Here is a 144,179-nt window from a genome sequence, read left to right as displayed (position 1 = left end):
AGTTAAATGTTTCACCTGAGGTCAGCTTAATTTTTAGGATGACACCTAAGGAGGGATGGTGTACCAGCCTAGGCTGAGTAGTCTAAAGCCCAAGAGAATCTTAACTAAAGTTTGCTTCACAAGCATTTTGTTTCCATTGATTAGTGAGTACAAACAGTTCAGCTAATCATCTGTAAGTTGAAGAATGGGAATTTGGAGTATCTGTTTCTAACCTTGCCAGAGGGAAGCAGGGCAGTCTCCCTGAGACTTACCTAACTTATATGGCAGAGGGTGTTACCTCTAGCAAAGCCACTGCTACACTGTATGTCAACTACCTTCCATAGGTATATAATATCAATAGAGGGCAGCCTGGGTGGTTCAGCGGTTTGGCACTGTCTTCAGCCCAGGGCATGATCTTGGAGAGCCAGGATTGAATTTCACATCAGGCTTCATGCATGGAGCATGATTCTCCCTCTGCCTGTGTCTCTGCCTCTCTCTCTCTGTTTCTCATGAATAAATAAATAAAATCTTTAAAATAAATATCGATAGAGATATACCAAAAGAAAATTCTGAGTTTTAACTCAAATTGTTAGTCAAAAGAAATTGCCATTGTGCCTATACTCACTTAACAAAACATATAGAACAAATTTTTCACCTAATACATACGTATTATTGAGATATTGCTTCTTTTTTTTGAAGGGAGATTCCAATGAACCAGCCTCAAAGAAAAACTATCTCCACTCCAAAAAAAGAAAAAAAGAAGAAAAAAGAAAATAAATAAAAACTGATGACTTTCCATATGTCATTCAATGACTACTCGTTTCTTATCTGAAGACTTACATTCTGGTCCTTTAATATACAGGGAAGTCATAGTTACTGAACTATTGTGCTATGCTTATGGGATGACCATAGGATCAGAATAATAATTAATATTATCTATTATTTTTCATCTGGAATGAACTAAATATTCTATGACATTCTTAACTACTAAAATATTTACAGCATATTACATATTTTCAAAATAATTTTATGATAGAAAAAAATATAACTAGCTATGGAGTAGCTCCAATTGTATATAAAGTATGATATAGATATAATATTGCATTGTCATAAAACTAAAGTAGATATGCATGGGCTGATATGGAAAATTTACATGCCATGATTTTAGTGAAAAACAGGTAACTGTTATCCCTTTTTCCTATAAGTAAAGAAGAATATATATTTGGTTTTCTTTTCTTTTCTTTCTTTCTTTTTTTTTTTTTTTTGGAAAGAAATACAAGAAAGAAGACATATAGGTAGTATGTAAAGCAAGTAAATGAGATTATCTACTGAGAGACAATGTTGTGGAAATGGAGAAAAGCTCAGGACTGGGGCAGACAGAGAATAAGAAATCAGAAAGTGAGCTGGGCAAAGATGAACCCACAAGGGGAAAAGGAACACTGTGAAGGTGTAGAATGTATAGTATCATAATCCAGAATTAATGAGTATTCAAGGAGAATAGTCTGAGGCTTTCTAGAATATGAGGGAATATGGTATTCATTGGACTCAATGGCAGAGAGATCATTGGAGTTATTGGCTATCTAACCTCCTAGGGATAAAATTGTAGTGAATTGGAGGTAGATGCAGAGAGGAGGAATGGAAAAAGTCAGTGAAACTTTTTGAAAATCTGATTGTAAAAGAAGATAAACTGACTAGTAGGACAGGAGTTGGAGGGAGATATAAAGTCAAAGAGGGGCTTATTTGCTTTATTGAGATGTTCCAGAATATGGTTGCACATGCAAGGGAAAGAGATCAGGAGAGAAAAAGAGGTTCATAAGACCAGATGGAACGGAGTGCCAACTGAAGAAATACAGTTCTGCGATAGACAGAATAATGGCTCCCCAAGATATCCACATTCTAATCTAGAATTTATGAATCTGTTACATGACTGTGCTGATGCAATCAACTAAAGGATCTTTGGGATGAAGAGATTATCCTGGATTATCCACGTAAAGGCAAGATTTCAAAGGTCCTTACGACTGAAAAAAGGAGGAGTGACAGAGTCAGAGGAAGAGATGTGAAGACACAAGCAGAAACTGAAGTGATTGCTAGCTTTGAAGATGAAAGGGGCCAAGAGCCATGGATGGCAGGTGCCTATAGAAGGTGGAGTAAGAAAAGAAATGGATCATCCCCTAGAACCTCCAGAAAGAACACAGCCCTGCTGTTACTTTGGCTGTAGCCCCCTGAGACCCATTTCAGATTTCTGCCATCCCAAATCATAAGTTAATAAATTTGTGCTGTTTTAAGCTACTGAATCTGTGTGATTTCTTTCAGCAGCAATAGGAAGCTAACACAGCTTTTATCTGGTCAGTCTCCCTTAAAGATGTAACATCTGAAATGTGTTTGTGGTGGTGGGAGATTATTTTTATTGATTTATTGACTTATTTATTCATCAAACCATCTCATTAAAAGTGTGCACTTGATTGTTATTGACAAAATTATTTTTTCTAACATGCAAAGACAACATTTAAAAACTTTTTTTTTTTTTGCAAAAACAACATTTAATTGTCTATGTAATTAAAATATTTTGTAGCCAGGCCAACAACAGCCAGTATAAGCTTGTACCTTTTCATATCTCTAACATTGCATTTAAATATCATAAACAAATATTATATTTATTTTCTTTTCCTTACCCCCCCCAATTAGTCATCAAAACAATATATTAAGAAATTTCTGACAATATAAAATTCCGAGGGAATCCCCAGGAGTGGCACTTGTCAGGCTTCTGTGGCATATCAAGTATAATGGGTGAGCTTGGGGTTTTTGGGGAGTCACCACATATTATCCTTTTAGCTTACAGATAACATTGATGAAACTTCCTAGGAGCAAATAGCATATATACAACAAAGAGCAGTTCTGGTTTTCTATGGTCTACAGCCTTTTCTGACACTAGTACAGAGAAAGAATGTTCCTTTATTTGAGTTTCCACATACTGTGTACATACCACTATTACAGAAAACTTTATAATGTCTAAGTTATTAATTTACATAATTTTTACTGGAAAAATGAATTAAGGGTAAGAATATTGCATAGGTTTTATATATCTAGTTCTAGTCATGGTACCTGATAAATAATAGATGCTTCATAGAACATCAACCTGAATATAAGGCAGTGATTCCTATGACTTTACCACAGTTTGGACACTTGAGCTTGAGCCTGATATGAATAGAATCTCTGAAGTTATGGCCCTGGAAACAAGGGAAAAATCTGTGTAAGCTCGGGCCAAGTTAGTAAGTTCTTCTTTGGCTCAGTTTTCACATCTGTAAGATGAAGATAATACCAATACCTACTTTGTCTTGTTATTGTCAGTGTTACAGAATACATTGAACATAAAACTCTTAGCACAGTACCTAACAGTTTATCTTCAAAAAAGCTCAGCAAAATTATAACCATCCTGCAGAATCATAACCCTTTAGGTAGTAAATATTGATAGTATTATACGTTCATTTTCTCAAATGAGATGCTAAACAAAGTAAGCTTTGCTGTCTCTTTTTATATTACTTAGTTGAAACCAACAAATAAATTATGAATAATTTAACTAGAAGAGAAATGTATTAATAGGATATTAAGTGATTCACAAAGGCTCTAGGAAATCTAACAAATAAAATTTGAAATCTGCATAGGGAGAAACAATACTCGCAATCAAGTCTGTGGAAACACTGCTGCTAGGGTGTCCTAACTTGTTTCTCAAATGCATTCCGCCAACAGTGGACAATGTGGTCACTCTAATGTTTCTGTTAGGACCTGGAGGTATCTGCTATTGCACTGCCTCCTATAGAAAGAATAGGTTCTGCTCAGTCTGTGTGGTTTAGGATTCAAAATAGGAGATTAGTAGGTCCAGTTGGAGGATCTCCGGCGTGTACCCTGCCTTGCCTGGAAGACAGCCTTAGAAAATGAAACTTTGGCGTTTTTGGTCTCCATAGGGGACATGAAGCTTTTCCTACACTCTAATTCCCTGATTATGAAAGGTAATTTTAAAGCTGAACAGCAAAAGAAAATGTAAAAAGTCCTCTATGTCTTAACATGTGTTAATATGTAGAATTCATGGGATTTAAAAGAAAGAAAAATTAAGTTTGAAAATGCACTATCTTGAGTTTAACCATATATCAGATTTCCTTTAAAGATCTTTTTGTCAGCAAATTAGCCTTCACTTTCCCAAAACCAAAATGGTTTTACCCCCTTCCCAACTCTGTTACAAGTGTTTACAATCTTGCTATTTCCTGCCCTTGGATTGGAATCATGATGTGGCATTGTGAATGATGGCAGAAACAAAAAAAGTGATTGCTGGGCTGTCAGTGGCAGGTGAGCAGCATAGACGTGCACTTCAACTCAAACATGTTCACAGATTCTAACAGGGAGATCTGAAGGCAATTCTGTGCTTGGATTATGATTATTGTATTCTTTCCTTTGTTCTACATTCAAATCATCCCTAGATTTCACTCAGAACACAACCAAATCCTACCTATGCCTACTAAAAGAATGCATGGAGTTTCTACAGACGCACTAGGTAATTTGAACAAAGCCTCTACTCCTACAACTTTTTAAAGCAATACTTTAAACTTTATCACTTGCCTTTCGTATTTCCCAGGAGAATCTTCTTGAATGTTGTTCCAAAGAAATAATGTTTCTGGGTTGAACATGGTGAATGTGTAACTAGAATCGATGTGAAATTTTTGACAAAAAGGATTTCTCAAGGGTGTTTCACAAGTAATATAATGAATTCTCACTATAGTCTCCATAAAAAGGCAAGTTTTTTATTATGGCAAGGTATTTTAATTCACTAGAGTTAGAATAATCAGAGAAAGCACCATATTTAAATATGTATGATTATGTGTGTATATAAATATTCATATTTGTACAGTTTATTAGTTACACCCTATGTCACTAAGCCCAAGGGTACAGTAATATAATTTAAAATACACACTCCACATTTCAATGTTTAAAACATTTAAAGCCATTATGAAATATATGGTAATAGTAATGTTAATATAACTTTCTCTTGCTATAGTTGTGTGGGAATATATATATGAAAGATATAAAAATATTTTGTTAAATATATTCTTATATGAGAATAAAAATTCTTTATATCCCATAAATATCAAGAACATATTAGATGTCAATGAATGGAAGATTAAATTCATTTCTATTGAGTTAAAATTTAAAGCAAAGATTTAAAAATTTTTGCATGATATTGTGTCCAGAAACAAAAATAAATCATGAATCTACAAGGAAAGAAACTGGTGGAGCCAGTTTTTCTTGAAGAGTATACAACAATTTCTGATGGCTTAAAATGCAAATTTAAGTAGCCATTATAGGAGACAAATGGCAAATCTAAATCCTTGTGTAGGGCAAAAAATTATACTGAAGAAATCCTGTTTAATGTAAAGGCCTCTGATGGGTAGCAGATTCAGTGGATGAAACAGGAAACAGAATTCATCTCAGTGCTGAACATTTAGTTTATGTCTATTTTGGGTAAATAGTGCCTTTTAGCTTCTAGAGGTAGCCAAAAATGGGAGGGGGAGTGTCAAAGAGAGTGTGTGCACATACAATACAGAGAGACAGAAATAAAGACAGAGAGACAGAGAGAAGAAACCCATTCAGAAGAAAGGCACTTAACATCTAGCTTCAAAGATTTCTTACTGATCTCAGACCAAATCTCTAAGTTTGACATGAAAGAGGCCACAATTATTTTGATTCATCAGAAAAATAATAACAGACATAGAGATCCAATGACTATCAGTATTGGAACAAGCATATATAATATATAAAATAAATACATTTGGTATATTTAAATAAACTTGATGAAACTTAATTAAAAAAGAGAGTATAATTTGTAACAATAAATTTAAATATGAAATAAAGAGAAATTATAGAGTAAAGATTATAATAGAAATTAAATAACTATACCTAAATAAACATAACTGAAGATTTACTTGGGGATAGACCTGAAAAAAATATACAAAGAGTTTGAAGAAATTACACAGGAAATACCCTGTGAAAGAAAAGGGACACATTTTAAAGAAAATTAAAAAGATATATCATATAATGTGAGAAGGTCCAGCACACATAATATCAAAACACCAGAAATAAACAGAAAGGGAGGACAACAAATTGGAAGATATGATTCACAATTTTCCAGTTTAAATATACCAATTTATACATTTAGGATGCCCAATAAGTCCCAGCCAAAATGAATGAAAATAAAATTTACATATATATATATATATATATATATATATATATATATATATATACATTTTTTTTAAGGAACTGACACACATGATTTTGCAGGCTGGCAAGTCTGAAATCTGTAGGGTAGGCCCACAAGCTGGAAATTCAGGCAGAAGCTGGTACTGCAGTCTTGAGGCAGGTTTCTTTTCCAATAAATCTCAATTTTCACTCCAGGGCCCCAAATGGATGAGGTCCACTTTATTGAGGGTAATCTCCTGTACTTAAGGCCAATTTATATAAACCACATCTACAAAATAGGAAAAAGAAACAATAGAGAAAATCAAGAACAAAAAAATTTAAATAACAACTAAATTGACAAGTTTTAAGCAAGAGTGACTGAGAAAAAAAAAAGAGAGAGAGAGAGAAGACTCAAGTTATTAAAAGCAAGAGTGGAAAAGGAGAAATTACACCTAACTACAGAAATAAAAATCATAAGGGAATTCTCTGAACAATTGTATGTCAATGAATTATGTAACATAGGCATATTCCTAAAAAGATATAGGCTACAAAACTGACTCAGAAGAAATAGAAAATCTTAATAGATCATTAGTAGTATCATTTACCCTTCTGAGGAATAAAGACCCAACCGGCTAAGGAAGGGAAACGTGGACATGTGGGTGGGGAATTCTGGACTTTCAAGGGCCTTGGACATGGTCTATGGAAGGAGTAACATCCCTTTGTTGCCCAGGACTCTTGGCCTGTGCATAGTGATGTGGACAGAAAAGGGCAATAGTGCAGCCCTCTGAAGCAGGGGCTCTTCTTTGTCTTTCAAGACAGTGCTGCTTCCACTAACTATCTCTGTAACATTTGGCAAGTCTTATTATCTTTGGCTGTAGAAAAGAGATAATACTTCATTGAACATGAGAATTGAAAGGAATCAGAGATTAAAGATATTCTACATTGCCTCACACATGGAACAAAGAGATTTATATTTCTTCTTCCTTTCACTATTACCGTAATTTATCCCGGAATCTTAGGTTGTTCATTTATATAATAAGACTAATATCATTGCTTAATTCTTAGAATGATATAATGAAATACATTATGCAATATATGAAAATGAAACAATAAGAAATAAATAAGTGGCATAGATGACAGTCAATATATAAGATAAGGAACTGAAGATAAAAACTTCCACTTGGGGTAAACATAAATGGAATTAAGAACTATTTGGAATTTTCTGCTCAGACCATTCTAATACTTATTTTTTCATATAAAATTTTCAACATTAGTTGATCTAGAAATTCATTCTTGTTTTAGTTTTAGCAAAACCTGATAATATACAAACCCCATTTGGAAACCTTACCAAAGATTTATCATATAATTTCCAATAATATATGTCAGGGAGATTTCTGTTGGTGCCAGTCCTCAGATGTTCTGCTTTTCTCTTGGCCAGCATAAGCAGATGGCATCTTGCAAAGAAATTGGCCTAGAGATGTAATTGGAGAAGAAACTCTATGTGCCTGTAATTTGAAAACTGTCTGGATTATGATGAAACAGGAGTCATGGTGGGATTTTGAAGTTTAGTAGGAGTCATCAGAAGAATGAAATATTTTCCTGATCAGAGTTCTGCATAGTCTCTTACCCAGTCATGTTACCCTCCCTACATACATGTGAAACAGTATGAAACCCTCTGATTTTTTCAAGTAGGTTTATTCAAATACCACTTCTGCTGCTGTATTCACCACAGCCCCCAACAGCATCAGTGAAAGTATAAATTTATCATGAAGCAGTGATAATCTAGAAAGTTTTGTAAAATTTAACTCATGAAAACCTTTCAGATAAAGAAACTGATAACTGATACTTGGCATAAAGTAAATTATAGTTATTGAATTTTGCATTGTTAATTTGAGAAGGCATACTACTAACTTTTGGAATAGTCAGTACATGCTATATAAAACACTTTTAGTTGGACCAATAAATTTAATGAGGAAAGTTGATTCTCCCCTACCTTAAGGTTGCTATATAATAATAACATATTCTAAAATAGTAAGGGCATATGGCCATGACTTCCTTATTTTAAAGGAAATATGCTTAACATATAACCCATTATGTGAAGAGAAATTCCACTGAGCGATAATTCAACATATTTTTTTTATTTTTGAGAATAATCACTTAAAATTCCAACTTGATGTTAAATTTAATGGGCAAATCTATAGTACTCTGTGAAAAAGTTACTTTTTTCTCTATTATATTATTAACAAACACATAAAAGAGAAACTATACAGGAATGAAAAGTATGCCATTATTTCTACAAAGTTCAAATTAAAACTATTTATTTTTTTAAGAACTCAAGTGACCATCAAAATCTCAAGTGACCATCAAGGTCTAAGTACACAATTATATGATGGTTTAGCTGTATTTTTCTTCTATATTGAATGAATGAAGACTTTAAAATATTCTTCAAATAAGTTTGTGTTAATGTATTCTCCATCATTTTATAAACATCATACTCCCCATACATATACATTATGTATACATTATATATTTATTATTATATACACTTAAGGCTTTAAAGAGGTGTAAAGAATCTCATGTATATAAGGTGTTATATAGCCTACTGTCAAAAGAGGGACCAAGGTATAAAGCTCTGGTCTTCTTGATTTAACAAATTATTATACATATCAGTAGATATCTATTGAGGCCTAGAAATCTCAGAGAGGACTGGGGAGCAAAAAAGGAATATCCTAAAAGACCCAAAAATCTTATAGTCAGGTTAAAGTAGAATGAGATCTACTGCAGTTCAGAAAGTAAATAAATGTATGGTAAATAAAACTAATTCTTCTCATTTTTTTTTTCCTGCATGATGTGCTAACTAGAGATCTTGATTTCATTATCAAATTGTCTGAAGCCAAGGATGAAGTGAATATTGCTAAAACAAGAACAAAGCTCAGCTTCAGCTTATGTTGGTTTTGCCATCAGGCTAATATCATTAGTTAATATCAACAATTAATATCATTTATTTTAGCCTTTACAATTAATATCATTTATTTTAGCCTTTACTTTTCTTTTATACACACTGTCCAGCTTACAATAAGCTATTAGAAGACACATAAAGAAGCTATAAAATATAATCCATTGTCAAGAAAAAGAGATTGTCAACAATGGCAGATGTAGAAATAGACTAAATTTTAGAATTGTTAAATTATATAGAGTAACCCATCTTTAAAAGTGCCTTTAAAATATCCACCTATACCTATATCAAGATACCTAAAGAAAAGGTGGGCAAAATGTATGAAGAAATGGGTAATTTCACAAGAGAGATAGTAGGTAGGAGGAACGAAATGGTGATGATGTTTGTGAAAAGTATAATATTAGAGAGGGATACAGTACAAGAAAGAATCAATAAAGGTAAAGTCATTTTACAGAAATAATCCTATATGAAACACAGAAAACAATTTTTAAAAAGAGCAACCTTTCAGATCTTTGGAACAGAATCAAATTTTGTAGTATACTTGTAATTAGAGTTTTAGATGAAGAGAAGAAAGAGCATGGGGCAAAAAGAATACTGTACATGAAGAAATAATATCCCAGATTCTAAATTTCAAGAAAATCAACAATTTATAGACCTAAGTGAGTGAATCCTAGCAAGAAAAAAATACAAAGAAACCCACAAGTAAGTACATAATAATCAAACTGCTGCAACAAAAATAAAGAGAAAATCATAAAATCATCCAGATAGGAGAAAATACAAAAATATACGTAATTAACTATTTGAATGATTGCTGACTTCACGTCAGAAACTATGACATGCAGAAGAAAATGCATAAAACATATCTTAAAGTGCTCAGGGAAGGAAAAAAATAGAGAAATCAATACTTTTGAAAAATTAAGGTACAAAATATGTCATTTCAGATAGATGAGGATGTATCCCCAAATGAACTGCATTACAAGAAATGCTAAAAGAAGTTTTTCAGAGAGAGAGGAAATGATAACAGATAGAAACCTGTATCTTGAGGAAAAAATAAAGAACATCAATCAAGAAATATAAATATATATACCTTACAATTGTCTTTTAAACAAACAAAAATAGTAATATGTTATGTGGTTTATGATGTATGTAGAAGTAAAATTATACATATGCTACCTAGTGAAATAAAGTTTAACTATGGGAATGCATTCAAAGAGCATTTTGTAGTAAGTTAAATATGCATATTGTAACCTTTAGGACAATAATAACACAAAGGGGCAAAACAATAAGATAATAGAGGAGATAAATAATACTCAAATAAAACTCAATTCACCTAAAAGGAGTAGATAGTGTAATCAATAATTACATTTAAAACCTGAAGGAATATATAGACGAATATATGGTCATAGTTTCAGGCTTTACATTTCTCAATAATGGAGACAAATTTAGACAAAAAAATCAGTAAGGATATAGAAGATTTTATTGATAAGCTAAATCTAATCAATATTTAGAGAAAATTTCCCCCAACAATTTCAGAATGCACATTCTTCTCAGTATGCATGAAATACTCACCAAGGCAGACTGCATGATTTAAAAAGCCTCAATAGATTCCAAATAATTGAAATGACACTGAGAGACTTTGGTTTCTGGTCTCGCATGTAAATAGCCTGAAAGTTGTTATTATTATTATTATTATTATTATTATTATTATTATTTATTTATTTATTCATGATAGACAGAAAGAGAGAGAGAGAGAGAGAAAGGCAGAGACACAGGCAGAGGGAGAAGCAGGCTCCATGCAGGGAGCCGTGGGACTTGATCCCCGGACTCCAGGATCGCGCCCTGGACCAAAGGCAGGTGCTAAACCGCTGAGCCACCCAGGGATCCCCTGAAAGTTGTTAACACCATCCTTACAACAAGAGCTGAGCAAATAAAAAATCAACAACTCCTAGATCCAGCAGAGAATTGAGCTCATAGGGCAAACTACTGGCCCCTAAATTGAAGAGACAGGTGGTTATAGAGAATCACAGTGTACCTCATGGAGCAGAAGCCCAGGACTTCTATGGAAACAGGTACTGGTACAGGACAACCTCAACTGTACTGACATATTGCTGGAGACCCAGTGTGCACAAGTTAGAGAATTAAAAGTTCTCTGCTGATTGTGAGAAGTCCAGCAAATACGAGAGTTCATACTGCATGAACTCCATTTCCATGAAATCTGGGAAGAGGAAACACCAATCTGTGGTGGCAGAAACTGGAGGACTGGCCGTGGAGATGGGGAACTGACTGATCAGGAAGGCTCATGCAAGAACCTCCTAGGGTGATTTCAATTATCCATATCTTAACAAGGTTGCAGGTAGCATGGGTCTATCCATTTGTGAAAATTCCTTGGGCAATAGGCTTCAGACAATTAATGTTGAACTGTGTGTAAGTTGTATTTCAACAATAGAATTAAAAATTCAATAAATGTGGACTTATCTATCTTCCTATTCACTCTTCCTCTAAGAAAAATTCAGTTAATTCAGGAGAATCAGCCGAAGGACTCTGTTTCATCTTGCAGTATGCCATATGCATGTATATGGTGTGTACACATTTGCATGTGTATGTGAGAGAGTAGACATAGGGATAGAGGTAGGGATTGAGAGGCAGACAGGGACATGGTGCCAGAGAGACACAAATAGAAGAGACATTTTCAAAAGGAGAAATGAAAAAAATGCTTTTGCCATATTGTCAAACTTCAGGAAAGTTATGGAGGGCCAAAGGAAGTGTACCTACTAAGGAACCTAACAGCACTACTCTTTCTAACCAATGAGGCAAAGCAGGTAAATACAGTGAAAGGTGAAAGCAGAAATCAGAGCCAAGGCATGTTAAGTCAGAAATGCAGGATATTTGATAATATTTTTCACAAAATATCTGAAAGCTTTATACACCTTTTCCTTCTATTTTAAGTGATTCTCACCCTTTCTATGTCACGAATTCCCCGTTAGGGTTCAGGAAGAGAAGACACTGAGGAAGCCAATAGGTAGTTGCATTAGCTTTTCTATTTCAAGCTGTGACAGCTGCAAAATTGTTCAATGTAACTCCACAGGGAGCACTACCCAGCTATGCAAATGAATTCCAAATGTGACATTTGCCGGTGTGGGGGATGGTGGCTGCAAAGGCTGAGTGACTGCCACCAGACTGTCTGATGGATTGACTCATATCACTGAGAAGCCTGCTGCCAGTGATTGCTGCTTATCCATCTCATCGGCACCCTTCTCCCTGGAAGGGAGGAAAAGAAAAGAAAGAATAGAAGAACAGAAGTAAAGAGGAAACGAGAATTAACCTCTTTATTTATTTATCCCCCCTACTGACAAGTACTCCTATCATGTTGTCATTCTCCTTCACCAAACCATTCCCTTGGCTCTGGTCATACACTTTACTCATATTATAACCAGTACTCTTTCAGTATGAGACTCCTGTGATATGTGTGTTATTTTCAGTTTTGTCAGGAGGCTCCTGATTTAGTGAAATAATCCCCTGTTTCCACATGAAAACATTTTGGTGGGTGGGAGGTTATAGAAGAGTGGCAGTGAGTAATGTGAGTAATGTCAAAAAAGGGGACAGGACCTAAGATACCAGAGATGTGACAAAAAGGTTCATGGATCTGTAGTCTAGAATGTATTTCTCTCTAAGTGTTTTTCTTTTCTTTTCTTTTCTTTTCTTTTCTTTTCTTTTCTTTTCTTTTCTTTTCTTTTCTTTTCTTTCTTTTCTTTTTTCTTTTCTTTTCTTTTTTCTTTTCTTTCTTTTCTTTTCTTTTTTCTTTCTTTTCTTTTCTTCTTTTCTTTTTTTCTTTTCTTTCTTTCTTTCTTTCTTTCTTTCTTTCTTTCTCTTTCTTTCTTCTTTTTTCTTTCTTTCTTCTTTTTTCTTTCTTTCTTTCTTTCTTCTTTTTTCTTTCTTTCTTCTTCTTTTTAATTTTCTTTGTTTCTTCTTCTTCTTCTTCTTCTTCTTCTTCTTCTTCTTCTTCTTCTTCTTCAATATTTTATTTATTTACTTGAGAGAGAGAGCACAGAGGGAGAGGGTGAAGCAGATTCCTGTCTGAGCAGACAGCCTGACACAGGGCTCAATCCCAGGACCCAAACATCATGACCTAAGGCAGATGCTTAACTGACCAAGGCACCCAAGCATTCCCAAATATTTTTATTTTCTTAATCTTCTCCCATCTGAACTGGCCTAGGTCATACTTCTTTATGAAAGAAGTTTTTTGTTTTGCTTTTTCTTTTTTTTTCAGAGAAGAGTGCCCTCCATTTAGGAGCTTACTAGTCATCTATCTTGTTTAAAGAGTTACAGGAAAGGCAATATTGGGTTGATAGGAGCAGACCTGATACACAAATGTGTTTCTGTTAATTTTCTCCAGATTGATTCACACTCTGAATCTCTTGACCTCCTGAAATTCTCAACTGCATTTGTTTCAAAATTCCTTTATTCAGTTGTGTTCAGTTTGCAAGCAGAATTTAATGGCTATATATAAGACCTAGGATATTATGGTTGGGAGAATAAAAATAGAATTTTTGTCCTTAGAAGAAGTCTGTAAATGGTAAAAACAACCAAACAAAAACAAAACAGAAACAAAAGCAAAAGATAAACACCCGCAAACCATGAGAATATAGACGAAATCTGTATATGGCTATAAAGCCCACTTTTAAGTAGTCAGAAAGATTTAAGGCAGTGAATGGTAGAACCAAGTTGACAGAAGGGCTTCTAAGCATCATCAGTGTATGTGCTAAAGCTCTCACACTGGAACCAACGTATAAAAGGGCCTACAGCAAAAGAGATTTACGCATGGGGCTTTTGGGGCATGGCGTGAACCACGATTATATACACAGGAAACCCACAAAGATTTTCCAATGGTTGTATAGAAAAAAAAAACAAACAGGGATCCCTGGGTGGCACAGCGGTTTGGCACCTGCCTTTGGCCCAGGGCACGATCCTGGAGACCCGGAATCGAATCCCACATCAGGCTCCTGGTGCATGGAGCCTACTTCTCCCTCTGCCTGTGTCTCTGCCTTTCTCTCTCTCTCTCTCTCTCTGTGACTATCATAAATAAATAAAAATTAAAAAAAAGAAACAAACAAACAAACAAACAAACACTCCACAAGTAGCTTCAACTAAAAGGACCAGGAATAATTTCTAACAAAAGGAAGGCCCTGGGCTTCCCAATTTTTATGTTGCTAAATAGAATTTTATCCCATACGTATTCTGAAATTGGATTATTCTCTCATCTGTTGGTTTATATTTGGTTGATTTCCAGTTTGGGTTTATCATAAATTAAAGCAGCTATGAACATTAATGTATATATTTCTGTGTGGACACATGATTTTCTGTCTCTTGGGTAGATGCTTTAGTGTTGAATATCTTGGCCATATTGAAAGTGTACAATTAGCTTTAAAACACAAGGGCGAAGTGTCTGCAGAATTTCACATCCTACTAGCAATGTATGAAAGTTTCTGGGTTTTCCACCTCAATTTGCTGTGGTCAGTCTCTGTAATAGAAGTTCTAGAATAGTGTTATATATATATATTTTTTTTTAAGATTTTATTTATTTATTCATGAGAAACACAGAAAGAGGCAGAGACACAGGCAAAGGGAGAAGCACGTGCCTATGGGAAGCCTGATGTGGGACTTGATCCCAGGACCTCAGAATCACAACCTGCCTTAGCCAAAGGCAGGAGCTCAACTGCTGAGCCACCCAGGTGCCTCTAGAATAGTATTGTCTCACTGTGCTTTTAATCTGCATTTTCCTGGTGTCATAAAATTTAGCATCATTTCATGTGCTATTTATCATATTCATATCAAATGCTAATTCTGTACACATTTTGGATATACAAACTTTTTTCGTATATATGCAGAGCAAATATTTTCTTCTAGTTTCTATTTTTTTTCTTTTTTAAAGATTCTATTTATTTATTCATGAGAGACACAGGCAGAGACACAGGCAGAGGGAGAGGCAGGCTCCCTGCAGGGAGCTGGATGTGAGACTTGATCCCAGGACTCTGGGATCATGCCCTGGGCCAAAGGCAGATGCTCAACCGCTGAGCCACCCAGGCATCCCTTTCTTCTAGTTTCTCTCTTGCATTTTCATTTCTTTAATGGTGTATTTCAAAAAGAAAAAGGTTTTAATTATTAAGTCAAATTTAACAAATAATTCCTTTATGTGTTTTACTTGTAGTAAGACAGCTAAGGAATCTTGGACTACATCAATGATGAAAATACTTTTTTTTAAAGATTATTTGTTTATTTATTTATTCACAAGAGACACACAGAGAGAGGCAGAGACATAAAGGGAGAAGCAGGCTCCTCCCAGGGAGCCCAATTTGGGACTCGACCCCCAGACTGGTCGAAGGCAGATGCTCATCTGAATCACCCAGACTTTCCAATGATGAAAATACTTATTCTATGCTTCATTCTAAACATTTTATAGTTTTGCATAGCTATGGCCAATTTTGAATTATTTTTATTGCATGGTAGATGATAAGGTCAAGATTTTTAAATATATTAATACACAATTTTCAAGGAATATGTGTTGAAAATTCTATTCTCCCACATTAAATTACCTTGACTCATTTCCCCATTAAATCTCTGGATGAAATAAAAACTCAACTATCTATATTTTGATAAAATTCTGGACAATTTTTCCCCAAGTTAATTTATCCCTTACATTTAGGCCTATTTCTGGACTCAATAACTTGTTCTATTGGACGGCTTGTCTATTCATATGTCAATGTAACATTCTGTTGATTCCTATAGCTTTAAAAACGTTTGAAAATCAGGGGCACCTGGGTGGCTCCGTGGTAGAGCATCTGCCTTTGGCTCAGGTCATGATCCTGGGGTCCTGGGATCAAGTCCTGCATCAGGCTTCCCACAGGGAGTCTGCTTCTTCCTCTGCCTGTGTCTCTGCCACTCTGTCTGTGTCTCTTATGAATACATAAATAAAATATTTTTTAAAAAAAGAAAATCAGGTACTCAAGCATATAATGAAATGCTACTTAGTGTTTTTTTAAAAAAATGAACTACTGGTATGTGCAAAAATATGCATATATCTCAATGAAGAAAAGATGTGAAGAAATGTTGAAGATTCATAGCAAGTTTTAGAACAAACAATATTAATCTATAATAAAAATCAGAACTGTGTAGAGAGCTTTGGCAGAGGCGCACATGGAAAGTCTATGAGGAGACTAACAAGTAATGTATCTTGACTGGGTGATGCTAAGGTGTGTGTGTGTGTGTGTGTGTGTGTGTATTGGTTAAAATGTAATTGTCCTTAAGATATGTGCATTGAGCTATTTGTAAGGTGTTCTTTAATTCTTTTTTTTAATAAAATCTTGCAAAATCAAGGATTATTACTTATTTGTAATTATTTGGGTAAGGCTACATCTCTGGTTGTGATTGGTTTATCTAAAGTGTTTTCCATTCCCACAATTTTTACATTACAATGATAATAAACAGTTGAAGCAGAGAATTTCAGATGTTGGTAACAGAAAGTATAAAAGTCAAGGGAAAGGTGAAGACTGTAGGCAAAACATTAAAGAAGCTCTTTGCTAGCAGGTAACAATGAGTAAGGACAGCAGAGGATGATGAGGAATCAGGGAGGCCAGTTGGAGCCAGATATGTAAGGATTTTGGGGGGTTAGAGCACATTTAAAGATGTCCTGGTGATTGTCATGATTTTTCTTTGTGCCATCTTAACTTTAGACAACAGTCTGCATACACTAAGTTGGAAATTATAATGTCATTCTGACACAGATGGGGAAAAAAGTGGTTGAAAAACTTGCTTCTGAGATCCTCCGGGATAAGCCAGCACTAATGTTATCATCGCCTGGTACTCGATCACTGATGCCACACTAACAGAGTCCTTTGAGGGCTTCCACACGATTTGAAAAAGTTTAATTACAGTAGGTATTTCTGATCCTTAAAGTAAGATCTTCCTTTTTGAAAAGTTCACATTTGAACACATGCAAATGCAAATGGACAAGTACATTTAAACTTACAGAACACACTAATGTCTTGGTGGACATTAAACTACCTCTAGCAAAATAATGACAAACTTTTTTTTTGGAGAGTGCAGGGAAAGTTAAGGATGTGTTATATGTGATATATATATTTTTTTCTTTTTTTACTTTTAAAAAGATTTTGTTTATTTATGAGAGACAGAGAGAGAGATTGAGGCAGAGACATAGGCAGAGGGAGAAGCAGACTCCCTGAAGGGAGCCTGATGCAGGACTCATCCCAGGACCCCAGGATCATGACCTGAGCTGAAGGTAGACACTCAGCCTCTAAACCACCCAGGTGCCCCGTTATGTTTGTGTTTTAAATAATATATTTTTTCTTGAAATCATTTTTTTAAAACTCATTTTTATAATACACTTTATGTTGATAAAGGAGGTGACTATATCCTTTATTTCTCTTGCTTTTATTTTGACCAAGTTTAGGTCCACACTTGGTTGTTTTCCCCTCAGTGTGGAGTCCTGTTTGGAAAGGGAGTCCTAACGCAATGACTTTGGGAGTTCATGGCAGCTAGAATTCTCCGTTCCTTGTAGTTCTTACAGGGGAGCTCCTTGAATTCAACTTATACTGAATTAGACAAAACACTTCTTGTTCCAATTTCTGTTTTCAAACTGGCCCATTATTCTTATAGTTACTTAGAGGATCTCCTGTTTGACACCAAACCCACCCTGTCTTCCCTCTGCTGTCTCCCACGCAGATACCAGTAATTTATAACTTTTAGGGCAGCTGATGATTTTTTTCCCCCCGCTTTCATTTGATTTTGAAGACTAAGATTATACTTTGTTATTTTATTTTGCTGCAAATGTTGTACATGGACTTAAAAAATCTTGTTATATTATTTTAATTGCTCTGTTATTATGTGGGTATTTGGAAAGATATAAAAATTTCTGCTATTATTTCTACCATCATCTTCTCCAAATCCTTTTATGATTATTACTTTTATGTAATATTAATTTCCATAGTTTGTTCCTTTATACATTTTCCTTACATTTCTTTTATCTAGTGAGTTGCAAATCTAAAAAATCTAGATTTTTCCCTTTTAATATATTTCTTAGTAAATTCATTTCCATTTCCCTATACTACTAAATGCAAATGTGTTTCTCTAGTAATTCTGTTCTCCAAGCACCCTATTTCTACTATCAAGCTATCAGCAGTGTCTCTTGAAGCTATCAATTATTGAGGATCCAATTATTTGATTTCTTCCTCCAATATTTATTTATTTATCTAAAATTTATCCCTCAGGGATCCCTGGGTGGCGCAGCGGTTTGGCGCCTGCCTTTGGCCCAGGGCGCGATCCTGGAGACCCGGGATCGAATCCCACGTCGGGCTCCCGGTGCATGGAGCCTGCTTCTCCCTCTGCCTATGTCTCTGCGCCTCTCTCTCTCTCTGTGTGACTATCAAAAAAAAAAAAAAAAAAAAAAAAGGTTGTCTTTAAAAATAAAAAAAAATGAAAAAAATAAAATTTATCCCTCACATATTTCTCACTTTGCAAGATATATATACACTATACACACAAGTGTGTACATATATATGTGTATATAATATCTTAATTTCTTCATATCTTTCTTTCCTATCTTCCCCTTATCTCTGCTCCAATGAAATCTTTGAAATACCTATCCCTCACCCAGTATTTTCTGAGAAGCTTTGATTTTGATTTTGCTGACATATTTTAATTTAATTTCAATATTTATTATTAGAAATTCTTTTGTGGTATGAATCCATTGCTTTAAGAATTCTAATTTAGCATTTCTATATTCCTAGATAATCTGCTATTTTCAATCTAGATAAAGATATAGGTATTGTGTGTTTTAATTTTTTTTTTATATCTGTAAATCTTCTGGACAGTGGCAGTCGTGTTCTTTCAGGGAGTTGGAAATGATCCCACCATCTGCTGGCCCGCAAGCTTATATAAAAGAATTCCAAAGCCAGTCTGACCTTTCTTCCTTTGGAGAAAACATGATCTTCTGATCTGGAAATTGGCATGTTTTTAAGCCAGGATGAGCCTAAGTTTTGGCTTTTCCTCATCACTTCAGATTTAGATTCAGGTGCATCCTTTAAATTTATACATGTAGGTATTGCTTCAACTCGTAGACACTTTGCTCTGTTTTCCGTGGAATTTTTGTTTATCTTCCATGCATATCTTTTTATCTTCCTGGACTTTGACTACTTGCAATCTTCTGCATCTCCTAACAGTCTCATGGTTTCCATCCATTTATAATTTTGTGCCAGAATAATTAATTCTCTATTAATTTCATGTGCTTCTTGGGGCTACTAATACATGTGGAAGCAATCGCCATCCCTCCTTGTATTTCTTTTACTGAATTCTTAGTTGGTAAATCATGCTGGTTTGTTTTAGCTCCTTCATATCTCTTATGATTCTCTACATTTCCTTTTTCTTTGTTTTTTTTTCTATTAAAGATATTGTATTGTTCCTGTGATAGTTAAATTTATGTGTCAAATTGGCTGCATCACGTTGCCCAGATATGTGTCTGACTATATCCATTTATCTGTATGTTATCTATATCTGTCTATCTGTCATATACAGAATAGAGAGATAGAGAGAGAGAGAGAGAGAGAGAAAGAGATGAAATAGATAGAGATCTGACTGGCTCTGTTTCTCTGTAAAACTCTGACTAATATAGTTTCTCCAGCAGCCATAATTTACTGACTACAGTTTGTTCTAATATTTTTCTCTCTTATTGCTATTGAATCTTCTTAGATGTATTCTAGTTTTCCTAGGTCAGTCCTTGGGGTAACATCTGTCTGCTGGACTAAATGACCCTAAAAGGGATGCCTCATAAGTTGTGAAAGACAAAGAGTAAGTGCCCTTTTGGTTGAAAGGGTGAAGAGGGCAGATCAACAAACACTGGAGAAAGTTTCACTAATTTCCCTCTTCTTTTCTCTCTAGGCCCTTCAGCCACCAACCCAATTGAGCAGGAACTGCTTGGCTACCCAGGGGCAAAACTGGTCAGATTCAGATGGTGGCAATGTAGACTTTTCACAGAGGTTTGATTTTTCTGTGGCATGAGCTCTTCCCGGAGTTGCTGGTTTTATACACCCCATCCCAAATCTGTCTTAGGTGTGATCCAACTTCCATGGCTCCCACATCCTTTAGAATCAGGATGGACGGGATGCCTGGGTGGCTCAGCAATTGGGCACCTGCTTTCGGCTCAGGTCGTGATACCGGGATCCAGGATCAAGTCCCACATCAGACTCCCTGCAAGGAACCTGCTTCTTCTGCCTATATCTCTGCCTCTCTTTCTTTTTTATTTAGATGTAAATAAATACATCTTAAAAAAAAAAAGAATCAGAGGATCAAACTGGGTCAAAGAAGGGAGTAGTTGTGTTTAAAATTTAGCCTCAAAACATTTCTTACATTCTTTGCTATTTCTCTGAAAATTTCTTATAATAATATAAATGCCAATCCCCCACCCAAAGGGGATCTTAAAATAAAATACCTTAAAATAAAATATCTTAAAATAAAGTAACTTTTTAGCATCATTCATTCATTCATCTTTCATTCAACTGTTAAATGGGCATTTTGAGCAGTGATTATGAACCACATCCTATAAGACCACACCATGCAGTCAGGGACAGGCCAGGTAAGAATTTCAATGCTGTGTCTTATGTCCTCCCAGCACTGGAAGCTCACACCTTATTTTCCTTGGAAAATAAAAACTGAATCTTCTTTTAAGAGATGCTGGAAGTAGCTTTGAAATTTATAACAAATTCTAGTTTTGCTTTCAGGAATCTTCTAAAAAATAATATTGGAGAACAATTGGGGTGTTTTTAGAAGATTGACACAGGTCTAATATATTAATCATGGCATATCCCACTCAAGTGAGGATGGAATACTGACCTATCATCCAAAGAGTGTTGGCTATGAGGGTTGTGTTTGCTAAATTTCCTAAACAAGTGGAGTAGAAATAATTAGAACTATATGGGAATTGACCTGGAAATGCATTAAAACCAGGAGGTGGAGATGGGAACAAGAGAGAAAACTTAATACCTCACTGGAGAGAAGCTTTCTAATTATGCAAAATGTTTCTGTGGAAAAATCATCCCTTAAGGAAGTAACATTGGATTCTGAACCTCTGTTCCTGGCATAGCCAAGCAAGTTTCAATCAAAACTGCTATAACTAACAGGAAACAAAGATGCTGAAAAGGTATACAGGCAAACTAAGAATCTCTACTACAATAAGCCATAGAGTTAAGCTGATACTCTTTTGGTTGAGCTAGCTGAGGCAGAGGTGTGGGTGTGTTGCATACTGTTGTCCATAGAATGGAGGAGTGCTATACCCCTGGGCCACCAGGGCTGTCCTCCATTGTCCTCCTGTGTGTATAGCACAGCCTTCAGCCCAGGAGGTGATCCTGGAGACCCGGGATCGAGTCCCACATCGGGCTCCCTGCAAGGGCCTGCTTCTCCCTCTGCCTGTGTCTCTGCCTCTGTCTATCTCTGTGTCTCTGATGAATAAATAAATAAAAATCTTTAAAAAAAAAGGATGATATGGAGACTTGAGGAGAAACAAGCTTTCTGCCACAATTCTGAACCAAACCATTTTCAAGATGTGGATTTATTATGGACAATGTAATAAAAATAAAAGTTGTCAGAAGCTAAACACAATTGTGAAAAGGAGATTCACAAGACAGCTAACTTTATATGAGCGCTTCTTATCAATAATCACAATGTGTGATGAGTGGAGGTGAAGAATTGGAAGATGGCCTTTCAGAAGAAAACATTTTTCTCAAAATAATATCAAGAAAGGATATAGAAGAATTCAAACATTAAAAAAATTCTTAAGTTTTTTTTTTTTTTTCTTGTTATAAAAGATTAAGGTAAACAAGAAAGAATGTCTAACCATAAATGTCTGGAACATTCTTGCAGCACTTTGGAGGGATAATGTAGGATATGGTGGAGTGTTCCATCTCTATTATTTCAATCCTCATCTGATCCACCACATCATGCTTTTCTGACTCCAGTGTCTATAATAATCTCTGCAGGTAAAGTGCTATGAAAACCTAATAAATGACACAGAGCAGGACCTCAATAGATTAAAACACTCGTTATGTCTTAGGCTCTGAGTCTTTAGAGAAAGCAAATTAATGAAAATAGTTCTCTCCTTTTTTTCTCTCCACAACGGTAAATATAGCATGATTGCTTTTCTCCACATCCTTAGCATATTTAAATGTGAAATATAAAAGTAATTTTTTGATTAGTCTTGGTTTAGTCTTATGCTCAGTGGTTCGCCTCAATACCACAGATCTAGAAAACACAAAAACGCCCCTTGTATTTGTAGCTTAATCAGTAGATAAATAGCTAATAATGTGAAAAAGGAGCAAAATGCATGTTGGGTGTGGTGTATAGAGTGGCACCTGCCTGACATTCTCAAACTTGTACTCAGTTAAACCTCCTGACAGCCTAATCAAGAAGGAAAACGTGTTTAACCTGAAGGTACGTGTATCCCAGGAATAAGGGCATAGTCCAAGGAAACAGTCTATATCTGTCCAGTTGAAGGTTTGTTCAATTTTTGAGTAGAAAGTAATCATAATTATTTCTTCTATAAAAGACAGAGATTGACTAGCACGGAAAAGTCTAAGTATTTCCACTTTTAAAAGTTTGCTTCTCGGTTTCACAATAGACCCTGAGAAAACTCAAACATAATATATTTGAAGGTTTACATTTGTTGAATAATTTTGATAATTTAAGTTTCTAGTTTTAAGTTCTATGCTTTAATATATTACAAAAGACAATGGTTTTTAAAATATTAAAATCAGAAACTCCTCTTGAGTCTTTTACTGTGAAATTGCAGTATGGACTCTGCCCTTCTAATTTCCATATTTTCAAGTAACACAAGAACTTTACTCCTTATCTGAACCTGATTATGAATGCTTTATTGCAAATAGGTTCATATAGCCTACATCATTGAGGAAGCAGTTTATAGAAGGAAACACCTTAATTATGAACTAGATTCAGGACTTGTTTTGTTAGGAAAGCTTTTGTGTCAGATGATCAAAAAACTTAGATGCTTCTGCTAATCCTTCCCTGTAGATTAGAGAATGTCTTTTGAAATGTAGAAATACACTTAATGTATTGGATGACTTGTTTTAGGTGTGGTGGTGTAATTGTTGATGTTTTAGGATAGCATTTGGTTCTAAAGTGCTGGTGATAAGGAAATGAAAATCTAAGGGACACCGTTTTCATTTACAGATAGGGATTTTCTTAACTTAATGGGAAAAACGAGGAGGCCATGTTTGCCCTCAGTTTAGTAGTATAGTCAGATAGAACAGCAAAGCACAGTTTTGATCACCCTGTAAACAGAGCAAAGGGTCTTTCATTTCATTTTCATGCATCATTTACAAGTTGCTGCAGTGATTCTACAGAGTCAGCACATCTCAGCAAGTTAACACAAAGTGGATTCGAAGGGAAGAAATACATTCTGTGGTATCTAGGCATGTTTGTTTCTGTCCATTGATTGCATTTAAAACACAGGTCAATCAGTAAGAAATATTAATACTTTGTAAAAAAAAAAAAGAGAGAAAGATTAATACTTTGTGTAGGCGTGCAAGAAGGGTGCAAGTCTGCACAATGATAGGATCATTCACTGAGCTCATTTTATAGCAGCAACATGATAGAACCTAGTTTTGTGTTCTGAGCTTGGAACATCAAGATGCAGATCTTACCTTCTTAATTATATGTGAGGAAAAGCATGCCCATAGAACAGTTAAATATAAAAAACATTCACATCTCAGTATTAAGGAAAAATGGCAAAAATAAGGGTATTGAAAATTGTCAAAGAGTTTAAACACACACTTTGTGAATGAGAAGAAACAAATGGCAAATTATTACATGAAAAGTTGGTATGTACTATTAGTCACTAGGGAAATGTAAGTTAAAAATGACTCTTAGAATTTTCTTAAAAACATCTGAGAATACCAGTCACCAGAGAGGAAGTTTAACAATAAAACTTGTTTACATTTGTATGAGAAGCAAAATGACACAGTCACTTCAGAAAAAAATTGGAAATGATACAGTCACTTTGGAAACAGTTTCTTGTAAAGTTAAGCATGAACTTAACAGATGAGTCATTCCTGGCTGTTCATCCAAGACAAATATAAGCCTATATCCACACAAAGACCTGTGTGCAAATCTTTACAAAATCTTTATTCATGCTTGCCAAAAAGAGTAAACAAGCCACGTTTTCATGGTGAATGAATGAATAGGTAAACAAATTGGGATACATTTATACAATGGAGCACTACTCAGCAATGAAATGGAAAAAATGACTGATGCACACAACCATATAAATGAATCTGAAAAAGCATTATGCTAAGTGGAAAAGCTCTAAGGAAAGAGGCTCTGTACTCAAGGATTTCATTATGCATGACATTTTGCAGAGGCAAAGGAACCCAAACCAGGTGCATGGTTGCCACTACTGGGGACAGGAGGTGACTGAATACAAAGGAGCAGGAGAAGGGTCCATGTGGTGAAGGAAATGCCTTGTCTTTCACTTGGTGGTTAGTTGATCATAACATATTTCTCAAGTCTTACGACCTGTAAACCTAAAAAGGGTTAATTTCATTGTATGTATTTCCATATATTTGAGCCATATATATATATAGTTCAGCAGGGGTGTTGGGGAGGGGGCAGTCCTTCCAGGGGGGCCTTCCCTCAGCCTCTCCAACGTGGGGATGGGCCCTGCCTCCCCTTCCCCCCAGCTCCCCCCACAGGCCTGGAGCCTGCTGGGCTGGACTGAGGCTCAAGGTCTCCCCCAGCTGTCTTGCCCCCCCCCACATCCCCACTCTAGAGCCAGGGGGGAGGTGGGGGAGGAGTTGTGTCTCGTCTTCTGTCTCCATGTGGTTTTGGGTGTTTTTCTTGTGTCCTGGATCCGCTAAAATTAAATTGCTTCAGATCTAAAAAAAAAATCTATATCTATATCTATATCTATATCTGACCCAAATATATCTATATCTATATCTATAGATCTATAGATAGATATAGAATAGATATACATGAGATAGATAGATATAGATATAGATAGATGATACAGATAGATATAGATTAGATATAGATATAGATGATATAGATATAGATATAGATATGGAACTTCCAGTTATAAAGTAAGTCAGTCCTGGGGATGTAATATGCATTATGGTGACTGTAGTGAACAATAGTGTATTAAATGTTTGAAAGCTGCTAAGAGACTTGATCCTAAAGGTTCTCATCACAAGAAAACAACAATTGTAACCATGTGTGGTGATTGGTGTTAACTAGACTTATTGTGGTGATCATTTTGCAATATATACAAATATAGAATCATTATGTTGGACACCTAAAAGTAATACAATGCTATATGTCAATTATACCTCAATAAAAATATAAGTGCAGATAATTTTACATATATACTATATAAAGAGATGAGGTCAGTGTTTCTCAAATGCACATACAAATCTTCAAAGCATCTGATTAAAAATGCAGATTATGAAATAGTAGGTCTGAGGTTGGGGGAGGCCTGAAATTCAACAATCTGACAAATTCCCAGGTGATATCTGTGAGGCTAGTCCATTTGTGCCAAGAGATTATATTAGGTCTGGTACAAATCAGATTGGACCATTGTCTGTGGAGTTAAAACAATTAAAATATAATTGGCATAAATTATAGCCCATAACTTGGAAAAGATTTTAGAATTTTCAAAAGATGAAATTCTTCTCCAGGAGCCCTACTGAGCTTAAACCATCCAATGAAATACAGTCTGTGAGAGAGGACTTTTTGGGTTCAGCCAGAAAAGGGCCTATGGAATTCAAGGCAGATGATCTTGATTTATATAAACCTTCTTGACATCAACAGGATCTAAATTTCCAAGATTTCATTCATAAATTTTTTGTGAAATTTTGTGCTCAAATCCAGTTTCATTACAAGATATAATGAGCACAAGATTTATTTTTTTTATGCCTGAACTTTTGGAGGCTATAAATATTTTTAATAAGAATTGAACTTGGAATTGGCATAATAGGTCACTAAGCAGGTCAGTGGATTGCAGCTCAGTCTTTGCTCTGTATTAATACCCCAAGGACAATTTCCGTTAGTGCTTCCTTTTAAATTAGGCCACAGAAAATTAGTATGGAAGATGGTTTTTATTACCAATCAGTGCAGGAAGACTTTTACAGGGTCAAGTCATATTCCACTTTTTAATCTTCCTTGATTTAATTGATTCTAAAATGACACCTTTGCAAATTAATATACTAGACAACAGGATGCAAAAGACTTAGCATAATTTATGCCAGAATGTTAATTTTACCTGATTTTTGAAATGCTAATTATATAGTCAAGGTGCTTGCATGATATTGGAAAACTAGTTTCTTCCTGGAGGGGGATAACTATGAATGCATCCAGTCCTATATATTTATTTTCTAGATTGCTATACGTTATGAATAAGATATGTTTTTAAATACACTTTGTTCTTTTATTAATGGTAGATAGGGAAGTGAAGGATCTATAAAAACAAAAATACCACCAAAATAGTTCCTTTATATCTTGACAGCATTTATACTTACCACACAATAAAAACAATCTTAGTATTTCTAAGCATTTTGTTCTTCAGTGTTATTTCAGAATTTGTTAATTTTTTCCAGTATCCAATTTTATTCTCAGATCATCTTCATAATATATATATTATTATTCTCTCTCTCTCTTTATATATATATAAAACAAGGGTCTAACATTCAATATCATATATGGAGGGAGTGTCAACACTGATGATCTTCACTGGCTAGAGGAACTATGTCAGACTCAGCCATTCAGGATAGAGAGCTTCATTAATAAATTTTTTCAGCACAAAAAATCAATCAAAATCAGTGAGTGCTTTATATTGTTAAATGGGAAAAAACATTATTATCCTTAAATTGTATCTTTATAACTGTAATTTGCTCAATTGATTTGAATACCAAAATGCCCTCATGAGTATTTTATAGAATATTTTATTTGAGAAAATCAGATTGGCACTTAATTCTTGTTCATCAGTAAATGAGCAACTACTACTTATTGTAGGAGAGGAAGGGCAGGGTATTGACTTTGCTTTCTGCCTGCAGTATATTTACTAACTGAATTTTTATTGAGTTTGTGTTTTTGTTTTCTCCATGCGATTTGCTGACAATCCTACAAAAAAATGTAAAAATTCACCTTAAATCATCTTTAGCTCTCAGATAACATCTTAGCTGGTTACTAAAAAAGTCTGCTAAAAAATATGTGATATCTCTTCAAGATGTGCAATTGAAATAGAGTATTATAAAATGTATCTACTGCCACGGCTGAGGCAGTCCAATTTAATTAGATCAGAGGTCTTCCTACTCAACAGGAAGCCAAGCATACCAGGTGTAGCTGGTGTCAAGTCTCATCAGTGACATGAGGTGTTGGTCAATACTAGATGAGAGGCCTCTAAAGGAAATCAACAAGAAAGATTGTTGATGGCTTGGTGGATGACGCTATTTCCTCTGAGACCTTTTTAATGGACACCATTTGTAGGGGGTTACTACTTCTAAAATACAGAACATAAAAGCCCCCAAGGGGAATAATAAAAGCTGCCTCATTTCTTCAATTCTTGTGTCAAGTGAGTGAATGTTTTGGAGTCGCATATTTTTTACCACTTAGAAAAGCATGAGAAAACTGTCTGTAATATCCCTCCCATCAAAGACAAAATGAAAAGAAAACATTACACACACATGCACACAGGGAAGTGCCTATTCCTTAGGGCCTGGTACAAGCACATGGCCTAGAAAATTTAGCTGCAGTGAGGGGTCTTCTTGCTTCTTTACCAACTTTTTCTTTAATAAATCTATTTTATGAATGTTCAAAAATTTCATGGTGTTAGTGCTAGAGTATAAAAAAATCTTCTCTTTGTGAATCATAGATTCTCAGAATTATTGGGTTGGAAATAATCCTGGAATTTCTCATGTGAAGCTTGGAATTTTTTTCCATCATGATGTCTCATCTATGTTTGATACCAGGAGCACTGGGAGCGACATATTTCCTAACTTGGTAACCCTGTCGATAAGAAGGTTCTTAGATTCAGTCAAAGTGTACCTCCAAAAAATTTCTAATTTGCATTTCCCTACAAAACATAACCTGGGTGGCAGACCTTCTTCTTAAGTTTCTACAAAAGGCCAATTTCTTTATATGCAACAGGCTTTCAGATTTTGTATTTTCCTAAACTTACCTTTTTTACAAAAGAAACTTATTTCAGTATCTTTGATAGAATAAATTTGCATTGCTTCATCATATGGTGTTGGTTTTTAAAACGCATTTCAGCTTTTCCATCTTCTTCTTCAGGTGTGTTCTGTAATAACAATCATTGGGGGTTTCAGATTTCCAGGAAAACATTCACAGTTACTGTTTTAAATCTTCTCAATGACCTGATGAGTAGAGCTTCTTTCTTAAGATGATATCATTTCCTTTTAGAAAAAAACTAGGATAAGGATTATATTTTATAGACTAAGACATTGCATTCCTTCCATGTATGTAATATTGTGATTCACTCTCTCCTTTAAGTTTGTCCATTCATGAATTCTTTCATTCACTAGAAATGTACAAGGCTATATACTAGGTTTACAAAATAAATAAAGAGGAATCATTCATCAATCCTGGTGCCAAAAGATCACAGTCATTAAAAGACATAAAGTGTATTACAGAAGTAAGATGTGTGGTGTCACATGGAATGCATGCTCGTATCAATGGTTGAACATCATGATGGTTCAGATATTGAGAGATAATTTTTAGGTGGGGTTTAACTTTGTTTCCTTATATTAAGATTTCTAAATAATTTAATATTTAAGCTATTTTCTATTTCTCTTTAAACAGTAAGCTCTCTGCATTGGTAGCAAATTCCTAAAGCTGGAAAATGTGTTCTAAAAGGGAAACGTCTTCTAAAATGTATTGTAGTAAAATAAATAAATAAATAAATAAATAAATAAATAAATAAATAATAAAATGTATTGTAGTATGCTGTGTGTCGCATTATTTCATTATCGTAAAATCAAAATACATATAAATCTACATATAGAACACTTTAATAAATAAAATATTAAATTATATTTTGAACATTTACTTTGTAGTTATTAAGATGCTATCAATGCTGATATTTGGACTGGTCCTAAAAATACCTTTGAAAATTATGTATGTTCTACAATCCAAGCAAATAAAACCAAATTATACAGAGCAGATACTATGTGTTAACCAGACATTGAGATAGGTAGATCAATATTTATTCTTTTCAAAAAGCATGCAAAGTAGATATTATTACAAATAAAATAGTCAACTTTAGATGCGTTAAATCATTAAGTTTGTCCTATAACTAGTAAATTTAAGATCTCATTCTGATGTGACTTCAAACAGATATGCAATAAATATTTATATTCATATAGTATTTTAATTTCGTACTTACCAAAATGACTTATTGTGTCAGAATTACTTGAGAGTTGGAGGATATGTGACCAGAGAAGGGATGGTTTATGGATGATTCTCAGTTGCAATGGTTGTGATGATCAGCATCTGTATTAAAAATGAGGAACTGGGTCAGGACATTTCTCTTTCTTTGGAATTTCTGACTAGGGAGTAATCATTTGGCCTTTTCTTAAAGATATAAATCTGAAACTCACATACCAAAGTAAATTGGGAGGGCTTGATTCAGATTCTATCCTAAAACAGCTCTAATAAGAAAGTATTGTAAAAAATGTAATGCACAGATTTTTAAAATTGTAACATTAGTTGTGAGAGTAGAAGTATTAAAATGGTATAGCTTTAGGTTCTGCTTTCTTTAATATATTAAGATAATGAAGTTAGTGTCCATGTTTCAGGAAAATGGATGATGACATTCACTATTGATCTCTGGACAGGTTGAGAACAATATTATAATAATCCATACCAGTCAGCTTGACCTTTCACTGATTTGGCTTTTAGCTTGAGTGGGAGGAAAAGGAAAGAATAAAATAAAAGTTCCTGGGATCCCTGGGTGGCGCAGCGGTTTGGCGCCTGCCTTTGGCCCAGGGCGCGATCCTGGAGACCCGGGATCGAATCCCACATCGGGCTCCTGGTGCGTGGAGCCTGCTTCTCCCTCTGCCTGTGTCTCTGCCTCTCTCTCTTTCTCTCTGTGTGACTATCATAAATAAATAAAAATTAAAAAAAAAAAAAATAAAAATAAAAGTTCCTATATGAATGAAGTATAACACAGGAACTGTCACATCTCTGGACTTTATTATTATTTATCATTAAAGCAGTGATCCATCAAACCATTAATCTCATTAGAGACTTGTAAATTAGGAGGATAAAGCATCATAGGATCTGCTCAGCAATGAACTTTAAACACTTTTCAAGGTCCTTATATGAAAGTGGGCCTTAAAAGTAATAAAGGAGTTACAGTATTTGTTGCAGTTCAAATACTACCTCTGTGAAGATTTCAGGAATTCTTCTACTTTATAATCAATTGCTCCTTCCTAAATATTGTGGTCATACATTACAATCAGAGAATGTTAGAACTGTGAAGGCTCTAAGAGTTGACGGACAACTAATGACACAAAGCTTGTTAGGGAGACAGGGACCTTTTGAGAACATTTGCCTCCCCCACTAGATTATATCTACTGTAGATTAAATCTGGTCATCCCAGCTACCTCTGTAACTGCATGTCACATCACAGAACATTAATGCTTTTCCAGTCAAGAAAAGCAAATCAGGGGAGGAGCAGAGAACTGCATATTTGTGTGTGTGTGTGTGTTAAGATTTTATTTATTTATTTATTTATTTATTTATTTATTTATTTATTTATAAGAGATTGAGAGAGCCAGAGAGAACATGAGCAGGGGGTAGGGGTAGAGGAAAAGGGAGAAGCAGACTCCTTGCCTAGCAGGGGACCAGGTGTGGGGCTGTGGGACTTGACCCCAGCACCCTCAGGTCATGACCTGAGCCTAAGGCAGATGCTCAATGGACTGAGACACCCAGGCACCCCAAGAGGTGCACAGTTGAGAGCCACATTTCATGTTCCAAAATGGGTTCAGTGGCTGTTGCAGGGAGCAAGTGTGCTGCCAGTCAGGTAAGAAGGGCACACAAAATATTCAAAGGGCAAGCAAAATAGGGGAGTTCACTTGCATAAAAGCAGCAGAAAATCTTTAGTGCAGGCTCAGGTTTATTTAATTTAAACATTTTAAATATCGCTGTTTCCATACTCATGAAGAGTACATAGTTGCTTATTCTGTTGACCTCTAAACTGCACATCTACATGAAGATTGTCATTTTTGAGTCTCAAAGATGTCATGTGTCTAGACAGAGCAGCTGTATACATATGCATGAAGCAGTATTGTACTGTATCTAAACAGCTGAAGCATGCCAGTGCCCCAGGTTCAAATCCTGGCTCCCTCTGTTACTCACTGTGTGATTCAAGGCTGTCATATTATAACTTTAAGCCTCATTGGTAAATGAAAATAGTAATACTGTCTACTAGAGAAGAAAATACTAGAGTAAACATTTCTATGAGACCATCTTCATGATTGTGTGTTGATCAAAAATTAGGCATAATACTCAAAGCATGATCCATAAAAGAAAAACAAAGAAAAATTGGGTTTTGTCAAGATTTAAAACTTTTGCACCTCAAAGACACTATGTAGGAAATGAAAAGCCAAGTCAGGGACTAGGAGAAAACCAGGATGACTAAAATTAAAAGGACATAAAGTACCTACTTCTGGTGAATAGGAGGAGAACCTGGAATCTTTGCATATTCCAAGTGGGTACATACAATGTTATAGATGTCTTGGAAGCATTGTGGCCATTTTTAAAGAAGTTAAACATAAATCACCACAAGTGCAAGCTATTCAACTCCTTAGAATGGACACAGAAATGCAACAGCATTATTTGTAACAACCCCAAATTGAATCCACCAGTGTCCATCAGCTAGTGAATGGTTAAAAAACATATGGAATATTCACAAAAGGGCATGCAATTTAGCAACCAGAAGCACAGAACTATTGATACATGCTACAGTGTGGATTAACCTTGGAACCATTATGGTAAGTGAAAGTAATAGAAACCAGAAAGAAAAGATTATGTGAATGGATCATATGAATCAACTTACATGAAATGTATAGAAAATGCAAATTTACAGACAAAAAGTGGACAATAGCTGCCTTGGGCCTGGATTGGTAGTGGATAATAACTACAAACAGATTTGAGGTAATGTTTTGAAACGTTCTAAAACAATATTATAATATTTGCACACTCTGTAATTTTATTAAAATCATTTAATTCTATACTTGAAATGGGTGAATTTTATACTATGTTAAGTATCACTCAATAAAGCTCTCAAATAGATATTGGCTCTCAAAAAGGCTATGCAAAAATTACTTCCTTAAATGTCTATTAAAGCTCCCTAAAATAAGAAAATACACACCATATAGCCAATAACAACAACAGCAAAATACGAGAATCTATGCGGCTTTCATATTAACGAAGATGTTAAATGTAAATTGCCTCACGCCAGTGCATGTTATATAAAAAGTATTTAATAAGTGTGTAACTGTTATTATTTAAATATTATAATAATCGTTTGATATGCATATATATATATACAAGCATATTTATATCCAGGTAAATATATTCAATTTGATTTAATTTTTTCTCTTAGTTCAAAACTAGATTTTTGTTGTCACACAAATGTAATTCACAAAATCATGAACTTTCATTCATTTAAATTATTACCTGTGTTATTTTTACTTTTGAATAAATTATGTTTGATAAATGTCATTCTTCCTGAATATGCTTTCCATTTATTATTATGGAATAAATGATTGCAACAGAACAGGGTAATAATGATTAGGAATGCTTTGAATGCTTGAAGAATGATGAAATAATAAAATTAGAATATTATTAGTAATTTACCTGCTTCTTGTGTCTTGCCTTTCCCAACTGACGTTGTTCTCCCTAGAAGTAAATGTTATCCTAATCCTTGTGTTACTTATCCTCTTGCCTTTCTCTAGTTTTAATAGATATGTGTGTGTGTCTGTATGTGCATGTGATGAAAAGATATACTGCTTAGTCTTGATTTTGAACTACATATAAATGGAATCATACCATATATATTTTTCTGACTCTTTACTCAACAGTGCATGTTTGAAATTAGTGCATATTTTAGGTAGCCAATCTATTTTTATTTTCACTGTTGATAGAATTCTACTGAATGCATACTTGGCAATTTTTATTTATCAGACAGACAATGTAGGCTGCCCTGGGTTTTGCTCTAATGGATAATGCTGCTATGAACATTATAGTATGTCTTTTGGGTACATATGTAAAAGCATTCATTTAGCTGCCAGGTTGTAGGATAAATACATGATTATATTTACATATTAACACTAATCATTTCCCAGTTTGCATGTACCATTGACACTCCAATTAACAATGCATGTGAGTTATTGCTCCAAATCCTCACTAATGTCTGCCAATCCAGAGGATGTGGAATGGAAACCCATTATGTTGTTGATTTGCACTTTTCTGATTATTGATGAATTTGAACATATTTTTCTAAAGTTGATTGAGTATTGAGCTTTCTCCTCTGTGAAGATTTATTTCCAGGGAATTGATACTAATGATAGCTATTAAACTATTTTATTTGAATATTTCCTTGTGTATTATTGATACATAGAAATACATTCTTTTGAATCCTGTTATGTAGAAACTTTGCTAATTTCCCTTATTAATTCCATTAACTTATCTGTAGAAATTTATCTGTAGAAAATCTAGAAGATATAGAGACAAGTATATTGTTCTTAAAAGGAAAGGATAGTATCAATACTGATGTTTCAAAAAAAAAAATACTGATGTTTCCTTTCCTTTCCTTATACTTTTCCTGTCACCATGATTTATGGCACAAGCTATAACACACAGGTTAATGAGAAAAAGGAGTGGTGGTACAGGCACTCAGTGTTGTTTACAGTCTTAAAGAAAAAGAAGTTTGCTGGTTCACACATGATTTTTCCTAAACAACAGGAGGCAGAATCAGTGAAGTAGAATTATGATTTTTAGCAGAAAAAAAACAACTGCTCTCAGCTGGCTGCTGCATTAGCTGCAGAAGCCTGATAGCTCTAAATTAGGTTTAAACAAGTGCTCTCTGCAGAGAGGCACACCGTGTTCGAATAAAGTATATCTTCAAAATGATTTTTGCCCATTTTCACTTTTTAATGGGACTAACACTTTTAATGCACATATGTGGTGACATTTGTGTCTCACATGACATTTCCACGAGAGGAAGTTCCAGAGCTTTCCGGTGGTCAGACTGAAGCTGATCTGTAGCAGAGATCACACCCGGAGTGGGTTTCCTGTCCTGTTTCCCCCATTCTTGTTCACACAAAGGCATTCCTCAAGAAAGTTACTTCCACAAAAATCTGCCTTTGCTTCTCCTTCTAGGGAATCTGAGTAGTGACAGCTGGTGTCAGAGGCTGTCCTCAGAGGAGACCCTGCAATGGAATTGTGGAGCAGGGGTACCCACTGGCCAAGAGGACTGCATCCCTGCTGGCAGGTGGAGCCGGGCATTCCTGGAGTGCCTGCACAGTGCAACCACTGAGATTTTCACTTTGGAGAACGGGCATGGAGTACAAATGTGGGGGATGCCTACATGATGTCTCACACTTTCGAGAGTATAGTAACTATTAGAAAGGCAAAATTGGGTGGCTGTTGCTAAGCGTCATTGATTTGTAGAAGAGAAAAAAAGTCAAGCTGACTATTGTCAAGCAAAAAAGAATGAAACATTTTCAAAGACTTAGTGTCATGCAAACCATATTCTTTAATGTGTCAACTTTAAATGCAGTTACAAAAAAGGATGAGCAAAAACGTGGTTGAAAATTAACAGATGAGAGCACCTGGGTGGCTCGGTGGTTGAGTGTCTGCCTTTGGCTCAGGTCGTGATCCCAGGGTCCTGGTATCCAGTCCCACATCGGGCTCCCTGCAGGGACCTTGCTTCTCCCTCTGCCTATGTCTCTGTCCTTTTCTTGTGTCTCTCATGAATACATCAATAAAATCTTTAAAAAATATATTAATAAATGATTTCTCAAACAAAAGGAATAATAAAATACATAGGGATTATAACTGAATCAAATAAATGAATGGACATGCATGAAATTTAGATGAAATATTATATTTAAAGGAAAGAAAAAAGAATGAAAATCAGTGACCTAAATGGTCACCTTAAGAAACTAGAAGAAAGGGGCACCTGGGTGGTTCAGTGGTTAAGCATCTGCCTTCGGCTCAGGTTGTGATCCCAGGTACCCAGGATGGAGTCCCACCTCCGGTTCCCCACAGGGAGTCTGCTTCTCCCTCTGCCTGTGTCTCTGCCTCTTTCTCTCTTTGTGTCTCTCGTGAATAAATAAATAAAATCTTAAAAAAAAACTGTCTTTAAAAAAAAAGAAAAAGAAACTAGAAAAAAAATAACAAGAGAAAATACAATGATTCCCAATATGTAAATCTAATGTAGAAAAAAGAAAAAAATGACATACAGAGCAATATAATAATCAATTATATTGATAAATATTTGGTCATGTAGTCAAAAAAATATAAAGACAAATATTCAAAAATCAGGAATTAAAAAGGGGAAAAGAAATACAGGTCCTTTTCACATTAATATAAAATTGGAGGAATAACTTTGTTGCAAAAAGTAATTGAGAACTTAGATGTTACGAACTAATTCAAAGAAAAAATGCAAATTATTTAATCTGAAACAAAAAAGTAGTATATTTGGACAGTCCTATAACCATTGAATTCATCATAAACCTTACTACAAATAAAACTCCAGGCTTTGTTGGCTTTATTTGAAGATATTAACAAATATTTTAAAGGAGAAATAATTTTAAGATTCAACAAATCTTTCAACGCATAGAAAAAACAACGAGCACTCAACAATGCATTTTTTATGGTCGGCAGGCAATTGACAACAAAATCTATGAAGGATAATATAAGAAATAAAATTAATAGATTAATATCAGTATCAGTTATTAACATATGTGTAAATCGTAGAAAAAATTAGCAAAGTTAACCTAAAGTAAAACAGGATAAAATAATAAGGAAAAGAGCTGAACCAACAAAATAAAAAAATAGAGGAAATTCACAAAGTAAAAAACTGCTATTTTGAAAGAACAGATAAGCAATCCACATGAATTGACAAAATAGAAAGAGGCACACATCTCAGTAAAGAATTAAAAAGATGTGAACAGTGTAGGTTTCACATATCTTAAAATGATAAAAATAATGTTGTGAGCAACTTTATTCATTAGAGTCAAAAAGTTAGAAATGCACATTGTCCTTGAAATCATAAATTATCAAAATTGACACTGAATGAAATGGAATCTGAATAACATAGTGTCTATTAAAGTAATTACTTTAATTGACCAATTTGTTAAAGGATTGAAACCATAATTTTACATCATATTTATTGGTGAAGTGTTAAATACATACTTTGGAATTTAATGTACAATGCAGTATTATTAGACAACGTAGAAAAAGAACATAGCAAGATTTTTTATCCCACATGACTCCTATTTCTCAGTTGAATATTACTCCTTTTTTTGAATATTTAATTAGCTTTATTAAATGATTCATGCATGGGGCAGCACCCCATCTAGCAAGTAGAGAGGCAATCTAAGTTATACAAAGTGGAGATTGTGAGTTTGTGCACTTTTTTTTTAGCTCAGTAAGGAAAATCTATTTAAATTCTTAAACCACCAACTAAAACAAATACACATACACAAATACACGCTTACCAACACAAAAAGATAAGGTTAAAGACATCACACATCCCAGCAAACTGAGAACAACTGCTAATTTGGGATAGAAGTCAGATGTCAGCACTTTTTCTTTTGAACTGATCTTGTACAGAGAAATGTGATTTTTAAATAATGCAATAACCTGAACACAAAAGAGATGCATGGAAACTTTGAAGGAATGCTAGAGTTGAACCATTCTATGTGCACAGTACATATAAAGAATAGATAATTATTTGTTGATTTAATGCCTTCGAAGATTACAGGTTGTGAGCAAAAACATTTGTACACAACTAAGTCAAAGAACTTTATAAAAACTAGACATGCAGGGGTCTGAGTATTTCAAAAAACCAAGGAACCAGTGTTAATAAGTGGTTCTCAGAAAAATCATGCTCTTGGCCTGCTTTTGGCAGAGCATGTCCTGTGTGAATATTTATAGTGGAAAGTTTTTATTGATGAAGGGTGGGGCAAGAAAGTTACTAGCAAAAGAAGGACTGCTCCAGAAGAGGCTGTCTGCTAGGGGAAAAAGCTGAGAGTCTTATCATAGAGATGACCTCATCATTCTTTGAAGATGGAAAGGACCCAAGTGAAAGACTCATTGGTGCTGAAGAAAAGTTTCCTGCCTGGCTGTTAAGGCCACATTTCTGGGGGATGTAAAAGTACCAATAGATTGGTATTAAGCCCTGGTTTGAAACTCAGTCTAAATGAGAACCTTTGGGGACTGTGGTTTTCTTTCTTCTTTTTCTTCTTTCTTCTTTTTTCTTTCTTCTTATTTCTTTTTTTTTTTTTTTTTGTAAATTTATTTTTTATTGGTTTTCAATTTCCCAACATATAGAATAACACCCAGTGCTCATCCCATCAGTGCCCCCCTCAGTGCCCTTCACCCAGTCAGCCTTACCCCCTTCTTACCTCCCCTTCCCCCACCCCTAGTTCATTTCCCACAGTTAGGAGTCTCTCATGTTCTATCTCCCTTTCTGTTGTTTTAAAAAAGAAAAAGAAGTGTAAGTTCTATTTGTTTCTATTTCTCCCTTTGTGTTTGAGCAAAAGAGTAAATTACATATTTTATTTGTATTTTTCTTTTATAATAATTCATTCTTAAAATTATAAGATATTAATGTAAGGTAGAATCAGGATTAAATAGGAGTGCAAAAACGATACATTTTTTTAAATTAGATTGGGAGAAAAACAGAAAAAAATCAATGTGAAGTAAATTGATAATGCAAAAATTAAGATAACAGACAAGTTAAAAACTACATTATACAAAAACATATTAACCAGATGGTAAAAGAAAATAAAAGTTACATATGGTTGATGAAAATTTTTGTTTTTAATCTTTGTTACCATCTATTGAGCAAATTACTCTTAAGGTGGTTTCTAACTTTGAAACTTTGATATTGAAATTACAACGTTAGGACACAATATAAGTTTTTTATTCAATGCCACTTTTTCCATTAATTTAACAATATTTCCCAGAGCTTCCTAGTGACAGTTATGTGCCACAAGTAACACAAATGGCACAATTATGGGTAGACCTGAATTTTCAACATAACCAAAAACGTGGACCATGTGTTTTTCTCTACCGTGAAGTTAGCTGGGACTGAATTCGATGCCCCTTTCAGGACCATTCTGCAAGTATATATATTCTAGGTGATTAAGTTATCTACATCGCTTTAATTAATAAGATTATAATCTTCTATGCCAGGTGAGAAGGTCTCCCCTAAGAGATGCAAGGAGGCCATGTGAGGAGCAGAGTGAAGACCTGAGTCATGACAGTCACTGTCTGGTTGTGAATTAGCTTAAGTGTACTGATAATCTGTTCTTCAGGAAAGGTGTGCTGTCATCAGCTTCTCCTTGGAAACAGAGAAGAGTTAATCTTCAAATAGGTATAGACACAGAACAAATATATTTTGGCTCTAATTTCAGCTCCATTGAAGATAATAGGGTTGAAATGTCTTGGATCCTACAAATGATAAACTTTATAAATTATAACATCTTTATCAGGCATTGAAAGGCCATACCTTGGGCCCCTGAATGGCTCAGCCATTGAGCGTCTGCCTTTGGATTAGGGTGTGATCCCGGAGTTCTAGGATCGAGTCCCACACGGAGCTCCCTGCTTTTCCCTCTGCCTATATCTCTGCTTTCTCTCTGTGTCTCTCATGAATAAATAAATAAAATCTTTAAAAAAAGATCATACAGTGATGGAGCTGTATGAATTGACTATATCACTTAAGTTGCTGATCATATATTTTCTCAAAGAAGAACAATATTTTGGAATGCGCTCTAATATCTAATTGAAAGAATAAAGTGTGTGCATTGTGTGTCTAGCACAATCAGAAATATTTGAACTTGATTAATTATCTTCCTCTCTGGTGAAATATTTCAAATGGTGTGAATCCATCCAGTCACAAAACTGGAATCAATTCCCTGTGCAGTGTCTTGTTTTTATACCCACTCACTCTGTGTGGTTCTTTCAGGAGAACAAAACTCTGACCAGTTGTCAGCAGGAATATACACAAGAACCAAACTAATTAATTTTCATACAAAATGCTTTTGTTGGTTTCTCTTATATGTTTAGGTATCCACAAAGAAAAAGGGAAATTAAAAAAGTATATAAATAGAATTCTGTTCTCACCTCACTCACATTTTAAACATGTTGGCAATCCTTATCATAAAACCCAAGAACCATGTGTCTGGGCTTTTTCAGGCAAACAGGTGACTGTGTAAATTCTCCCAGAGAAGAGAGAAAGACAGCAAAAGGGAATATGCCACACTCTCATCAAATTTTCCTTAAGTGTGCAGGAGCAATTTGAAGGACTTTTGGGTTCACAGTTTTATTTTCTAATCTGATGGATATTAAAGACGCTGCATCATCTATTGCTGTTTAACAAACCATCTCAAGTCACAATGACTTAAACACCAACCATTAATTTCCTCACAAATCTGTGAGTCAGAAATGTGAGTTGGGATCAGTGGGTGATTCTTCTGGTCTCCACTGGGGTGAGTCCTGGGACTGCAGACTTTGGTGGTTGATGTGGGACCGGTTGATCTAATTTGTTCTCACTCAATGCCTATAAATTAATGTCCATTGTCAAGTGGACCTTGGTTCTCCTCCATGTAATGAGAATGCCTTCTTGTTCTGAAGGCAAAGTTTCAAAAGTGAAAGCAGAAGTATCAAAGCCTCAGAATTTGCATATTCTATTCCTCAAAGCAAATTTAGATTCAGGAAATTGACTCCATCTCTTGAAGGAGAAAGCTTACATTGTAAGGGGATATGAATGCAGGAAATGTGATTCTTTGGGGAGCATTATTGCAATAATTTATCCAGACCTGCTTTCTGGAAATATACGCATACATATTGTCCACAAAACTTCATGAACCACATCCATGGATCTTAGGTAAAGAAACTGCTATAGATGAAAATGAAGATAGAAGGAGCAATACTCTTCTCATAAAGGATTAGTTAGAGATGCTCAGTAGTTATCATGGAAGCTAACTTTTCTAATCCTCACAAGATATGATACTTTTATGGTATTGTTATCTTAAGGATGCCACAAATCTTTGCCTACAAATTTCATGACTTGAACAAATGCCAGGAGAGAGTTTGGCCAGTTCCAAGCTACTAGCAGCCAAGTGTGGTTCTTGGCACAGTTGTGCTTTATCTTGTTTGTGGTAGAACAAAGTTCATGTTTGGGAAAATAAAATATTTCACAGTTAGAAGTACCATGGCCATGCAGCTGCCATATTACACATAACATGCTATTCTGTGCCTTATTCTGGATCTACTGAATACCACGTCTCTTGTCACAGATGCTACATGTGAAGATAACTATTCATAGTTTTAGCTAGTTTCTAAAGCACAAACCAAACATTAAAATTTCACTTTGGATTTGTTACTAGATTCTTTAAATATGTTTTATGGTTTTCAATAAAGCGTACGATGACCGTAAAATTAATCTGGACTATTTCCTCAGTACTACGAATAACAAATATTTCTCCTAGATTCTTTAATATATTTTAACATTAATAAATATACCATACACTTTAGTTTAGTTTTCATATATATATATATATAGTTTTCATATCTATATATATAGATATATATATATAATCAAATAGTAATACACGTACAGGCAAAAAAAAGTCACGTAGTTCATGAATTAAAAACTAACACTCTTCCTTCCAGAATTACAGGTATTTTTGTTTCTTGTGTATCCTTTCAGAAAATGTTGGTATATATAATTTCTGTATTTAATTTTTATACTCACATTCTCATTTATGATGTTTTTGTAAGAGAATGTATGGTACACACACTTTTCAGCAACTTGCCTTTCTACTCAAGAATATTTCTGGGAGCTCTCTCATAGTAGCAAACATAGATTTATTTCATCCATTTGAACATTTGCAGAGTACTTTATTGCATACATACTGTAGTTTATTTAAAGTATGCTTTAAATAAACAGCTTTTTAAAATGTTTCTAGTACTTTGCAATGACCATAAACACCCCTTATGCATCTTTCTCTATACATGCAACTATCTGTTGCTAGAGACTTGGAAGTGAGATTGCAGTCAAATAGTATGTACATTTTAAGTTTTGATAACTATGGTTAATAGTATGTGCATTTTATATTTTTTAAAAGATTTTATTTATTTATTCATGAGAGACACAGAGAAAGAGGTAGAGATACAGGCAGATGAAGAATCAGACTCCCTGCAAGGATCCCAATGCAGGACTCGATCCTGGACCCCCAGGATCACACGCTGAGCCAAAGGTAGATGCCCAACCACTGAGCACCCAGGCTTCCCAACATTTTATATTTTTGATAACCATGGTCAGAGAGATTTCAACAATCCTTATTTCTCCCTGGACTGTACAAAATCCTTCTTTACATCCAATGAAGACAAAATGAACTGTACCTAACTTCTTGATGCCCAAGAATCTACTGGTTTCCAAAGATCCCCATTTTAATTTCACCATTATAGATTCAATTAAGAATAAGATCAAGCATACTTCAAAATGTTTTTAAGTCACTTGAGTTACTTAGGAAGCAGTTTGTTCATATCAGTTGCCTATTTCACTACTAGATTTGCTATTAGGTTTTATTCATACTGATTTCTTGACAATCCATCATTGCCTGTGCATCGAAATGTTCACTTCTTGGTCATATACTATTTCTACTTACATGCAGATTTGTTTGCAGAATATCTAGTTTGTTTCACTAATCTAATGATATATTTCCAGTATTTCCAATACTGTGGGTTAATATGTCACATATCTTGTAGATTATGTTTTTGCCTGCTACTCAGGATCCAGAATCTTTCTAACAATTAAATCATGCCTATTATGTCATGACACATTATAGTCAGCCTGCTGATTCTGGAAAAAGTGGTGGTAGAAAAATATAGCAATGGATTTAAAAACAAATTTAGGATGGATTATTGTCATTATTTTTTACAATATGCAACGTTCTTGTTCAAGCATAGAGACACTTTTACATTTACTCAAATTTTATTTTATGACCCTTAATAGATTACTTTTTGTTTATTTCTAATTTTCTTTACTGCAAATAGGTTTTCTTAAGTATAATTTAGATTTTTGTATGTAGTTGTTGATTTTTGCATTTTAATTTCTAATCCCTCTGTTTACTAATTTATTTTGTTATGAGTAATTTGTAACTGAAACTGTTCAGCTTTTCCATTATACATAGAAATTTCACATCAGGTAAACAAATTTTATTCTCTCTTTTCATGATTCACCACATTACTTTTGCTTGTATAATATCACTGACTATATCTTTTAAAACCGATGAACCAAACTGGTGTCAGTAGACATATTGAAATTGTTTCTCAGCTGAATATGATGGTTTCCAGTGTTTCACATTACGTATGAAGTTGATTTCTGTTTTGAAGAATATAGTGAGAAAATAAAATTTTTATTAAGAATTCTTTTATTTTGTGAAGGAATAATAAGATGTCTCCCTGTCTTTGGACCCATTAAGAGAGTCCAGTTCTTACTAGGTTTTCAAATAGACTGAATCATCCTTGAAATCCTGTAGGGAAGCAGTCTTAGTGATTTATGCCTGTAATGGTCTGCAGCTTCCCTTTCTGTTATCTCTTTCAGGACTTTATGGAAGTGTTATATTTGCTACATAAAAGAAGCTTAGTAGTTAAATGTTCCTTGAAGTTTTGATAGAGTCCACTTGTGAAATGGAATAGACCTGCAGTTTCTAACACCTTCTAAATTTCTTACGTGGTGATTGATCACTTTAGATTACATGAGGCAGTCACTTGTGTTGGCTATATTTGTCCAGAAAATTTCCCATTTCACACAGCCTTTCAAATTTGAAGAAAATTGATCAACATATTTAATATCTCTATTTGCATCTCCTTCAAATCTATGGCTCTGTGCACATTCTCAGTTATAATTCAATGAACTTATATTTCTTTATTTTTCATAAGACAGTGTTTTCTCTATTGAAATACTATTTTTTCTGCAGACAAGCAGAAATTGTATTTATTTTTTTAGTTATTATATCCAATTTCAAATGAATTCACCTCTGCTCTTATCATTAGATATGTTCTTTTTCTTTCCTTTATTTATTTTTTTGTTTTTTTCCAACATATGGAATTGACTGTCTCTTTTAAAAATATCTTTGAATTTTAGGGCAGCCTAGGTGGCTCAGTGGTTTAGCATTGCCTTCAGCCCAGGGCGTGATCTTGGGGACCTGGGATCCAGTTCCACGTAGGACTCTCTGCATGGGGCCTGCTTCTCCCTCTGTTTGTGTCTCTGCCTCTTTCTTTCTGTGTCTCTCATGAATAAATAAATAAAATCTTTAAAAAATATCTTTGAATTTTAAATATTTAAGATATATTTAAGTATTTATGATTATGAAATTTTATGTAAATTAATTTATGCAATCACTCTGAATAATAACTTGATGTAAATACTTGTTAGTAAATACATAATTGATAGATGAGCTAGGACATGTACATACCTAAATAGATTAGATAAACAGCTGCATATTACATACTTTTGATTCAATACATTTACCTTTTGTAATTTATAGTAGACAAATCATTAGGATATGGATATTCACATGTTGAGTTAAAAAGGTGTTCCTTTTCTCAGTACTTATTTTAAAGGTTAAAGCAATAAAAATATAATATAATAGTAAATAGGAATTTTGTTAGATCAAGGCCCTGAACGTTATGTAATTATTTATAATAAAGTGATAGAAGTATGAAAATATTAATATATTTTGGTGTCCATTTATTTTGAAAAAGTGTCCATGTGTGTGCCTGTCCACATGGATAGGTTTAAAAACATAAAACAGGAATATGGCATAGTAGGAGGATCCTAAGATCACTTGCTCCCACAGATATAACTAGATAACACCCACATCAGTGTAAGTAACCCAGAAAATGACCCAAAGACTGGCAGAAAATACTCTTTGCAGCTAACTATAGAGAAGCAGCCACATTAAGGAGGGTAGAAAGGGCTAAGACTCTTAGAAAGAGGAGTGCCTGGGCACAGAGAGAAAAGAGAACAAACCCTCATATCAGGAGCCCAGGCATAGAAAAGACAATTCCCTATAACAATTGCCTTTGAAAATTAGACGGACCTAATTTTGTGAGTTCTTGCAATCTGCAGGGCTTAACACCTGGAATTTTAGAAATTTAGGAGGTCAACTCAGAGAGAGCCTGGAAACCAAGTCCCTGGCTTTTTTTTCTTTAAAGATTTTATTTCTTATTCATGAGAGACACATACAGAGAGAGGTAGAGAGACAAGCAGAGGGTGAAGTAGGCTCCATGCAGGGAGCCTGTTGTGGGATGATCCCAGGAGTCCGGGGTCATGCCCTGAGCCAAAGGCAGACACTCAACTGCTGAGCTACCCTTGCACCCCCAAGTCTCTGATTTTAAAGAGGTAACAACAAATAGCCCCATGGAGTTACAGCATAGAAGTAACAGTCTGAAAAAATGCCTGTGGTATATGGGAAAATTTGTTTAGTAATCTCAGAGCATGTGCTGGAGAAGCAGGAATTTTAGGAGACTTTTTCAGGATCAGAAGAGCTCGCAGGTACCATTTTTCTTCCCCTAGCCTAGACACGAGAAAACCTGCAGGAATGACCTCAGTGCCAACACTTTCCACCTAACTTGCTAATAGCATACCCTGTGTTTTCCTGTGGATGTATTCCCTCCAGCCAGGCCTTGGTTCCAGGTTTCCTTCCACAGCAAAACCACTCGAATCTTGTTGGCATCATGCTATCCTGTAGATTCCTCCTCCACCCCCATGACAAGAGCTTTCTAAAGTGGTTCCAAGTCCCTCACACAGAAGACTTGTTCCTTGCTTCCACAATGCACCCTGCCCCATCCAATATGGCTTTGGCTGGAGCACATCCCAAGTGATGCAACAAGTCTTGTAGTGTGCAGGCAGCCCTGACAAGTCAGTAGCACTCCAAAGTGATTCCTGCCTCAAGGAAGGGAAAGATAACCACACATATTAGTCTGACTGCAGCCCAAGCAATGGGCTGGGAGCAGACATTTGGTCTGACTGCAGGTCCTACTCACCAATGAAAGCTTCTCAGGGGGCAGCATAGGGAACAATGCCCTATAGTTCCATGCTACTGCATCTCTGGCAAATAGCAGGTCTGACTCAACTCAAGCCCAAGGCTGTCCCAGACTGGCCCAGTAACAACAAAGGGATTAAATCCTGCTCACAACAGACCAAGAGAGCCCTTGTGGAGGACTGGGCTGAAGGCAAAAACAGCTCAGCCATAAGAGTAAGGTGCACACAACACACATAGGAGACCCTTAAAGTTTCAATTTCTGGCAAACAGGGTACATCACACTTCAGGGCACCGCAAGACCTTTCCTTCATAAGGCCACTACTTTCAAGAGCAGGAGATAAAGCTGACTTTCTTTTCTTTTTTTAAAGATTTTATTTATTTATTCATCACACACACACACACACACACACACAGAGGCAGAGGCATATACAGAGGGAGAATCAGGCTCCATGGAGGGAGCCCGATATGGGACTTAACCTTGGGACTCAGGGATCACCCCCTGAGCCAAAGTCAGATGCTCAACCACTGAGCCATCCAGGCATCCCTGTAGCTGACTTTCTTAACACATATAAACAGACAGAGAAAATTAGACAAGTGGGAGGACAGAGGAATATGTTTCAATAGGAAGAATAGGACCAAACCACAGCAAAAGACAAAAGATAAATAGAGGTAATTAATATGACTGATAGAGAAATGAAAGTAATGGTCATAAATGCTCACTGGAATTGAGAAGAGTGGAGGACCTTAGTGAGACTCTCAACAAAGGGGTAGAAAATATACAAAAGAATCAATCAGAGATGAAGACTCAATAATTAAAATTAAAAACATACTAGAGGAAGCAGAAGAATGGATCAGTGACTTGGAGGAATACTGGAAAGTAATCTAGCTAACAGAAGAGAGAAAAAGGTAATAATAAATGAAAATAGACTTAGGGAACTCAGTGACACTATCAGGTGTAATAACATTAACATTATAGGGATCCCAGAAGGAGAAGAGAGAGAAAATGGGGTAGAAAATTTATTAGATGAAATAATAGCTGAAAACTTCTCAAATTTGGAGAAGGAAACAAATCCAGATCCAGGAGGCACAGAGAACCCTCCACAAAATCAACCCAAGGAGGTCCACACAAAGACACATAGCAATTAAAATGTCAAAAAGTAGTAATAAACAGAATTTTAAAAGCAGCAAGAGGAAAAAAAAAAAAAGCATTTACGCAGTAGGGAAACCCCATAAGGCTATAAGCTCATTTTTCAACAGAAACTTTGCAGGTCAGAAGAGAGTGGCATAATATACACAAAAAGCTGAAAGGAAAAAAACCTTCAGCCAAGAATACACTTTCAAGCAACACTATCATTCATAAAAGAAGATATAAGTTTCCCAGACAGCCAAAGTTAAAAGAATTCGTGACCTGAAACCACACTTACAAGAAATGTTAAAGGGCCTCTTTGAGTAAAAAGGAAAGACCATAAGGAGTAAGAAAAGTAAGTAGCATAAAAATAAGAAGCATAAAAGCAGTAAAATTAAGAACATCTACAAAAATCAGTCAAGGGATTCACAAAATAAGAGAATGTAAAGTATATCTAAAATGGTGGTGGTGGGAAGAGTAAAGAATGGGTTCAAACTTAAGCAACCATCAACGTAATATAGAAAGCAATATGCATAAAATGTTATATATAAGCTTGATGGTAACCACAAATAAAGATAAAACTGGTAACAGATATGCATAAACAGAGAACAGAATCCAACTGTATCACTAAAGAAATCCAGCAAACCATGAGAGAAAAGAGCAAGAGAAGAAGAAAAAGAGAACTACAAAAAAACACACAAAACAAGTCACAAAATGGCAATGAGTACATACATATCAATAATTATTTTGAGTGTAAATGGACTAAACACTTCAGTCAAAGATATATGGTGACAGAAAGGATGGAAAAGTAAGACTCATCTATATACTGCCTACAAGAGACTCATTTCAGACCTGAAAACACATGCAGATTATTAAAGTAAAGGGATGAAATAGTGTCATCATGCAAATGGAAGTGAAGGAAAGGTGGGGTAGCAATTCTTATATTAAATAAAATAGACTTGAAAAAAAGATTGTAACAAGAGACAAAGAAGGACATTATATTAAAAAAAGAACGATCCAACAGAAGAGATAATAATTGTAAATACTTATGTAACCCACTATGGGACCATCAAAATACATGAAACAGGTAATAACAAACATAGATGAACTAATCAATAGGAATAAGTAATAGTAGGGAAATTTAACACTTCACTTACATAAATGGAGGAATGATCCAAACAATCAAGGAAACAGTGGCTTTGGAGGAAACACTGGACCAGATGAATATAACAGATATATACAAAACTTTCCATCCCAAACATGGAATGTTCTCCAGAACGGATTGCATATTAGGTCACAAAATAAATCTCAACAAATTAAAAAAAAATCAAAGTCATACCATGCATCTTTTCTGACCACAACCCCATGAAACTAGAAATCAATCATAAGAAAACAATGACAACAACAACAACAACAACTGGAAAGACCACAAATACATGGAAGTGAAATAATGTGTTACTAAACAATGAACAAATTAACCAAGAAATTAGAAATTAAAAAAAAAAGAAAAAAATTAAAAATACATGTAAATAAATGAACATGAAAACATAATGGTCCCAAATCTTTGGGATACAGCAAAAGCAGCTTTAAGAGAAAGTTTATAACAATACAGGCCTACTTCAAGAAGCAAGACATCTCAGCCATTAGAAAGGATGAATACTCACCATTTGTTTCGACGTGGATGGAACTGTAGGGTATTATGCTGAGTGAAGTAAGTCAATCAGAGAAGGACAATCATCATATGGTTTCACCCATACGAGGAATATAAGAAATAGTGAAAGGGATTATAAGGGAAAGGAGGGAAAATGAGTGGGAAAAATTAGAGAGGGTGACAAAACAAGAGAGACTCCTAACTCTGGGAAATGAACAAGGGGTAGTGGAAGGGGAGGCGGGCAGGCGGACTGGTGATGGGCACTGAAGAGGGCACTTGATGGGATGAGCACGGGGTGTTATACTATATGTTGGCAAATCGAACTATAATTTAAAAAAAAGCAAGAAAAATCTAAAAAAAAAAAAAACCTAACGTTACACTTAAAAGAACTAAAAAAAAAAAAAAAGAACAAACAAAACCCCAAACCAGTAGAAGGAAGGAAATAATAAAAATCACAGTAGATAAAACAAAACAAAACAAAACAAAACAAAAAACACAATAGAACAGATCGATGAAAGCAGGAGCTGATTCTTCAAAAGATCCATACACTGAAAACTTTATAGTTGATGAAAGAAAGGAAAGAAAACACAAAGAAATGGAAAGACATTCCATGCTCTTGGGTTAGAAGAACAAATATTGTTAAAATGTTTGTACTACCCAAAACAATTTGCAGATTTAATGCAATCCCTATAAAATACCAACAGCAATTTTCACATAATTAGAACAATCTTAAAATTTATGTTGAACCAAGAAAGAGCTCAAATAACCAAAGCAATCTTTAAAAAGAAAAACAGAACTGGAAGTATCACAGTTTTATACTTCAAGATATACTACAAAGCTACAGTAATCAGAACAGTATGCTATTGGCACAAAAATAGACATATAGATCAATGGGACAGAATAGAAAGCCCAGAAATAAGCGCACAATTTTATGGTCAATTGATGTTCAACAAGGGAGGAAAGAATATGAAATGGAAAAAAAGATTCTTATAAAAATGGTGTTGGGAAAACTGGACAGCTACATGCAGAAGAATGAAACTGGATCACTTTCTTATACCAAACACAAAAATAAACTCAAAATGGATCAAGAACCTACATGTGAAACCTGAAACCATAAAAATCCTAGAAGAGAGCATTGGCAGTAATTTCTCTGACATTGGTCATAGCAGCATCCTCCTAGATATGTCTACTGAGGCAAAGGAAAGAATAGCAACAGTGAAGTATTAGGACTACATCAAAATAAAAAGCATCTGCACAGCAAACTAAACAATCAACAAAACTAAAAGGCAATCTGTATAATTAGAGAAGTTATTAGTAAATGACATATCCAATGAAGGGTTAGTATTCAAAATATATAACTCAACACACACACACACACACAAAAACCCAAATAATCCAATTAAAACTGGGCAGAAGACATGAATAGACATTTCCCTAAAGAAGACTTCCAGATGGGCAACAGATACATGAAAGATGCTCAACATGACTCATCAACAGAGAAATGAAAATTAAAACCATAATAAGATGTCACCAGCACCTGTGAGAATGACTAAACTCAAAAACTCGAGAGAAAACTGGTGTTGGTTAGGATGTGGCAAAAAAGAACAGGATGTGCACTGTTGGTGGGAATGCAAACTGGTGCAGCCACTGTGGAAAAGAGTATGGAGATTCCTCAAAAAATTAAAAATAGAACTATCCTACAATCTAGTAATTGCACTACTAGGTATTTACTCAAAGGATATGAAAACACTAATCTGAAATGATATATTCACCCCTCTGGGTTTTGCAGTGTTATTTACAATAGCCAAACTATGGAAGCAGTCCAAGTGTCCATCAACCGATGATTGAATATGAAGTGATATTATTCAGCCTCAAAAAGAATGAAATATTCCCATTTGCAACAACATGGATGAAACCAGAGAGTATAATACTAAGTGAAATAAGTCAGTCAGAGAGAGACAAATACCAGTGGATTTCACTCATGGAATTTAAGAAACAAACCAAATAAACAAAGGAAGAAAAGAGACAAGCCAAAAAACCAGATTCTTAAATACAGGGAACAAACTGATGGTTACCAGAGGGGAGGTGAGGAATAGGTGAAGGGGATTAAGAATACACTTATCCTGATGACAACTGAGTAATATATAGAATTAAGTCACTATATTATGCATCTGAAGCTAATATAACATTGTATATTAATGGAATTAATACCCTGGAATTAAAATAAATCAATAGATGCTTTCAAGGCATAAAAACAAAACATAAAACAAAGCACTCAGAGTAGATGTCTCTATGTGAATAATATTGTGAATTTTGTTTTCTTTGTTGGCTTGATTTTATTTTGGGGATTGAATTTTCACAATAAGGAAAATGCAATGTAAGATTTTATAGCGGTGAAAGAAAGCAGAACATAGCCAAGAAAAACAGCAAAATCCATTGAAAGAACAACAAATAAACACATAAAATAATTTTCATCCTCACTAATAACCTTGAATTATCAAAACAATTAAATGACATTTTGACTAGTATAATTTTGTGAAGGCAACAATTTTGTGAAAATACTATCAGATGTTGGTTCTAATATTAGAAAATGGATAATAGGCTGCAATTAGAAACATAAATTTTGGGGCACCTGAGTGGCTCAGTTGCTTAAGTGTTGAAATCTTGATTTTGACTCAGGTCATGCATGATCTCAGGGTCATGAGATGGAGCTCTGAATTGGGCTCCTCATTCAGCATGGTATCTGCTTCAGATTCTCTTTCTCCCTCTCCCTCTGCCCCTCTCCACTGCACTCTCTCTCTAAAATAAATATATCAATCTTAAAAAAAGAAACATACATTTTATGAATTACAATTAGAGATGTGTATCTAAAGCTATCAATAAAAAACAAATCATTTATTTCAGCAATCTTAATATAATTTCTAGATATTTAACTTAAAGTTGTACCCCCAAAAAGACTATGACATTGAATGAACAATGCTATCCACTAATGCTTGATTTAAATAATAGTAAAGTTGGAATGCCTAGGTGGCTCAGTGGTTGAGCTCTGCATTTGGCTCAGGGCGTGATCCTGGAGTTCCGGATCAATTCCCACATTGGGCTCCCTGAGAGGAGCCTGCTTCTCCCTCTGCCTATGTCTCTGCCTCTCTCTGTGTGTCTCTCATGGATAAATAAATAAAATCTTTAAAAAAAATAAGTAAATAATAGCATAATTTCTAATATAATGAAAATACTTAACTAAAACATGACATTTATATCAGGATTGGCAAACTTTTTCTGTAAAGGAACTCTTCTCTTCTGGTCTCAGCCTATCTTTAACCAGTGTGGTGGCTGGATCAGTCCTTGCAGGTTTTGTTCTGTTTGTAGGATACCCTTCAGCATCAACTATTGTAAAACTTTGACCAAAAAAAAAATTATTACTTGTAAAGCCTGGAAATTTACATGGTACACCCAGGGCCGCATAGAGCAATCATAGGTAGAGAGAATGATAGAGTGTGGGGCCCTGGGGTTCTGCTTTCATTGGGGTCAAGGGGTGGGGTCCTTGGATTTCATGGGCTCACTCTTTATTAATAAATTTAAAGCATAAAAGCAGGAATTTAAAGCAGGGAAGAGAGAAATCGGGCGTCCAAAGGGGCAGTTATAGAAATCAACCAAAAGCTCTAAAACAATGAAGGCCCAGTTGGGGAAGGTGATTTGACTTTTTATCTAGCGCGTAGTTGGCAATGTGTTTATTTGAGATAGTGGTCTTTGAGGTGCATGGTTTGGCAATCAAAACTTAAGTCGGGGGATCCCTGGGTGGCGCAGCGGTTTGGCGCCTGCCTTTGGCCCAGGGCTGGATCCTGGAGACCCGGGATCGAATCCCATGTCGGGCTCCCGGTGCATGGAGCCTGCTTCTCCCTCTGCCTGTGTCTCTGCCTCTCTCTCTCTCTCTCTGTGTGACTATCATAAATAAAAAAAAAAAAAAAAAAAAAAAACTTAAGTCGGGCACTTGCATTAAAAAAGGGGAAAAAAACCCAACTCTCAGAGCTTACCCTACAAGGACAAAGTAGGTTAGTCTTTGTATGTCTCAGGGTCTTTGTCCAGCTATTTAACTCTGGTTCTGTAGCAATGAAAGCAACTTTAGACCACCTTTAAACAATAGGCATGCTTATGTGCCAATAAAACTTTATTTACAAAACAGACTGATTTAGCATGGGTTAGTATGTTATTAAAATGTTGCAGATTATTTAAGCAATGGGAAAATACTAGAATATTTGACATAGAATATTCCATTTGACATAGAATATTGTCAAATGGAAAAAAAGAACATGTAGAGCTTGATCCCATTTGCTATTTGCATATTTAAATCAATCAATTTTGTTTTTTAACTATATATGTACAAAAAAATCCCTAATGTTCATTAACATGTTTATATATTTATTACTTGGTAATAGAATTATAATTTGGTTTAATTTTATACTTTGTGTTTTGTAATACTATTTTATTTTTTTTTTAAGATTTTATTTATTTATTCATGAGAGACACAGAGAGAGGAAGAGACATAGGCAGAAGGAGAAGCAGACTCCCTCTAGGGAGCCTGATGTGGGACTTGATCCCAGGACCCTAGGATCATGACCTGAGCCAAAGGCAGATGCTCAACTACTGAGCCACCCAGGTGCCCTATAATACTTGAGATTTTAAAGTTAGTATTTTATGGCTGTCTAAGTGACTCAGTCTATTTAGCGACCAGCTCTTGGTTTTGGCTCATGATGATCTCATTGGTGGTGGGATCAAGCCCCCTTGAGTTAGGCTCTGTGCTCAATTTGGAGTCTGCTTGAACTCTGTCCCTCTCCCTCTACCCCTTCCCCCTTGTTCTGTTTCTCTCTCAAATAAATAAATCTTAAAAACAAATAAATAAAAGTAGCATTTAAAAAACCCTGGAAATGGTAAGTTAAAAAAAAAGATTGGAAACTCATGCAAATGAACAAATAATATTAAAAGATGATCTATGTCAATAATAAGAATAGCTGTTTATTGAAAAGAATAGTTCAACAACTAGAAAAAATAAAAACATATTACAAAAAATTAATGAAATGTCTTATTGGGGAGCTGTGTGTATTTTGTTATCTCTTGCTGTTTGAATTCTTTTACAAAAGATTAAAAGAGATCCATAAGGTTAGTGAACCTGCTGTCTTAGAAATTATGTGTGATTCAATTACTTCAGGGAACTGAAATAACATTCTTAAGGTAGCTGTATAAATTATCAATAATATAGCTATATTTTTGCCTCCTTGGTGTAGATATCGTATGGAAAAGCAGTGGCAATTTCCTATAACATAACCAATAATGTCAGTCAGAGTATGTCTGAGGATCTTGATATTAGCTTGACAAGAAGTTTGAAAAAAAAAAGACATTTCTCTACTGGCACTGTTTATTAATTTTGACCAATTTATTTCTGTCATTTTAAGTTTACAACGCTAGTGCTGTTATGGTTAATGCAGTAATTGACTCAGTAGATGGCATTCTTCCTCAAGTTAATATTGAACCAATACCCTAGGTATCAGTTAGGATGAGCTGTAATATTGAAACTGACATGGCTGTAAAGCTGAGTACTTTCTACAAACGTGTGTTCATTGCATATTTGCATCAGGGTTCAGTAATCATTAATGTCTGGTGTTTCTAGATCATCCTTTTTTTTTTTTTTTAGAAAGTTAAACTTTAAACCAAATTCTGATTAGATTTTTTATTATCCTGCCTGGTCCTAGGACACAATGTTGTTTTCAATAATTCAATTTAATTAGATTATGCCCGTAAATACAACTCACTGAAGAATTATTGGCAGAATCAGCTTTCCTTTAGCATTTTCCTTGAGTATTTTATGCTGATACCTAACATAATATTTGAATTAGTTTTAATAGTATATGTTGGGATGGATTTTAATGGTATTAGACTTATTATAATACCATTGTTAATTTTCTGGTAACATAGTATCCTATCTTACAAAGATAATTCATGCTTCAATATATTTCTTGTAAATTAATATATGGAGGCAGTGTGATTTAACGACCTAGTGGTGTAATTGAAAACAGCAGATATAAAATCAGTAAACATGAGTTCTAGTAGAAGTTGACACAACTAATAATCAGCAATTCCCAGATTCAATCTTGTTTTGTCTCCAAAGCTGATACTTTTATTCAGTATACAAAACTGCTTCTCATTTTGGAAAATATTCTTAAATTACAGTCAAAATTCTATTCTATGCTTAATTTATTGTTCAATTTTATCTATAGTTAGTTGATTTAATAATTCTCCTTTTGAAAATTTGTCCATGCATGGTTAATAATCTATATTTCTAATTATATTTTTATTTTGAGATAATTCTAAGTTCACATAGAGTTGTAAGAAATAATGTAGATATATTTGAGTACTCTTTACTCAGTGTCACCTGTCCATATTATAGCATCTTAAAAAACTATAGTAGCACAACCAGGATACTGACATTGGTGTACCCAAGAATAGGAACATTCCATTACCACCAGAATCCCTTATATTGTCATTTTGTAGCTAGATTCACTTTCCACTTTTTGTCTCTCCCTCTCATTCCTTCCTTAACTCTTGGCAACCACTAATATTTTCTGTCAAAATACTGTAACTTAAGGAACACCGTATAAATGGAATCACATAATATGTCAACCTTTGGGATTGGCTTTTTCACTCAGTCATAGTTCTTAGGAGATTTATCTTTGTTGTATCCTTTTTTTTTCTTTTTATTGCTGAGAAATATTCAACCATATGAATGTCCCATGGTTTTTCAACCCTCTACCCATTGAAGGACACCTGGGTTATTTCCAGTTTTTGACTATTACAAATAAAGCATTCAGGCATGGGTTTTTGAGTAACCATGCATTTTCATTTCTCTGGATAAATGCCCAGGAATTCAATTGCTGGGTTCATGGTAGTTGTTAGCTTTTAAAGAAATTGTCAAACTGTTTTCCAGAATGGCTGGAGAATTTTATATTTGTGGAGTAATCCAGGTCTTCCTACCTTCACTAGTACTTAATATTGTCACAATTTTTTTTTATTTTAGCCATTCTGAGAAGTAAGTAATAAATCTAATTGTTTTATTTTCCTAATGACTAATGGTATTTAATATGTTTTCATGTGCCTATTTGCCATCTGTGCATTCTCTTCAGTAAAATGTTTCTTTATGTCTTTTGTCCATTGGATAGTTTGTTTTTCTTACTTTTGAGTTCTTTACTAGTCCTTTGTCAGATATGTGGTGTGCATATATTTCCTCCTACTCTATACTTTGCCTTTTAATCCTCTTCATAGTCTTTCATGGAGCAAAAGGTTTTAATTTGAGTGAAGTCAAAATTATCAAATTTTCCTTTTATGGATTGTAATTTTGGTGAAAAGTCTAAGAAATCTTCTTAGCTTTAGATCTGAAAGATTTTCTCCTCTGATTTTTTCTGAAAGTTTTATATTATATTTTCTATTTGCCTATTCTCTATTTTAAGTCTATGGTCCATGTGTTAATTTCTGTACAACGTGTGAGTTTAAATTTTTTGGTTCAAGTTTGATTTATTTTGTTAATTGATGTTTAATTGCTCCAACACCATTTGCTACGAAGGCTATTTTCCCTCCAGTGAGTTGCTTTCACCTTGTCAAAGGTGAAAGTTGTCAAAGTTGTGTGGTTATATTGCATAAGGTCTATTTCTGGCTCTTTAATCTACTTTATTAGTCTATGCATCTATACCTCTTCCAATACCACACAGTCTTGATTGCTACAGCTATATAAGAAGTCTTGAAGTTTTATTTATTTATTTATTTATTTATTTATAAATTATTTATTTATTCATGAGAAACACAGAGAGAGAGAAGCAGAGGGAGAAGCCTCTGCCAGGGTCCGGTGTGGGACTCCATCCCGGATCTCCCGGATCATGCCCTGGGCTGAAGGCGGCGCTAAACTGCTGAGCCACCCGGGCTGCCCAGAAGTCTTGAGGTTTTAGACTGATTTCTCTCAGTTTTTTCTTCCTTTTCAAAATTATTTTAATGTTCTAGTTCCTTAGATTTTCCATATAAATTTTAGAATAACATATCTATATCTATAAACATTTTGCTGGCATTTGGACAAAATTTGTTTTATTTATTTATTTTTTCAAAATTTGTTTTAAATCTATATATTAGTTTTGGTAGAATTGACATCTTTACTTTCTTAAATCTTCCAATCTATGAACATGATATGTCTACATATTTAGGTCTTTGATTTCTTTCATCGGCATTGTGTAGTTTTCAGCATACATGTTCTGCATATGTTTTGTTAGATTTACACCTAAGTCTTACAGTTTTTGAGTGATGGTGAATGGTATCTTATTTTTAATTTCAGGGTCCACATTTTCATTACTAGTCCATAGAAACACAAATAGGTATTTTTGTTTATCCTGTATCCTGTAACCTTGATGAATTGACTTAATAATTCTAGTACTTAGTTTTTGTGATTCCTTGAAATTATCTACATAGTCAATTATGTTATGTACAAGTAGGTCAGTTTTCTTTTTTCTTTCCAATCTGTATACTTTTTTGTTTCCTTCTTTGGTCATATTGCATTGGCTGGAACTTCCAGAATGACACTGAATTAAGAATGGTGAGAATAAACATCATTAACTCGCTCTGAATTTAAGGGTGAAAACATCCAGACTTCAACCTAAAGTATAAAGTATACTAAATTTTGCTAAATACATTTTCTGCATCAATTGATATGATCACTTGATTTCTCTTGTATGGCCTATAGATAGAATAGAATATGTTAAATAATTTCTGAGTATTGAATCTCCCTTGCATTCCCAGAATAAACTCCACTGATCACAGTGCGTAATTTTTTTTAAGATATTACAGACTTCTATTTGCTAATTATTAAGGATTTTTTGTCTATGCTCTTGAGGTTTGTTGGCCTGTAGTTTTCTCTTTCTGTACTTTGTCTTGTTTTGGTATTTGTATAATACTAGTTTTGTAACATAAATTGTGAAGTGTTCTTTCTTTTAATTTCTGGATGAGGTTTTATTGAATTGTGTTAATTCTTTAAATATTTCTTAGAATTTTTCGGTGAAATGATCTGGGCCAGAACATCTCTTTTTGGGGGAGTTTTAAAATTACAGATTCAATCTTCTTGATAATTATAGGGCTAAGAAAACTATTTTATATTGGGTCTAGTGTGGTAGTTTTTGTTTTTCAAGTACTCGGTCCTTTTCATCTGACTCGAGAAATTTATGTATATAGAGTGGTCCATAGTACTTTCTTATTATCCTTTTGCTGTCTATAGGGTCTGTAGTAGGGTCTGTGTGATTTGCTGTCTACAGCCTCTGTCACTCCTGCGGACAGCCTTGCAAAAGTGACAGTTTAGGCTTCCCACTTGGCTTTTGCTGGTATGGTGGTGGGGAGTGCCATCACGTTTTTTTTTTTGTTTTTTTTTCTGTGGTGTTTGACTAAAGTAGAGAAGTTACTGTTTAACTTTTCTACCTTGCTCAGGTATCTCTTTACTGACTTTTCAGTTATAGAGAGCAGGTTTGGGGAGGAGGTTATTGTTGTCTATGTGCAACAGTGTTTCCTTTTCTGGCTTCTCCATCTCAAATTCTGGGATATGTGAGGTAAACTGAAAATCCAGGGAACTAAATACTATATCAGGAGTTCATTGGTCCCTAGTCAATCTTCTCTCTGCCTTCCAGAAAATTAACTTTGTCTTATGTATAATGACATAAAAAAAGGGATAGGGGAAAGTGCAGCTACCCCATATGCCTAAAAGTAGAAATGCCTATCTGTGATTTTGAATCAGTGATATTTTAAGTACCACTTACTTCATCATTTATACACAGTGTTTACATCTTCTCTAAAACATTCTTCTGACTAATGACCTCTGACTGATGGCTACTAATGACGGGGAATGTGTTCTATCCTGAGGTAGCCCCCTCACAAAGATATTCTTTCACGTATTGGCAGAAAATTTTATTTTATTTTTTTTTAAGATTTTATTCATTTATTCATGAGAGACACAGGCAGAGGGAGAAGCAGACTCCATGCAAAGAGCCTGATGTGGGACTCAATCCAGGGACTTGATCCCGGAACTCCAGGATCATGCCCTGGGCTGAAGGCAGGCACCAAACTGCTAAGCCACCCAGGGATCCCCGGCAGAAAATTTTAAAAGAGTGTTTATTTTTGTCATATTGAGAAAAACATGACACATTTTCATAGCTAGTCTCATCATTTGTCTTTGCAAATTTTGAATTAGAAAAAAAAATTAGGGTCCAATTTTACCATAGAAAACTATTTAACATAAATGATATTTTTAGGTGGTTGAGGCTAGTTTATTACTGTATTCCTCAGAGTGAAATATTCTATAATCTCTAATCATAGAAAAAACATTCTAAGAGTGTAAGTGTCCTCCTTTGTTGTTATGCTTTTCTGATAGAGTAGCCATATGATCTAGGCAGAATTAGTGTCAGATGACAAGTTATTTTATCCACGACTTTATATATCAAGTGAAAGAATGTATGCTGCCTGCTCTAATGTTATTGCATGCTTTTTATAATATGTTATTACTTCATGGTAAACTATGTTGAGTCTCACATTACATTTTTCCTGTTTGTAGTACCCTGAAATTCTATGCAAAGCTAAGTATATGTGTATATTTATTATCTACATTTCAACAATTTAGAAACAAAAATGACAATCTTCAGTAGCTTGGCATAAGTGTTCATTGTAAACACAGAATCACAGGCTAAAAGTTATTATTGTTTGTCTATTTTTATTATTTTTTGTCTTTCCTAATAGTGGCTACCTCCATGAGAGTTTGGTTGTATTTGTAAACCAAAGAACAAACAAAAATAGGTTCTACATACTTGAATAGTCCAGAGAAATATATTTCACAGTAGGAAATGTGTCGCTTTTCTGACTTCTGACAATAAAGCTCTAATGCTAGTTTACATAAGCTACATGAAAAATCAAGAACAGAAAATGTCATGTTAAAAATGGCACTTTATTTTATGTAGCTTTTAAACTGAAACTCCAACCCAAGGGCAATAATATGGATGAGAGTGGGGAAGGGAAAAATGATTATGGGGTTGCCAAGAACAGGTGGTTCTCTTATACTGGTAGTCTCTAAATGGACAGAAAGTAGTTGAACTGAGAGACAAAAGCTATTCCAGATGATAGTGAATGCTAACGGGAAGCTAAGACCCCAACTCTAATGGCTAGTGCTAGCTAAGCAAATAGAAGATCATGAAAAAATTGAGATTTAAAGCAATGAAGTGCTTACATGATGTGAATGCCACTAAAAATCATTAGGAAAGATTCATATTTGAATAAATAAAAAACAAAAAGGCACACGGTTCCTTCCCCTTCCTTGTCATAAATTTGAGATTTTATACAGTTTGATTTCTAGTAGTACACATGGAGTTACATTTGTCTGCCTCCAATTTAACAATCTTGTGACCTCTTGACATAGGTTACTTATAGCCACATATAAGTTCTAGAGTAGATTAGATACACACTCACTCTACTTTCTATGTAGAAGGCCATGTACTATTTTTATTTCTTCTAGGATTGAAGACTGACTAGGATCATGCCATCCAAGCTTAATAGTATAGATGTTCAGCATGAATTACAATAAGACAGGGTCTCTTATCCAAGAGGGTTGGGTATGAAGGATGAAGCCTTTCTACTCTCTTGGGGTTTTTCATAGATATTTTAGAAGTGGTGACATCATCTCAAGAATAAAATGTGTGTGTGCAGGGCTTTTTTTTTTTTTTTTCTGGAGTGGGTCAGGAAAGGAAGTGGGTAGAACAGAAGATCTAGTTCAAATAGAAAACAGGAAAAAAAGAGCACCAAAAAGAGATGGTTCAAGATTTCTACTTTGAGAAGAGGCACCTTGATATTTCAGATCTTTAGCCTGGCACAAACTCTCTGTCAAAGATGATCTGGCTATTTTTCTTTCAATACAAAAATAAGTTTGTAACCAGTACAAAGCTTAATAGAACCTGGAGAAAGACCAATATATCATGTTTCCACAAGCAAGGAAACTTACCAGTTGCCAAACTAGTAACTTTGAAGTTCTACAAGACTCACATGATTACTTGAACTAAGGCAGAAGCACTTGTGGGATGCAAGATGCCCAGTATTACAGTGCATTTGCCCTGTCATAGCACATAGATGGTGAGCCCCCAGGGCACTGTTAACACCCCCTTCCCTCATCTCCATTAGCTATCTTCCCCTGATCATATAGTAATTATGGAAGCAAGGAAGGATGGATACTGGCCCCTAGCACCACAAGGAAGCCCTCCTTGGGTTTCTCCACAAGTCAAGCAGGAAAAGTCAGAATTTTCAAAGTCTAGGGAATCTAAACCTGGTTTTATGGTTTATCCTCAAGCAGTATGGGAGAGGTACCAGTGATTTTCATTCTCAGAACCCATGCTCCTTATGCATACCCAACTTTGAGATTTTTGCACACACATACATGCATATGCACACACACATATACACCCCACTGTGCATTGCAGGTGGAGCCTCGCACAGTGAAGAATGGGTCTGGAATATGAAGAAAGTTGAACACTCTAGGTTCAGATGTTTGGATCAAAAATCCTTCAGTACACCTGATGATGTGTGAAGATTCCTTCTGACCCTCTCAGCTATCCTGCCATCCCCTAACTTCTCTGCTCTACCTTCCTGTTCAAGCTCATTTCCAATCTTGCAGTAGGAGAACAAGTCAAGGATGAAATATTTAACTCAGAGTCCTCATGGAATATTTTCAAGGTTGAGGAGGGATTCCAAAGGACTCTGGGGCAAAGAATCTACTCTAGGTGACAAAATAAGGCAGTTTAATAGGTCTTATGCTCTGAAGAGATCTTCACGGTGAGAAAGCATGAGGAAAGTTTCCCTGATGCACAGATCAGCAGCTGCTCCTGATGTGTTTTATTATTTGAGAACAGTTTACCAATGAGGACATTTTAGGTTCAAATATATAAAATATAAAACTGGCATATTTATATCAAGAAAAAAACATGAAGAATGCCAAAGATATGTCACTCTTACACAGCTTGTGCAATAGGCATTCCCAAGTCACAGATATCCAAGGAAACAGAGAAGTAACACAAGATCCATCTGTAGTGGGTTGTGAGTGAGCCCTAGAAGCAACACATTTGCAACTGCTTCCATAGCACTCCCTTTGTCTGCATCACATCCTATTGCTTGGGGCAGTTCTCAGTCTTCTGGAAGAAGACAAGATGGGGGAAAACCACGCCCCATGTCTGAGAGATTCCCTTCCATAGAATGCAGCAGCTTCTGGTTTGGGTCTATCAGTCTTGCCTCAAGCTTTATTTTTTCACTCCAGCATAAGAAATATTATATATCCCTTTTGAAAGTGAAAGCAACGCACTTATCCAGGCCACTTTCCCACATTTACAGTGGGTCTCATGTGGATTTTTACCTTGGGGATATTTATCTCTTCTACTAAGTCATGGACTTGGGGAGCTCTGCTGAATCATCTGCCTAGTGAGCAAAGCCCTCTGGTGTGGTGGGTAGGAACTCAAACATCTCTGAGTCCTGTGTGAGTTCTGGGAATCTCTCAGCTGAATCCTATTCAGCTTGTAAGTTCCTGAGAGTTGTTCTTTGCCTGGAATTTTTATGGAGTTTTACCTCGGGCACGCACCATTAAATAATCTGTCATGGCTTTGAGGAGATGCCTGTGCAGATTTCTGGAGTCCTTTCTTAGTGCAATGTTCTCCCTGCTAGTCCAACTACAAATTCTAGCTGTCCTGGTCTCCCCAGCTCCTGCCTCCTGCTTGTACTCACCCTGTACTGTGCAAGTGGGAATCCACATCATTTGTCTCCCTCACCTCGGTGATCACAGCCCTGTGCCACCTGCGGCCCACAGTTGGTTCTAACATTTCATCCTGCACATTACTATAAGCCACAGTAATGAGAGAGGACAAATTACCCTGGACCAGTTACTGTTTATGGCTGTGGGCAGAAGTCTTGGTGCTTGAACATTTTCAAACTTCATTTCAAGGTTTGCTAAGACTGTTCTGGACCGGCTGTTGTGTTAGAGCTGGTTGAATCTAACCCTAGGCATGACTCTTCTGGGGTCTCTACAGCATGCTGGAGTGTTCCAGGAGGTTTTCCCAGGCTAGTTGATGGGAATTCTAACATCTCGAATCCCCCTGTGATTTCCTGGTCTGGTTCAGCCGACAGCTCCATGATGGGTTTTCTTTGCTGGCCTCATGAGTTTCGCTCTCCACTTGCATAGCTTAGTACTTAGCCAAGGATTCAAGAGTCTACTACATAGATTTCTGGGGTGCTTCCTGTGTTTTGCTTTCTTTTCTCTAGAATTCTGCTCCACAAATCCCAGCCAATGAGGCCTCCTTGAACTCCAGTATGGGCCCTCTCACCTCAGCAAGGCCTCCAGGCTGTGCTTCCATAACTATTCCCCTTAGCACTGCTTTCAAGCACTCCCTGCAGGAAGCCAGGGCAATGGCAGGGCTCCCCTCTTCCATTTCCTCTCCTTAAGGTTGAGTCCTTTCCTCTCCATGGCCCAGCATCTGTTTCATACATTCTGTCTAGTTTTCTAGTTGTTTATGGCGTTTCAGACACCAGATGTCTGACAGTCATGACATATACTAATTTGTGATATCAACATTGATTCTCTTACTCCACTGTGGTGCTTTGCAATTATAGTTAACATTTGCTGAGCATTTACTCCTTGTGCACTTTGTGTATCGAACAGACATTCATGTTTTTAATTTATTGATAAAAAACTGAGGCCATAGGAGTTTGGGTAATATGTCTAGGTCACACTGTTAATAAGCATTTGAGCCAGGAATCAAATGTGTGACAGTCTAACTCCAAAATAAGCCTATTTTTTATCTCTGATATAATAACCTAAAGTGGAATACTAACTTATGCAAATAGGCTAAAAGGCAAAATTCTTATTTAAAAAAATAAATACAATTTCACAATGAGAACTTTGCAAACTGGAAAGCATTATAGAAATATATAAAGAATGATGATGATCATGAAGATAATGAGGGCTTGCAAAAGAGGCTTTGGGATGGATTATGCACTCTTACTTGTTATACAGCCTGAGACCTATTTTATCTGAAGAAGGATTTTCTAATCTGGAGTACTGTCCAATGCAGACATTTCTTTGCTATTATTCATTTAGTCCCTGCTGGGGTGGGCTCAGAAAATATAGAGAAAATAGAATGCAATTCCTACTCTGGAAGAGTGTGACAACTCACAGCAGTGCTAACTAGTCCCTCTTTAAATTTATTGCCACAATTCCCAAGTGGGTCCTACTTACTGCCTGGCAATCCTACGAATTGCTATAAATTACACTCTTACTTTCTGACACGTCTATTTTACATCTTCTCCCCCACCCCAAATGTCCAACATTCCAGCTTCCACCTCACTATTAGCTCATGACATCTCATCTCATTTTGCTTAGAAAATAGAAGCCACAGGAAAAGAAACAGCCTATCTCCCTTGGTACTGAGGTGCCCTGCTTTCCTTCCTGTTAAAATGGATGAATTACTCAGGTGCATTTCAAGCTGTTCTATTTTTGTTCTGAATTCCATCCTTTCTTGCTCTCCCTAGCATTTTATTTGTGCAATTATTCCTTTTCCTTTTTGAATCATTATTTGTCCCTCTTGAGTAGATCATGTTTAGCACAAAAACATGCAATTGTTTAACAAATATGTAACTACGTAGACTTTTTTAGATCTCATAATCTGATTTAACTCCTGCACCTGTTCCTCTTTCTCATAACACCTTAGTAAGGTCCCTTCTAAGTTCTCTCCAACTCCTCAAGTTTCTTTATGTACTCTTCAGGCTTTCAGGTGCTCCCTTCCATAAACCTGCTCATGGTAAAGACATGTAACCTGCACTCTGACTTCCAATCATCAACTTCATGCCATTTCTTAAAGATTTACTCTTTCTTGAGACATGTTATTCACATGTATGCTTCCAGAGCCATCCAATCCTGGTTTTCTTCTCTTTTTTCTATTTTTGATCATTTATAATGGATCATCCTTTCCGTGGCCTCTCAATGAAGTTCCCGGGCATATCTCTGTTCTCTGCATACATTCACTACCTGGAACCACTGTCAGGTTTATATTTTCAAACCTCAATCTCTACTCATTCTCAAGTTCTTCAGCCTAAGGTTCTCCTCTAGGATGTCTTCTATGTCTTGGGTGGCACAATCAAGTTAAATTGTCTATGAGAGAATTCTTTATCCTCCAAGTTACATTCCCCAACACTTTCCCCATTGCGTAAATGCCACCGACCTTTATCCAATTGCTAAGGTCCAAAATTTTGATGTCATGCCTCATTTGCTATCAATCATCATATTATCAGTTCTTCCTGCAAAATATATCCTGAATCAGATCACATCCTGCCATTCTAATTCCTATAACTTTATAGCAAGTCACCAAGATCTCTCAGCTTAGCTATTTTCAGTTGCTTCTGGTTTTGACTTTCTAAAAATCTCTTCTGCACTTGGGATCCAGAGTGCCCTTCTCAAAAATTAAACCAGGCCATGTTTCTTCACTACTAGAAATGCTCCAAATACTCCAATCACACATAAATTCAATCCAAACTCTTCCGGGCCCTCACCTTTGCCCACACCCTGGTCTCATCTCTCACCAAGTTTGTCAGAGTGACTTTTTCCAACCTTCTGCACCATCTTTGTTTGAAAATTGCCAAGCCCGTCCCACCATGAAGGCTTTGCATTGACCCTAATCTCTGCCTAGAAGCTACTTTCTAAGATAGTTTCATGCTTATGGCTTCACTCTTTAGTAATCTGACCCAGTGTGATTCCTCAGCTTGGTAATTTCTGATCATTTTAGTTACAGCATTCTCACACATTTGCTTGCCATCTCCTAGACCACCACCCCATCTCACATTTTCTTAGCATTTGTCACTATATGACATATGTTATATATTTGTTTAGTCTTTTATGGTTTAGTTCTATGAGGATAAAAACACGATTTTCTTGACCGTTGTTTAGAACTTGCTGCCGTCAGCCCTGAAGACTACTCTGAGGCTCATCCCGTCCATGCTTTCAGTACTGGGACTGCCCTAGCCCCTGATCCTGCCAATACTGCCTTCTATAGAGGTTTTTGCTGCCCCATGAGCACTGCCAGAATGGTTTTCACCACTTCTGTTTCTGTCATTAGCTGGCTCCTTAGTCAAAAGTAAGTGTGTTATATGTATACATAGTAGTTGTAAAGAAGGCTGGAAAACAAATTTCTGAAAGTTTTAGCTTCCATAGAGAAAGGCAGACTCCATCGACAGAGACTCATATAATAAAGAATACTGCAATATCAAGATGGGTTAGATGCTCACATGCTGGTATGTGGCAAACATCCCCTGAAAGGGCCAAGAACTTGTGTCACAATTAATTTAGAGATGGAGAAGGTGACAGAAAGGCCATAGAGAGTTCTGTCACTAAGGACTGAGAGAAGAGAGGTTTTTAAAAATCCTAAGATGCAATCAATTTCAAATGCTATAAACAGAATGAATAATATAAGAACTGAACAATGTTTGCTGGATTAAGTTATCTGACCAATTATGATTTGGATAATAACTGTTTCCATAGAGTGGCAAGAGCAGACACCAGATTGCAGTTTGTAGAAGGAAATACAAGAAGTATTGACTTTTATTTATTAAAGCCTCACTGAAGAGAAAGAGGAAAAACACAGTAACAAGAGAAGGGGGAGAGTCAGTGGAAGGTTTTTGTTTTATGACAGGAGAGATATGACTGTGTTTATTTACTGTGGGGAATGGGGTAAGAGCCAAGATAGATAGATTATAGGTCCTGGAGAGAAACTATTATAGTATCTAATGTTTTAATAAACTCCCAAAGAATTATGAAGGGCTTATTTTAAACGCATGGCAAGATTATCTCATGACTAGAAGAAACTTTATCTTTCACTGCAACTAGAAGAAAGAGTAAAGATGGATTTCTATAGAGTCTAGATAGAGACAGACTTTTTAAGGTGATAGGGAAGAAAAATTGAGGGCAATTTTTTCACTTCCTTGCACCTCTGGCTTCCATTCTGTCTGAAATGAGAGATGTTACTTTCTGAGTTTCACAAGAGAGAGAAGTACACGAGTAGGAACATATAAAAGAAGAGTGATTTGGTTTTAAGAAATCATCAAGGACTATGAGTTCAAGTGGTTCCATTCTGTGATTTTTCATTGTTGAGTAATCTTATTACAGGAGTGGAAAGATGGATTTTTAAAAGTAGATTCAGGCTTAGGATTTTGATAGGTATATAAGACCCCAAGTGAAGGGTCCCTGGAAATAAAAATATTCATAACGGTAGTTTAAGTGCTTGACTCTGATATCTAGATTGATTAGGGATAGTGGTGAAGAAAGAATGGAACTAAAAGATTGAGATGAAATGGACAAAGGGAGGGGCTGGAAATACCCACAGGGATGAAGAATAGTGTAGGGTGACAGCAGAAATGAAGTGAGATAACCATTAGCGCAGGAGAGCAGAGGCTTCCACATGTGTCATTAAGATGTCAGAAAGGCAGTAATGCTGCATAAAGAGATGGCCAAGTACATGATCATACAGCTAGGTGAATGGAGTGGAATGGTGTTTCACAATTTTGTAAGTTGGGTTTTTATTTGTTTCTTTGTTTAAACTTAGAACAGTGTCCAATGGGCAGAGTTCAAAGGGTTGGAAGAAGTAGGAAGTGGGAAGTTGTAACATGAAGGAGTAGATGTGGGAAATACAGAAATGCAACAACTGGAACATAGAATATGACAGCTGACAAAGGATTGTATTTAACGGGCCCCAAAGCGAAACAGTGAAGGAAACAGTAATGTTAACTAGATTCCAGGTTCCAAACAGAGACTGGACTGGAATAATGTCAATGTTCTTATTAACTGTCTCTGGGTCTCAGTCTTTGGGAGTTGGGGGTTATTTGCACTTGGAGGTTCTTTCTCATTTCTCAAAAATAATTTTCATGAACGTTGAAGAAACTTTCAACAGCTTCAAAAGCAATGAAATCAGGGGTTTCCAAGACACAGTGCACTGTTCTAGAATTGCTTAGAGTCTAGAGCATCTCCTAAGGAACCAGCCATGACCTGAATGGTCATATCAGCTCTGGTCTGGAAAATGTGGCAGCATTGTATGGTTTTCACTGTGAGATGTAGACTGAGGGCAACACTGCCTGCTTCTCCATGGAACCCCAGGTCCTGTTCAGATGTGGCACTGACCGCCTCACTCCCTAAGCTGCTCTGATTGTACTTTACTTCTCTTGTCATTACTTGACAACATAAGAGGTTTTGCAGATCAGTTACCAACTAAGATCAGGTGACCCTGACTCTCTGAAATAAAAGTTCTAAAACCTTTTAAATTTCCTTATTAACAAAGATTGATATTCACAATTTTACTACTTATTTATCTAATATTAAAAAATATGGTATGTCTATCCGGTTATATTTATTTAAAATCAGAAATATTAATAATACATTGAAATGTGTTCTTGAAATATAACCAGCCAGTATTTCCCTCAGTATTTATTATTCATAATCCGATATTTTCCTGTGAAACTTTAAGTATACATTTAACATCGTTTAAAATGTTTCAGGTCAGAGTGTAACTGAATGTATGATAATTTCTAGTCCAGTCCAGATACTGTGATGAAATAATATTTCAATAAAATCTGTCTCCAGGAAAGAGATCTGGCGTATGAATAAGCAGATGAGAGATATATTATTATGTTATTCAAGGGGGTTATTTTTCTTTCAACGTGCAAGTTATGCAAACATTAGGAGTTTGAGAAATAGAATTGCACTGGGTTCCTATTACAGAGATAAGTGCAAATGATTTGGAGAACATTATCCAGAAAGATCCTAAAAGGCACCACTTACGGACCCATGGGTGTGCTTGAGTACTTGCACTAATACAAAGTGTCTTAGTCTGCTTGGGCTGCTATAAGCAAAATGCCACAGCCCTGGTGACTTATAAACAACAGAAGTTTCTTTCTCATAGTTTTGGAGGCTGGTAGGGCAGGACCAGAATGTCAGCATGGTCAGTAAGGGAACTCTTCTGGATTGCAGTCTTCTCTTTGTGTCTTCCTGTGGCAAAAAGGGGTAGGGAGCTCCCTGAGTTCTCCTTTATAAAGCACTAATCCCATTCATGAAGACACCACACTCATGATTTAAGTGAGGCAAAGGCACCACCTCTTAACACCATTGCTTTGGAATTAAAGTTCCAATGTGTGAATTTGGGGGAGAACATAAACTTTCAGACCATAGCTCAGGAGGAAGGGTGCTCGCAGCATTTCCTTAGATTTAGTAAGTCTCCCAAACAGAACTTGACTAGGCTGAAAATCAACTGACAGACCATATAATTTTTTATTCAAAGGTTTTCTATAAAGAAAGGACCAACAGCTGTTTCTACTGCACCTGTCCCCCACAACCAGACGGTAGGCACTGTGATGATAAGGTCTAGGTCTTCTTTGTTTCTTCTCTCTGGGGGAATGAGCACAGTGAGGGCTGTGAGGTTTTTCTACTGCTTCTCATACAATCTGAATGGAATTTTGGGGAAGAGTGGAATGTGGGGATCCCTGGGTGGCGCAGCGGTTTGGCGTCTGCCTTTGGCCCAGGGCGCGATCCTGGAGATCCAGGATCGAATCCCACGTCAGGCTCCCGGTGCATGGAGCCTGCTTCTCTCTCTCTCTCTCTCTCTCTCTCTCTCTGTGTGTGACTATCATAAATAAATAAATAAATTAAAAAAAAAAAACTCAAAAATCATTTAAAAAAAAAAAAAAAAAGAGTGGAATGTGGTGTATGTCAAAAGTTATCCCCATTCCATGTGATGAACTAGAATGGATGCTAGCTATGCCTTCCCCATCCAAATTACTCCTGCTTCATTTTTATTTTTTAATTATTTTAAAATTTATTATTTTTTTTATTTTTATTTTTTTACCAAGCAGCATAACCTTGCCACGTTAGACACTCCTTCGTTTCCTCATCTGTAAAATGGAGTCAGGTAATACCGACCTCCTAGAAATACTGTAGCAAATAACTGACAGCTAAGAACTCACATGGTGATGAGCAATGGACCCTCCAGACATAATGTGTAGGTTGGGCCCCAGTCAAGTGATCACCATGGTGATCCTTCAGGTGTAATCCATGTAGCACCTGGCATCTAGAGAATCTCTATCCTCCCTGTCCTGGCCTCAAAAGGGTCTGCAGCCTTTCAAATGGGGATTCAGGATGCTCCTGAAAAGGATTTTCTTTCTACTCTGGATGGGGGGCTTCATCTTCTGTTTATCTCCAGTATGGAAATCCTGGCCAAGTAGGAGATAGGAGCCACACAGGCCACTAGGCTAATCAGAGGCATTTAATATAAGAATTTAATATAAGAAGTATTAATTTTGATAAAGAATGACTAAGATATATTAGGACACTCAATATACTAGTCTAGTAATAAGGGAGAAAACCCAAAGGAGAAGGTTGGAGGACGTGTTGGCATCCTTGGAGAACATGTGGATCAGGTCAAGGTTGGCAGAAAACTTTGGTGGCTTGGCCAGGTTGGAACTGGTTTAGTAGTTGCAGGCAAGCACTAGGTTCTCTTCAAGAGTTGGAATGGGGGATCAGGCTATTTCCATGGGCTCCAGTGGGCTTCCAGATGCTAGAGGGGTACCTGCCTTCAGAGCAGGCAGGTCAGAAGGGGATTTCAGTGGGAGGTGCAGTTTTGTGTGGACCCCTGAGCCCAAATAGCTGCAGACAGGCCATGTGAGGGCTTTAATTCCCATGCAGTGAGGAGACTGCAAAATTTGGAAGAGATTGTACTCTGGGGCCACCACAAGGGCAGGACTGAGATGGGGCCCCCTCATCCCATGCGGTCTCTCCAAGGCCTTCTACAGGCATGGTGCTCGCTTGGAAAGAGAAACTTGCAGGAATTTTCTTGATCACAGACCACCTACTGAAGGGAGCGTTTGGAGCTGAGAGATGAAAAATAACACTTGCATTTGAGGCAAAACCTATATGTCAACTTATATCTTTTCTAAATTTCCAGTTTTATTTATGAGATTGCTATTTATATTTATGAAGCATAATTTGCCCACAGAATGAATTGCAATAGAATGCCTCATAGAGTCAATCTAAAGTATTTTTTTAAAGATTTCATCTATTTATTTGAGAGAGAAAGAGTGAGAGCACACAAGTGAGGGAAGGGGCAAAGAGAGAGGGAGAGACAGGCTCCCCGCTGAGCAGGGAGCCCGACACGTGGCTGAAAGCAAGGCTGAATCTGAGGACCTAGGAACACGACCTGAGCCAAAGGCAGACACTCAACCGACTGAGCCACTGAGGCACCCAGGCTAAACTATTTGATCTTAAATGAAATTTGAAGCACAGTGACTTGGATTGTGCACATAATTCCTGGAACCCTTCTACCCCAGAGAGCACTGTTAAACTTTCTTTGTCTCTGTTTTATACACAGCAATAGAGGGATGATGATGTTCACATCTGCTTCCATGTGTCACTGTTTGGTGAGTCACATGAACAGAAGTGTGGACAGTTCTCAGGAGCTAGCTGATGCCAGACTCTGCACAGTTGGCTCCTCATCATTGATAAGCTGACCATCACACTAAACCTTTCAGAGATTGGTTAGAGGTATATGTATCTTGTATGAATCCTTCTCTGACTGCTGTAATGATCACAGGTTGTACATAACTTCCTTTTTTTCTAAAAAAAAGAGATTTTGAGTCATTTAATGCAGAATATTGAACTTTCCATTGAAAATGAGCAATCCATTCAATGGAGGTGGTGATGCATCAAAGGGCTGATGTTTTGAGAGAAACTGAATCTAACCCTCTGAGTATTATCTTTTCTTTGATAATGACTAAGAACCTAGACCACAGACAGAATAAAAACCACATCTAACAAGTGTTCAAGGAGCTGGTATTGTGGTTAAAGCATTGTGGTAGCTACTGGAGTATCTCTAACAAAGAAGCTTAAAATCTAGTTCAGGGTGTCATGCCTGTTTCCCAGATCACTGTGACATCAGGGGGATGGAACAGGTCCACCTCTGGGCACTCAGGGAAGGGCCTTTGTGAGCTACTAATAGCTGTGGCTGATGCCGGTCCTTCTGTCTTCTCTGTTCATGTGGTGGGAAAAACTGGAATTCATTCGGGCTATTTCAAGAGTATGCAACGTGAGAGGAAGAATCATCTAAAGAGCAGCCATTAAGTTGAAATACTTGCAGGTGGCTGCTGGTGTGGGAGTTTTCAGGTTCTGGAATTAACAGTTAACTGAGGTCAAGGCCATAGACTAACCCCAATGGGGGCTCTTCTAGGGCTTGGGAATAAAATGCCACCAAACTGTGTCTATTTTCCATTGTGTTTTTTTCATGTGTGCTTCAGTATCACTCTTCCTAGAGATAAGTTATTCTACTAAATGTTGTTACCACTCAGATATATTAAAGACTTGGAAAGCCATTGCACAGGTTCAGGTAGGAGGTGGAGGGAGCCAGGTGGAGATGGCAGTGGTTGACTTGTAGTGTGAAATTTTCATTAGTGGAAGTGCAGTAGCATTATTTATGTGAGGTCAGGCCAACTAGCCTCTTGCAGCTTAGATTGTATTGATTATATTTTATTTGTGCAACACCACTAACAAATAAGGTTTCTTTTTTTTAAGGGGATTAGATATGCTTTTCTCATTGTTGGAACTTCAAATATAAATTAAGGAAGCAGTAGCAAAATCATAAATATAAGTTCAAATGAAGAAGTGGCAACAAGCATGTCTGTCTGTGTGTGTGTGTGTGTGTGTCTGTGAGTGTGTTTACAGGAAAATGAAGAGACCATTACCATACATATTGGAACATGCCCCCAAAGGAGGCACGTTCATTCTTCACATTTAAACCTAGCTTGTTCCAATGTGCCTGTTAACAGAGCTCCCAGGGATGCTGTGTCCATGTTGTGAGAACCACTTCACTGGTCCTGTCCTTTCCAAAAGCAGTGCAAGGCCAGCATAAGTGATGGAAGAACCTGGATCAAAACTGGGAAGGCAACTCCTCTCCTAGTTATACTCGAACCTGTGATAACCTGTGCTATCACATTGCTTTGCTGGACTGCTGCTCACTCATCTAAAATATAAAGAGCTACAATGCGATAATCCCCCTGTCCTTTTAAGCACAGACATTGTGCAAACTGCTTTTAAGGTAATGACAAGAAAGACACAAGCAAAGATATTGTGCTTGTCATGACCTCCCAATCATTATATCCTCTTCCTTGAAAGAACACAGAAGATACAGCTCAGCATAGCTCCAAACTATTTAAAGCACTCCATAACTTATTACACTGATGGGAGGTGGGCAGTTGTAGCCAGGGCAAGTGCTGAAGTTTTCAGCCTGAATTCTCTCCTTGGACCTTCACACCTCCCAGCATGAGCTTTGCAGAGACAGACAACTTCTCCAGGGTCTTAGCACATGCCTTCATGTCTGAGGGCTCTCATTTTAGGGCATGAATGCAAAGAAAGTAATAAAGACAAAAACTATATTCCATTTAATACATAAACATTTTTTATATCAAAGCATGCTACCAAACCTGAAATACCATCAGCACAAGATTTTCTTAAAAAATCATTTGAGTGAGAGCATTATTAATCTCTATCATGTAATCTATATATTTCCTGGCATTTGGCTGAGTTCTGTAATTTTACTGCATTTTACCACCGTGGCTTGTTCTCCCATCTATTCCCATTTTCTCCTGTTGTAATGTTAAATTACAGCTGATCTTTCCCAATCTTACCTTTACTTCCCCGGAGAGAGAGAGTCATTCTATATAGCCCTAGATCCTGAGAATTCCAAAGCACAGTTATTATGTCTAGAATAAAAAGCTGCTTCTTTCTGTTAGAAAAAGCAGTGGGTAATGCTTCTGAGTAGTTATCTTCCTTTGGGGGGGACGGGTAGGGCAGCTAAGAATCGAGAGCTAGAGAACCCAGAAAGTCTTACATTTATCTTATGTTTGGCTAATATAGAAGTAGTTAAAAGCTTTTGCTGTTACAGACCAACAGAGAAATAATGATGGCAATCTTTACTAATAGGACCTGCTCAATGCTAGAAACTGCGCTAAGAGAGTTGTGATGTCTTATTTGATCTTCAACCCTTCCCTGATTCTTCAACACTATGAATTTAGTATTTATGCCCACATTTTTGAAATGTTTTATAGTTACTTGGTGTCAAGGTTAGGACTTGAATGCAGGTTGAATGACCCTGAAATATCTGTTCTTAAGCATTTGTAAACTTTTCACATCAGGACAAAGGAAGCCAGGGTGAACAAGAACATACAAGAACTGTTTAAATTCAATAATGATTCTTGGCATAGATGCGTTGTGATGTTTCTCCAATTGCCATAAATCAGAACTTGAAATTCTTGAAAATGGGTTTTCATTTAATAATCAAACATTTGCCTGCCCACAGTTTAATTTAGTTAAGCAAACCTGTCTTGGACACCTGCTGTGTTCAAGGCGGGCAGCTAGAGATTAAAATACAAAGTCAATAAGACAGTCTCCACCCTCCAGAAAATACGGTTCTGTTCACTAACTATATAATCTGACAGTCAGAGTGGTATGAAAGAGATACAAATACAACACTTGGTGAGCAAAAAGAAAAGAAGTGCTATATTCTAACTAAAGAGAAGGGAAGCTTCATAAAGAACGTAACATTTGAGCTGAGCTTTAAAGGTTATATTCGAAGACTTTTTTATCTTGATAAATTTGATGTTTTGGTTAATTTTCAGTGTGATCTTTTCAAGCCTAAAGAGACAGTAAAATATAGAAAAGACACAATATTTTAGTGGTTAGCTGGATCCACATCCGACTTTATTTTTTACTCATTGTGCAGTTTGACCAGTTCTATAACCTTTCTGCATCTTGTTTGTCTAACCTACACACAAGGGCCAATAAACCTGTCTGTCTCATGGTCTAGTACTATGTGAGGGTTCCATAAATGTTTGTAAAATGGTCTTTTTGCAATACACTGGTCATTCGGTATTTAATCTAAAAATAGAAATTAGGGTCAATGGTTTTAAAATATTGATTTCTAAGGCCTGACACAATAATAAGTAATTATGGAAAACATTGATACATGAGTTTACCTCCTTCCAGAAAATTTTATCAGGTAAATATTAAAGGACCTGGATTTGGAGCTACAAATCTGATTACTCAGGGCCACACAGTTTTATGATTCATACAAATGACTGGTCTATGCAAAGTCTGGATGGACTCATTTATTTATTTATTCAGGATAATAATCCATAAATTCTAACAATCTTGGAGCATATAGGATCACAAGCAACAGAGCTGGTAGAAATTGTAGACAGCTGAATTTAGAAAAGACTTGAAGTTGAGAGCACACATATTAATAAAGGAAAAACATGGAGAGTGATGTTTTAATAGGAATCAATTAATGATATTATGTGTTAACTGGAATGACAGATTTATAAAAGAAAGTTTTTAAAAAGTGAAATCACAAAACTAGTTGATTAAAAGAATGCCACAAAGAGATACAGATGGGCAATAAGCACATGAAAAGATGCTCAACACCACTGGGCCTCAGGGAAATGTAAATCCAAACCCCAATGAGATGTCACTTCATACCCAAGAGACTATCTATAATAAAAAAGACATCTAATAAGAAGTGTTCGCAAATATTTGGAAAAATTGGAGCCCTTGGGGTTTGGGAATGCAAAATGGTGCAGATTCTCTGTAAAATAGTTTTGTCAGTTCCTCAAAAAGTGAAACAGAGTTACCCTGTGACCCAGCAATCAACCCCTAGATGAATAAGCAAGAGGGCCCACATAAGAACCTGTACAGGAAACTATACCAGAAAGTAGAAACCACCAACCAGTTCTTTGTCCCAATTGATGTCCATCAATTGATAAATGGATAAATAAAATGTGGTTTGTCTGTAAAAGGGAGTGTTACTGGGGATCAGGAAGGAATGAATGACTGGTACTTGCTGCAGCATGAATGAACTTTGAAAACATGGTGAGCTAAACCAGTCGTAAAATGCCATATGTGGTGTGATTCCATTTGTATGAAATGTCCAGAATAAGCACAACTATATAGAAAGTAGATTATTGGTTGCCCCGGGCCAGGTAGGGTGGAGAGAAATGAGGCATGACTGCTAATAGGTATGGGTGTTACGGGGGAGGGGGTGTATGATGAACATATTCGAAAATTTGTAGAGATTATAGTTGTACAAATCTGTGAATATACTAAAAAGAACATCAAATTCCATCATATGGTGTATAAATTATATCATCATAAAACTGTTAGTAAAAAGATTGCCACAGGTGCTATAAATTTAGATTTTAACAGAGTGTTTGATGGCATTTGTGATAGTTCTTTTGAAACAATCTTGGCAGTCACTTACAGTACAAATAAAATTACCTGCATTTAAAAAAAAAAAATGCTGATGGGGAGCCTGGGTGGCTCAGTTGGTCAAGCATCCGACTTCTGATTTCGGCTCAGATCGTGATCTCCGGATCATGAAATCCAGCCCTGCACTGGGCTCCTCACTCAGAGCAGAGTTTGCTAGATTCTCTCTCCCTCTCCTTCTATCTCTCCTTGATCCAGCATGTTCTCTCTTCCTCTATCTAAAACAAGTAAATAAATCTTTAGAAAAGATTATTGGATGCAGAGCCTTGGGGGCAGAAAAGAGAAGAAAAGAAAATATCAGTGGAAACAAAGAAAAACATGGAAAAAGCCTGCAGGAAATCTCATGTAGGGTTTTATCCCAATGTTCAACAGAAAAGGGCCACCATGTTGTCACCTTTTTCTGAAGAATTTTCACATTTGTTTTCATCAAAAATCTTCAGCGATAGCAAAGAAACTTTTATTGCTATGCCTTTAAGATGATATTTCGGACTAAGAAAGAAGCAGATGCAGGTCAAAGATAAATGTCCTGAAATTGCAATGCAAAGAGCACAGTGGAAATCAGGCTCCCAACCCCCTTTCCGTCGGTGCTAGGACCTCCATGACTCAGTCAGTGCTGGGTTGCAATTGTCAAGCAAGAACCCTATCATTGCCCTTTTCCAAACCTAATTGTTCCCTCTCTAAATCCAAGAGAGACTGTCAGAAACACAGGAGCAAACGAGAGAGCCAAAATAGCTTCTAATTGCTGCTCCTAAAACAATGCACTCTCTCAAAGAAAAATCCCAGGAGTTAATTAAAAGCTGTGGAAATGTCTTTATGTTGCTGATGCTTCTGTGCTTCAGTGCTGATGACTGCATTTCCAAAAGGGCTCAGGCACAAGGAGATGATTGCTAGGTAGGTGGTAGGCTTTCCCTAAAAAGTATATAATTAAAAAATTATATATATATCTGCCTGTGGTCACCATCATACCTAAAGAGATTTTGATCAATTGTGATGGTGCTTCCCCCCCTCCATTTTTTATCATCTTCTTGTGATACTTAAAACCTTACCAAATAATATAGAATTAGAAATAGAATTGCCACGTACATGGTGGAAAGAAACTTTTGTAGAGTTTGGATATGTTGAGACGTATTTGGTGAAACTATCTCGAACTCTAATAAACCTGGAGAAATTAATGCACTGTGAACTGGGCAGAGATTGCTTACCACAACTTTGTTAATGCTCGAAATGGAGTCAAGAGCAGTATTTACAATTGGGTCAGTAATATTCTTGCCTGGGATGCACATGGATTGGTGCAGTTTGGTGAAAAGACTCTAAATAAATAAAGTACATGATCTGCTTCCATGGCCCCAAAGAGAGATCTAGAGCCTCAGGGCTCAAATTTCTCCTTTTTTAAATGAAGGCTTTGGACTTGATATTTTTTCCAGTAGCCTTTAGTTCTTCAGACACCTCTGATTCCAGATCAGTAATAAAATTAGTCAGAGGAGACAAGTCACTTTCTCTCATTTGGGAAATAATGAAGATTTATTTGTATTTAGAACCAAAGACACCATTTAGCAAAAGATCATTTTTTTAAGCTTTTTTTCAGTATTTCATTTCTGAAATTCAGTCTGTGCAGAGGCTTGGGTCACTTTATCTTCAATAAGTGCCTCTCTATTGCCTTGAGCTTCTAGGTACATGGGAAGATGGGGAGAAATCCCAGGTCCAGAATGGATTGCATGAGTGCTCATATTTGTCTTGATCTCTCTGGGATGCTTCCTGCATTTTTTGTCTTTTACTCACTTTTAAAAGAACCATCCAATAAGCATTGAACATATGGCCATTTCTAGAGGATTGAAAAATGAATAGGTCATATTTTCAGACCTTAGGGTTCAGATTGTACTTTGGCAGACAGACTAACGGACCAGTAATTACCTTCATCACTGAGTTTGCTATTTAAAAATGGGTCTGGGTAGCTTTAAACACACAAGAAAGACTCCATCAATTGCCATACGGTACAGGGTTAAACTCTGCTCTGCTGAAATGAAAGGCAGGATGATTTCTAAGTTGGGTTGGGCCAGTGGAAAAGTACTGGAGGACATTACAGGGAGGCTGGTCAATGAGATGAGGCTGTCTGTGTTTGAGAACTGGCTCTTCTGGAAGAGGCTCCTTCTCTTCCCCAGAAAAGGAGAGATCAGGGGTCTGTCCTTTTATGATTACATTTCAAAGGGATAATGACCAGGTCTTTGAAAAAGACAATGCTGGGCTATAAAAATGGCAAGATGCTTTCTATCGCACAGGGCAGAGAAAGGATTTACAACTGCAGGTTTTCTAAAGTAAATGCTTTAAGGAAAGGGAGGGGAGACTAGGGACCTTTAATCAGGACAAAGCTGTCCAAAGCTTAATCCAGCTGAGGGGCACGTTGAGGCATCTTAGCCAAGATAAGAGGACAAGAACAGGTTCCTGAGGCAGACAAAAAGCCGCTCCCCAGAGGAAGATCCAAATAATGAACTCTCTTTCCCCGTAGGTTACTTCTGTTCCATCATGGTATCATAATCAAAGTTTTAAGGAGCAGTTTCCCAAGAACCAGAGGAAAAGCAATTATTGTGACTTACGAAGCCCTGGATCCATGACTGTGTGAGGTGGTGGCCTGATTAAAATGAAATGCGTCTCTTCTGATCTCTGTGCATACTCCAGGTACTTCATGGTATTGCTGACTGTGAACTCAACATAAATGGTGTGTCTGCCTGCACACAGTGTGGTTGGGTGAGGGGCAAGGAGGTGCCTGATGGCAAGGAACAGAAGAGCAGAAACTCAGAGAAGACAGGCTCATGGCTGGTTGAAGAATGGCTCATCCTTATGGTCACGTCAAACCCTTGTGAACACGGCCTTACTTGGAGCTTCCATAGGTAAGGACTCTGTGAGCCCTGCTCCACCAGGATAATGAGAGGGGAATGAAATCTCCACCTGAAGGGATGCTGTTGAAGACGAGGCCGGGTGGGTGGGACCTAAGTGGAGCAGGTGCATCTGTGCGCTGTTTCCTTTATGTCTATTTGCTTGTATTTTTATTTATTTATCTTTTTAACAGCCTGATGAAGGATCAATAAAGGAAGCATTTGAAAAGCTTATCTGGAAATGACTTACTTTTGATTTTTAAAGGGCAGCTACCATGAAAAAGATATCACACACATACGCACATTCACACACGTATCTGAGACTAATATTGAAACAAAATGATACTTGTATGTCCTGTCCATCTCTTTTCTTTAAGCACCTAACCTATGCACCACTAACTCAGAAGCATTATTTCCAGCCATAGTCACTCAACAGTTTTATTTAAGAGCTATATTCAAGTCTGTCAGGAAGATTGTGTCAAGATGTTCAACAAGTCAAGTTCATTTCCCTTCAAAAATAGTATTTTTTGTCCCACTCTTCATGTGGATAGCAGTAAAGCTTTAATTTAGGGTTCAAAGCCTAGTTTCAGAAAGGTGTCCTTGTGAATTTAAATCTTTCTGTGGACTTTTAAAACCTAACTCTCTGTACTTGTGAGTACTTTTTTTTTATGCCTTAAGATGGGTACAAAGATTAAGTATCAGTTAATGAATTTAATGCATATCAGTAAGAGAAAATTAAAGTGATATAAAAGGAGGAGATAAATGCTGTGCAAGTGAGCAGAAAGAAATAGAGAGAGGGGATCCCTGGGTGGCGCAGCAGTTTGGTGCCTGCCTTTGGCCCAGGGCGCGATCCTGGAGACCCGGGATCAAGTCCCACATTGGGCTCCCGGTGCATGGAGCCTGCTTCTCCCTCTGCCTGTGTCTCTGCCTCTCTCTCTCTGTGTGACTATCATAAATTTAAAAAATTAAAAAAAATTTAAAAAAAAGAAATGGAGAGAGATGGAGAGGGGATTAGGGAGAATTAGGGAAGAGGTATAAGGATAGGGGAAGGAATATGGGGTGGCCCTGCCCTGCTTGGCACCAGCCTGAACAAGACTTTATAACAAACATGGGGCTGTGCCTCAGGACAACCAGTAGGATATGATCTCCGGTCCTTCCAGGCACCTGCACTCATCCCCCCCATGCACACCTGTTACGATACCTCATGCAGAAGTAAGGGAGTAGAAGAGTAAGATCAGAACAAGAATTAAAGAAAGTGGCTATAATGAAGGAAACAGATCTGAATTAGTGTCAATTAGGTTAAGGAATGTGATAAGCCAATGAGCTAAGGGGTTTCTACATATTTAGAATTTAGAGATTGAAATTGGCCAAGAAGAATGTCAAAGTTGATAAAAAAAAACCCACGTGACATTGTTTGAGAGCATAGGGATGGCTGATTTCGATTTCCAACTGACTACCAAATCAGCATTCAGTTGAAATTTCTCTTATTACTGTACTACGAAAGTTAAAAAATTCACCAAATACATTGGAAAAGGCCAATTTGCCATGTACTTGGTACAAGTTTTTGAACATTTCAGAATAATAAAACAATGTCAGAATCCATCAAATATTATCTTCCCTTAGCAAGACTTCCTCAGTTCAGAGACCTCTCATGAAAGTGATGTAGATAGAAGCTAGAGTTACCAATTTACTAAAGTACTTAATGAAATCATGTTCACTGAGAAAACATAAGGACATTGGATTTGTTTACCATGGACAAAAAAACAATGAGAGGGACTCTTTATCATCATGCTCTTGTCAACAAGAGTGAAGGATTAGTGCTACTATCTGATGCAAGTGACAGGATTCTAAGAAGTAAGTAATCTGAAAGTTGACTTGATATTCTACTGGACATTCAAGTATTCTGACGGTCAAATATGTGACACCCACTGGGCCAAGACTTCACAGGTATTTTTATTAATATTTACAAGAGATCTGTGGGTCAGGTACTCCTGTTCGACTTTTATACATGAGCCAGCTGTGCCTCATGTGTGTTAAAATGCCCACTCATACTCACTCCTGCCAGAGAAGAAGGTAAAATTTAAACCCAAGTATTCAGCTGTCAGTTTTTGTATCATATCACTGTTTTCTTACAATTCCAGTAAAGTGACTCCATGCAGAGGAAAGCAACCAGTAATTCTTAGATACCTTTAACCTCATGGCCACAATTGGCCTACTTTCATTTTAGTATTTACTTGAAGTTTTGTCTTTCAACCAAACAACTTTTAGAATGTGCATTTTACCACATTATACAGCTGTTTGATTTTTAATATACAAAGATAATGAGGATTTTACAACTTTTTTAGTAAAATTGATAATGCAAGAAGATACACAGCATGTATTCTGGGTTCAAAGACTATCTTCACCCAAACCCATGTGTTAGAAGATGGGGAGGGTCATGCACCCTTGAGACATTGCACTTGGTAATAATATATCTTTGGTTTATTTATTTATTTATTTATTTATTTATTTATTTTTATCTTTGGTTTAAATTTAAGAAGAGGAATTTTGATGAAAAGAATCTTATCTAATATTACATATATTTTAATATGTACTTTTTCTGTGAAGTAAAAAGTATTATTTATCAAGTAAATAAAAATCTTTAAGGAATACTTTCAAGCCCATTCATGGGGAGAAGATAATAAATCTGCCTTTAGTAGGTATGTGTTCCTTCCAGATTCATGTCCCCAGTGACACTGATCAGTATAGACCACTTCTTCACATTCATACCTCATAGGGCCCTCATGCACTCAAAGATTTTTGCCTCAACCATCCACCACTCATCCATCAGTTCATTTACTTGTAAACATTTCTTGAACACTAATTACATGCTAGTTATAAAGGTGAGAACTTAAAATAGATAAAGAAGTCTCCGACTTTCAAGAAGTTTACAGTAGTACAGTTAAAATATGTTTAATTTCCTAACTGGCAGAAAGAACTACGTTCACTATAACCATCGTCACATAATGAGCCACATGACAGAAAATCCAATATATAAATATTTGGAGTACATGAGTAGGGGAAGGGTCAGAGGGAGAGGAAGAGAGTGAATCTCAAGCATACTCTGCACTGAGTTGGAGCCCAACCCAGGGCTCGATCTCAGGACCCTGACATCATGACCTGAGCTGAAATCAAGAGTTCAATGACTAACCAGCTGGGCCATTCAAGTGCCCCATTACCTGCCTCTTTTGTTTTCTTTTTCTTTCTTTCTTTCTTTCTTTCTTTCTTTCTTTCTTTCTTTCTTTCTTTCTTTCTTTCTTTCTTCTTTTTCTTTCTTTCTTTCTTCTTTCTTTCTTTCTTTCTTTCTTTCTTTCTTCTTTCTTTCTTCTTCTTTCTTTCTTTCTTTCTTCTTCTTTCTTTCTTTCTTTCTTTCTTCTTTCTTTCTTCTTTTTCTTTTCTTCTTTTTTCTTTCTTTCTTTCTTTCTTTCTTTCTTTCTTTCTTTCTTCTTTCTTTCTTTCTTTCTTTCTTTCTTTCTTTCTTTCTTCTTTCTTTCTTTCTTCTTTCTTTTCTTTCTTTCTTTCTTTCTTTCTTTCTTTCTTTCTTTTTCTTCCTTCCTTCCTTCCTTCTTTCTTCCTTTCTTTCTTTCTTTCTTCTCTTTTTTTTTCTTTTTTTTTCCTATTTCTTGAATTTATAATTGGTTTTCTTTAGCATATCTAAGGCTCAGCAATGCAGAGATGGTAATATACAAGAACACAGTAGCATTATATAATAGGTATAGCTTAATGAACAACATTAAAAAATCCAGACCAACTATTCTAGGAAAGAACTAGGAATTCCTCTCTAACACAATTCTCCAAAATCTTCACCTATGATCTTCTCTTCTGTAGTGAATATATTTATTTGAATATACTTTTTAAAAGGACACATGTATTCCAAGGATTAGAGGAAAAATGTAAGAAAACCTCCTACTTTGTTCCATTTCTCTATTTCGATGTATTTAACACAATTAGCTCAGGATGATAAGGGAAAGGTTGGTACACATAGTAAGTTCCATGCTGTGTCTCCTTGGGGCAATAGGCCCTCAGCTGTTGGATAAACAAAAGCCCTGAACACCTCTAGCTCCTTCAATTGATGCAGGATTTCAACTGCTGTGGGGTGTTAGTTCATTTTTAGAGATGTGTCATTTAAGTAAATATAACTCAAAATGACTCTTCGTTACTACTTCGTTCAGTTGCACAAAGGAATTATCAAAGTATAGATTCTATGTTCCATTTCACATTAAGTAAGCCCCAGAATGTGTCAGGATGAAAGTTTTCTGAGTGCATTTCATACTTAATGGGAGCTGAGCTGTTCAGTGAGCTGACCTGGCAGTGCATCTATAGAACAAAATTTACCTGGTATCTAGAACTCTACTAAAGATAAGTATGTGCTATCTTCCAAGTTGTGGCATCAAGAAAATTCTATTATCTGATTATGCAACTAAGCAAAGCTAAGCTACGAGATAAGCATCATATGAAAGATGAAACGAAATTGCGCCAAAGCTTAGCCATGAAAAATACAAGCGAGAAAAAAAAATCCTGGCTTTTTTTTTCAAGAATACAAATTTCATCATAGAATGTCCCATATTTCTCTAATCTGAAGAGAGAGATTGTGCTATTTATATCATTTTGACAAAGCACTAAAATAACCTTTGAGATGGGATGGCATGTGCCTTTAAAAGCCGACTGAAAGAGTCCCTAAAAATAGTTTACCGAGCAACAGAGTCAAATGTTGGGGAATTGTTCTTTAATGCATTAGAGAGTCTATTCCTATGGCACTTAAACTAGCCAAAGTAATAAATATAAAATGGTAATCTTTCTCCATGAGCTGTTCTTGCTGCTCCCACATGATTTCATTCCCACCCAGGAGTAATATAACACTGCCTGCTAGCAGGCTCCTGAATTCAGGCAAGAATGCAATGTGCTTCTGCTACTTGGTTAAATGTTCTCAAAAGAAGTTAGCAATTACAATTAATCCCTCTGCTGCCTGGGCACTGCCAGTCTCTATTCCGGAGCGTGAGTATCAATGGGGTGTTTCAAGTGCCAGGAAATTTTAGACTCCCAACAATAGAGTGACTGGGTACTGTTTTATCACTGGCTCATCCTCCCTTGCCTTCCTCCACCTCTCCATCAGGAGGGAAAATGCTGACCCAGGAAGAATTTCTGTGTCAATCCTGCGAATTTAAATGACAACAAGGTCACTGTTAAAGAGAAACACGTATTCCAAAACTGAGTCACTTTTTTTTATTGATTTTTTATTGGTGTTCAATTTGCCAGCATATAGAATAACACCCAATGCAAAACTGAGTCTTAAGGTGAAAGAGCTTATCTGAGATAAGGGACGCATTTTGGAGAAGGAAACTAGTCACAGAGGGATACAAAAAATTCAGAAATGTGGGGCATCATGAAACTGCTTTCCTGACAGGCCATTTCTGAGACACCCTCCAGAGTTCACAGAGTTAATGCGTCTGTGTGCCACATTCTGCTTTGTTTTCATGGCACTGAAGAAAGGCATGCACATTAATTTTGTATTATTGGAGTTCTAATGCACCCAGAGCTTGAATATCTGAGTCTTGCTGCCACTATTTTTTTTTTTTTAACTTAACCTAGCAGTGTTAGTTTGTCCCTCATTAACCTCCTCTGTGCATGCTGCTGGGCTAGGTGGCGAGGGAATCTAATCTGATGCTGATGTTGTCTTTAAGGTGAGAAGATTCTCCAACTCTCTACCTATTAACTTAGATATGATTCATATGTAGATAAACACATGTCTCTTTTTTTTTTTTTTTGCTCCCCAGTTTTTGAACTCAGTAGTCTCAAAAAACAAAACAAAGCCAAAATTGGATTTGGATCATTCTGGATAGGATGAATTCACCTGGAGGGAGTGTTCGCCCGACAAGAAAAAAAGTCAGAAAAACTACAAAATCATAATGTTCCTTGAACCCAAAAGATAGCTATCGTGGCAGAGCTGCCAGGGAAATCAAAGGAGGACGAGCTCTCCAAGTAGATGGGATGGGAACATTTAGTTATCTGTGGCAGAGCATGGGAGGCAATGGCACCAGGTGACACGGAGCTGGGCAACAAGGATTCAGCTGAAATCTTTAAAGAGTTGCTAAATGCTAAGAATGGGTGTCTCAATTTGGGCTGCCAAAACAAATACCATAGATAGAATGGCTTATAAACAGCAGAAATTAATTTCTCACAGTTATCAATTCTTCCTAATATTTAATGAAAAAATAGTATCACTGGTACAAAAACTCTTCCAGTTGAAAGCCTGAGATTAAGATGCCAGCACAGTCAGGTTCTGACTGAGACTGGCTTCCAGGTTACAGATTGCCATGTTCTTGCTATATGCTACATGGTGGGAGGGCAATGGGGGCTGAGATCTCTTTTATAAAGGGTACACCTAGTAACACCCAGTGACAAGCCAAAATGGTTATGCTGGGAAAGAAACAGGAGAACCACATCTTCCAGGTGATGTAACATAATTGTGAAAAACGAAAACAGAGGGAACAACAGGACCATGAACTTATTAGCCAGATGATGTCACTATCAATTTTTCCTAATATTTAATGAAAAAATAGTATCACTGGTACAAAAACTCTTCCAGAATATAGAGGAGGAATAAACATGTCCTGTTATATTTCATGAGGCCAGAATTATCCTGATACCAAATTCAAACAAAGAGGTCACAAGCAAACTATGTACTTATATTCTTCATAAATATAGACAGAAATTTTCCACAGAAGAGTAGCAGCTAAAGTCCAGCAATATATTGAAAAGATCATTTATCATGATTAAGTGGATTTGTCTTGGAAACACAAGTTTTGTTTCACGTATGCCAAACATTCAATGTAACTTGTCATATTAACAGCCCCCCAAAAGGGCAAAAAAATATATATAATTATCTAAACAGTTGCAGAGAAAGCACTTGACAAAGTTCAACATCCATGGGCACTCATTGTAAAAACTAAGCAAACTGGAAACTAAATGACCTCAATATGATAGCGGAAATGCACTGATGAAAAGGTATAGTTAATATCATACTTTTAATGGTAAAATAATTGAATTTTTCCCCTTATCATCAAGTATAAGGCAAGATTTCTCTTCTCAACCTCCCTATTAAAATTGTACTAGAGCTTTCTTTAAAGAAATAAAATAAGGTGAAGAAAATCAGAATAAAGATATATAACAAGAAATAAAATTGTCCTTATTTTCAGTCTATGTAAGAAAAAAATCACAAAGAATCACTGAGAAAAGCTACTAAAATATATGATTTAGTTTAGCAAAGTCATGGGATACAAGGTCAATATACAAAATCACTTGCCTTTCTGTATATTAGCAATGAACAATTGGAAACTAAAATTTAAGGCATCATTTATAATAGCACCAAAAATTATTAAGCACTTGGGCAAAAGTCTAATTAAATGCATATAGACATACAGTCCATATGTTACAAGCATTATAAAATTATTGAGATAATTCAAAGGCTTAAATACATAGATGTGCAATATCTATGGATTAAAAGACAATATTGTTAAGATAGGATTCATTCCCAAATTGATCTATAGAATTTAAATTAAAATGAGAAATTTTGTATAAGTAAACAAAATATTGGGGCATCTGGGTACCTCACCTCACCTGGTTGAGTGGTTGAGTGTCTGCCTTCAGCTCAGATCGAGATTCCGGGGATATGGGATAGAGTCCTGCATTGTGCTCCCTGCAGGGAGCCTGCTTCTCCCTCTGTTTCTCTCTCTGTGTCATGAATAAATAAATAAAATCTTAAAAAACAAAATGTATTTTTAAATGTATGTAAAAATAGAGGAACAAATACAAAATAGAAGATAGAAATATATTATAATATTATATAAAATATAGAAGAACAAAATTATTTTGAAAAGGAACAAATTTGGCAAACTTATATTGATATCAAGATGAACTATAAATCTACAATAATAAAAACAGTGTGATATTGGAGAAAGGGTATATATATATATGTATATATATATATCAATAAAACATTCAAAAATACAGATATAGTCTTAAATATATGGTTAATAAATTTTAGCAGAAGTTAAAGGAAGGAGTGCCTTGGTGGCTCAGTTGGTTAAGTGCTGCTTTCACCTCAGGTCATGATCTCAGGATCCTGGGATTGAGTCTGTGTCAGGCTTCCTGCTCAGTGGAGAGTCTGCTTCTCCCTTCCCCAACTTGTGTGCTCTCTCTGTCTCAAATAAATGAATAAAATCTTTTTAAAAAAAAGAAGTATAAAAGAAGCCCAGTAGAGAAATTACAGTCTTTAAACAGTTGGTTTGGGGACAATTTGACATCCATATGCAAAAATGTCCTCTACTCATCTCTTATAGCACAAATATTAATTAAATTAAAAAGAATCATATGTAGAAAAAGCATTTGACAAATTCAACATCCATTTATGATAAACACTCTTAATAAAGTGGATATAGAGGGAACGTACTTCAAAATAATAAAGACCATGTATGACAAGCCCATAACTCACATCATACTCAATGGTGGAAAAGGAAAAACTTTTCTTCTAAGTTCAGGAACAAGACAAGGATGTCCACTCTCACCACTTTTATTCAATAAAATATTGGGAGTTATAGCCAGAGCATTTGGCAAGAAAAAGAAATAAAAAGAATTCAAATTGTCACTACTTACAGATAACATCATATTATATATAGAAAACCTTAAAGATTACACGCAAAAAACTTGATAGAACTAATAAATGAATTCAGTAAAGTTGCAGGTTACAAAAATCAATATACAGAAATCTATTGCATTTTTATAACCTACTAAGAAACTGTAAGAAAGAAGGGAATAAAATAATCCCACTTGTAATTGCATCAGAAAGAACAAAACACCTAGGAATAAATTTAAGCAAGGAGGTAAAAAAACCTGTACACTAAAAACCATAAGACATTCGTGAAAGAAATTGAAGACACAAATAAATTAAAGATATTCTATGATCACGAATCAGAAGAATATTCTTAAAATGTCCACATTATCCAAAACAAACTGTAGATTCAATGCAATCCCTATCAAAATGTAACGGGGTTTTACAGAAATAGAAAAAAAGAATCCTAAAATTTGTATGGGACCACAAAAGATCTTGAACAGCCAAAAGGCAATCTTGAAAAAAAAGCAAAGTTGGAGACATCACATTCTCTGATTTCAAACTATATTGCAAAGCTATCGAACCCAAAGCAGTATGGTATCGGAATAAAAACAGACACATAGATCAATGGAATAGAATAGACAGCCCAGAAATAAACCCATGCATATATGGTAAATTAATTTATGACAAAGGAGCCAAGAATATACAATGAGGAAACAATAGTCTTTTCAATAAATGACACTGGGAAAACTGGATAACTACATGCAAAAGAATAAAACCAGACCACACTCTTATGCGATATATAAAAATCAACTCAAAATGGATTAAATACTTGAATGTAAAACCTAAACTTACAAAAACAATCATAGAAAAAAACATAGGCAGTAAGGTCCTTGACATCAATCTTGGTGATGATTATTTGGATTTGACAACAAAAGCAAGGGCAACAAATACAAAAATCAACAAGTGGAACTATATTAAAATATAAAGCTTCTGTACAGGAAAGGAAATTATAAAGAAAATGAAAAGGCAACCTACTGAATTGTAGGAAATACTTGCAAATCATATATCTGATAAAGGGGTTAATTTCCAAAATGTATTTTAAAATGTCATACAACACAACAGGAAAAACAAAAAACAAAAATGATTAAGAACCCCCAAATCGGGATCCCTAGGGGGCTCAGTGGTTTAGTGCCTGCCTTTGGCCCAGGGGGTGATCCTAGAGTCCTGGGATCGAGTCCCATATTGGGCTCCTTGCATGAAGCCTGTTTGTCCCTCTGCCTGTGTCTCTGCTTCTCTCCCTCTCCTTGTGTCTCTCATGAATAAATAAATAAAAATATAAAAAAAAAACAAAATCAACAATCCAATTTTAAAATGGACAGAGAATCTGAATGGATATTTTTCCAAAGGAGACACACAGATGGCCATCAGGTACATTAAGGGAGGCTCAACATCACTAATTTTTAGGGAAATACAAATCAAAACCACAGTGAGATATCACTGCACACCTGTTAGAATGGCTATTAGCAAAAGGACAAGAGATAAGTGTTGGTGAAGATAGGGAATCCCTGTGTACTATTCCTGGGAATGAAAAGTGATACAGCCAGTATCGAAAACAGAATGGAGGTTTCTCAAAAAATTTAAGAAAATGGAAGGACCATATGATCCAGCAATTTTACTTCTGACTATTGATCCAAAGAAATTGAAAACAGTAACTTGAAAAGATACGTGCACCTGCCTATTCATTGAAAATCATTTATAATTAGCTTAGATATGACAAAACCTACATGCATATTGACAGATAAATATATATATATACAAAACAATTTTTGTGTGTGTGTTTTGTGTATATCTATCTATCTACACATGCACACCATATATTATTATTCAGCTGTAATAAAGAATAAAATCTTGTCATTCGTGGCAACATGGAAATATGGTTAGATCTTGGGGGCATTATGCTAACTGAAATAAGTTGGATAAAGAGACAAATACTGCATGATATTTATATCTTATATGTGGCCTTTAAAAACCCAAGGGGCACTGGGTGGCTCAGTCAGTTAAATATCTGCCTTTGGCTCACGTCTTGATCCCAGCATCCTGGGATCAGCCCCTCGTTGGGCTTCCTGCTTAGTGGGAGCCTAATTCTTCTTCTCAGGCTCCTGCTCCCATATCCCCTGCTTGTGCTCTCCCTCTTTCTCTGTCAAATAAATAAATAAAATATTAAAAAAATAAAAAGTAGAAAAAATAAAAACTCAAAACAAAGCACAACAAGGAAGAAGCTCATAGATACAGAGAACAATTAGGTGGTTGCCAGAAACAGGGATTAGTGAGTTTTGGGTAGGTGAAAGGAATGAAAGAAGTCAAAAGATACAAATTAAAAAAAAAAAAAAAAAAAAGGATACAAACTTCCAGTTATATAGTAAATAAGTGATGTGGATGTAATGTGTAGAACAGCAATTATAGTTGATGCTATACTGCATATTTTTAAGTTGCTAAGAGTAAATCTTAAAAGTTGTCATTGCAAAAAAAAATAATTCTGTAACTTTGCATGGTAACATATGTTAACTAGACTTGTTGTAGTGATCACTTTACAATATATACAAATACTGAATCATCGTGTTGTAACCTGGAATTAATGTAATGTTTTGTGTCAATTATATCTCAATAAAAGAAAAAAATGGGTAATATATCTAAATGTAAAAAATCTAAAACTATAAAACTTCTAGAAGAAAACATACAAGAAATATTTATGAATTTGGCTTGAAAACAGTTTCTTAGATACAAAACAACAAATACAAATCATAGGTCAGTAGGGAAAAACGAATAAAAATCTCAGTAAGTCTCCATGAGAGTTATTAAACTACAAAAAAGATAGTAACCAAAGGTCAGCATCTTTGGTCAGCATCTTTGTTTTGCGCCTGAGGAGTAAGATCAAGTTCTCTTGTAGCCTTTACAGTGGCCCATGCAGGGTATGAAGGGTTCAGATGGTTGGCAGTGAAATAGGGGCATTGGGCTACCAGGCCAGGAGATTAACATAATCAAAGACAATTCATCAAATATTGCACCTATGCTTACACAATAATTAATATTTGACATTTACGGCATATTAAGTGGGATTAGGAAGACCTGTGTTAAAATCCTGGCTCTCCACAGAACTAGTTGCATAAACTCCAGAAACTCAATTTCTCTCATGTAAAATGGTGCAAGAACAGAATCTGTTATGAACTGAACTTTGTCTCCAAGAAATTTGTATGTTGAATCCCTGACACCCCCACTGTGACTGTGTTCAGAGGTGAGGCCTTTCAAGAGAACGAAGGTTAAAATGAGGTCATAGGGAAGCCCAGGTGGCTCAGGGGTTTAGCGCCACCTTCAGCCCAGGGCGTGATCCTGGAGACCCGAGATCGGGTCCCATGTCGGGCTTCCTGCATGGAGCCTGCTTCTCCCTCTGCCTGTGTCTCTGTCTCTGTCTCTCTCCTCTCTGTGTATTCTCATGAATAAATAAATAAAATCTTGAAAAAAATAAAAATAAAATAAAATGAGGTCATAAGCATGGGCCTTCGTCCCGTAGACTTAGTATCCTTAGAAAAGAAAGAGACACCAGTGATGCACACTCTCAGAACAAAAACCGTGTGAGGACAGAGCAAGAAGGCTGCCTGTCATCTGCAAGCCAAAGAGAGAGTCCTCAGGAGAAACCAACCCTGCCAACATCTTGATCTGGGAATTCTGGGCTCCAGATTTCTGGTGTTTAAGCCATCCGTTCTGTGGAAATTTTATTATGACAACCCTAGCAGGCTAAAACATTACTTTGCAATGATATTTTGGGTATTCTTGAGGTATCTCTAAAGCCTGGGACCCAGTACCTGCTGTAATATATGACCTAGTATTAGTTGTTGGGTCAGTATCTGTGGGTGAGTTATTGGTACCAAAGTTTAGGAATACAGGTTTGGTGAGATGGTGAAAGGCCTTGAATATCACAGTAGCATTTATATGACATTCAGGGGCAAGTGAAGAATCACTGAAGACCCAAGGGGCATAATCGGAGTTGTATTTCAGAGCAATTAGTCGTAGTTAGGACTCATGGTGTGAAAAGTGTGGCACGTGGGCAGCCAGTTTGAGAGCATCAGTGAGACATGGCAGAGAAACAGACTCAGGGTGGGCAAAGGGGCTATGGTTCAGGGAGTGACAACAAAACCCAGAGTCTGGAAGTGGATTGTAAAGGAAACCAAGAAGTTTTGACCGACGCTGGGTTTTCAAGACTGGTTGATGGGAGGCTGAATGAGAAGGACCCTTCACATGAGGAGGAGGAGATGCTGGAGAAAAAGATGCTCTCAACTTCATCAATAGATGAAGTGAAATACAGCTTTTTGCTGGTATTGATTAATTGATTGATTGATTAGTGAAACAGAAATTATAATATTTTACTTTCCTATGCCAGAGAGTTATTTGAGAATCTAATGGGATTATCCAGAAAACTTTTTTTTTTTTTTTTTTGGTAAAGAATTCTACAAAGATCATTAAGATTTCAAAGACAGAAATTGTTTAAAGCGGGATCCTCATTGTCTTGAAAAGCACAGGGAGGACACTTTTCATAATGCTTTGCACTTCTTATGGTAATGATGAGATAAATATACAAGTATGATCAATTCTGTGCGCTGGGTGCCAGAACAGAAAGGAAATCTCAGGCTTCATGACCTGATAACACCAGCTTTGAGGAGGAGCAAAGGGCCTGTGACAGGTGGAATCCTGTAGAGCTGGTGGGAAGAACTGAGAGACCAGAGTGGCTGGAGCTAGCAGCTGCTACGGGCAGGATGGAGACCACACGGGAAGCAAAGCAGCGTCTGTGCAGAGGTCCTGGCAGCAAGGAAGCCAACCTCTGGGCTGTCCCAGCTGCCAAGCACTCTCCTGAAGGATGTGGGACAGGGGTCCCCGCAGGGAGGGGCAGCGGTTACCTGGGCTTCAGCACCGGGAGTGCAAGATTCTGAGTCCTCCCTGCTGCCCCTGCCCGGCAGCAGCTGCTCCCTCTGCCCCCAGAAAGCCCCTTCTGCACTGAACGTGGGAGAAACTCACCTTGAAAATGGCACATGCCATCCCCATTCTGGTGAAGAGATGTTTTAAAGGGCCCCTGGCGTGTCTTCCATCTCGCAGTGGCAGGGCTGTGACACCATGTCTGCTTCTGTGCCATTTGTCACGGTGTCCTCCCTGTGGGGCCGGGAGAGCTGCAGGCACCCCGACAGGGCTTGGAGCAGCCAGCGCGGTGCAGGAGAACCACCTGCCTGCTTCCTCCTTCCTCCACCTGGCCGGGAGCCCAGCACCACCAGCCCAGCTCTCTGGCCTGGGGTTACCACTGCCACCGAGGGGCTCGAGGTGCTGTTTTTAACCTAAACCATCATTTTCACCACCAGATTACTTGTAGGGACTTTTCACCAATGCAGAACATGCTACTTAACCCCCCCCCCAACCGCTTCTCTCTGTCTCAGAGATACTATCAGAGTTCCAGAAGAAAATCAAGGTACCTCAATGATTTACAGATAGATAATTAATTAGGCCCTTAATAATAGTTAACTGTTATTTGCTGTATAACCTGAAGCATCTGAATTGGAACGCACGTATTATCTGAAACATGGTGTCTTCCAGATTGGTTTGGAAGGAATTCGGCCTGTATTGGCCTGCTGTTAGCTCTCTTCCTCTCCTTGGCACAGAACAGGGGGACAGAACAGTGGACGAGACTGCTTCCTAATTGCTCCTCCGTATCACCCTACGCTATGAAATTCTCTGGTTTGTGGCATTGATTTGACTCATCCACTTTGCCATTCTTTGCATGGGAAAGGGTAGGAGAGAGCGCTGGCATATGGTACAGATTTAATGATATAGTATTTTTTAAATATCATTATGCGGATGAAAGACAATAGAACAAAATCTGATGATTGTGCATAAACTCTACCAATCTGTTTTTTTTTTTTTTTTTCCCACTGTCCACTTTCTTGACCTCCCTCAACTTCCTCCAACAGGAACAGACCGGTGGGCTCTCTCCGGCGCACTGTCACACTGGGATTTATGTCACATCCACCATCTAACGACCCCTGTGTTTGTAGAACCTCTTTCTGCTTCAGTCACCAAATTCCACTGGGACACACATCCTTGCTCATGCACACTGTCTGTCTACACCACAACCTCTCTCCTACTTGACATTACTGAAAGTCCCAGCTCTCGTCCATCACTGCATGTGCTTGACAAGCTGTTTACGTGCCAGAGACTCGCTTTACTCATCTCTAAAATGGGAACCTCTTACTACAATGTCTGATGTCACTGCGCCGGCATGAACACCAGCATTACCATCATTACCATTACCATGTCCATCCTGGCGATAACCATCATCAGCTCATCCTTGGCCTCTTGACATTTATAGTGCTAATCCTTCAACTTTGATTTTTTGTTGTTGTTGTTTTTTAAAGTGATTGTTGTTTATTTAAAGTCTTAAATTTTCTCTTTCTTCACTTTAATAAGAGATCTGCTTCATCTAATCATTTTAAAATGGGGCATAATATCTGCTTTGTGTATCTTAAGATATGTTTGGAAACAGAGGAGAGATAAATTACTTAAATTCACCTGCTACATTCTTAGATATTCAACATTACCTCTAGTTTTATTATGATATCAAAATATAAACACCTCTGCTTCCCCAGGCCACTGCCTTCTGAATAGAAACCATTACAATTTTATACTCCTAAACCCTCACTTTCTGTGATTCCAAACATTCTTACTCACCAGGATGTGTTACCATGAAAGAGAAAAAAATGGGTTTTATAGACAACTAGCAATCTCTGTCTTGTCATAAGTCTAGGACGTACGGAGCAGCAGAAGTCCTCAGGCCACGTTCTTCGCACCTCAGCACCGTCCAGGTAAAGAGACAAGTGCTTTAACCTCCCCTGGGCACCCGGGAGCCGTAACCTGCCACCATCAAGATGCAGCCTCTGCTAGCTTATCTTTCTCTGTTTCACCAGATAAAAGATTAAAATACATGAAGTAATTTAGAGAGGCAGATGTGGGTAATATTTTTGGATAAGATCATCTCATATTTTTTTGAAAAAAAATGTTTCTTAATTTTTAGCTGAAAATATTGATATAACAAAAAACATTTAAAATAACAGATTTGTGGAAGAAAATGCGTGCCGCCTAACAATATAAATAAATGTAACTTATGAATAATTAAAATGTGCTTTTCCTTCTTGATTTTCAGAAACGTGATTTCTCTGTTCTCTAAAATAGTCATGCCATTACCATCAACGTTCAAACGATTATAAAAAGGTGTCTTTGGATTTCATTTACAATTCAAGTAACTTTCTATCCTCATTGTTTGGGAAGGAGATACTGTCAGGAATTACCCAGCATTCCCCAAAGGGACTGCTTTTTATATTTTCACCTGTCGAAGAAAATTGCCCTCATTCAGGGGGTTAAGAGCCGCCTGTGTGTTACATGCTCACGTTGCCCTCAGTGGGAAACCGTGTGTGGACCTTACTTTCACTGCATAATTAAGATATAATGAGTTTTGTATTTTCATAAAGTCTAAGGAAAAGAATAGATCTGTATCTCCTCTCTCATTCTTTATTTAGTTAAGGCCTGTCTACTTTGTCTATTTACACTGTCATCAAAATGTCAACTCGGCCCCTACAGGTAAAGATGAAGTTCATCTAAGCCCTGTTTCACCCCATAGCAAATCAATGCTATCCCCGTAATTTATGTGCATTCCCAGGTGCTTGACCTCTCCTGGTCACCTCTGGCTCCAAGCTCTAGTTTCCAGAGTGCAGTCTGGGAGTTTCCTCCCGTGCTCTGGGCATTGGCCCAAGTCTCATGTCAAAACAGCTTGAAATCGCCACCTGCCTTCTTGGCCTGATAAGCAAACACAAACTCCTGTGTAAGAGAGAATAGCAGATTTATCCCAATACTAGCAGAGGAGAGGGATTGGGGGTCTTCTATCACAGCCACACTAACTTAAAATCACATGTAAAAATTTTTTTTGTTTGATGATGATGATGAGGAGGAGGAGGATGACTTGCCTCTTTTGTGCTAATGCTTGAGTGCTCCTTTGCCTTGACAACTGGGTAGAGTAGGAAATAACTGGAAAGCCTCTGTATAAGGCAGCAGCCTCTCTTCCCCCTGGTCAGGTACAGGCTGTGAAGATGATAGATGATGAGACGCAGCCTCACACCTACAAAGCCACTGGGATAACTGTGGAATAAGCAGCTCCTTTTGCTCACTCCTTTGTGCCAGAATCGGGGAAAAAAAAAAAAAAAAAAAAAAACCACAATGTGGAAAGTTCATTCCCTTAAAAAGCTTTAAAATATTGGTGGATCACAGATCATTTCCAAGGACTCTTTCAGGGCGTGGAGAAATGTGGAGGGAAAGTTTTCAGAACAAGAGAACAGCAAGTACGGGTCAGGAGGCTGGAGTGTGCTGGGTCAGTGGAGCCCCACAGATGGGCAAATGGAGCTGAGTGAGGGCAGGGAACCTCAACAGGAATCAGGTCAGAGAACTAACCATCTTAGGGTGGTAACAGAACACTACAGACTAGGGACTGAAACAACAGAACATTATTTTCTCACAGTTCCAGAAGCAGGAAGATAAACATCAAGATGTCTTCACTATTGGTTTCTGGTGAGAGCTCTCTCCCTGGCTTGCAGATGGCCATCTTCTCCCTCTGTCGCCAGAGAGAGAGAGAGAGAGAGATAGAGTAAGCTCTGGTCTCTCTTGTCTCTTCCTCTTCTTATAAGGACACCAGTCACATTGTTTAAGACCCACACTTAAGATCTTACTTAACCTTTCTTACCTCTTACAGGCCATATCTCCAAATACAGTCCCACTGAGAGTATGATGGATGGGAGAAGTGGGGCTCAATCCAGCCCAAGGCAGTCAGACATGCAATGGGTTCAGATCATGGAAGGCCCTATAGACCATTACAGAATCTCTGACTTTTAATTCCAGAGGTACAGAATGTCATTGCAGGGTCGGGAGCTGAAGAGAAATATCCGATATTTACTACTGTGGGCCACTCCAGTCTTGCCCCAAGGTGCCATAGGAGGCTATCATAACAGCACAGAGGAAAGTTTGGAGTGGGTTAGCCCAGGGTGGTAAACATGGTCTAATAAATGTAAAGGTAAAGCTGAGAAGATTTGCTGATGGGTTGGATGTGAGATGCAAAGAAAGAGAGGAGTCAAGGAAGACTTCGAGTTTGGGGCTTGAATACCCCAAAGAAGGGATTTCCACTTATTGATATGGAAAGTCCTTTAAAGGACACAGGCTTGCAGGGGAAAAAAAATTCTGGAGCTCGATTTTGGGCATGGAAACTGTTGTCTGCTCTATGTCTGAGTGGGAATGGCACATCAGTATAACCTCTCTGGGTAATATGCTAATAATAATCTCTCTGGATAGTACGCTATCTCCTGAATTTTTATGAGTTTGTGCTGGCAGGGGTTGGGGGTGGGACATTAGCTAGCTTTAGCTTAAGTTCACCATGTTGCTGGAACTCTCAATATGGTGCTTAATAACCTGGAGAGAGAAGCACATTTCCAAGCCTTAATAAAGAACACTTATCTGAAATCAACAGCCCTCGTCATATATAGTAGTGGCTTTACTATTGAAATAAGAAACAAGATAGATTTGGTTCTCACCACCATTATTACTCGTCTTGCTACATTTCTTTAATTCTTCAATTATAATCTACTTGGTATGTTTTAAAGAAGTCCCCACGCTTGAAGGACAGAGATTCTGTGTTGCTAGGTGCCCTATGATTTGTTCTACAATTTCACAAACTCCTAGCTGGAAGCACACTATGCTGTTTTTTGAGGAATTTATGAATTTAAGTATTTACAGTAAAAAGAATTGTGTGGAGTCAGGTGGGAGAAGCAGCTTTGAGCTTATCTTGAAAGAATAGATGGTGATTTAAATGTTTGAACCTGGAAACCAGAATTGAGGTCCCAAAGTCTCGGAGCTGGCAGCCGGTGGAGGCATGCCCTCCTGTCCATGGGGTTCTGGGTCTATGCTCTGAAGAGCATGAAGAAATCCTCTGGGCCAAGTAACTCAGAATGTGTAGATCCACTGGGGAGCCTCCTCGTGACACGCTCCAGATGGAGCCAGGGATGGGGAGCCCCAGGCATCCTTTCTGCCCCTGCCCTTCCTGGGTGGCAGGTCCCTAGATAAAGTCATCCAGCAACTCTAGATCCTGCTCTTCCTTCCCCTACAAACCCAATTTTCCAGCTAGTGTCATTTTTCTTCAGCTGGAAGGACCGCCTCAAGCACTTCCTGTAGCAAACATCTGCCAGCAGAGAAATGCTCAGCTTTCATTTATCTGAGAAGGTTTATCACCCTCATTTTGAAGGATGTTTTTACAGAGCATAGAACTCTAGGGGTGGGGGTAGTTTCTATTGCTATTGTTACTGTTTGTCCTGCCACTTTAAGGCTTCAACTGATGTGACTATTTCCCTATGTGCAGAACCTCTGCCTCCCTCTTGTTGGCTTCAAATTCTCTCCTTTGTTTAGTTTTCAGCAGTTTGAGTAAGAAGTATCCAGGTGGGTTTTTTTGTGTGTCTCTATCCTTTCTAGCTTGGAGCTGCTGAGTGTTTGGAACTTTAGGTAGACATTTTTCATCATATTCTGGAATCAGTATTCCACTAGATCTTTCAATGCTTTCCCTACCATCTCCTTCTGGACCTTCAATGGCATGTACTCTAGAATGCCTGATACTGCCATATGCTTCTCTGAGGCTCTGTTCATTTTCCCTCAATCCTTTTTCTCTTGCTTCTTTAGTCTTAGAAATTTCTACAGAGATTGTAGAAGTTACATGACTATTTATTTCTTCAGCCCTTCCCAGTCTGGTATTAAGTCCATTCAGAGATTTTTCTTTGTAGTTATAGAACTTGTAAGTTTTAAGTTTGGCAACTGATTCTTTCTAAAATGTTAATTTCTCTGATGAAATTCCCCATTTACTCCTTAAGACTCTATCTTCTATTCCCTGATATATTTGTAATAGTTGTTTTATCATTTTTGCCTAATAAAGCAGTATCTGGGTATCTCATGACTGCTTTTTATGTTATTCTTTGCCCGGAAGACATATGTATTATAAACAAACACATACATGTGCATGATATCTAATAGTACTCTGCTGTTTGCTGGGTATTGTGGTGACATTGTAGAGACCCTGGAATTCATTATCCTCCCTCGCAGAGTGTTGTGTCCTTGTTGTGGTAGGCAGTTACTGACTGCTTACCTTGAACTTGTGTGGATCTCCCTTTATCCTATGAAAAGGAAGGTCTATGGGCAATCTGAGGTATCCCCAAGCACCTTAGGCTGGTCAAGATTCCACTTCCTACCTCTCGCTTACCTCTGGATCTTTACCTTTGCAAGGGTGGGTCCAGAATAGGTCTCACTCTAGGGTGATGTCCTTGCTCCCAAGATGGAGCTGGATGCTCTGGTATTAATGAGGGTCAGTGATACTTTTCCACTCTGGCAAGGCAAGAGACATTCCTCAGCACTGTTTGAATGCTAGTATTTCTGTTCTGTTATCAGCTTGTAGCCACCATGTTCCTTTAAGACTCCGGTGTTTCACCCTACCCCTATGCAACCCAAACCTCAAGCAAGAATATGGGAGGACTCACATACGGTAAGAATTTATATGTCCATGTTTTGCCTCCTCATCCCTCCAGCATGCTGAGCTTTACCCAGACTCCAGCTCATTGCATTAGGTTTGGGAAAGTGTCCTGAGGCAGAGAGCTGGATAATTGTAAGACTTATCAGGAGAGTTTCCCTTTGTGTCCAGGGATTTGGCTCTTGTACAGCCTCTATCCCATGAAGGAAACACCTGTTCCATGTGTTTTGTACAGTTACTGTCTAATATTTGGTGGGAGGGCTAGTTCAACACCAGTCTCTCCCCCATCCTCACTATTATTTACTGCATTCCATAAGCTCACACTATTCCAATAAGATGGCACGCAGAAATAAAAGGAATGACTATTAAAATGAATTTAATAGAAGTAATCAAAGTAAAAAATAAAATAAAACAAATTAGAGTTAATACAATCATCATTAATTATGAGTAGTAAGATTATTATGCCCATAAATCAAAAAAGTCCATGAAAGTAGTAATAGAATATTTTTATTGACCGATAACAAAATACAAATCAATTACTGATTATAAAATACAAAATCAACTAGTTTTCCATATTCAAGCAAAGAGCATCTGGAAATACAATGATAATTAGGACATGCCATTCTCAGTCACAGTGAGAAGTTCAAGTCTATATGGAGTATTTGTTTACAAGTATAATTTTTAAATTCTATTTACTTACAAAATAATACATACATTTTTAGAAAAAATAGAAAAATAATTGAGAAAAGCTGAATAGAGAAACCAATACTCTGTCCAGTTACACCCTCCTTGACATCAACCATCATATCTGAGCTTCCTTCTATGATTATTTTCATGTCCTTTTGTATTTCTATTTATGTTTTTAATTAAAAGAGGCCAAATATTATATACAAACTAACAGTATTTCATTCTCTTAGCAGTATTTACCAGAAATCTTTTAGGTTAGTAAGTTTTGACTTAAATTACCTAAAATAGTGATAGAATATTCCAATGTATGGGTATACAATAACTTATTTAACTAACTCTCATTGATAACTGTTTTGAGAGTTGTCAATTTTTAACATAACAAGAAACTCACATATGAAATGGTGGTAGTCTACAATAATACTGTTCACCAACTTTTCTCTGACTCTCTTCGTTCTAAGCATAGATCTAAATGTGATTGCCTGACCCCACTGGTGGGGGGTGGTGGTGGTAGTGAAGGTGGAGGTAGATGGCATGAATTGTTGTGGAAATGCCATCTGTCACCTGTCTGGCTCCAGCACTTTTACTTGCCAAGTACATTCCTCAAGAAGTAACTTTTCTCTGCCACAGAGACAACAACATTTGAGATTAGGGTCTTGAAGTGAGGATGTATGAAGCAGAGTCCCCATCTACTGGTAATGTTCATAGAGTCTGAGCAAATAATAAATTGTCATTTTTAAGACACTAAGATGTTTGCTGTTACTGAAAGATTATTCAAAGAATCTATTCCAACTGATACAAACACCAATCTACATATTTTTTACACTAGGCCAAATATCCCTTTAGAATAAATACTTGGAAATGAATCCTGGACCAGAAGATATATTCATTTTATATTTTGATTCATGTTACCAAATTATCTAAAAAAAAAGTGTACACAATAGAAGTTTACTTGTGTTTAGATCAGTACTGGAAAGGCTCCCAAAAAAAAGGTATTTTCAAAAAAAATGAATGATTCTTAGAAGTACTATGTTAAAGATGAAGGAAATTTTTATTTAGCCATTGATGTGTGATGATTAGTAATTTCATGAAACAGGAAGAGAGCCGTTGGTCCTAAAGGATGGTAGAAAATGGCTCAGTCAAGAGTTATTTCATGTTGGGAAAATCTCCCAAATTACATTGAACAAAGATTATTTACTATTGATGCAGACATGCTCTAGTAGTATTGGCTGAAAATGTGAACAAATGGCATCTCAGCAGCAAACAGATGACACAGAGGTCTTGTCAGAAGTCCTATCCTATCCCCACCTTCCTCGTTGTCTGCAGAGGTTTTAAAGGGATATCTTGCTGGGAAATGATTTTTGCAATACCATTACCTGAAAATTATTAAAGATTTTCTTATAAATAAAAAAATCTGTATTTCTGGAGAAAAATACTAAGGAAATGCATTCATTATATTTATATCATTAAATATGTAATATTTACTACTTCTCTCATTGATGGGTATATATATATATATATATGGTTTTTTTTTATATACATGCTCTTGTCTACGGCCATACCACCCTGAACGATCCCGATCTCGTCTAAACAAATGCTCTTACATTTCTTTATTACTTCTCATACCTAAAGTTTCATATTATTTATTATACCATAGATACTAAGTTGTTGTTGTGCATCATTATTTTCAATTTGAGATATCTAAATTCCAGAAACATCTCCTGATTAACAAATTGTGCCTAGATATTGAAGGCACTCCTAATCCACTCTGTCTGTATGCTCCATGTCAACCTACAGAGGATTCTCAGGACAATTTCTCTCCTTGGTAGGCTTCAGCTCTCATGATGGAGGCTGAATATGCTGTAAACTCGGCTTCTGGACTTCCTAGAATCAGGACACCTGCGTGTGATCTAATCCTGACCATTCAGACTTTTAGGAGAGTATTCTGGGGGCCTCTATGAAAGATGTTCCCCAGTAACAAATAATATGTGGGTGGACATTTTGTTTATATTGATGCCTGGAATTCAATGAATAAGCACAAGCATGAATCTCATCAGTTAAAGATGACATCACAGAAATAAATAGAAATTGAGTAGTTGAAATCATAGTAGAGCCTTTGTGACAACTCTGAAGTTACTGATCTCAGGAGTTCATTTTGTTTGAAATCATAAATGTTCTTATTGTTTAGACCACTCTTAGTTGGGTAACTCCCATTTGATACTTGGGGTATCCTCATAGAAACTCATCCGTCCATATAGTGTCTGTATATTTCATCTTTGGCAATCTGATAATCAAAGAAGTTTACTTTTTTATTGTTTTAATTTGTGATGTTTGAATTACCAGTGCAGTACAGTTGATTCTTGAACCATGTGCAAGTTAGGGGCACTGGTGCCTGCACATTTGAAAATCTGTGTATAACTTCTGACTTGCCCCAAACTTATTTACTACCAATACCCTACTGTTGATCAGAAGTCTTATCAATAACATAAACAGTTGATTAACACATATTTTGTATGTAATATGTATAATGTACTGTATTCTTATCATAAAGTAAGCTAGAGGAAATGTTACTAATAAGATCACAAGGCAGAGAAAATACCTCTATGGTACTCTACTGTATTTTTTTTTTTAATCTTCATGTAAGTAGATATACTTGGTTCAAACCTGTGCTGTTCCGAGGGTCAATTGTATAAATGAATGTATAAACATATGTTATACATAGTAACATGTGTTATACAATATATGACATATAATCATATATAACATTAAATATATTTTCTATAGAATTTTCTATAGAATTATTTTAGCAATCCTTATTAATAATCTAAAAAACAGGAAGTTGGGGTGAAAGAAGTAAATTCATAAGAAAGTTGAGAAAACAAAAAAGGAAACTGTAAGTTGTAGTGGGCTGCAGGTGCCTCTCAAAGATATCAGGTCCTATTTCCTGCGACCTGTGACTATTGCCTTATATGATAAAAATTTTTCAAATGTGATTAAATTAAGATTTCTCTGATGAGATTATTTTGGATTATCAGGGGAATCTTAAATGCAATCCTAAGTGTCTTTTTTTCTTCCATCTTTATTGAAGTATGATTAACAAATAAAAATTGTCTATATTTAGGATGTACAATGCAATGTGTGTTTTTTAAGGCTCACAATGTGATGATTCAATGTATATATTGTGAAATGATTATCAGCTGATTAACACATCTATCACTTCACATAGTTCCCTTTAGTGAACTATCTATTTCTCTGTTTTGTTAATATCTACTCTCTTCACAATTTTCAAATACACAATATAGCGTTATTGATTGCAGTCACTATAGTGTACATCAGATCCCCAGAGCTTATAACTAAATGTCCTTGGCCAACAACTCCCCAATTTCTGTCACCATACAGCCTCTGGAAGACATCATTCTATATAGGTGCAATCATGCAAGATTTGCCATTCTAAATCTGGCTTATTTCATTCAGCATAATGTCCTCTAGGTTCACCCATGCTGTCACAAATGGCAAGATTTTCTTCTTTTCCATGGATGGATTGGATGGATAATATTCCAGCATCTCATAAGTGACAGGTGGAAGTAGATGAGACAGACACATGAAAGAGGTGAAGAACATTATATAGATGGAGGTCAACTGTGAGACACCTATGGAGAGGACTGTGACCAAAGTCAAGGATGCTTGTAGCCACTGGAATCTGGAAGAGGTAAGGAAGGATCCTCCAACTAGAGCTTCCAGGGGAGGGAGCACTGCCCTGCAGGCTCCTCAATTTTCACTTAGTTAAATTTGAAGCTTATCTCTAGAACTGTGGGAAAATAAATGCCTGTTGTTTTAAGCTACTGGGTTCACAATAAACATCTCCACTGAATTTTCATCATCTGCTGTTTTGTCTATTTTTTTCTTAAAATACATTCAGGTTGACATTTTTCCACTGCAATCTATATGTGATTTTTGTGTCTGCCCATATTACTCTGTTTTTTATATTATTTTATTCTTTCTTGGCTTTCCCCGCAACATGTCCAAAAAGGGAATATATTCTTTTATAGTGGTGTCACTCAAATGTTTATAGTAACACTCACGTACCTTACTACAGAACAAGTGACCAAATCTATAGAAAATTACTGCCAGTTATATAATATGATTACCCTGAAAACATGTACAACTAATAGGCTGATATTAACATCTTCCACATTTGATAATGTATTGGACTTATTTTACAAAAAGAAAATGTATCCAGATTAATCATATAACACATTGATTCATGTTAGTTCAGCAGTGATTGAATCAAGAAGATATACGTTTAAAGTTAAAATATTTTTTATCTTAAAATAGTCTTTGTAACATAACTTATTATTAACAATATTTTATGCATTTATGGTGATAAATATAAAAATATGGGACAGTAGACATTTTTACTAAGTTATTTGAGTTATATTTTAAACTTTACTTAAATTCTAATAAGAATATTTGTCAGTCTATCTGCTTATATGATAAAAATTTCAAAAATCAATCCTGTATCTTTTACTTCATCTGTATTAGCTGTTTCCTAAGCCAGTAAAAGAAGCTAGGTAGCACCAGAAGAAGGAAGGCAAAGAGGGTTGAAGGGGAAGGGGATGGAGGATGAGCGGAGAAAGAGAGAAGGAGGGAGAAGATGGTTGACGTGACAAAACAGATGTGTTCTCAACAATGTCTTTGCCATCTGGAAAGGATTAGAGAGGATACCTTCACCCTTCAAAAAAACTAGCTAAACTGGTACCGTGTTTTGACAAAGGAAATTGTGACACTGAAGATCATAAAAGCTGATCCAAATGGGACTTGGTAGAAATATTTTTTAAATTATTTAATAGTCATACATTTTTGGACAAATTTATACTTGCAAACTTTGATATGAGAAAATCTTGACTTGGTGAGAAATAATGGTTTCCAAAGAACACAGAGGCAGAAGCTATAATTGGTTAAAATTTAAAGTGATTGAAAATGGCAAAAGGAGAAAACAGTGAAGGCAATTGAAGTTGATCCAGAGAAAGAGCATAAGAAATGAAGGTGATAGGTAAGAGATGGAAAGTGGAATAGTCAATAGAATAGACAGTATTTTTTTAAAGGTAGCAACTCAAAAGAGAAACAACAGATGATGAGTAGCAGCTAGTGCCATTGAAGAAACATCAGCATTCATGGTGTAGAGTTCACTGCTTTTACTTCTTATTTTTGTTCCTTTTGTTTGCTATTGGAGAAAAGAATTCTAAAAAAATTATAACTTGCACTGTTATCTTTCAAATGACTAGGGAAGAGGTATTAGATCTAATGAGTATTTCCAGGGTGATTGCTTGGTTGTTCAATAATGGATAAAGTAAGAAAAGTAAGTTATCAAGCATCTACATAAAAATCAAGTATACTTAAAGAGTTAAATGTAAAGGGTGAATATATAAAAAAGGAAAAATGCATTTTGTAGCATAAACACATTGGAAAACTGATAAAGGGGAAATGAAAGACTATAGGAAAATTAAAGTTCTATACATTTAAAAAGAGTAGAGATAAAAAACAAATACAAACTGTCATCAATTATTATAATACACAATATATCTCCATGTATATATACATATAATTTTAATAGGAAGATATTGGAGCATAAATATAATACAAAATAAATATTACAAAGGTTGAAAATACTTAACCAGATTGATAATTTTGCTTTATTTTTTAAAAAGATTTTATTTATTTATTTGAGAGAGAGTGAGCCAGAGTTAGAGAGAGCACACGGTCAGGGAGAGGGGCAGAGGAAGAAGCAGACTCTCCACTGAGCAGGGAGCCTGATGTGGGGCTTAATCCCAGAACCCCAAGATCATGACCTGAGCCAAAGGCAGACACTTAACCAATTGAGCCCCCCAGGGACCCCCCAAATTGAAAATTTTAGAAAGGAGAGAATCAAATTCCACTTTACCATTTACTGAAATGTTTTCCCTAACAATATAAACAGATATAGAAGGCATATAGAAAATACATATTTTTATAATTTCAGAGATACATGATGGGTAGTATAAGTATATATTATTTATTTTATTATTGTATTAATTTTATTATTATAATTAATATATACCCAAAGCTTTAAAATTATTGACAAAAGAATGTCATAGCTATACACTTATCCTAAGGAAACATGAGGGATCCGTACAAATATTTTACTACACATAAATTAATCACAATTTTATTCAAAATTTTTATAAAATGGAAACAAAGCATTCCAATAATGTGAGGGTGTTCAAACAATTTTATCCATATGATAGAAGGGAAAAGTCACTTTAAAAATGTATTTGAAGGTGACACCTGGGTGGCTTAGTGGTTGAGTGTCTGCCTTTAGCTCAGGGCATGGTTCTGGAGTCCCAGGATCGAGTCCTACATCGGGCTCCCTGCAGAGAGCCTGCTTCTCCTTCTGTCTATGTCTCTGCCTCTTTCTTTGTGTCTCTCATAAATAAATAAAATCTTTTTTAAAATGTATTTGAGGGTTATTTAATGAAATTGGGAAAGTTTTCATAGATTATAATATTTTTGTAGAGAAAAACTAATCCTATTTTCTGGAAAATAAGGAATGTATTATATGTGTTAAAAAGAGAGTTAAGGAGCATGTCTGAAATCTTAAGATGAGATGAATATAAAAGGAATATTTCAGTATCAAAAAAAGAGAAAGGTATTGCTTTTCTGTGGGTAACTAAACCCTGACTTGGAGTGATCTTCTCAGTGTGCTATCCAAGTTTTCCAAAATAATGTCATAATGTTTTTGATTTGTTTTGATTTTCATTGGTGGTTACTACAGGAAGCTTTTTTTCTATTAGATGCTTATTCTGAGAAGTAAGATAACTTCTGCTAATGTAATATGTCCAAAAATACTAGAAGAAGGATTTTTTTTCTCCTAGCTTAAACTGTTAGCAAATCTCCAGCCTAATTCCAGGAATAAGTGATTAGTGTTGTGCTTACCTTCTGGCTGACCTCTTAGTTACTGCTGTTGGCGATATTATACCCGTGGCATTTATTAGGTTCTTAACATAGAATTTATTCTCTAGTTACTCTATGCATTAAATATCATTTAAATAAAGGATCCTTGCACTAATAGATCTTATTAACCAATATTCAGGAATTCATCTTTATTATTCACACTGAAACTAGAGGTTCTGAAAACATTTCTCCTCCAAAATGATAAATGAATTTTGACAACTTTTTCACTATGGAAATGTCACAAGAAGCATTCTAAGTGTCCTGAACAGCGTGGTCTCTGTTAACTTTCTGTTCACTCTGTGATCTTAGACAAGTTACTAAACCAATCCTTTCCATTCCTGTCACTACTCAGGAAGACTTAGCTGCAGTTGTTCCTTATTTTTTTTCAAAACCACACATGTAATACTCATTAGGTCCAGGTATTATTCAAAACCCTTTGCAAATAGTATCTCAACTAATGCTGGTAACAACTCTATGGTGCTATCTTTATTATTATTATACCCATTTTACAGTCATGGACAATGAGGAAATAGGAAAGATAAGGAGGTGCCCATAGTCACACACCTAGGAGGAATCTGTGTTACCTGGCACAAAATATACAATATTCTGTTCTCCAAGGAAAAGGATGTTTAGGAAAGGGCTCACCAAGGAAGACTTCTCTACTGGACAGTCTCAAGTGGAGGCTACAGTTCCTGGGGGGGTGGGGGTGTTGGAGGGAAGGGTATCGTGGGCAGATTAATCAAGTGGAACAGGATTATCATGAAGAAAAGACCCCTTCTTCTACATGCTGCATTCTTTGTTCTATTTTATCTTTTTCATAACCAAATAGGAAGTCATATATGCCTTCTCTCCACTCACATCCATTCCTCTCAGAAGCACTTTAAACCCAGGATATTGAAAATCACAATTATCATCACGATTGGTGACCCCATATACATATACATACACACACATGTGCCTCCTGCACTTCATCCGCCAGTGGGCAGCACCGTCAGCCACCCTATCACTCAAGCTGGAATCCAAGTGGGATTGCCCCTACTGTGCTCCATCCTTCACCCTCTGCATCCAGTGAGTCACCAAGTTCTACTGATTCCACCTCCTGAATATCTCTCATGTCCACCCACTGTGATCAAGGTTGATAGAGTACCCCTACCCCCCAACCCTCCCAGGTCTTACTGATGTGGATGTTGGTTGTGAGCATAGACAGACGCAAGGAGGCCCAACTCCCTTTGTCGCAGGAAATGCTCTGCCCTGTTCCTAATGCACACGCTTAAGCCCAGCTGGCATGTCTTCCCAGCCAGAAGTAGAAGAGTTTTAGTGACTTGACATGTTCTGATTTTACCTAAAAGATGTGAGATAGTCATTCAACTGCCTAAATATTTATAATAATTTTTATGCATTATGTTTTCATAGGTATTCCTTTAGTTTTTGGTCTCTGTAGATGGTATGGAGCATTTCTTTGAATGATTTATTTATAGCCAATTCCTTCCACAGCAGCACCAGCCTACTACTATCTTTCCTGGCCAACTTTGTTTCTACGGGAAGTTGGAAAGAAATATACTTTCTTCCTGAGAAGTGTGTTTGCTTAAAAAACACAGGCCTTAGCTTGAAGATTGCTAGGTGCTCACTGCCTTTTTGGTTCTCTCCACCGAGCCTCGAAGCACAGCAAATCAATTTTCCAAGGCTCCTACTGGTGTGACTTGTTGGGACTAAGAATGATGCTTCTTGTTTTTCTGAATGGTACCTGACAGCTCCCATGGCCCAGCGATCCAAAAGGTCAGAGAAGCAAGGGGAGGGATGAACCGGGCTGTCTTGGTGTGAACCCCAGGGCCTGCAGTGATAGGGTGCCAGCCTTTTGGCTTCCCTTCCCACTGCCTCTACTGCTACCACGGAGCACCCCATGGATACACACTCAGGCCTATCAGCCCTGAATCCAAGGATTCTGCTGTCCTGAATTGACACCTGCAGATTTTGTAATCTACGGTTAAGCACCTGAATTCCGAAAGAAAACACTAGCCTACCACCCTTGGCCGACAATTCAGACTGCGTCTACATCACTCCCAGGTATTGCTGCCAAGAGATCTTGCGTATTCGGGAACAACCCGAAATGACCTACTACAAATTCCTCCGCAGGCACATTTACCCAAATGCCTTCCCTCCGTGCACTGCTGTAGCTGGCCTTCATTTGCATCCAAAATTTACCTTCCTTTCTCTTTCTCGAGTCTGGCCCTGCTTCTTTTTGAGGACTTGGTTGTTAAAAATTGAAATTGCCAGACATGTCGTATTTTAAATTTATACCAGAGCTCCTTAAGAAAATGCTTTCTGCATGCCTAAGCGCGAGGAGTGCACAGTTTTCCCATGGCACCTTTGTTCAGACATTCTCCTTTGCTCCGGAGTTTTATGACAAGATCCCTGGTTTCTGTGGGAGCTGTGAAAATTCTAGTAAATGCCATTACCCAGGAGAATGTCTTCCCGAGTTATAAATCAGTCATATGAAGAAAGAAGTCCTCCTTGGCCAAGATGTGGATGTATGATTGATGGCTCACCACTGCTCCCCCTGTGACTTTCCATTACAGGCTCTCTGCAGTAATACCAGCGGGTGGAGGTGCCCATCAGATATGCCCATCAGACACTAAGGTATCAGAGCAGGGGGGCCCACTGGTGGGAAAGAGTTCACACAGGGTGTGTCTCTCAGCAACACCTTTCCATCGTGTTAATTAATAGTAGGCAGTTCATTGACAAAGAAGAACAAAACAAAAGTAAAATAACACTTAAATCACCACTAAAGAATATATTTCCTCTCCTTTAAGGGCATCCAGGAAATGAAATAGTTGGGCACTTCAGCTTTTCAATAAGAAGTATTTCCAATTTGAAACTGCCTTGTTTATTTACTATTTACAGCAGCCTCTCTCTCTCTCTCTCCTCTGCCAACATTAATCTGAGTTAGTTCATGTATGAATCATTGGCAGGTTTTTAGGATGCCACACAGATGCATATGGCCTGTGGAATATCTACAAAGAAGCTGGTACATGCCACAAGATCCTAAATGCAGGCTGTTTTCCCCAATGAGCACAAAGTATTTAAAGCAGGCTATAAAATTGTCACAGTTTATAAATCAGTGAAATTAGTGCTAGAGCTCATTGTATCTATATGAAAACAGCAGCATCTGTAATTGACATGCACATATTCTATAAGGGGCAATATGGAGTTATTTGTGTGACCAACTGGTATGTTGCAGCTTGATTCCAGCAACAATTCACTATGTAAAAACTACCCAATTTTACACGAGTGCTTTCACCAGAGAACCAATGTTTTCATTGGAATTTAAATTAGAATTTACCCAGATGTGGAACTGCAGGTACCTAAACTTATTAGCTCTAATACAAAGAGATATGATGAAATTGCACATGTTAAAAATTAGAAAGACTCCCTTTGTTCTTGTTACATGGAAAAGTTTGTTGGTATTTTTGTAACTTCACCTTTTGTCTGCTTCCCACTAATATCTGGTTTAATCAGTATTTATTGCAAATGGGGGAGCCCTAAACTCTTAAATTTTACCTATATTTTAAAATCCAACTAAGATACTTACACTCTTTAAAAAGATGCTATCTGGAGCAATGATGCAAGAAATCTTAGAATCAAGCTTTCAATAGGGAAAAACCACAGATGTTAATCAGTTGCTTGTAATTGAGCCACAGAAGTATCTAATACACATCTACTTCTCTATACGGGACTGATTAGAGCCTAAAAAAATCGTATATCTCTAAGTGTTACATTGAATATCTCTTTTTTTTTCAAACTCATATTGTAAAACTAGAGATAGTTTTACTATAAATTATTTTGTTTCCATAAAAGTGGAAGATGCTTAAAAATAATGATGCCTGATAATGCATCTATTTAAAGAAAGTGAATGTTGTCAAGGAAAAAAAACACCATCAATAATCAAAACATACAATGTAAATGTTGAGATGATCATTATGTAAGATGCTACAACAGCAAGGTATAAATCTGTGTCTTGCTGTTTTAGGCATAACTGGCACTGAAGATGTAGGTATATGGGTAATCCGAGGAATGTCTTGGCTCTCCTACTGACTTCAGGTATATTAACAATTCCTCTCTCTTGTCTCTCTTTTTAAGATACATCTTTCACTTACTGATGAGCTTATTTTGGTAAAACATTAAGTGATCTCTTAGCACATGATGATTTATATACCTTTTTATTGGTAAGCCACTTATATAGGACTTTCATAATTTTAAATCAATGGATTTTTAAAAATCCAGAAAATGAATCTACTTTCAACTGTGTTTCCTCTTCAGAGTTCTTCCTCCTATATCTGATTCATCAGTTTAGGCACAGGTCATCACATCTGTGCAGGTTCTTCTTATGACATAGAGTTCTAAAGATTAACAAGGGTTTTGTGAAAATATGCCATGGTACTCTAGAACCAAATTTTCCACATTTGAATGGTTATGATAGATTTTTCTGCTTTAACTATCCCTAGATTGTGACAAATAGGAGAAATCAAGGAGTTCTATACTTTATTAAAGATGAAGTAGAAGAAAATGTGAAATGGCCTAGAGTGGGAGCTTATTTTTGCTTGCTTGGCAATCCCCAACCCCTCACATGAAGCTGTCCTCCTGTGCCTGAACAGGTGAAGATGTACAGCCTGGGAGCAGCTAGCAGCCCTGTGAACTGCAGCCACTTTAAATTAAGGGACAATGACCTAACTGGATCCTTAATTGAGTGCTATTCACAGTATATTTCTTTAGTTCAACCACTCTCCCATTCTGTCAAGTCAATATTCCACACCTTCTCTTCAAAATTTCAACATCTTCACTCATTATCTCTCTGCAATCATGACCTTACTTCCTAACTCATTGGGGAAAAAAATGGAAGAAATAAGAAGAGGACTTCCATAACCTCCCACCACATTGACCCATCATTTGCCTTATCTCCTCTCTCTGACTGAGCTCTCTGTGCTCCCAGCTATGGTCAGATGCTCTAATTATGTGCCAGACTCCATCCACTCTCACTTACTCAAGATCATCACTTCAGCCATCCTCTCCTGCTTAGTCATTTTCCCCAAGTTTGCTGAATGTTTCCTATCAGCACTCAAACGTTATTTCTCTGAAGTTGAAAGTAACCAGCAAAACCCTTACTTGATCCCATTACCTCAGTATGCACTCCATTTCTTTCTTTCACTTTACAGTTAAACCCTTCAAAATAGTTGCACTGATGGGCTACTTCGGATTCTGCACCTCCTGTTATCCTTGAACCAACACCAGTCCAGCTTTTGCCAAACTCTCCCCTCATAACTGATGCATTGAACATTTGTAAATATTTTTGTATACAAATAGTAGAACTCTACCTATATAACTATTTCTATCTTTAGAAGCCATAATATTAAATTATACTTAATACATATTAAATAATTGGCATTTTAGAATTTTAATATTTGACAACTTAATATTACAAATAATATCTGACATTATTTCAATCTAAGATTCAATCTTCATCTCACTTAACTCCTTCTGTACCTGACTTTCAGGACATCGAATTATCCTAGCTTTATTCTTACCTCATTGGCCATTCATTTTCAGCTTCTTAGCCAATTTATCTTCATCTTCCTAACAATTTAATTGGAGTGATTCAGGGCTTGCTTGCTACAATCTCTTCTTTACCAAAACTTGATGATTTAATCTAGTCTCATATTTCTGACTATAACCTAAATTTCTGTTTCCAACCTGGATGTCTGTATTGAATTCCAGACTTAGACGGATCTAGCTGCTTTTTCAATATTCCATTTGGAATATGAATATGATTTTCTAATTTAACATACCCCAAACTGAACTCTTGATCTTCTCTGTGTCAAAATACATTCCTCTTACAGTGTTCTCTATACTCTCCCAGATTTTTTTTAGACTAAAAATTTTAGTAATTATTGACTGATCTCTTTTTCATACCACCACCAATATTAGTATACTGACCTGAACAACCATCATTTCCTAGTTGGATATGGAAATCATCTCCTAACTGTCCGCCTGACTTCCACATTTGTCCCTCTATAGTTTTTTCTCAAGACATCATCCAGAATATTGTTTTAAAATATAGGTTTGTAGGGCAGCCCTGGTGGCTCAGCGGTTTAGCGTAGTCTTCAGCCCAGGGTGGGATCCTGGAGACCTGGGATCAAGTCCCATGTTAGGCTCCCTGCATGGAGACTGCTTCTCCCTCTTCCTGTGTCTCTGCCTCTCTCTCTCTCTCTCTCTCTTTCCCTCTCTCTCTCTTTCTCTCTCTCCCTCCCTCTTTCTCTCTCTCATGAATAAATACATTTTAAAAAAATATATAGGTCTGTAAAGACACTATGGATATTGAAAAGATGATAAAGGAATAGTATGAACAACTCTATGCTACAAATCTGATAATCTAAGCAAAATGAACTCACTTTTTAAAAAGATACAGTTTGCCAAAATCCACATAAGAAGAAATAAACCATCCGGATAGGCCTATAAGGTCTATTAAAGAAGTTGAATCAACAATTAATAACCTTAAAAAAAGGAGCCATGCCCAGATGGATTCACTAGTAAATTCTACCAAATACTTAAGGAAGAAATTATACAAATTCCCCGCAATCTCTTTTAGGCACTAGAAGAAGGGGAAATACTCTCTAAGTCATCTGTAAGGACAATATTATATTAACACCAAAACCAGACAAAGACATCACGAGAAAGAAAACTACATAGATGCAAAAACTCTCAACGAGAAATTAGGAAATTGAATCCAACAATGTTTAAAAGAATTATATATCATGACCAAGGAGGGTTTATTTCAGATATGCAAAACTAGTTTAATACTTGAAAGTCAAATAATGTAATTAATCACACCAACAGAATAAAAAAGAAAACTAATATGATCATATAAATAGATGCAAAGAAAACCAAAATCCAATACTTACTCATGATGAAAATTTCTAGTAAACTGAGAAAAAGAGGAGACTTCCTTGACTTGATCAAGACTACCTGGAAAAAAATCCACAGACAACATCATTCTTAAAGGTGAGAAACTCAAAACTTTCCCACTAAGATCAAGTACAAGACAAAAATGTCTCCTGTCACAACTTCTTTTCAACATCATACTGGAAGTTCTAGCTAGTATAATAAGGCAAGTAAAAGAACCAAAAGATATACAGTTTAGGAAGGAAGAAATAAAATTGTTTTTGTTAACAGACAATGTGGTCATCTATGTGAAAAAGCTGAAAGAATTAACAAAAAAATTCCTGGATCTAATAAGTGACATATCAAGGTTGTAGGATATAAGGTAATAAAAAGCCAACTGTCTTCCTATATACCAGCATGAACAAGTGGAATTTGAAATAAAAAACATGATGCCATTTACATTAGCACCACTCAAAATGAAATATTTAGGAATAAATCTAGCAAAACATATGTGAGATCTATATAAGGAAAAATATAAACTAATGAACAAAATCAAGAAACTAAAGAAATGGAGAGGTATTCCATTTTCACAGCTAACAATAGTCAATATTGTCAAGATTTCAGTTCTCTGTGCTTCCCTTTAGTTCAACTTGATCTGTAGACTCTGTGCAATCCCAATCAAAATTGCAGCAAGTTGTTTTGTGGATACTAACAAATTGATTTTAGAGTTTATATGGAGAGTCAAAAGACCTAGAATAACCACATAATATATTGAAGGAAAAGAATGATTTTGGAGGTTGAGGATCTGGCACTAACTGACTTTAAGACTTAGAAAAAAGCAACAGTAAACAAGGCAGTGTGATATTGGTGAAAGAATAGACAAATAAGTAAATGGGAAAAAAATAGAAAGCCCAGAAATAGACCCACACAAATGTAGTCAGCTGATGTTTTTTTTTTTTTTTTTTTTTACAAAGGAGCAAAGACAATACAAAGGAGCAAGGATACTTTTTTCAACAAATGGTGCTAGAACAAGTGGACATCTATGCACACAAACATGCACACTTGTAAATGAACCTAGACACAGACCTTAGATCTTTTACAAAAATTAACTCAAAATGGATCACAAGCTTAAAAGTAAAGGCAAATCTATAAAACTCTTAGAACATAGGGTAAAACCTAGATGAGTTTGGGTATAGCAGTCACTTTTTAGATGTAATACCAAAGACATGATCCATGAAAAAAATAATGGATAAGCTAAACTTCATTAAAATAAAAAAAAATGTTCTGTAAAAGATAATCACAAAAGAATGTGAAGATATATCATAGACTTGGAGAATATATTTGCAAAATATACACCTGGTAAAGTACTATTATACCACATATACAAAGAATACTAAAATGAAACATTAAGAAAACAAATAACTCTGATATAATATGGGCCGAAGACTCTAACAGACACCTCAACAAAGATATATAGATGGAAAATAAGCAAATATAAAGGTGCTCCACATCATATGTCAACAGGGAGATGCAAATTAAAACAAAAATGAGATACCAATAACACCTATCAGAATGACCAAAATCTAGAACCCTGACTACATCAAAAGCTGGTGAGGATGTGGAACAATAATTCTCATGCATTGTGGGTGTGAATGCAAAATTGTACTGCCATATTGGAGGACAGTTTGGCAGTTTCATTCAAAATTAACATACAATCCAACAATCATGCTCCTTGGTATTTACCCAAAGGAGTTGAATACTTCTAGATGTTTATATCAGCTGTATCAATAAATGTCAAAACTTGAAGTAAACAAGATATCCTTTAGTAGGCTAATGGGTAAATTGTGGTACATGTAGACAATGGGATATTATTCAGCACTAAAAGGAAGCAAGCTATCAAACTATGAATAGACATATGTATTACCAGGTGAAAGAAGCCAATCTGTAAAGGGTACAGAATATAGGATTCCAGCTATATGTTATCCTGGAAAAAGCAAAACTATGGAGATAGTAAAAAGGTCATGGGTTACCAGATAACTAGGCAGAGCACAGATGACTTTTAGGTCAATGAAAATACTTCGTATGATATCATTATGATGGCTACACATCATTATACATTTGTCCAAATCCAGAGAATGTACAGCACCAACAGTGACCCTTACTGTAAACTATAGAGTTTGAGGGATTATGATGTGTCAATGTAGATACATAAATTATAATGAATGTACCATTCTGGTGAGGGCTTTTGATAATGGAGGAAGCTATGCTTACGTGAAGGAAGAGGTATTTGGAAAATTTCTTTGCCTTTCTTTTAATTTTGTTGTGAACCCCAAACTGCTCTAAAAATATAAATTCTTAATTTAAAAACATGTAAATTTGAGCCTGTCATTTGGTTACTTAAAGTTTTCTATAGTAGTCCCATCTTATTTTACTTTATTTGAATTAAAGCTAAAATATGTACAATAACCTACAACAGCCAATACCTATATCATCAGGTCAGATGATACAACTCTGGCCTCAAATCCTATCCCTCTCCCTTTTGCTCACTCTGTTCCAGCCTCAATTGCTTCCTTACTATACCTTAAAGGTCAGACATAGTTCTCAGATCATTGAACTAGTGATTTCATCTGCCTAGAATACACTTCCCAGATGGCCTACATGCAGCTCTGTTATAATTCCTTCATGTCTGTGATAGAATGTCCCTCAAATATGGCTATATCTTACTTGCTGGAATTTGTGAATATGTTATCTTATGTGGAAAAAGGGACTTTGCAGATGTAATTAAATTAAACATCTTGAGATAGAAAGATTATCTTGAATTTATCTAGATGGGCTTAATCTAATCACAAAGATTCTTAGAGAGAGTCAGCTGGAGTCAGAGAAGGGCACATGACAATGGAACAGATGTCACGAAAAGGTCTGAAGATGCTGTCATTGGCTTTGAAGATGAAGAGGCCTAATGCCGAAGAATGTAGGCAGCATCTGGAATCTGGAAAAGGCAAAGAAGTGGATTCTTCACTAGGGCTTCTGGAAGGAACAGCCCTGCTGAGAGCTGAAAACTTTAGCTGAGTGAAACTGGTTTTGGACTTCTGATTTTTAGAACTGTAAAAATATAAATTGGCACTCCTTAGGCTGGAAAGTTTGTAGTAACTTGTTATAGCAGCCATAGGGAACTGATGCAAATTATTTGTTGAGAAGCTATATTTTCCATGAAACCTTTTGTTACTACTCCACTTAAAATTACAAATGCTTCTTCCACTTTCCATATCTTATTTCCATACTTTCTTTTTCTTTTGTCACTTTTTACCATCTGACATTTTTTTTATTCTCTTTCTCCCCATTCCACTAGAATCTGCATATCCATGAGATCAAAAGTGCTATTGAGTTATTGCCCTTTTGCCAGCACCTAGAATAGGACCAGGTTCATATGCTTGCTCAGACTGTGTCTGTTGTGTGAATGATGAATACGGAAGCAGAAGGAAATTGTGTCTATTAGTCCATTGAGTAGAGAGCCATTGCTTTGCCTTCCTCTATGCTGCTGCCTCCTTTGTCATTGTGGATACTTCTCTGGGCTCAGCAATCTTCTGTCTGTAGTTTTGTAATGGCACTTGGTGCATCGTTTTGTATTTAGTAATTTGCATTCTGTCTTCATATCAACTCTGGAAGAGCAGGACTATGTTCATCTTTGTAGTACACATAGAAGCACAATGCCAGGCACATAGTAGAGTATCCAAGTGTGGTCAGCTGATGCAAAAGCAACACTGTTAGCATTCATGGAAAGAAGGCAATGCAGTCTATCAGAGAGATTCCCTCAACTTAGAAATCAAGTGTGGCTTTTACCAATTCCTATCTAATATTCTAAAAAATTTACAAGACCTTTCTGGGCTTGCTTTGCATTAACTATAGTATGAACCCTAACTCATTGGGTTATTAAAAGGTTGAAGTGAATGAATATATAGGATATTTCTCTGTGAATTATAAAACATTATAAAGTTACAAGCTGGGATCCCTGGGTGGCGCAGCGGTTTGGCGCCTGCCTTTGGCCCAGGGCATGATCCTGGAGACCCGGGATCGAATCCCACGTCGGGCTCCCGGTGCATGGAGCCTGCTTCTCCCTCTGCCTGTGTCTCTGCCTCTCTCTCTCTCTGTGACTATCATAAATAAATAAAAATAAATAAATAAATAAATAAATAAATAAATAAATAAATAAGTAAAGTTACAAGCTTATAATATCCCTATATCAAGTAGGAAAGAATGTCATGTCTGGAGAAGGATGTCTCCTTTTTATAGAAATGTTTCTAGCTTCTTAATCAATCACACTCACTACCATGGTCTTAACTTCCACCCATTAAGTGGCAACAATCAAATCTAGATCTCCATTCCTGAGGTTTTCTCTTGAGTTCAGGAATAGACATATACTCTATTCACTAAATGAAGTTGTGAAAGTCAGAAAGGCTGAAATGCAGCCCATTTGCATCGACCAGCTCAATACTCTATTGAACAAATCTTTACTATGAACTAAAATGTGCCAGGTAATCTGCTGTGGGCAATAAAATGTCCTATCATGGCCATTTGTGCTTCAGAAAGATCACTCAATAGCTTTGTGGAAGTTGGATTTAAGGGCCAAGCCAAAAGCATGAAGGTTACTAAGGGACTCTTAGAGTAATCCAAAGAAGAGATGATGGCTCTGCTATCTAGAAGCATCCTTAATATGGGCTTAGTGGAGTTAATTACACTTAAGAAGCTGAGAAAATAAAGTATACAGATATATTGTTTAGTTATGTAAGTGATTCAAAAGAGGAATTAAAAAATCACTCCCACAATTATGGCTTGGGTGACTAGATGCTTAGTGAATTTTAGCTACAAGAGAAAATGCAGAAGGTACTGGTTAGAGAGAAAGTTTAATATACGACAAATTGTTTTGCCAGGTTGACTTGAGGCATCTCAGAAGCATGTACAATGATCCACTGATATCTGGAATGTGGATAAATGATAGGGCTTTTACATGTTTTTCTAAAGCATTGCTGAGCTAACTCATACAAGCAAGTCCTGAGTTTTGATGAGTGAAGTAGACATTTTCCTCTAAGTCATCGCATGGAAACACCCAAGTGTTAGAGAATAAAATTGGAGAAGTGACCTTATCCTCTTGAGTGATTTGTTAAAATACATTTAGTGTCCAGTCGCAGATTTCCATCTTTCTAGTTAATGAAGAAACTTAAGCATTAACACTCCCAAAATGCCTTTCCAACAACTCTTAGAAGCACGAAAATAACTGTCCTCTGTGAAACATTGCAAATAGAACCATCACAACACATCATAATGAAAAAGTGTGTCATATATTGATTTTCTAGCTACCACTGGATCATCATTAACACACATTGTAGATACTTTTTCTGAAATCTCATGCCATTTTCCTAGGCTAAGTGTATTTTAGAGAAGAGCTATGACAGATCTGATGTGACAAGCACTGTTTTGCAATTACTGTGTGTCTCTGACACTGACATCCTCTAATTCATACTCATGACATTCTTGTGCATATAGGATTATTAGCAATTATTTTTTAGATGAGAAAACGGAATCAATGAGTGAAGTGACAATCAAAGTAAGAATGTTGGCAACAAAGCCAACAGACTTAAGTTCAAATCCAGGCATTAGCAGATTATTTCATATATTGGAATCTCCACTTACTCATTCATATATAAGACTGTCTTATTCTGTCTAAACAACAGAAATAATTTAAAAATTAAATAGGTAATGTCATTAATTAATATTTAGTAAATAATAAATTCTGTTCATTTTCCCTTGTTACCATGTATACTAATGCTGCCTTATTTCATTTCAATATAACTAAAAACCAGAAATAAATTAAACAGAATACTCTTGCTTCCAATAATAATGAAGCAGAGAAAACTAAATCATAGAATAACATAAAATATTGGAATACACACACATATACTGTATATATGCAGTTGGTTCTCATTTTTCACGGTAGTTGGGTTTTAAAAAGTTACAATGAACACTGTACTAGTAAATACTGAACCACTTCTCAGAGGGAAAATACAGTTTCCTTCAAACTTATGGTCTTAATATTTTTGTCAACTGGCCAATACAAATATCTTGTTTAATGTATATTTGTATATTTTAGACCTTATTTAATGCATATTGTAAACTTATTATATTGAACTCATGATCAATAGCACTGTAACTACAACTATGACTCATGTCTGAAAGAAGCTTGTCTAACATGGATTTTCTCTATAAGGCCTTCTCATACTTGGACACACTCGACAGCTCTTCAGTATCATAGTTGGGGGCCATTTAAACAATGAAATCACTGACAGAGAGCACAAAAATGCAAAACAAACAAACAAACAATTAGCAAACCCCATCATGGCACTAAACAGACCATCATGGCCACTTGTTTACAGTATGTGAACTAGAACAAGAAGGCAGACCATTGCCTTGTACAACCTCAGCAGGGAGCTTGTACATTGGTGACTCAATTTTTCTGCCATCCTACACATGTCCATTAAATGACCATGAAAGCACTATGAGTATTGACTTTAAGTTACAAATACATTTTAGCAAGCAGATGAATTTGCAAATGTAAAATATATAAATAATAAGGACAACTATATATATATATATACATATATATATATATATGTATATATATATATATATATATGTTTTTACATCCAGAAAAAAAATGTTTGTTTTTAAGAAGAAAAGGCACTATCAGTCACATAAGAGCTGAGAGAAGTTATTGACAGCAGAACTATACTGCAATAAACACCAAAGGGAGTCGGCTAGGCTGAATAAAAAGAATGACATATGGAAGTATCCCCATGAGTATAATACTAAAAGGATTAATATTTAGTGATTTTTAAAAATAATAGATGTAAAGACATGTTCATGCATAAAAACCATTTAACTTAATTATCTTCTGTCATACATAAATATTCAATTTTTATAAGTTATGTAGATTTGAAAAAGGTAATAAAATCCCAGAGAGAAAAGAAAAAGAAATTCTCAGAAGTAGACTCAAAAGTGACACAAAATTAGAAATGTAAGATAAGATTTTAAAAATAACTATGATTGCCACATTAAAGGCTAATGGGAAAGGTAGACAAGAAGCAAGATCAAGTGGGTAATTTCAGCAGAGATTGAAACTAAATACTAAATCAGGTTGAAATTATGGAAATCAAAAACGGGGTAGTTTTAGAAGAGATGAAGAATGTTTTCAATTGGCCTTTTGGTTGATTCCACACAGCCTAGGAAAATAATGAGTGAACTTGAACATGATTGAAATTCAAAGAGAAAGAAGGGAAAATAAAAATAACAGGGCTATGGGGGGAGGGGAATAATTTCATACACATGTAATGGAGTTGCAGCAGGAAAAGAAAAGAGAAAAAAATATTTGAAAATTTAAAGACCAGAATTTTCTAATGTTAATGACAAACAACAGACCATAGATCTGAAAAACTACGAGAATACAAAGCAGGGTCATGGCAAATTCTCATAACTAAGCATATCATATTTACAACACTGAAAACCAAAGTACAGAAGATAACCTCCAAGGCAGCCAGAGGGTAAAGCCACAGGAAAGGGGTACTTTATCCATAGAGGATTATAAGAAAACTATTTGTCAGAAACTATACTTACAAAAAGATGATGGAAAGACATTTTAAAGTGCTAACAACAAAAGAAACTGCCAACCGGAATTTTGTTCCCAGAAAAAATACCCTTTCAAAGACATAAATACCTGAACAAACAAAAGTGGAAGACAGCAGACTTTATCTATAAGACATGTTAGCAGAAGGTTTTCAGGGAGGAGAAATATTCTATATGTCTGAAATTTGAATCTTCACAAAGAGTATCAGAAAGCATCTCAATGAGGATGAAATAACTTCATTTTAACTGCTCTAAAAAAAAATTAGCTACCATAAGCAATATGGGGAATAATGTGCTTCATGTTTGCACTCTATGTAAAACTGAAATATATAATGAAAATAACATAAGGGATGGGAGGGGGATATAGGAAATATATTACTATAAAGTACTTGTATCATAAGTAAAACAATATAATATTATTTAATGATAAACTCCATTTACTTAAAAATGTATAATATAAAACTTAGGACAATTGCTAAAATGTTTTTTAAACAGGTTTTAATAAACTAAGATTGTATAATTCATCCAGATTATTCTTGTTGAAAAGATAATATTAAGTCTCCCATAACTTCCTACACCAGAACAAGAAAAGTGTATCTTTGTGCTTTATATTTAAAATAAGTCATTTGTGAGCAGTCCATTTAAAAAATGGGCTGTTTGTTTGAATATTGATGAGTTTTAATACTGCTTTATACATTCTATATACAAGTCCTTTATCAGAAATACGATTTGCAAATATTTTCTCCCAGTATTTTTATTCTGTAAACAGTGTCTTAAACACAGCAATCATTTTTAATTTTGGTGAAGTTCAATTTATATTTTTCCTACTTCTTATTTGTGCTTTTGATGTCATATCGAAAAACTCTTCTTTAACATGAGGTCATGCAGATTTTTTCCTAGGTTTTATGTTTTCTTCCAGAGGCCTTTTGGTTTTGCATTTCACATTTAATACTATGACTCATTTTGAATTAATTTTTTAACAAGATGTGAAACATATGTCAGATTTCCTTTTCTGGCAAAAGGATGCTCTGGGCGAGCAGTGGGAAGAGGTGGCACCACCATAAACGATGGTGAGGAGAAACCTTTCAAACTTCTAATGAATGTTCCATGGCTGGTATGGCATGCTGGCATCTGGAGGATCAATAGTCACAAATCAGGTTGGATGCTTCCTGTCCTTGATCTCTTTGGGCCCACACTGAGTTTATGGTGGGAGTGTGCTGAAGCCTGAGCACAGAGCAAGAAGGTGAAGGGTGTTCCATCTCTAAGGCAAACACAGTTTTCCTTCAGTCTAAAGCAGCAGTGAATGGATGGCTGGAAGGCCGTGGGCTGGGAAAGAAAGTAGAGAAAGAACTGCTTCCAAGGCAGGGCCTTCCTTGATGCAGAGGAACTAGGAACAAGGACAAGGAAGCTGCTGTGGAGGCTCTTCCAGACTGTGGTTTTCCCCAGAGGCAAAGCAGCAGAAAGTGGAAGATGAAGCAAGATTGCTGATTGCCCAGGGCCTTTACTGAAAGCAAGGTAGCAGTCTTCAAAAGCTGCAAACAGAAGCAGAGAGCATAGTGAAAACCTCAAGGCATCCTCTGGCTGGGCTTGACCCATGTGCAAGGAAACAGCTTCACAGATGCTGTCTGTAGGGCAGAGGGAGAGAGGAATCCTGGCAAGTTGCCTTCTGTCTTTCCTGAGTGCATTGCAGCAACCCTCCAAGGATGGGATGGGGCCAGAGAGCTCAAAGAAATCCTTCTGGGGCACAGCAGGCCTCCACTGTGCGTATAGTTGAGATGGAGCATGAAGGGGAAGGAGGTCTCCCAGGTGCAGCCTTGTTTGGGAAGAGGAATGATAAAGGCTTGCAGAGAGCACTCCTGGGGCAGGAGGTGAACTCCCAGATAACCTCTGGGTTGTGGTTACTCACATGCTAAGATTACCAAGTGGTAACATTTACATCAATGGAAGTTGGAAGGGTCAACCTCAGAAATGGGTAAAATAGCTAAGTTGTTCAAAAAGAGATCCAGAGAGTAGCAAAATCAGTCAGGAACTCAGAACCTTGGATGCTTTGACTGATTTGGTAGAAATGAAAGTGAACCACAAATGGTCCCAAGGGGCCACATCCCGCAGACCATGGCCATCTGTAAAGGGAATGGGTGTGACACAGATGGGAGCTGAATGTTGGTTGGAATAGGACCCTCATCATACCAATAATCACAGAAAGAATATATGTGTGCCTGAATCACTGGTTCTTCAGTCAGAGAGTAAAACTGCTTTTTGAGGCATATCCATAGCTTCTTGGTAGAGCACTGCTGAAATGGATGTTTTATATTGGTGGCCAAGGAACTATTTTCCTTACATTGGATATTGCTGAAGAGAAGATTGTCTCAGTTACTGCAAAGTGCACCCATCTAGTTACATTACTTTCTAGATGAACAAAATCTTAATCTGGTGAGTTACACAGAGGTGGGAGTGCATAAAATGATTTTGCAAAATGAACATTTCCTTATATACTAAAGGGAATGCTCCCTCTGGGGCTACTGAACTTGTAAGTGGGGTTGAATTGTAGGGGAAAAAAAAAGAAAGAAAGATCAAGATTATTCCCCCAAATGGCAGCAGCAAGAATAAAAGAACTCCCAACATTCAGAGCAATCAAACTGGGTGGAAGTGTTCAGATGTTTAAATAAACATGGCACAAAAAGGGAGAGGATCGATAGAGTCACTACTACAACTGTAATAATCACTATGAAAGACTAGCTGTCCAGCCACTTCATCAACAGCTCAAAATGATAAAAACAAACAAGCAAACAAAACCCTTGACAGCCTTGCTTAGTTTATCCTATCCTTGGGGAATTAAAAACTCTAATAATGACACAAAAAAGAAATCTGCATCCCTCCAATTCCAGGGATGGTTAGTACTGGTGAGGTGAAAGGAAGGCTAATGATTCTGAGTGAGAGAATGTCAGAGTTTCTTGAGCCATCTCCCAGAAGAGGATCTGATGCCATTTGCCTTGATTTGGAGAGAGTGGCCGGGGATGGTAAACAAACATGATTGAGATTTCTGAACAGTGGTAAAGAATGTAATGCCATACTAAAACCTTCTAATTAAAAGCCAAAGAGGAATTTAACCAAATTAGGATGGTATGGTGTATGGATTTGCATCCTCCCAACAGGATGTATTATAGGAGCAGATGTGAAGTCTGAAGGGAGGGCTTTCCCATTACACAAACCACTAGGGGAAAGAGGATGCTATGCAAATCTCCTCTTCATCCGGTTTTAATTGGCTATGTTAGAGGATAGTCTAGACCATCTTGAGAGGCTCTCTTAAAACAATTTAGGATACCTGGAATCATCATGAAATTTTGGCTTTAATTAAGGATATGTTAGATGCAGGTGTATTCATACATGCAGACTTCCTGTTTAACAGGCCTGTCTGGGTTGGGAGAGAAGCTGATAGACCTTGTGGAGGACACATAGAATCTCAAGAACTGAAAAAGAAATGGTGCTTTTAATAGTAAAAGCCATGCTCACTGTGAGGTTAAAACTCATGCTGTGCAACAAGCTAAAAAGATTAGACTTCTGTGATTTGATTTGCCCAATGCTGAGTAGTGCTCTGTGGAAAAGTGGCCTGGATACAAGGAACATAAAACGTCTTCTGCATGCCCAACTCATCACAGTATCTTTATCCTCCAGTTCATGGGCCAATTTCCCATGTTTTTTTCAAGTGTGAGGCAGTAATCACATAATATTCTTTATTCCGGTAAAGAATATTTGGAAAACTAAAATCAGTATCAATTTACAGGTGACTCAGTGAGCTTATCTATCTGCCAATGATAGCACGAATATTTGCTGCATGTGCCTGTGCACTTCTTTGGTACACTCAAATTGAAGTATATTTGGGCATGACTACTACCTATATGACATGATCTTGGAGAACTAGCTTTTTTTTCAGATTCAAAACACTTAAGTTGTCTTTATGTCTTTAAACAGTAAGTACTCGATTGTTGGGTAAGCCAGCATTGGCAGAAATGCTCTAAAGGTCTTGGGGAAATTTTCCATAGATCTACAAGTGCTAGAAATAGCTGAATTTCTTTTTGGTGAGGAAAGAAAGCTGATGAAAAAGACTGTTGGCTCATATTGTTAGCGTAGAAGTCATTACTCCAGAAGGAGGGGAAACGATGGTGATTTGCCTAGTAAAAAGACTTAGAAAAATAGGTAAAACAAAATAGAGATAAGGGACATGGTATGCAGAAAGAGGATAAAGCACATGCATGCTGACCCAGAAGGGGCCATTAAACATGTTCCTAAAACATGTAGGTGGATGCAAAAGGAGGTAGTTCAGTGAACCAGGTTGGCATCTAGGCCATGCAGTAGGCAGGGATCTGAAAACACCACTAATGCCCCACCTCCCCGTAGCTTGTCCTTAGGCTACTCAATCAAACACTAATCGGAGTACTTCTGTGAAGGGATTTTGCAGATGTAATTAGAGTTCCCAAGCCAGTTGACCTTAGGACACAGAGATGATCCAGGTGGGCCTGATTTACTCATGCAAACCTTGTAAAAGGTAGAAAAAAACAGATGACAGACCCTTGCTGCTCTCCTGGAAGAAAGCAAACAGCTGTTCTGTGAACTGCCTGTGGACTGGGGCTGGCTGAGAATATCCCCTGGCCGACAATCAGTGAGAAAACAGGGACCTCGGTTCCACAATTGAGGAAATGAACTCTCCCAACACCGATGAGCTTGCAAGAGGGCTCAAAGCCTCAGTGGAGGACATCTGATTTCAGCCTATAGACCGAGGAGAGGATCCAGCTAACTTGGAAAACGGCTTCTGTGTAACCTTGGTTCCCTGTGACCAGGCATCTAGCACGGAGGTTGGTGATACAAAACATGGAGATGAGATGCATGTTGCACAACAGAGGAAGGGGCCATAATCTGTCCCTGGAATACCAGACTCTCTGATCTCTCCATGTGTCATCCTGAACCTGCTGCTCTATCTTTATGACAGCTACACATGAATGTGCTCTGTGGGTTCTTCTGTCCTTTCAATGCCCGGACTCTATGTAATTACTAGAGTTCTAATAATCAAGACAGGGTTCATAACTGGAACTCAATTGAGTCCAGAAATAAACACATGCACACACAGTAGCTACTTGACTTGTGACAACAGTGTCACTATAATTCTACGGGGAAAGGATGTCATTTGCAATAAATGACACATGGCCAATTGGCTATTCATATAGAAAAAGTAATATTGATTCATTCCTCACGCTATGCCAAACATAAGGTCTAGATAGGTTGTTAATCCAAGGGTAAAAGTTAACAACAAAAAAGGCTTTTAGAAAGTAAAAGAGAATTGCATATTTATGATTTCAGGCAGGCATATATCTCAAGTAGAACACCCATCTTCAAGTAAAGAGTTGATCAATTGGGCAAAATTAAAATTAAGAATTTCTATTCCTCAAATGACACTGTTATCAAAATAAAAATGCCAGGCACAAATTAGGAGATATTTGTAATACAAAAATGAATGCCATCCTGAACAGAGATAACAAAAAGACCAATAATGCAGTAGAAAAATAAACCCAAATAATTAAATAAACACCTTTCAGAATAGAATATGCAAATGGTGATGCATATAAGCTAAAAGAGCTCTGTCTTGCCAGTTACCAGAGATAAGTAAGTATATTACTACTACACGTGGTTAAAAATTTTAAAAGATTGTCAATAACTAAATTTTGGAAAAAAAGGTGGAACATGTAGAATTGTGTTATATTGTTAGAAGCACAAATAGGTAAAATCATTCTAAAAATATTTTCAGCACCTAATTAAATAATATTTTAGTACCACATGCTTTAGCATTTATGCTTCACTTATATGCTCAAGACAAATGACTATATATAAGCAGCAATACAAAAATTACCATAGCACTAGTCATAAGATTCCAAAGCTAGAAATTACCCAAATGTCCATCAAGTCTAGAAGAATGAGTAAAAAAATGATGGGACGTCCATGAAATATAACACCATACCATTCAACAGTGTGCATGAACACAGCAGCACAATACGCACCAATACAGATGATACAACCATAATGTTGAACACAATGCCCAAACACCAACAAGAACACCATGCAATTGCATCTATATAAAGACCTATAAAGCAGGCAAAACTAATCAGTGGCAGTAGAACTTAAAAAAATGGTGGCTACAATGAACTTTGGAGTGCTGATAATATTTTCATTATTGAATTTGTCCTGTGTTAATGTTTGAAAAATGTGCTGAGCTCTGCACATGTATGTATGTACATTTGGGGTATAAGTATGCACATTAATTGGCATGTATTTAACATGTGCACAACCTATATTTTGTGACAATATAACCCTTCAGTGTTACTAAAGAGAATGTTCACGTTTCTAACTTCTGGCCAGGCTTCCTCTTCTATGCAGGTCCTGATTGTTTCTGATTCTACATTTCTTATTAAAAAATGGAGGGCATCTGGATAGTTCAGCTGGTTAAGCATCTCCCTTCAGGTCAGATCCCAATGTGCTGGGATCGAGTCCCACATCTGTCTCCCTGTTCCTTAGGGATCCTGCTTCTCCTGCTCCCCTCTACCTGCCCCTCTTCCTGCTTGCTTGCTTGCTTTCTCTCTCTCTCTCTCTGTCAAATAAATAATAAAATCTTTTGAAAAATGGTCCCAGATTATTTTAAAACTCAATTTGGGAAGTCGTCAAAAAGTCACAAAGATCAAACAACAGGCAGTTGATTACCAGGAAGACTTCTGGCATCCTCTCTGGTTCTTACCCTCACAGAATGGTAGTCATTTCCTGTGGCTAAGGGACAATCCCTGACTCTAAATATGTCTCATGGAGCCTGGCTCAATCTCAACCTTTCCCAGATTACAAAGTTTGAAGAATTTCTGTTTATTATAAATACCTCTCCCTTGGGCCATCACAGCACATTTTATACACTACTTCAGCACATTGTTGTTTTGTCACTTCTATAGAGTCTGAGCTGATAAAAAAAAAAAAAAAAGATACTGTCTTATGTAATTGTGTTCATATCACCATGACAAAACACAACACATGGAGATTGTAGGAGTTCCATCAATGTCCAAGCTGAGAGTTAGGTGGATGAGAGCAAGAATCTTCAGGATAATAATCAGGGTAGATCAGTCTAGTGTCTGACATTTGCTTAACACCTTAAGTGGTAGGGAACTCACTGCTGCCAAGAATCACCCAATTTCATTTTTTGTACATCTGTATTAAATTTAAAAATATTTCCTATAATTGAATTGAAATGTAGCTTCCTGAAACATCTACACTTTGATTTCTACTGCCCTCATGAACAACATAAAATAATATTATTAAAATCTCTACAAATTTACTATCTACATTTTTTAAGAGTTATTCTTTCCTATAAATATTTCTTATTCAACCTAGAAATTCTTTCATTCTCTCACCTCATAAAGTTAGATTTCCAGTCCCTTTTTCATCCTGCTTTCCTTGGCTATCATGCATACCAGGTAAGCAGAGACCTCACGATGTAGCTCCTGATATACTCTCCCTGTATCAGCATAGCCTCAAATTACCCATTAACGCCTCCGTAATAATGTTATAGCTGGCATTGAGCTTCTGTAGAATTTGTTAGTTTTTCTGAATGTATAAACCTAACATTTTGTCATTGAGAATGTCTTGGGGAAATATGAAGAAATGAATAAAGGAGAAAATAAAACAACTTATAATTCTCACATCCAATGAGAATTATTGGATTCACAGATTTTTTAACCCATGTCTCTTGCCCTTGAACCATAGATAAGTCTACTCCTGTGATCATGTAATTTGATGTCTAAACCAAAATTTAGGGCTTCCATGTAGCCCTGGTGGTTTCTGGCTATTGTTTTGGCCTGTAAAACTTTCTATGAACCTTGGCCCCATCACCACCCCACAAGTCTGTCCTCTGTATTCTCCTCTATGCACTAAGTGCTGGTTCTTGCTCATGGCCGTAGAGGCTGTCCTGCTGCTGACCTCCAGAGACCCTGTTGTGCTGTACCCCCCCACACCTCTTTGGGATGGATTTCAGTACTTGGGATGGGATCAAACTGCACTGCTGTGGCTCCCTGTAGCAGATCCCTCAGAGGGAGAACAGGATGAGAACACGGGAGACAGGAGAAACTCTTTGGCATGGGGAGCTAGGCACTAGGGAGAAATCATACATATGTAAAAGAGCCAGGGTAAAGAAATGGATTATTTGGCGGGATAGGGTTGCATGGGACAAAGAGCAGAGGGTACTGGGCATCAGCTGAATAAGGTCATGTTGAAGGGATGAGCTAGGCAGGCAGAGAAAGGCACTCACTGGACACCTTCCTGAAGACATGGGTTCCAAGCAATCTGTTTCCAGGCATTAATCTAGACCAAGTCTAGTGAGTTATAAGGAGGTGCACTAAGTGTGATATTTGGATTGTGAGCATAAATTTGGAGCCAGGCTTTAGCTTGAATCCTGGCTTCATGTCTTACTAGTAACATGACTTAGACACCTCTCTTGACTTCTCTGTGTCTCAATTTTGTCATGAGGAAAATGAGAACAACACCAGAATGGACCTCATAGTCATTGCAAGACATGGATAAACTAGCATGCAAAGCACTTACAGTGCCCAGTGTATAGCATGAGAACTCTGTAAGTGATAGTTGAGTGTTTGAAAATAATGTTAATTTAGAAATGTAGTTAATTTGGAAAGTAAATTGACATGAAGAAACTATGAAAGAGGGATTCAGCTGTTTAATGTGCTCTGTTAATCAGAGTTCCCCATCCACCCATTCCAGGAAAGCACTGCTGGCTCAACTGTCATCAGAAGCAAACATTTGCAGGAAAGGAAACCACAGGTTTTTTTTTGCTGAGAGCCAGAAGAGCACCTCAAGGACCCGACTGGTCCTTCATCAGTGGCAATTGCTCAGACTGCAATTGTGTCCCTGGTCAATAGTCAGGGCTCAGCAGGCCGGTTTCACCCTCCAACCCTCATCTGGTGCCTGCCTGCATCCCCTCAGGGAGCTCAAGTCAGCAGAACAGTGCAGAGCTGGGTTTCCATGGCAACAGTGCAGGGCTAGGAGTTCACGTGCCAGAGCAGGCTTGACCAAGCAAAACAAGTTTAAATTCCTTTCAGAAAACTGTGGAAAACAGTTTGAAATCTTAACAAATAAAATACATTGTCAAAATAAAAGTAGTTTTGCAGATAATCTTGTGCTTATCAATAACTTTTTAAAATTCATATTGAGTTAAAACAGGTATTTATATGAGCCTGAGAAATGTCTTCTCTAAAACATCTGTCTGTGGCTTGTAGGCAGGCTGTCCCTACAGGTGTACCACATTCTTGCATTTGCGTGTCAGTAAGAACCACGTAAGTGTTATGCCCAAGATTGCGAATCCAAGAAACCACCAAGGAGCCGACACCGATGCAAGTACAAGAGGGTTTATTTACGAGCTCGAGGTTGGGTCCAAGTATACCCAACACAGCGGGGCAGGGACTTGGGCCCCGAGGTGAGTTTCAGCTTAGTTTTAAGGGCTGGTCTAGGGGACCTCCAGAAGGGGTGGAGGAATTTCTTAAGTTCTGTTTACATTCTGATATGGGGCTTTCACGGGCATTGAGCTCTGTTCTTATTCTAATATGGGGTTTCCTGCCACTGTCTTGGGCTCTGTTCTCATTCTAATATGGGGCTTCCTGCCCTTGGCTTGGGCTCTGTTCTTATTCTAATATGGGGCTGTCTAGGACGTTAAGCTGTAAGCTGTTTTCTTCCTGTAACTGAATTAATGTAAATTTCAGCTCTTATTCACAGGGACCTGGGGTGGCTGTACTTGTGCTAACACTGAACTTAAAGTGGAATGGCCTTAATATTCTGGGCCTCCACAATAAGTTTGTCTTGCTGCTAATGCTTTAACATTTTAGTTCTCTCAGATTCCTGTTACATGGGATTTTCTTGTGAAAAAGTATAAATGCTTTAAAGTGCTCCTGGTAAGATGTCTTCCTATTCCTCACAATATTTACTATTTTATAAGGCCAGTGAAAGTTTCACTTTAAAAAGAACATTCAATGCATTATTTTTAAAAACTTGAAGTCAGAGTGCCTGGATGGCTCAGTAGCTTGAGCCTTCAACTCTCGATTTTGGCTCAGGTAGTATTCTCAGAATCATGAGATTGAGCCCTGCATTGGACTCCCCACTCAGCATGGAATCTGCTTGAGATTGTCTCTCTCCCACTTCTCCTCCCCCCAATCTAGCTCTCTCTCTGTTTCTCAAATAAATAAATAAATCCTAAAAAAAAAAAAAAAAAAAAAAAAAAAAAAAAAAAAAAAAAAAAAAAAAACTTGAAGCCAAATAAGAATTAAAAAAAAAAAATCAGTAAGATTTAAGTCACAAATTCCTAAAGCGCTGACTTACATATGCCACCCATTTGGGCTGTGTCCCTCCTTCTTTGGTCTGTAGCTCTCTGCTATACCACAGACATAATTCCCACTCAGAATTAAACTTTTTGCTACCAATTCCTGCTCAGTAATGTATAAAAATTTAGAATTAAAAAGAAACCTATTTTTTACCTAGGTGAAAGAATCAAGTAGTTCTGGGTTTTGCCATTTGTATGTGAAATATAGGGAAGAGTGAGACAGTTAAATATGCTCTCAGCAGGCACTTAGAAATGGTTAATGAGAGAACATGTTCTGAAAGTATTTTATCAGGGGCAGTATAATATTAATGCCCATGACTGTGAATCTCCTGTATTTTTCTGTTCCCTTTCAATCTAGCTAAACGATAAATGCTGAAAGAAAAATTTTTGTTCAGTTCAAGAGTCAGAACCTTATGAAGTTTCAAAATTGAGAAAATAATCTCTTAGAGGACAAAAATAATTGTAAAAAAAAGGGGTTCTCATGTGTGGGAGCCCCTGCAGAGTGCACGCCCTCCTGGAAGAAAGCAAACAGCTGTTTGCACGCCTGGAGGAAAATAGGAGCTAGTCGTATACCAGCAAAGGATCATCCCTCATTCAGTCTGTGGCCCTAAGATCTTGCTACGTTTTCAAGCAAATTACAGTCTTGTAATTTTTTTTTATTATTTAAAGGGAATATCTACATCATGCCATAAGTATGATGCATTAAGTTTGGTTGGGTTTTTAGGCTAAAATATAAACAGCCTTGCCTGAAATTCTTGCTTATTTTGAATCATTTAGTTAAAACACTGTTCCAAGTTAAAATGGAAATATGTAGGCCTGATTCCTACTCTCTAAAAAAAGTCTTTATGAAAGGGTGTTTGAAAGTCAGTTTGAAAAGTCAAAATCAGAGGGCTTCATTTTCAGACATGGGAAATGTATTGTAAGTATGGCTGGGGCTACCACTCTTGAGCTTTGGCAACAAGTTGGGTGTGTGGGAAATGACGTGGCCATCCGGGGGCCCAAGATGATTGGGTTGCCATCCAAATTCCCCATGGCCCTGAAGATCAGGAAAGTCCACATAAGCAATTCCCCTTTCATTGGTCTGCTTGCTACTCAAAACCCTAAAAGGGTTTCCAGCAGTAAGTCGGGTCAACTCTATTCTGTAGTCTTCCTGCAAAAAGCAATTGTAAAAAACAAACCAACAAAAAAGCAATTGTTACCAGAAATAAAAGTAGAAGAAATGGTCTTTGTGGCCTTCACAAACCTGGTTGAATAGTGACAACCCACAATCTTCTGTTATCTCCTACATGCGGCCATGATATGGGCACAGACCACATGCAAAGGAATATGGCACAGCTGGCTGCTGACCAGCCCACATTACTCCTCCATGGAAGGCCCGCATGCAGGTACAGTGTGTGTTGGGGGGAGAATGGGGGCACCAACTAGAGGACATCCACTGGTAAGAGGCTGTTCTGAGTCAGCACATCCCAGCACCCCAGAGTCCTGTCCTACCCCCTCTTCATGGGGTTGGATTTGATGAGAAGAGATGCGGTAAGCATCACCAATGTTGACTTCATTCAGCTCTCCTTTCCTACCAGATAGACAGAAAGCAACCAGTTCCTTTGCAGTGAGTCAGGCACACACGGTTGACTCTTGCCAGGAGGAGAAGGTGGAAGTGTTGTTGGCCATTCTTGTCTGAGGCAAAAAAAAAAAAAAAAAAGAAAAAAGAAATCCTACATGATTCCCTGGCCATTCCTTCCTCCTCCACAGGCCCTGGGAGGTTCTGGGTGATAGGATTTCCATCATACTGAGCCCTGAAATGACCACCTGGAGAACAGCCCTGCTGAGCCCCACCCACCACCCCTTCTCTAGTACAGCTTGATTCTCAGAGCAAACAATCAAGTGCTCTGGAGGAAGAGACTGGGCTGTGTGCTCTTAGCCACCATTGTGTGAACAAAGCTTTTCCTGATGAGTACAGGTGGTCAGAATAAAGCCTTCTCTTATGTTGAGATCCTTGCCCAGGGTTACAAACACTCACAGAAAGTATGCTGAGCCCTGAGAAGCCTATAGGACAATGGGCTGTATGATTACTCGAGGCAAGTAATGATTACTTGAAATCATTAGTTAATGTTAATGATCAAATTCATTCCATGGTTATCAAAAGATTTGAGTGTTGCCTACTCCTTCGTGTAGTAGCACCAGAGTTAAATGCCTCATGACTCAGGGTGAATTTGTTTTCCATTTTACCACGGAGAGGCTGGCAGGCTGGGGAGGAAGCAACTGAGGCTGCTCAGCCAAAGAGGGAGTTCCAGCTCATGGCAGACTTTCCAGGGGCTGCTCAGACAGAACCATGGGTGTCTTGGAAAACCAAGGGGGGGCGGGGAAGGACCTCTAGGAATGACCACAAATCAGAACAAGTTGGCAAATATTTGCAGTATGAGAAAACTCCTGCTAGCTGCTGCAAGAGCACAGGGATCCCAGAAAGGGAGGAAAGTGGCCCAGAAGACAAACCCCACAGACCTGGACCTTTACTAATTAAATTGTAAAAGGATTGAGCTGTTTAGCTGTTTCACAAAGAGCAGCATGAGGTTCCTACAGATGTGGCAAGAGGAGGGATACATTAATGAACATGCATTTTTTTTCAGAGACTTAGAATCAGTCATAATTACACCTTGTATGCACACGGTGGTGCTTTAATATGTACAGAGTACTCTGAATGTCACTGCCATATGTGATCCTTACAATAGCTTTGCGATGAAGGTAGGAGAGATGCACGGGTTATTCCCATTCTACCAGTGATGTCACTGAGATGCTGAGATGTGATGTAACTTCTGATATCCACATACTGAGAATGTTGAAGCCATACAATTTCTAAGTCTCAACTCTTTATTTAATTTTTTATATTTTTTTCTAATTAGTGATGTGCTTTGATTTATGTAAAAATTGTTGGCTTAAGAGTGATCAAAAATAATTAGAAAGAAACTTACAACCTACCAATTTTTATTTACTGTCCTATAGATAGAATGTTTAAGATTAAAATATGAAATTGTTTCCCTTGAAGTAAGTGTTATGTTTGTCTGGATCGCCTATGAACAGTTTAAAAGTATTTTATAGATGATAATGGAATTTGGTATAAAATGCTGATTAAAGCAGAGCACTGAATATTTTTCATACATTACATATCTCCATAACATATGATGAAGCACATTTTGTATTAATTTATTATGGAAAGAGTAGGCTCAATTAATCACATATTATAAAGTGAGTTTCCTTAATCTCTGCTGTGGTACTATTTTATTTTATGCAGCATTATTCATGCAAATGGTATAAATAGCCTTAGAGAGTTAAACAACAGCCATAGACCATAATGACAAATAATAGGAGAGGAAAATATTAATGAGGAGAAGAAAGTGAGAAAAGATACATTATTAAATGAGCAAGGAGAAGGGATAGCAAGTGTAATTTAAGGTCTTGCAGAAATGGATTGGTTGTTTCCAGGAAGAACATTTACATCATGCTCCTCGAACATTTACCAGCCAGCAGTCAGAATAATATTTCACTTTAGTGAGAATAACGGGGAAGCAGCCCGTAGTGCAGCTATTTTAAAGACAGACTTCAGAGAATTTAAATTCAGGCAAAAAGCAAGGAACCAGGTCATTTTCCATGGAGACATGTGAGGTTCAGAAGTTCTAAAGCTGAGTGACAAAGGAGAAGTCCCTTATCTTCATAGGAGCTGAAATCGGGGGATGGGTTTTTCTAAAACCCTAAGGGCGATTATTAATTCTCTTTAAAATCATTGTTTGGCAAATGTTGAGCCTAAGGATGAAATGCTGTGAACACAGAGAGTCTCTGCAAAGGGAGCCATAGGCATAATCTCTCCATATTCCTGGATCTGGGTTGGGCAAACCATCTCCTAGATGCGAAAGGCAGCATCAAGACTCATGGGACCCTTGAGGAAGAAACCCTGCCACTGAAGTCATTCAAACACCAGCACAAGGCACTTCGTTTTATCAGACTGGAGTCAGAGCTCGGCCTTCTCAAGATGACAGAGGAAAGTGACGTTCTACATAACTTTGAGAACGTCAGACTAAGAATGAGATGGGTTTTCATGTAACATTTATAAACCCATGTTAACAATCTGTAGTCAGAATTAGCACAGATAGGAGCACTTGTAAATCCATGAATATTTCTGCAAACTTACAGGAAAATTCTATTAAATTTCTTTTTGCCTTCATATTCAAGCTGGAAATTGCCTGAATAGTCAACAAGGAGCCTGTAGGCAAGTAGAAGCACCTTGCCACCACCCAAAATTAACAAAACAAAACAAGCAAAAGAAAAAGAAAAAAAAAAAAAAAAGAATAGAAATCGAAGGGGTTTTTTGGAGGGGAGAGAAAAATAGGAGAAAATATTTGTTGGAGATGCTCCATTACACCAATAATCTCAAAAGCAGTTGTATAAATATGGGGTCAGGTAATATGTGATTTTTCCCTGTTAGTCAATAAATTCTGTGATTCTATGTGTGTGGATTTGACAGTCAAAACATGAGCTTTCCCAGAACATTTTTCTCTTTCTTGACCTTGTTGCTAGACATCTACTCATTTCCCACAGGAAATAAGGAAATTGTGGAATTCACTGAGGACAAGAAGTGTGGCTTCTGGCAAGCAGAAGCAGTACTGAACTAAATCAAAACTCTGTTGACACTGGGGGAAACAATATGGCAGACTGCAAGTCAGCAGAGCCCAAACTGAAGTAAATTCTAAAGAAATAGAATGGAGAAATCACATAGTTAAAAGCGCTGAAGTGAGTTTCTGTTAAGCTATATGTCTACATAATCTTTTTATTCCAGCAAAGATGTGGATGGGTACATAGTTCACATAAAGCCTTCACAATGTGCAAAATCTAGTGTAGAAATTCAAAAGGGCAAATTACTTGAGCAGAACATGTATTTTGGAAGTTTAGTAAGAATTAGTAATTATAAATCGAGAGGGCAACCCAGTGAGGAAGTCAATTAAACATTTTACATCGGAAGCCTATGGCCACCTTCCCTAGTCATGGTAATCAGAACAGCAGAAAGACTCTCCAGCTGACCACTGCATGCCCTTACACCAAACAGTAGCTTCTAGTTCAGTAAAGAATGTGCTAATACCTTGCTTCACATCGATTGTAGCCCAGAATGGATTGCTTACATTTTCTAACAACCAACTCAAACCAAGATATAATTCCATGTTTCTAACACTCGGCATCACACATTTGTTGGTTACTTAAACTCTTTTTCCTTCCTGAGAAAACTCTAATTTTTTTTTTCCATGGAGAATCTGACCTCCCACCTCCAGAAATGGATCGAATTGGTCTGCTGGGAAATTCTTGAAGAAGATTCTTCTTCATGCCGAGGAGAGGCTTATAAGAAGAGATAGCTTTGGAGTTCCCTCTGCATACACTGTGTCCACATGAGAGGTAGGCATGGATGCAGCCCTACTGCTACCAGTCTGAAGATGGAGCCAACCCTGAGCATGGCACAGTGGAGTCATGGAGAGACCTTGGCTCTTCAAGACACCATTGATCTTGTGCCATCTCTGAGCTTCTTGGCGCGAGATAGAACAAATATCTCTCAGCCACTTGAGTGGTGTTTCAATTCCTACAGCCAAATACATCTTACTGAAAGCTCAGGAATAAAAACTGGGGACATGGCACAGACATGCTTCACTGTGTCCTTAGTAATCCTTTCCACCTCCATAATAACTCATTATGGAGACGAAAGAAATTAGTTTCAGCCCAAAATTCATTAAATTTTCACTTGAAACAAAATTATTATGCAAACAGGAAAGATAGAGATTTTTAAAAAATATTTTATTTATTTATTTGAGAAAAGTGAGGGAGGGAGAGAAAGCATGAGAGGGGGAGAGGCAGAGGGAGAAGGAAACTCCCCACTGGGCAGCGAGCCAGATGTGGGAATGAGTCTTGAGACCCCAGGATCATGACCTGAGCTGAAGGCAGATGCTTACCCTATTGAGGCATCCAGGGGCTCTGAAAAGATAATTTATTTTAATTTTATTCCACGTGTATCTTGCACTTTTTAAGATGGAAAACTTCCTGTAAGCAAATATAAATTGATATAAATTCCACACATATGTGTGTTTATCAGGCCCCAGCTATGTAGCACAGATAATGTGCTTGACTAATGTTACAGAGGGAGAATAAAAATAAAATAGATCTTTTAGTGGAGTTCAAAGGATTTCTCCCCTTTTTTTTTTTCTTTTTAAATGTCTTGTTATAGCTGCTGCTTTCCCTGATGGCAGCTAAACTAGCTCTGCTAACTTTGATTGCTCATTTACTGCCGGGATTGAACACTTCATTGGACAGTCTGTGTCCTCTCCAGCTTCACATATTCAGCCTCTAGTGAGTATTTATCATTTGAAAAAAGTAGAAGACATTTTTAGGTTCAATGAATAAGTAATCACCACCTTGATTAGCCAGTGTCACCCCAAAACCCAGGCTTTGGCCTCTCAGCTCAGGTCCTCACTCAGCAGACCCCACACAGCCACATGGAGTGGTACATATATCCAATAGCTAGGTGTAAATACAGGTATCACAGAAGAAGCAGTAATCTGTGCAGAAGTCCGATGTTGATGGTCTTAGAGCCTGCCTCTCACTAATGACCCTCTGCCTACAATCTCTGGCAGGAACACATCACTCAGCCATGCCAGCATGGCTTTCCATAATTTATCATTTGTAAATAATTTAGCAGATTCTTTTTTTTTTTTAACCACCCTATTAACACATGTAATTAAAACCAAGCTTACAATCATACTCTTTAAGAGTACACAAAGATTACTACCAGGCTTTCAAAATGCCAGCCAACAAAAATCTGAATTAATTATCCACCTCCTCTTTGCATGCAATAGATGACTGGCAATGCACTTTCTCAACTATTCAACTATTCCAATCTGAGTCAAGAAACTTATTGTCCTGATGTTGGAAATTTATAAGGTGACTTCCTTTTCCGATTTGGTCAGTTTGCATTGGGGTTTCTACCAGAGGGGATCTTTTTTAATAAGCTCCCTAATTAGTTAATGATGGGAAAATGTTTCATTCCATGGTAAGATACCAGTCTCTATAGCAAACAGACATATGGCATCAACACGAACCACACTAGGCACCAAGGAGCACAACCACAGGCACATATTTGGGGTGTTCAGTGGCCTCTTTCCTTCATCTCTTCAAAGCCCAGCCCAGCGTAGAAGTCAGCAAGCACGGATTTAGACAGTGGTGGGTTTGACGAGTGATGGGGTGGGTTCCTGGTTTCCCTCCCACCAAGCAACCTTAGACATCTCACCCAGGTTTCCTGGGCTGCAGTTGTATTACCTGTAACATGGGGATGATGGCAATATTTCCATCACTGGAAGTATGCAAAATGTGGGTAACCGAGACAATTGTAGACTGTCTGGAAGAGCCACAGAAGTGGATTAATGGGCAGAATGAACATTCTCCACCCACACAAAGAGCTACAAGTTACTCCGTCTACTTTAGTTTCAGTCTTCTGGTCAATGAAATGGAGTAATTATACATATCTCTTGGGACTGTTTTGAGGCTAATTTAAATAACGTGTACAAAATAATCCACACATACTTCATATTCAGTCAATGAAAATGCCATTTTGGTTTTTTAGCTCCCCGTATGTATGTATGTGTTAATGCACCATGCATCCATTCCTTCTATTTGGCATTATATTATTTTACCTTCCCTTACACTGATGCCTTCAAAACTTTGCAATTGCACACAATGAAAACTAATGCTCCGAAGTTACTTCAGCAATCTATGGATTAGATTTTTTATAAAGAAAGAAGCCTAAGAACAATGGAATTATTTTTTACAAGCCTGGCCAGTCTCCAAAGACTTTGCCTTCTTTTAGAAATGAACTTTCTCCTGACTGGAAATCTCTGGTGCTAAGATTAGCTGAGAGCCACCAAATACACCGGCTCTGCAAGTAGCCGGCAAATCACTGCTCTGACCTTTCATTTCCCCTCCTGGAAGAGGGGATAAGCAGGTGGGGAAGATTCTCATTTCCACTACCCACTGGCAGACACATGCATGGAAGAGAGTTTCTGGCTGCTTAGAAAGAAAAAAATACACACATAAGAGCATCTGTTTTCTTCACATGGAGCTACTTAAAGTTTAAACCCTGATTTTCTTAAACTATGTAGATTGAGACTTCCTTTAATAAAAATTTTAGCCAAGGTAAACCTCAATATTTGACTAATTATGCCCCTTTATTCATGGTATATCTTCATGATTCATCTGTGTATTAATTGAATTTTAAATTTATTTTTAAAATCTTCTGAACACCGATGAAATGCCCCTCAAAACAGTTGTTAAAGTACTTGTCATCAGTCATTAAGGACATTTTTTAAAAAGAAATATATAGAGTGTACCAAAAAGAAGAGCAGGATCTTTCCAAAAAATCCCTGGCATTATGGAATATGTCACATGGTTTCAAAGAAGCTGTCTATACATAATATTAAGGCATCAATTAAGTGAAATGTGTACAAATGATCATAAAGCATATGTTTGTTTTGTGAGAAAGATTGATGGTGAAATTGAAAAGAAATTTTCTTAAATATTTAAATGCATATTTTGGAAAATCTGTGGCCCAGAGACCAGCTGTATTAGAATGATCTAAGTGGACATTGACTCATCCTCTAATTATAAAATCAGAATCTTTGGCTATGGAACAAGTTAGATTGCATTTGTTTTTGTTTTTCTTTGTTTTCCTCTAGTTTATTTTTACAATCCCCCAGGTGATTTTCAGGCAATTTTTATTCACTATCGATTGAGAAGTACCCCTGAAGGCTTGACTGACGATCATCTACATTAATTGCTAGATAAAGTGAGACCACACTACTGTCTAAAATTAATTTAAAATCTATAGGTCAGCTAATGATTGTCTTTTGGGATTGATGGAACTGATTAAGCAAGTGTATTTTAAGCAATGTGAATTGCTTGTCCTCAAAATATCCAGAAGTTTATGTAATACAGTGAAAGATGATCAACACCTAGGAAGAGGACCAGGTTATTCTTACATTTTCAACTGTTGAAATGCATTGCTTGATAAAAATAAATAAATAAATAAATAAATAAATACCCATTCGAAATAGGATCATGTAAGTGTGTTTTCAAATTATATTTTATTTTGCAATTTGGAGATATTTATGGCTTCTTAAAGAATGTAAAGTAACTTACAGACTTGCTTTATGTGAGTAGTAATTATTGCATAATTTATATGAATTTTTACAGTTTATCATGAAAGGACACTGTCTTGAACTTTCAGAAGGGGGTGAGCAATTGCTGGTACTTTTAGATACTTCATTGTGAGAATAAATTCAGTTTAAAAGATTACCAACATGCTTTTACTTGTTTAGAGGATTTATTAGTATTGCAAAAAAAGTATTTTAAAACAATAAATAAACCACAAAACTTGAAGAAATGAAGCAGAAGAATTCTTTCATATTGTGATTCTGTCTGAGTGGGCTTTTCAGGGGGACAGGAGTTCCAAGAAGATACCTACTGTTCATGTTTTTCAAAAATGTTACATTTCTGCCATTGACAATGTACATGAAGCCATCTTTTTTCACTGAATACATTTATAATCTCTAGTTAGATGTTATAAAATGCATTTTTTTATGTCTGACAATTTTGCTTTCTATTTTTATTTTATAATTATTCGGAAGATTGCTTCAATTTGGAAAAACGTATGTAAGCAGCCTCAAATTTTTCATAGAAGTAGTTATATATATATATATACATATATTATATATATTAGTTGTATATATATTAGTATATATATATTAGTATATATATGCAACTGATGAATCACTAAATTCTATCCCTGAAACTAATATATATATATATATATATATTAGTATACAGGCTTATATATATATATACATACATATATATGTACTAATATATATTAGGCCTGTATACTATATATAATACCTAATTCTCATCACATTAAGTGCCCTCCTAATTCCCATCCCCATCACCCAATCACCCCATCCTTCCACATACCTTCCCTCCAGCAACCCTCAGTTTGGTTTCTATAGTTAAGAGCCTCTTATGATTTGTTTCCCTGTCTGTTTTTATTCCTATTTTATGTTTTTCTTCCCTTCCATTATGTTCATCTATTTTATTTCTTAAATTTAACATATGAGTGAAGTCATATGATATTTGTCTTTCTCTGACTGACTTATTTTGCTTAGCATAATACCCTCTTGTTCCATCCACCTATCCACATCATTGCAAATGGCAAGATTTCATTCTTTTTTGATGGCTAATATTCCATTGTGTGTGTGTGTGTATATATATATATACACATATATACACATACATACATATATACATACATACATAGATACACACATACATATATATATATATATATACTACCTCTACTTTATTTATTTAAAAAAGATAAAGTAGCCATATTAAAGAAAAACATATGGAAAGGTCTCTGTCTTTAAGTTGAAATTATTTAAAATGCTTAATTTGAAATATTTTGCTTTGCATAATGCCCTCAACATTCATTCATGTTGTTGCAAACGGTAGGACTCTCTTCTTTTTCATAGTTGAATAATATTCATTCATATCTCTAACTATAGCTTCTTTATCCTAACTCATAGAGAGAGTAGAGTGGTAGTTGCAGGGCCTGGGGGTTAGGGGGATGAGGAAATATTTGCAAAGGATAGAAAATTCCAGTTATAAGACAAATAAATTCTGAGGATCTAATGTACAGCATGGTGATTGTAATTAACAATACTGTATTATATACTTGAAAGTTGTTGAAAGAGCGGACCTTAAATATCCTTAGCATACATAGACAAAAAAATAATAATAATGTGACTAAATAATGGTATTAGCTAACCCATGTTGGTAATCATTTTGTAATATGAGAGGGTATCAAATTGATACATTGTACACCTTTACTGTGCACAGTGTTATATGTCAATAGTATCTCCAAAAACTGTAAAAAAATAAATATTTTTAAATTAAGTCCATATAATCATCCTTCTGAAGAATCAATCAAATAATGAATATAATTGTAAATGCCCTTTTATGGGGCTAATTTTTTAACATAATGAATTTTCAAAAAATTTCAGGGATATGTATATTGAATGTAAGATATAATTGTAGTTGAAACAAATAGCTTATTTTTTAAAACTGTGATGGTACTATAACATGTAAAAATTTTGTGTTTTTAATTGTCTTATTATTAATGGAGACACATGTATTCATTATCATTACAGCTACAAGCCAACTAGTTTGAGCAGCTGACACTGTCAAAAAGTTTTAATTTGTAGCAGTGGGCATTTATAAAGGTATATCTTAATATAAAGATATTCAGTTGTATTATATACACTTACCAAAGTCCCTATACATAAAGAACACTGCCATAGGATGCATATCAATGCATCACTGTTCATTCATGAGTAAATATCACCTGCCAAATGTTAATTGAGCACATACTATATGCTAAGATCTGGGCTAGATTTTGGAGAAGTAATGGCGACAATAGCTAATAAAATGAATGAACACTGAGAAATATAGATGATAGATAGATAGAGAAAACAGAACTTGGTAGATATGTTCTAAATATCTTACACATGTAACTCCCATAATCCTCATATAATATGAGGTGGGCAACATTATTTCCTTTTTGTGGAAGATGAGAAAGAGAAGTAACTTGCTCTGTTAATTTGTTTATTTTTTAAAAAGTTTATTATTGGAGGTATAAGTGACATACAGTGTTATATTAGTTTCAAGTGTACAATATGGTGATTCAGCAATTCTATGCATCACTCAATGCTCATCACGATTGGTTAATATTTTTAATATCATGTTTTGTTCTGATTGGAGACAGATTTTTTCCCTGGGATACAATATTGTTAAATAATATTTAATAAATAAATACATGAAAAAGTAGGAACAAACATGCACTCAGAGGATTTGCAGAAATGGACAGGAGGTGAAAGTGGAAATAAGAAATATTTCAAGAGTCAAACAAGGCTAGAAGAGAAATTTGAAGGCAAGGATAAGTATGGAGAGAGAGAATCCCTCTACAATAGAGATAAAGGTTAATATGTGTAAGTGATTTTGTTTAGCAGAAACAGTGGAATGGACCAAGAAGAGGGACCAGTTGACTAAAGCAAAGCACAAAATTGTCATGGGTCTTAGCATCAGAGGTTTCAATTTAGTGTAAGTGGCTATCAGGAGCCCTCAAGGGCCCTTCCAGAGGCAGTGATGATTAGTCCAAGGCAAGAAAAAGATAACTCTTAGTGTAGAGTTGATGTGAGCAGGTGGACTGGGGGCAGAGGTCAGTGTAGAGACAGTGGGTGAGGTGAGGAAAACACTACTAACAGCTCCGCCAAGGAGACAGAGAGAACCAGAATTATCACAGTCAAGTCCCCAGAACTTCCAGTGGATTGCTTGGAAAGGATGTCTAATTAAGAAGTCAGAAATGCTCCTCCTCAAGGTCAGGAGTGAAGAAATTTAGGACATTAGAGATACCTTTAATTTCATCAGATAACTTGAACAAGTGAATCTGAGACT

The 144,179-nt window shown here is 36.6% G+C and overlaps 1 long non-coding RNA gene across 1 annotated transcript; it reads right to left on the bottom strand.

Annotated features, from left to right (window-relative positions):
* Positions 1-28,412: 28,412 nt before the first annotated feature.
* Positions 28,413-95,811, bottom strand: LOC125755233 (uncharacterized). Its single transcript, XR_007411124.1, has 5 exons — positions 95,324-95,811; positions 86,763-86,855; positions 86,280-86,393; positions 29,637-29,743; positions 28,413-28,532 (listed from the first exon to the last, which is right to left on the bottom strand). It is a non-coding gene; the product is annotated as an uncharacterized LOC125755233 (long non-coding RNA).
* Positions 95,812-144,179: the final 48,368 nt, after the last annotated feature.

The sequence above is a fragment of the Canis lupus genome, chromosome 1, assembly GCF_003254725.2.
Source record: "Canis lupus dingo isolate Sandy chromosome 1, ASM325472v2, whole genome shotgun sequence".
NCBI classification, from domain to species: domain Eukaryota; kingdom Metazoa; phylum Chordata; class Mammalia; order Carnivora; family Canidae; genus Canis; species Canis lupus.
The sequence above is the reverse complement of the archived record's forward strand: the minus strand, read 5'-3'. Positions and strand labels throughout refer to the sequence as shown.